Consider the following 121,896-nt stretch of genomic DNA (forward strand, 5'->3'; position numbering starts at 1 on the left):
TCCAACCTTATTATTTTTTTCAAAAACCATATGGATTTGAATCACGTGTGATTACATCAGACATGCTTGAACCATGGGCATGCGAGAGTTTTTTCACACCTGTCGGTTACATCATTCGCCTGTGGGCAGTCTTTGAGTGAGGAGTGGCCCACCCTCTCGTCGTTTTTTTCATTGTTTAGGAATGGCTCAGAGACTGATGCTTTGTTTGATAAAAATTTTTTCAAAAACTGTAAGGCACAACTGAGTGGACACCATTCGATAAATTCAGCTGGTTTTCTGTGAAAATTTTAACGGCTGATGAGAGATTTTGGTGTGTAAGTGTCGCTTTAAGGACGGCCCACGGCGCCTGACGGCGATCTGCGCTCCGAGGCGGCGGCGTCTCGCTGTTTCAAGCTGAAAACTTCCACATTTCAGGCGCTGTTCACCCAAGACGTCGTCAGAGAACAGAGAAGTTTCAGAATAATTTGGAATCAGGAGTTTATCCAGACATTCCACTGTTAAAGGAGATTTTGTAATGAAAGAACGTGCGGGCAGATTCGCATGTCGGGCCGGACCCGACCACGGGGGGTTGCGACAGGAAAAACACCTCCATTGGAAACCTTAACGGACAAGTTGGAACATGCCCAGCTGTTAAACAATTTCTCAGATACTCACTTGTTGAAAGCCATCAAAAGCCGCCTGAATTTTACAAATGGTTTTCAACACGGAGGTGTTGTTCCTGTCGCGGCGCAGACGGATTTGCGGTGTCATCACGGAACCGACTCGGCGAATTTGCCCGCACGTTCTTTCATTACAAAATCTCCTTTAACTGTGGAATGTCCGCATAAACTCCTCATGCCGACTTCTTCTGAAACTTCTCTGTTCTCTGACGACGTCCTGGGTGAACAGAGCCTTAAATTAGGATGTTTTCAGCTCAAAACAGCCAGACGGACGCCACCTCCGACCGCGCCGCGCCGATCCGCTTTGTGAGCTGTCCTTAAAGCGAAAGAAACTCCACAACCTCTCATCAGCCGTTAAACTTTTGACCGAAAACCAGCAGAATTTCTCGAATAGTGTCCACTTGAATATCCCTCACAGGTCCTGAAAAAATTTTGATAAAGCAACGTGCGCCGTCTCCAGCAGCGTCTCAGACAAAGGATTTCAGCTGAGAGGGTTGGACCAGTGCTCACTCAAAGCCTGCCCACAGGCGAATGACGTCACCGACACGCGTGAAAAAAAACTCACGCATGCGCACGAGGGTTCAAGCATGTCTGGTGTAATCGCAGGTGATTCAAATCCATATAGTTTTTTTTTTTTTTTTTTTTATAAAACTGTCGGTTTCTTTTCTAATAGACCTCATATATATATATATATATATATATATATATATATATATATATATACACACACAAGCCAGATATTGCAAAAATTGACATTGAGAAGTTTGACTGCCCTCCTACAAGTGTCATTCTACTGTTGTGTATTTAATTGTGATTTCCTTTATCACACAGACCTGATGTTTAACTTTGTGTTGATATCCAGACATGTCTTCATTTTTGTAAGTGTTTTTTTGTCTTTAAAATTGTAATGTTTTTTACTTGTTGAAAATTAATTTAAAAAATCAATTAAACGGTGGCTAAATTGGTAATGCTACCATCTAAATGTTTTCACCAAATATTGAAAAGGATGTCCTGGATCTTCAAGAGACACAGTGAAATTCAATTTAATCTTTTATTTCATCTGTTTAGTCCCATTGAGATCAAAATCTATTTTGCAGGGGAGACCTGGGCAATTATAAAGTTTCCAATTCACTAACCTGCATGTCTTTGAATCTGGGAGGAAATCCACACAAACGCAGGGAGAACATGCAAACCACACAGAAAGGCCACAATTTTTGTGATTTATATAGCACCAAATCACAACAAAGTTGCCTCAAGGCGCTTCACACAAGTAAGGTCTAACCTTACTAACCCCCAGAGCAAGCACACAGGCGACAGTGGTGGAAAAACTCCCTCTGTTGATTTGAGGAAAAAACCTCAAGCACACTGGACTCAAAGGGGTGACTTTTTGCTTGGGCCATGCTACTGACACAATTTACAAAACAAATATACAGAAAATTTAGCTGCACAGGATGGGAGGATTGCCGAAGTAGACACCACTCCCATCTCTGGATGGAGCCGCACCTCAAACAGAAAAAACAGAGTCAAGCATTGGAAAGATAACAAATACAGCATAATTTGTCAGCATTAAGCAACAAGAAAAAGAAATACTAAGGTGATTGCGGGCCACTAGCCCTAAGCTTCACTAAAAGACCCAGACTTTAGATGATGTTGAGACCGCGGCCCACTCTGTTTACTAATAAAATTAATTAAAAGAGTAAAAGCATAGAAACATACTATGCCAGTATGCTAGCCATATGGAAGGCTAAAATAAGAGCGTCTTAAGTCTGGACTTGAAAGTCTCTACAGAATGTGACTCTTTTATTGATGCAGAAAGATCATTCCACAGACCAGGGGCATGATAAGAGAAAGCTCTGTCACCCGAAGACTTTTTATTCATCCTAGGGACAGTAGTAGTCCTGCACCCTGAGAACGCAAAGCCCGGGCCAGTACGTAGGGTTTAATTAGGTCAGCTAAGTAGGGAGGTGCCAGTCCGTGAACAGTTTCATCGGTTAGTAACAGAACCTTAACATAATAATAATAATAATACATTTTATTTGTATTGCACCTTACATTTCAAAGAAATCTCAAAGTGCTACAGCAAGGATTTAAAACCAGATTTAAAACAGATTTTAAGAACAGATTTGTAAAAACCATTTAAACAATACAATATCTAAAAGGCCTTTTGAAATAAAAATGTCTTTAGGCCTTTTTTAAAGGCCTCCACACTTTGTGGGGCCCTCAGGGTCTCTGGGAGGGAGTTCCAGAGCCGAGGGGCCAATGCCTGGAAGGCCCTGTCTCCCATGGTGGAGAGTTTGGTCCTGGGTTGGTGAAGGCAGTGTGAGGAGGTGGTGGAGCGGAGAGATCTTGAGGTGGTATGTGGGGTGAGGAGTTCACTGAGGTAGGCAGGAGCGGTTCCGTGCATGCACTGATACGTCAGGAGGCAGAGTTTGTACTCTATTCTATATTTGAGGGGCAACCAGTGGAGGGATCTGAGGACAGGGGTGATGTGGTCAAACTTGCGCCTCCTCGTCAGGACCCGGGCAGCACAATTCTGGATGTGCTGCAGCTTTTGCAGGTTTTTACCAGGGGTCCCAATGAGGAGGGCATTGCAATAGTCCAACCTGGAGGAGAGAAAAGCATGGACCAACCTCTCAGCATCCAGTTGGGAAAGGGAGGGGCGGAGTTTGGCTATGTTTTTGAGGTGATGGAAGGAGACTTTGCGTAGGTGGCGGATGTGGGTGTCAAAGGTGAGGTCAAATCTGACTCCAAGGTTGGTGACGGAGGTGGACAGGGGAATGTTGTGGCAGAGAATGGGAATACTGGTGAGGGAGGAGGACTGGGTTTGATGTGGGGTACCGATGAGGATGGCTTGAGTTTTGTCAGTGTTTAGTTTGAGGAAGTTATCAGTCATCCATGCCTCTATCTCCTCCAGGCAAGCCTGAAAGGCAGACGGCAGAGCTGAGGGGAGTGTGGAGTCCATTTTGATGTATAACTGTGTGTCATCTGCGTAGCAATGAAATGAAATCTTGTGTTTACAGATGATTTGACCAAGGGGGAGCATGTAGATGGTAAAAACGGTTGGACCAAGGACAGACCCTTGTGGAACTCCACAGCTGACAGTATGGGTTTTGGATTTGGATTGTCCGAGTGTAACACATTCTGTCCTGTTCGTGAGATATGAGCGGAACCAGTTGAGAATTGTGCCAGTGAGTCCTATTTCAGTGTTGAGGCGGTGGAGCAGGATGGTGTGGTCAATGGTGTCAAAAGCGGCTGATAGGTCCAGTAGGAGGAGGAGAGATGGTGAGCCCTGGTCCGCAGTCATGAGAAGGTCGTTCATGATGCGTACCAGGGCTGTTTCTGTGCTATGTGCTGAACGGAAACCAGACTGAAATATTTCATATAGGTTATGGGTGTGGAGGTGATCATGGAGTTGAACTGAAACAACTTTTTCCAGGATTTTGGAAAGGAACGGCAGGTTTGAGATAGGGCGGTAATGAGCCAGGATTTTCGGGTCGAGTGAGGGTTTTTTAAGATGAGGGCGAATGATGGCTGATTTGAGAGCTGGAGGAACCTGACCGGATTTGAGTGACTGGTTAATAATTTCTTTGATTAGAGGACTAATAGCTGTAATGTTTGACTTTAGTAGTGGTGTAGGGAGAGGATTCAATGAACAAGTAAATGTTTTCATGCATTTTATGATTCTCTCTACCTCTGTCAGATTGGTGTCCATGAAATCTGAAAAAGTGTGGAGTGGGTTGGAGATATTGAGTTTGAAGTGAGATGGTGAGATGGTTTGAAACATCTGATATCACATGGACTTGAAGCCAGTGAAGACATGCCAAAATGGGTGTAATGTGGTCAAACTTTCTGCTTTGTGTCAAACGTCTGGCAGCAGCATTTTGAACCAGTTGGAGGGCCCTAATGCTGGACTGCGGTAAACCAGAAAATAGAACACTGCAGTAGTCCAATCTACGTAGAAGAGACAAACGTATGAATCAGGGTCTCAGCATCAGCCATAGACAGGATGGGACGAAACTTCACTATATTTCGCAGGTGGAAGAAAGCAGTCCTCCTAATATCTCTTATGTGGAGGTCAAAGGACAACGTAGGATCAAAAATTACCCTGAGGTTCCTCTCTTTGTCAGTGTGATGTATGACACACAAGCCTAGGGTAAGGGTAAACTGGTCAAATTGATGCCGATATCTCACTGGACCAAGAACCATCATTTCAATCTTATCAGAGTTTAAAAGCAGGAATTTGCTAGACATCCAACTTCTCACTGATGCAAGGCAATGTTCTAAGGATTTTATGTGAATGAGATTACCAGTAGTTATCGGCATGTATAACTGAGTATCATCAGCATAGTAATGAAAGGCAATCCCAAAACGCCTCAATATGTGCCACAGGAGGGAATCGATCCCATGACCTTCTTGCTGTGAGGCAACACTGCTAACTACTAAGGCACTGTGCTGCCAAAGATAAAGCACCAGAACCAGGATAATTATAAATATTTTGTTCTTAACTGGGAGATGGATGTGCAGCTCTGTCTGACTTTCATTGAAACTGGTAAAAAAAAGTTATGTGGCATTAGATTTTATTTATTTATTTATTTATTTGGAGTTGGGGGTCCATCATAAATTGGACATTTCAAATTAAATTTGAAACATTGACGCCAAAATCATTTGGCAGAGGTATTCGCTCAATGAGTTCTTTTCTGGATGTGAGTTTGAATGCACATTTTTGTGTTAGGAACTGCAGTTTCAGCTGATGCATTTCGGTGTCACTCTGAAGTAATACTGCTTCATCTGAGCTCCTCCTGCATGCACAGAGTCTGCACCAACGAGAAGACAGATGGCCCTGGCTCAGAAAAAAAAAGCTTCATTTGCTATTTGGAATCAAAAGTGGTGCAGTGCATTTCTTCAGGCTTCAATAAAACTTCACAGATGGAAGAGAACACAGAGGCTGGAAGGTGTTTTGTACATAAACACCATCTATAATCCAGCTGCCTGACTGCTTCATTGCACCAAATTATTTATGAGGAAGCACACAAAATTCAAAGCACCCTGGTTAAACATGGGTCATGGTCAAGTCCCCTTTAATGGCCAGAATTTATGTTGCTCTTACATGAGAAAATATAAATCAAACTCAGTTCGTTGCAGAATTAGTCTTTAGTATCTGCAGGTAATCAAAAAAGTCAGAAAAAAAATTAAAAAGGATGAGAGTAGAGAGTCATTCATTTCCAGAAAAAATAGGATACTGTTTATTTGTTGAAGGCAGGTCAATTGATTTGACTTTATTGATACATAAGGTTGATGCAGATGTTTTCTTGGGACTTCAGCTTTTGGTTTTCTTACTACACAGGGCACACTAAAGCACATTAATGAGAGTCAGCACTGAAAGAATTGGGGATTATGAATAGTTTGGGATGAATTTATGCTGTGAGATCTTTTATATTTCAACATTTAAACTCCAGGGTCTGTATCCACGAAGCAGCCGAAGGCTAAAAGTAGCTCCTAGTGATGTTATTCTAAGAAAAATCTTAGAATTCCACAAATTCTTAGACATTTCTTAGAATTTTCCCTTGGCAAGATGAATGTTGTCCACAAAGCATCTCAGGCCTTAAGAGACCGCCTAAGGTGCCAAACTGTTAAGAGGAGAGAGGAGGACTTTTAGTGTCAGCTACCTATTTTATAAACACTACCCAATCTAGAGCCGTGGATCCCCACAGGCAACACGCTAGTTATATTGATTAGGATATTGTTAGGTTTACTCTCCATGCTGGTAATTGCGCACAAGCTGTGAGTGTGAGAAGCGCTAGTACGTGCTGCAATCCAAAGTGAGAGCAGAGATTGCAGCACACAAGCAAACTTCTTGAGCAGGTGTCTTTAGGCTATGGCTGCTGACATCACATACTTTGATATTAATAATTGTATGAATGTTTTAGAATTTAAAATAGAATAGAATTTCCTTTATTGTCATTATACAAAATGTACAATGACACTGGGGAGAACTTCTCCTTATCAGGCTGGATGGTCAGGAATTTCTGGACACAAATGCACAGCTCGAACAGACATCTGTGGTTGTAAAAAGGCTTTACTTGAGTGGATAGCAATAGTCAGTACACGAGAAGGCAGTCTAGAAAAAGCAGCAGTACAAAAATCATCAGGTAATCAGCGTGGTCGAGGCAACAGGCCAGAGGTCAGGAACACACAATGAGGCAGGCAAGACAAGGAACGCAGGACCAGAGCCGGAAGGTAGACACAAGGCACAACAAACTAGCAAACATACCCAGTGAGCTTTTATAACCCCAGGTGATAATCAGCGAAACAGAAACAGGTGTGCATGGAAAGCACCAGAACAAGGGCGTGGCCAGAGAAACAGAAACACCCACCACCAAAAACTAAGAGACAGACAGAGATAGTGACAAACAGACCCAAGCAGAAAAACCCTGCAAGAGAAAGAAGACACAGAAAAACAAAACGCAGCAAAACAGAAAAGTAACAAAACAAACCAGAGAAATATTCAAACCCTGATACTCCTGTGTCAGTACAAACAGATAAAGTTTAAAAAACAAACTAAAGGTATAAATAGTTATAAGTATAAAATCCTACAGGACAGTAAAATGAAAATCTCTATGTACAAATATTATATATATACATATATATATGTGTGTGTGTGTGTGTGTGTGTGTGTGTGTGTGTGTGTGTGTGTGTGTGTGTGTGTGTGTGTGTGTGTGTGTGTGTGTGTATTTACATGCAATTTTCATTTTTTCCATAGCCAGGTATCGCACTGTTGTGATGACCTTCATCTCAGGTATTATTACTTTACTAGGCTGGGTGGGAAAAGTAACTTAATTCCTACAAACATTATTCCCACACCATCGAGCCAGTAGTGTGTCCCTGAATCACTGTCAATCTACGTACGGAGAATGCCTTTCCTTCCTCTCTGTCTTTTTCGCCATCTTCTCTGCTAATGACTTGCAATGGCGTGAGTCCAGAATGTTCTTAGAACCTTACACCTTATATCTCAGCAGTGTTTAGAAGAACACAGCCCTTTTTTCCCCTGTTAATTACGTAATGTTTTTAAGTTAATTTACTGTCTTAATATATTTGTAAATTGTTTAGGTTGTTGTTATCATATGCAGACTATTAACCCTCTGGAGTCAAATGACGCACCCTCGCGTAAAAACTCACATGACCTAATTAAGCAGACGTAACAATCTGCTGCACTCTCAGGCTCCCTTTAAATGCATGTTGAACGTGGAGACTTCAACCTTCATAGTACTTTTTAAATTTTGTTCATAGGCCTAATATAACTTGACTTATGAATGTTTTTTTATGGCATGCATTTTCATGAATATTATTGTCATTTTTCACTGTGCGTTTATGTACACGCATGCAGCTAAAAGGATCGTTTCCTTCTCTACTGCAGCAGCAACAGCGGTGGGAAGAATTATGACTCCTTCTTCCTCATTGGTTGGCTCCTGAAATTTTCCACCAATCAGAAGCCACTAACCCCCACATGTGTTTACTAACCCCATGTGTGTTTGATTACAGCCCACCCACACCACATGGGTCTGATTGTGTGTGCGTTTGTTACTGGTTGGAAGCGTATGCTGTTAGTGTTTCGTTGTTGTTTGGGGTGTCGTGGCACTGCTTTGGATTTCCACAAACATTTCAAATAAAATACAAAGAAATGAAACAGCCACACTGGCCAGTTCTGGTGGTACTGAAGTTTTCTCCTTAACTCCGATCGTGCGCCGACTCCAGCAAGAGCCGATCTGTTGTGTGGGCCGCTGAAGAGGAGGTACTGCTGGCCCACCACCACCAGAGGGCGCCCTGCCTGGAGTGCGGGCTCCAGGCACCAGAGGGCGCTACCGCATCATGGGAGTAATCTGGGTGACAGCTGTCACCCATCACCAAACACAGCTGTTTCTACTCAGCACCGAGGTATATCAGGAGGACGGCGTCTCCACCTCAGTGCCGAGATATCGCCTAAGACCAAGGTAACATTCTCTGCAGCATATTCTGTGATTGACAAACTTGTTAAACCTTTCAGGACTGGTGACTACTGAGACCCTCCTTCTTTGGATAAGTACTCACCTTCCTGCTGAACTTTGCCAAGAGGTGGAGGCGGCTTCTCCCCTCTCTGTACTGGGTGCGTTCATCCACTCCTGTGTGTTCTTGCTCTCTCCTGCCAGCAGTACCGGATCCGACGAGCGGAGGCAGTGGCCACCTGGGAATTCGGGACTTGGCGGTTCCAGTATTTCCAGGGTTCGGTGGCAGTGGAGATCTGGGTGGTTCCGGTTCGACTGAGACGGACGTCTCCTATCTTCGAGCCTGCCCACACGACACCAGCGGATTCGACCCTAAACATTGTGTTTGTTATACTACTCGTGCTTGTTTCAGTAGTAAATCTTGTTTTTTACTTCCTCCATTGTCCATTCATTGCGCCCCCTGTTGTGGGTCCGTGTTCCTACACTTTCACAACAGGATATCTCGGCCAGCGTCATGGATCCCGAGGGGCGTCAACCGGCTGTTGAACGGCCAATGGAAGACCAAGGCGCGGCGGAGGCTTCGGGAGGGGTAATCGGTGAGTTGCAGCGGATCCTCACCGCCTTCACCTCTCGGATCGATTTAATGACCGAGCAGTACATTCTCCTAAACCGCAGGGTGGAGGCTCTCGCCGCACAAGTGGAGGCGCGCCCTTCGGGCGCCGCTGCGGCTCTCCCTCCCGAGGACCCTGCGCGCGAAAGTGACGTTCCACTGGTCGTTCAACGGTCCCTTCCTCCGTCCCCAGAAGCATACATAAGCCCTCCAGAGCCGTACGGAGGCTGTGTGGAGACGTGCGCGGACTTTCTTATGCAGTGTTCGCTCGTCTTCACACAGCGTCCCGTGATGTACGCGACTGATGCTAGCAAAGTAGCTTATGTAATAAATCTGCTTCGCGGGGAGGCACGCGCTTGGGCTACAGCGCTCTGGGAGCAGCACTCGCGGCTCCTTCATACATACGATGGGTTTGTACGGGAGCTCAGAACAGTGTTCGACCATCCCAACAGAGGAGAGTCCGCTTCAACCGCACTACTGTCAATAAGACAGGGGCGTCGGAGCGCAGCTGCCTATGCAGTCGCCTTCCGCATCGCGGCGGCGAGATCCGGCTGGAATAGCACTGCCCTCCGCGCTGCCTTTGTAAACGGACTGTCACTGGTCCTAAAAGAGCACCTGGTGGCTAAGGACGAACCGCGGGATTTAGATGGGCTCATCGATCTAGTCATACGACTCGACAACCGGTTAGAAGAACGCCGCCGGGAACGAGGCGAAGGGCGTGGCCAGGCACGCGTCGTCCCTCTCCCTTCCGGGTCCGATCGAGCTCCGCCCTCCCCACGCTCCTCTGTTCCTGCGCTCCGTGGGGTCACAGCTCCCCCTACTGACGAAGCTAGGGACACGAGTAGGGCAACATTTAGGGCACCAGATGCACAGAGGAGATGGACCCACGGAGCGTGTCTTGTTTGTGGTTCAATAGAGCACCATGTGAGAGACTGCCCCGAGCGGTCAAACGCCAAACGCCCGCCCCTAGAGACTGGGCCAGGGGTGGGTCAAAACATTCACGTGGGACACACCCACATTGCTACACGACTCCCAGTCACGATCCTGTTTGAGGATTCAACCCTGAAGGCCCCAGCACTGGTGGACACGGGCTCTGAGGGGAATCTGCTTGACAGTAGATGGGCCAGGGAGATAGGGCTCCCTCCGGTGGCTCTTACCTCGCCTGTGCAGGTTCGGGCACTAGATGGCTCCCTACTCCCACCAATCACGCATAAGACACCCCCAGTAACTCTGGTGGTGTCAGGTAACCACCGGGAGGTGATCGAGTTCTTTGTGACTCAGGCCACCTCCCGTGTGGTTTTGGGTTTTCCCTGGATGCTAAAGCACAATCCCCGGATCGATTGGCCGTCCGGGGTAGTGGTTCAGTGGAGCGAAACCTGCCATCGGGAGTGTCTAGGTTCCTCGGTTCCTCCCGGCTCCCAAGCTAAGGAGGAGGTCCGAGTCCCGCCCAATCTGAAGGCGGTGCCGGCGGAGTACCATGACCTCGCTGACGTGTTCAGCAAGGATCTGGCTCTCACGCTTCCTCCCCACCGCCCGTATGATTGTGCCATTGATTTGGTTCCAGGCAGTGAGTTCCCGTCCAGTAGGCTGTACAACCTCTCACGGCCGGAACGCGAATCAATGGAGACCTACATCCGGGACTCATTAGCTGCCGGATTGATCCGGAATTCCACCTCACCGATGGGCGCAGGTTTCTTTTTTGTGGGTAAAAAAGATGGCGGTCTTTGTCCATGCATTGATTATTGGGGGCTGAACGAGATCACTGGTTCGCAACCGATACCCGTTGCCCTTGTTGGATTCAGTGTTCACTCCCTTGCATGGAGCCAAAATCTTCACCAAGCTGGATCTTAGAAATGCGTATCATTTGGTTCGGATTCGGAAGGGAGACGAATGGAAGACGGCATTTAACACCCCCTTAGGTCATTTTGAGTACCTGGTCATGCCGTTCGGTCTCACTAATGCTCCCGCGACTTTTCAAGCGTTGGTAAACGATGTCTTGCGGGACTTCCTGCACCGGTTCGTCTTCGTATATCTAGACGATATACTCATCTTTTCCCCGGATCCTGAGACTCATGTCCGGCATGTCCGGCAGGTTCTGCAGCGGTTGTTGGAGAACCATCTGTTTGTGAAGGGCGAGAAGTGTGAGTTCCACCGCACTTCTTTGTCCTTCCTGGGGTTTATCATCTCCTCCAACTCCGTCGCCCCGGACCCGGCCAAGGTTGCGGCGGTGAGAGATTGGCCCCAACCAACAAGCCGTAGGAAGCTGCAACAGTTCCTCGGTTTTGCTAATTTCTATAGGAGGTTCATTAAGGGCTACAGTCAGGTAGTTAGCCCCCTGACAGCCCTGACCTCTCCCAAAGTTCCCTTCACCTGGTCGGACCGGTGCGAGGCCGCGTTCAAGGAGTTGAAACGGCGCTTCTCGTCTGCACCAGTTCTGGTGCAGCCCGATCCTAGCCGCCAGTTAGTGGTTGAAGTGGACGCCTCGGACTCAGGGATAGGAGCGGTGCTCTCCCAGAGCGGGAAGACCGATAAGGTCCTTCACCCGTGTGCCTATTTTTCTCGCAGGTTGACCCCCGCTGAACGGAATTATGACGTCGGCAATCGGGAACTCCTTGCTGTGAAAGAGGCCCTCGAAGAGTGGAGACATCTGTTGGAGGGAACAGCCGTGCCATTCACGGTTTTCACTGACCATCGGAACCTGGAGTACATCAGAACCGCCAAGCGTCTGAACCCCAGGCAAGCCCGCTGGTCACTGTTCTTTGGCCGTTTTGACTTCCGGATTACCTACCGCCCCGGGACCAAGAATCAGAGATCGGATGCGTTGTCCCGGGTGCACGAAGATGAGGTCAAAACGGAACCGTCGGATCCCCCGGATCCCATCATCCCGGAGTCCGCTATCGTGGCCGCCCTCACCTGGGACGTGGAGAAGACCGTCCGGGAGGCCCTGACCCGTGTCCCGGACCCCGGAAACGGACCAAAAAACAGACTGTACGTCCCACCAGAAGCTAGGGCCGCAGTCCTGGACTTCTGTCACGGTTCTAAGCTCTCCTGTCACCCAGGGGTGCGAAGGACCGTGGCAGTCGTCCGGCAACGCTTCTGGTGGGCATCCCTGGAGACCGACGTCCGGGACTACGTCCAGGCCTGTACCACCTGCGCCAGGGGCAAGGCCGATCATAGAAAGACCTCAGGGCAACTACAGCCATTGCCTGTGCCTCATCGCCCCTGGTCCCACATCGGCCTGGATTTCGTCACGGGTCTCCCGCCGTCCCAGGGAAACACTGTCATCTTCACGATAGTGGACTGTTTCTCCAAGGCGGCCCACTTCGTGGCCCTCCCGAAGCTCCCTACGGCCCAGGAGACAGCGGACCTCCTGGTCCACCACGTCGTCCGTCTGCATGGCATACCATCAGACATCGTCTCCGATCGCGGTCCCCAGTTCACCTCGCATGTCTGGAGGAGCTTCTGCCGGGAACTGGGGGCCACGGTCAGCCTCTCGTCTGGGTACCATCCCCAGACCAACGGGCAGGCAGAGCGGGCGAATCAAGAACTGGAGCAGACACTTCGCTGTGTGACAGCCGCGCACCCGACGGCCTGGAGTACCCACCTGGCCTGGATCGAGTACGCCCACAACAGTCAAGTGTCATCAGCCACCGGCCTCTCCCCGTTTGAGGTGTGCTTGGGGTATCAGCCCCCCTTGTTTCCGGTGGTTGAGGGAGAGGTCGGTGTGCCCTCGGTCCAGGCCCACCTACGGAAGTGCCGTCGGGTGTGGCGGGCCGCCCGCTCTGCCTTGTTGCAGGCCCGGACGAGGGCGAAGAAACATGCAGACCGGCGACGAGCCCCGGCCCCCAAGTATCGTCCTGGGCAGGAGGTCTGGTTGTCCACCAAGGACATTCCCCTACAGGTTGACTCACCTAAACTGCAAGAACGATACATCGGACCGTATAAAATCCTCAAGGTCATCAACCCCGCCGCAGTGAGGCTCCAGCTTCCGGCCTCACTGCGGATCCATCCAGTTTTCCATGTTTCCCGGATCAAGCCTCTTCACACCTCACCCCTCTGCACCCCGGGTCCGGCACCGCCTCCTGCCCGGATCATCGACGGAGCACCGGCTTGGACTGTCCGCCGGCTCCTTGACGTCCGTCGGATGGGCCGGGGTTTTCAGTATCTGGTGGACTGGGAGGGGTACGGCCCCGAGGAGCGCTCCTGGGTGAAGAAGGGCTTCATCCTGGACCCGGCCCTCCTGGCCGACTTCTACTGACGCCATCCGGACAAGCCCGGTCGTGCGCCAGGAGGCGCCCGTTGAGGGGGGGGTCCTGTTGTGTGGGCCGCTGAAGAGGAGGTACTGCTGGCCCACCACCACCAGAGGGCGCCCTGCCTGGAGTGCGGGCTCCAGGCACCAGAGGGCGCTACCGCATCATGGGAGTAATCTGGGTGACAGCTGTCACCCATCACCAAACACAGCTGTTTCTACTCAGCACCGAGGTATATCAGGAGGACGGCGTCTCCACCTCAGTGCCGAGATATCGCCTAAGACCAAGGTAACATTCTCTGCAGCATATTCTGTGATTGACAAACTTGTTAAACCTTTCAGGACTGGTGACTACTGAGACCCTCCTTCTTTGGATAAGTACTCACCTTCCTGCTGAACTTTGCCAAGAGGTGGAGGCGGCTTCTCCCCTCTCTGTACTGGGTGCGTTCATCCACTCCTGTGTGTTCTTGCTCTCTCCTGCCAGCAGTACCGGATCCGACGAGCGGAGGCAGTGGCCACCTGGGAATTCGGGACTTGGCGGTTCCAGTATTTCCAGGGTTCGGTGGCAGTGGAGATCTGGGTGGTTCCGGTTCGACTGAGACGGACGTCTCCTATCTTCGAGCCTGCCCACACGACACCAGCGGATTCGACCCTAAACATTGTGTTTGTTATACTACTCGTGCTTGTTTCAGTAGTAAATCTTGTTTTTTACTTCCTCCATTGTCCATTCATTGCGCCCCCTGTTGTGGGTCCGTGTTCCTACACTTTCACAACACGATCCGTGTGTATGTGTGTGTCGACATGTGCGCATTTGGAGTCCAAAGCGCAGATGGTTTTCACCCTCCACAATCTTCCTCAGCGGGGCCACAGATTCAACCTGTCATTTTTTTTATCTTTTAAACTTGTTTTATGTCAAACACGGCACTTGATGCTGCAGGGTGGAAGGTGCTGCGCTCCAGGTGGAGAGGACTGTGCATTTCTTCCTGGTGTACAGCTGTGCTCCAGCTTACTTTCACCTTTGCAAACAGGCATTGCCCAATCAAATTTCTTCTACTTTTATATTGTAGTAACAAGTAACGAAGATGTTTAAGAGAAATATATTGGAGTAAAAGTATACATTCTATTGAGGAAATGTAGTGGAGTAAAAGTGAAAGTCGCCAGAAATGTAAATAAAGTAAATTACAGATACGTCAAAATTCTACTTAAGTACAGTAACAAAATATTTCTACTTCATTATGCTGCGTTTACACATAACGACGACAAGTCACGAATGCCACGAAGTACACATTCTTGGCTGCTGATCACGAATGTGATTATTCAGGGCACAGGCGTCAGGTGTCCTCAGGAACTGCTGCAACCTGTTACCACGCATTACGATTAATGGCACGTGTTGCTGGAGAATTAACAAGCACCATTACGCACGGTCAAGAATTGTGTTCCGCATTGTTGCATGCAACAGAGCATCGTTAAGTTCTGTCACGTTGTGAACGAGGTGAATTGTCTCCACACACACCTCCATATTCATCCAACCGAATTCAGATCGCTCCAGTTTTTCAGAAGAACTTTGTGACTGCATGCATAGTTGGGCTCTGTGCCATGGAGTGGCACAGAGAGGAGGAGGAGGAGACAGACAGAGCCAGATGTGTGGCTTAATGCGGCTCTCGTCTCGCGTATTTTTCCAAACATCAGGCACATGCAGCAGGTGGAACACCTGCAGGAGTGCGCTGAAGAGCACTGAAATTAGACTTTTAGCCGACTTGGTGTCAGCAATCAAACTGAATGCGGTGCAGCAGCGTTTAACTGTGCGCACGCTTCTTCCTCCAGAGAACTGGAGGAGGTGCAGAGATGTCTGGTCTGGCTGCACGTGAGTCTCCTCTCGCTCCTCTGGCTCAGACCCGTTCTCCTGCTCATCGGTTACAACAGCAGGTGGAACACCTGCAGGAGTGTCCTGAGGAGCACTATTAAGAAACCTATTCAGATGCGTTAAGTCACGTTAAGAATGTCAGGAATGTGTCACGAATGACAGAAAAATGACATTCGTAATGTGTCTTGCTTATGTGTAAACGCACCTTTACATTACAACACTGCAGATGTACATGGCCACAAAGCTTACCTCCAATGATGTCCGAGTGGAAGCACTTAAAGGACATGTTGCATGTGTTTTAACATCCCAGTTAGCAACACAACATCAAAGTACTCATGATTGTAAATCTCTGTGCACACATGCACTCATAATTAGTGGTTTATGATGTTTTTTTATTCCTCTCCCAAAGAGGGGAAACAGGTGCATTTTCCAGAAAACATCTCACTCTGCAATTCTTGGCATTTCTCTGCATGTGACATAGATAAGAACAAAACAGAAACATCCCAGAGACAGACAGCACAATGAATGAGATTCTGTCCGATAATGAAGCTTCTGAGCCTTTCTTTGAAAGCAGTGGCTCGGATTTACAGAGGAGATGACACACTTCGCCCTGAAACTCTTAACTTTTGCAGAGTCTGTCGGATTTTGGAACTTAACGTGACGTGATGTTTGTGCCACAGCTGCTGGTTTACTGCTGCTGTGATCATGGACATGCCTGGACACGCAGATGTATGTCTCGTATTGGAAAAACTCAGAAGACACTATTTTCAGGAGATAATGGACTATGTGCCACGATCCTAACAGAAGTTGAGTTGAAGGCAGAGCTGCGATCTGACATTAAGTGTGCGTGATCAGATCCTGAGAGCGAGTGGACCTGGACATTATTCTCTGGCCGAGTGGAACTTGAAAATGATATTTGGCTGTGGATCCAAGTGACAACGAGTGGACTGTTCCATGGCTGGCGATCGCAATTGCGTGCACGTGACGCGTGAGTGGGGGCTTCTTTTACTTGTGGACTAATTTGGAAATCTTAAGACTGGGGTGAGTAGAATGTTAAATTTTTTTCATCTTTTGCTTTGTGTTCTTTTTAATAGAGCTTTAAATGAAAGTACTTTTTTTTACTTTGAGAATGTCTGTGTGTGTTTAGATGGACTTCTGGCTGAATTTGAACAATACATAATCAGTATTAAGCTTGTAGGCTTCCTCAAATGTCATAAAACTGTCAATCTCTATAAGGAACTTTTTAAACGAGAATTAATGTTGAATAATCCCTTTAAAAAAAAACCTGACATGCGGTTTGAAATGGCTGTTCTGCTGTTTTTGTTGGGGAAAGTGTAAGACATGGACCCACACCAGGGGGCGTAAATGAACAGACAATAGAGATGCCAAATGAATACAATTTAATATTGCAAAAGTGCACAACAGGTCAATGTATACTGCTTTAGTCTGTCAATCAATGTTCACAAAAAGGTGACATGTGGGCAGGCCCGAGGGTAGGACACGCCTATCCAGAGAAGAGCCGGGACCCACAAGGTTCCACCGCCAACGGAGACCTGCAATACACCAGAGCCACCAAGTCCCTAGTCCCCAGGTGGCCACTGCCTCCAGCTGTCAGCTCCGGTACTGCTGGCAGGAAAAACAAACAGGTTGCAGTGGGTGTGTGTACACCCAGCAAACAGTCAGCAAAAACACAGTTCATTTCTGGTGGGAAAAACCTCCACCTCCGATCACAAGAACTCAGAGTACGTGTAGTGCCTTAAGTAACACTTAACAAGTCTGGAGTGAGGAGTGGGTACGCCAACATCTTCCAACTTCCACATTCTCGGCTACAAGCTGCAAGTGTACAAAAATGTTACGACTGCAAAAAGCTCAAATGCAAAAACGTGTGCGTACGGCACAGAACGGCTGAGTTGGTTTACCTGTCGGGTAAGCTGATAACTTGGCAGAGATGTGGTGTCACTCCCAGGCTTTTATGGATGAAGATGATGATGTGATGATTGCTGACAGCTGTCAGCTCCGGGCTCCTGGTGGGACTCCAGTGGCGCGCCCTCTGGTGCCTGAAGCCCGACATCAGGCAGGGCACCCTCTAGTGTTGGCCAGCAGTACCTCCTCTTCGGGCAGCCCACACAACAGTTTTAACCTGCATGTCGGCTGTTTATTGCTGCTTGATGGACTTGCAATGTCTCTGTGATGACACAGATATATATTTATTAGATTTTTCACACATGTACAACACTTATTTGCATTTTTAACAGGCTATGTTTATAACTAATTGCTGCAGGTGCACAAAACCTTCTCACAGCTGCTATGGAGTTAAAAATGTCTCATTAATATTTGTAAATGCACACAGGGTGATCTACAAATAATCATTGATTTGCAAATGTGTTCAGATATCCACAAATGCAAATTTCATATTTGTAACTTGTAAACTGGTCTTTGCAAATAATGTTGTATATGCAAATATAAAACTTAATTTGTAAAAAAAAAAATGACATTTGTAAAACTGGAAATTATTTTTGTGAATTGAGTTTCAGCATTTGTGGATCACCACTTACATGCATTCATCGCTTTCCGTCATTTTGAGACATTCTTTTCGCAAAATCCACACAGATCCGCGAACAAATGCCGACTGATTTACAAATACACACTCATGCACACTGGATATCCACTAGATGGCAGTGTGGTTCCATTCATTGATGTGGCAAGGTGAAACTATATGCTCCCTGATGACTCTTTAATCGTGATCGTTACTGAGTTTTTAAAATGCTTATCGCAAAACGTTCTTTTTTTGTGACATCATGCAAGTTTTATAAGTCCACGGACGTTGATCTGTGTAGATACAAATCAGTTTCCTCGGATCCGCTGAGTTTCGAGAATAAATGCCACTCAAAGCCTGGCTGTTGCGACAGTTGTCATAAAGCGGGACTGGTTGGTTGCTGCAGTGACACTGTGTGGTTACTGTGCGAAGCTTAGCTAAATGTAGCATGTGTACATCGCAAACTTTTAGAACTTTCAAGTTTTTAAAAGAAGAATTTTGCAGCATGTCTGTGTCACGCACAGGCGCAATGCTGTTTAATACGCTTATTTGAACCACTGTGTTAAAGAGTACAACACTAACACCCCCGCCCCCCTCCCCATGATGAAATCCGCATACACATCAGAATTTTAAAAAATAATTGACCTTGCAGACAATATCACCACATAGATTCCCATCCATCAGACGCCTATATTACGGTAATGTGAAATGATTTATTCTGAAATGTCGGTCTTCTCTCATCCGGGAGCATATAGTTTCAGCCACATCAATGAATGGAACCACACTGCCATCTAGTGGATATCCAGTGTGCGTGAGTGTGTATTTGTGAATTAGTCAGCATTTGTTTGTGGATCTGTGTGGATTTTGCGAAAAGAATGTCTCAAAATGAGGTCGCAGAGGAAAGCGATGAATGCGTGTAATTGGTGATCCACAAATGCTGAAACTCAATTCACAAATACAATTTCCAGTTTTACAAATGTAATTTTTTTTTTTTTTTTACAAATTAAGTTTTATATTTGCAAATACAACATTATTTGCAAAGACCAATTTACAAGTTACAAATATGAAATTTGCATTTGTGGATATATGAACACATTTGCAAATCAATGATTATTTGTAGATCACCCTGTGTGCATTTACAAATATTGAGACAATTTTAACTCCATAGCTGCTGCTTTTCCAGTGACTGCATCAAAATGAACAGTTATCACTTAAAAATGAGTCGCCATAACACAACATCACACTTGTGTAAACTTTTGAATTAATCGGTGTCAAATACCAATCTGCGCACGCTGGGATGTGTCTAGTAACTACATCACCTGTCAGAAACACCCGAGTACTCACGAGTATTTTGTTTTTGGACATCTCCGTAGCTGTTTGCTGTAAATGTCATATACTTTGAAACCGGTGACAGAAGTGCACAAAGTAATCCTGGTGGATCATCGGATGGTCACGAACAGCCTAAATCTAAATTCCTATGATTTCAGTGCGACATGTCCTTCAAGTGAGCTTGCTTCACAGTTTGAAATGATTTCATTACTTATGGCCTCTGAAAATGGTGGAACAGTGTATAAAAATGGATGTAATTCCCAAATGATTAATGTAACATTTTGATAAACTGCTTGAATAAAAGATACATTTTTTTTCTAACATTAGTCACACATCTGTGCTCTTGTCCAAATAGACTGCATGTTTGAAAGTGGCATACAAATAAAATCCGTGATGAGCTCTCATTCCTGAACTGGGTGTGCATGTAGAGACATGCTTCCAACCTGGCTCTCCACTTTCACTGCAGCGGCAAACAAATGGAAAGTTGTCAGCTGTATAATTGTCTGCCTGGGTGGGTGCCATGGTTCCGGAGTGTGGTGAGTGATGCATCACATGACACCAGCGCTCCCAGATCTCAACATATCATTATGAGGTTGTCTGTGTTATACACAAAAGTGACATAATATCTTCTTGACATCATCTTCACTTGTGAAATACAGTTGTATGCAAAGGTTTGTGCACCCCTGATAATTTTCATGATTTTGCTTTGTAAATTATTGGTTGTCTGGATTAGAAATGTCAGTTAAATATGTCATATAGCAGACAAACACACTGATATTTGAGATGTGAAATGAAGTTTCTAGTATTTACACAAAGGGCAATTATTATTTAAACAAAATTTGGCAAATGCAAACATTTTGGCACCCATGTACACCCACTAATTATTGGAACACAAAATTAGTTTGGTAAGCTCACTGACCCATGACCTCCTTACACAGGTGAATCCAGTCATCAGAAAGGGTATTTAAGGTGGCCATTTGCAAATGTTTCCCCTCTTTGCATCTCTTCTAATGAGTGGCAACATGGGAGCCTCTAAACAACTCTCAAATGATCTGAAAACAAAGATTGTTCAACATCATGGTTTAGGGGAAGGATACAAAAAGCTATCTCACAGATTTCAGCTGTCAGTTTCCACTGTGAGGAACATAGTGAGAAAATAGAAAACCACAGGCACAGTACTTGTTACGGTCTGAAGTGGCAGGCCAAGAAAAATCTCAGAGAAGCTGAAGCAAAGGATGGTGAGAACAGTCATACTCAACCCACAGACCTGCTCCAAAGACCTGCAACATGATCTTGCTGCAGATAGTGTCTCTGTGCATTGTTCAACTATACAGCGCACTTTGCACAAGGAGATGCTGTATGATGCTGTAATCCAGAGGAAGCCTTTTTTGCGCACACTCCACAGAGTTGCTTGAGGTATGCTAAAACACATTTGGACAAGCCAGCTTCATTTTGGAATGAGGTGCTGTGGACTGAAGAAACAAAAATTTAGTTGGACATAAGAGAGAAAACTTTGCACATCAAACTCCTCAAACGGGTGCATAGGAGCCCAGCTAAACATGAAAATGAAAAGGTTCCGCACTCCGTCTAACTTGCTGTAGAAAAATTTATTCAGGACTGTATCACCAATGTTTCGGCACTGTGGCCTTCATCAGGCAAATGAAGACTGAGCTCCAGGTAGCCATCTTTAAAAGGTTTTATAATTATGTCTGTACTTGTTCTGTACTTTGACTTTTTCATGGATATTTGTATTTTGGTGCACTGTGCATTTAACTGGCACCCTTGGGTGCTAGCCCCACCCTTTTTGAGGAGTTTGATGTGTGAAGTTTTCTCTCTCATGTTGGCTTTTGCCATCTTGCCTTCTGCACTCAACTCACTTGCACTCTAGGACTGCTGCATATATCTACTATGAGCTCCTTTCAAGAAATGAACGCACTCACGCAAAACTGCGCTGAAACCTTTGAGTTCTCTACGGAGGATGCGCAGAGAATTCTATTTGCAGCTGCCGATTTAGATGGCATGGAGTCATCAGAAGAGCTCAGAGTCAAACTGGAGAGATTGTACCTGAAGGAGACACGTCTCCAAATGCACGGGTTTACCTTAAGTGAATACTGGAGAAAGAAAAGAATTCCACGGGGATTACACATCCAGAAAGCACCTACTATTGGTAAAAGTAACGAGGACTTTGTCAAAAAATGGGGGGAAATTTTGAATAAATGCTCCCTTGACTTGATGCGTCTCATTATTGATCATGTTTCCACAGAGGCTAGTGCACTTAAGGTGGAAATTGAAACGCATGAGAGACAGTTGAAAGACAAATAAGATACGTTGTTTCCGTCCATTGAAAGTGCTTTAAAAGACTCTGTTGGTAAATACAAAGAGAAATGTCTCAGCATCAAGTTAAAAAAAAACACAGGAGGGACACTGAGGATTACCAGAAGAACGAAATATATCGTTGAGAATATAAGGTAAATCCTCCCTCCTCGTCTCAATTTCAACCGGCACGACCATTACGCACCACGGACACCAGGGCGCAGTGCACCAGAGCCACGCATCGCCAGACAGTGACTCCAGCCTTAACCCCAGCCACCCTCCTTTTTTAGCAGATCGGCGTTGGCAGCGTATATCACAAAGAGAAAGAAGAAATGTCGAAGGGGAAAGTGCGCGTCCAGGCGCGCGCCGCCCATGGACATGCAGCAAGTCGCGGTAATTGCGGTAATTAATATTTCCTCAATCACTTTGTCTGGTGAGCAGAAGTCCCTCTTACACAAAGGGTTATCATTTGTTCCTCGAAATAATAATGGGTGATTCTTAGACTACAGGCACTTATTATGTCCTTTGATCTTATTGTATGAAAAACAGAAAAAAGGAGAACTTTCACACTTTTATAGTTATCTTTACAATGAAAGTGTGTTAAGAAATTTGTTCTAGTAGTCTATGATGACTTTTTCACCTTTTTTCAGCATCATTATATGCAAATATTGCCATTTTGTGCTTGTCCCACACCCAGACTTTTGATCTTCAATGATAAAAATGAATGGTAAAGAAACGTTTTTTTTCTAATGTTTAAAATATCTCTGAATAAAATATCAGTAAAATAATCAAAACGTAATTGGGGTATTCAATGTCATAAAACTGTTGTGATTTTTTTTAAACAAAATGTAGTTGTCCCACACTATTGCCGTAATTTCCACCACAACACTGTAATGTCCCTTTAAACAGTTTGTATGAAAGATTGTTTGGGTAGTTTCTATGGAGATAAACAGTGACATCAGAGCACATGTATATAGCGCCAAATCACAACAAAAAGTTGTCCCAAGGCGCTTTATATTGTAAGGCAATGGTGTGGTGGAAATTACATTTATAAGGCCAATAGTGCCCTTAGTTAAAGAATCACCCTAATACATTCTGAAGAATAGTGGAAAATGACATTATGCATGTGATAGAAATGCCTAAATCCACATCTCCTAATCTTACTAGAGAGGAGAGGCGGGACCTAACTGAACTTATGAACAACAAGGACATAGTGATTAAACCCCGATAAGGGAGGCGCTATATGTATACAGGATACGGATAAATGTAAACTGAAATTTTGTCTCAATTGTCAGACACTCGATTCTACAAAAAACTGAATAATGACCCCACTGTGGACTTTCAAAAGAAGCTGCTATCCTACCTTGAAGATGCAAAAATCAATAAATGGATATCTGATTCTGATTTTGACTTTCTTTATTCTAAATACCCGATGTGTCCTGTATTTTACACCCTTCCAAAAATTCATAAATCATTAATGAATCCCCCAGGTTGCCCTATTGTGGCTCAAACAAATTCTTTATGGTCACCCTTATCATCCTTTGTGGACTTTTATATTAAGTCCTTTGTTCAGACCTTCCCAGCCTATATTAAAGACTCAACAGATTTTATTGAAAAGTGTTGTAATATTACAAATTTGATGGGGAACACATATTGACTCACTTTGGACATAACTGTGCGTCAGTCACAGTCAGTCAGAGCTGCGTGTCGTCGGAGCGAGCTGCAAAAAGTTTGTACCTGAGTTTTCAGAGGTGGTGTTTGTAGTTGCCATCTGCCACGCCGGTGTTTGCCAACCCAGACAGTGGGAATACCACCTCAACCGGCAACTTAGCCCCGCGACTGGACAGCAACAACGTCCGAGGCCCAACGTGGTGAATTCACTGAGGCCGCGCGCTGCGTCATTAAAGCCGCGCGTCACGAGTGCCGCTTCCCCGAGGCCTCGTGCAGCCACCGCGGATCCATCAGCGCGAAAACACCGAGGCCGCGCGGCACCAGCGCAGTGCAGATCCATCCCGGTGACAAACAACGCAGGCTGTTAACATCGGCGATCGACAAGCTGCTCATAAGCCGACCATGGGGCCTAAGAAGGTTCTGACAGCGGAGGAAGGTGACGATATTAAAAAATCTCTGGACTTTCTATCAGAGGAGATTTCTGTTGTGAAGCAGCAACAGAAATCAATCATGGATCTGGTGGAGGAGGTGAAGGCATTACGGCTCCAGAATGCCGAGAAAGACCGGCATCTGGTGCAGCTGGAAAATAGAGTGGCTGAATTGGAGCAGTACACCAGAATTAACGACATCATCATCACAGGTCTTCACATCAAACCACGGTCCTACGCACGGGCGGTATCAGATGAGAGCTGAGGGGAGCCCAGTGAACAGGTCAGCTCTGTGGAAAAACAGGTTGCTGATTTCCTCCTATCTAAAGGTATAGAAATGGATTTAAATAACATTGAAGCATGCCACCCTCTGCCCCGGAGAAATGACGGTGATAAACGAACCGTCATCATGAGATTCATCAACAGAAAACACAAAACAGCACTGTTAAAACAAGGAAGAAAACTGAAAGGGACAAACATATTCATCAATGAACATCTCACCAAACGGAATGCCGACATCGCCAGGAAAGCACGCTTCTTAAAGAAACAGGGAAAAATCCAGCACACATGGACTTCAAACTGTAAAATATTCATCAAACTGAACGGATCACCAGAACAAGCAAAAGTCATGGCAATAAGGAACATCGAGGAGCTGGACAAATATGAACAATAGGTATGAGGACTCAAACACATCACAGCACCATGATGCAGACTGGAGCAACCCACTCATCCACATCATCTACACCCGGAGACAAGAGAGACATAATGACTAAGGATAATGATCTGTTTATTTCTGCCCAGGAGCTCTGTCTAGATACATTTAATTATAATAACTCTGCTAACCACCCCTTCGAATCTGAAAATGATCCTGATACCTTTTTCAGTGAGAATATTGTGAGACAGTGCAAATATTTTACAGAAGAACAATTCAAAAATTATAAAATCAATGATGAAAATTTTTCAATTATACATTTCAACAGCAGAAGTCTTTCTCGTAATCTGTCCACTATTAATGATTGTTTGAAAACATCCAAAAAACGTTTTTCAGTTATTGCAATTTCAGAAACATGGTTAAATGAGGATAATAAAGATCTGGTATATCTTGAAGGTTATGAATTGTTCCTGGTTAATAGGCAGACGAGAAGGGGCGGAGGCGTTGCATTGTTTGTAAGGTCAGATTATAACTGTAAACTCATTAACAACATGTCATTTACAGTGGACAACATCATGGAATGTGTTACCATAGAAATGACATCTATAAACTCCAAAAACATAGTTGTTAGTTGCATTTACAGAGCTCCTGGGACAAATATTGACACCTTTGAAGACATTATCTTAGGAATGTACAACAAAATCAACAGAAATAAGCATTTATTTGTCTGTGGAGATTTCAATATAGATTTTTTTAAACCCTCACAATCATCCACAAATTACCTCATTTATAAACACCTTGTACTGTTTAGGACTGTTTCCAACCATCATTCATCCTAGCAGAATAACTATGGACTCAACAACTCTCATTGACAATATTTTAACTAACGTTATATCCGGTACTCTTAGTGGGGGACTACTGGTCAGTGATATCAGTGATCACTTGCCAGTTTTCTCAGTCTTTGCATTGGAGGGTTGTTGTATGTATCGAAGCAATATCAAATTCATGAGTAGAAAAGTAACACCTGAAACAATTGATAATTTAAGGGAGGATTTATCAAGTCAGAATTGGTCAGATGTTTTTGTTGATGATGTTGACAGGTCATATGATGCTTTCATTTCCATTTTTTCCAGTTTGTATAATAAACACTGTCCATTTGTTGACAAAATATATAGAAATCAATATAGCAACAAACCATGGATAACTAAGGGACTTCAGAGGGCATGTAAAAAGAAAAACGTACTATATAAACAATTCATAAAACTACGAACTAAGGAAACTGAAAGTAAGTATAAAACATATAAGAATAAGTTAATCAATATCATGAGACTCAGTAAAAAACATATTATAATGAGTTACTTGTCAAAATAGAAATAACATCAAAAACACATGGAACATATTAAATGAAATAGTAAAAAAGAATAGAGTAACTAGAGATTATCCTTCATTTTTTCAGAGTAACAACTACATCACGATTGATAACGACGAGTCAATTGCTGAACACTTTAATGAATACTTCGTTAATGTGGGTAAAAATCTTGCCAGTAAGATTGACTCATCAACTAATAACTTCTGGGTAAATAATTCAACGTTTAACAAATCTGTTTCAATGTTCATTGGTGGTACTCATGAAAGGGAAATACTTGATCTGGTTCATGGTTCAAAAAGTAAGAAATCGACTGATTTTAATAATTTGGATATGGCTTTATTAAAAAAAGGTTATTGATTGTATAGTAAAACCGTTCAATTATATTTGCAATATGTCACTAAGTACTGGTAAATTTCCTTCTCAAATGAAAATAGCCAAAGTAATTCCTCTGTTTAAAACTGGTGACAAACACACATTTTCTAATTATAGACCTATATCACTCCTGCCACAATTTTCCAAACTTTTGGAAAAAATATTTGCTAAAAGATTAAATGATTATTTACTGAAGCATAACATCATTTGTGAAGAACAATATGGATTCAGAAGGTCTCGAACTACATCACATGCTTTGATGGACTTTGTGGAAAGTATAGCAACTGCAATTGATAATAAACAATACACAATAGGTGTTTTTTTTTATTTACAGAAAGCGTTTGACACAATTAACCATGGAATACTATTAAGTAAACTGCAGAAATATGGAATCAGAGGTCTGGCATATGAATGGATAGCTAGTTATTTACAAGGCAGATTTCAGTATGTTCAATTCAATAATACAAATTCTGAACTCAGGGATGTCACATGTGGGGTGCGGCAGGGCTCAGTGCTGGGTCCTTTGTTGTTTATAATCTATATAAATGATATAAGTTGGGTGTCGAGTTCACTGAGATGTGTCCTTTTTGCGGATGATACAACTGTGTTCTGTAGCGGTGAAAATCTTGAGCAGCTTCTGGACAAAGTGGAGAAAGAACTGGAAAAATGTAAGGTTTGGTTTGACGCTAATAAGTTGTCACTCAACCTTGGGAAAAATAAATGTATTATATTTGGAAATAAACAGGCACCCAAATGTAAAAATTTAACTATAAACAATAAGGAAATTGAGTTAGTAACAGAGAATAAATTTTTAGGTGTTATAATTGATAATAAACTTAGCTGGAAACCACATATAAATTATGTGAAATCAAAATTGTCAAAAACTATAGCCATTCTGTATAAAGCCAAAGACCTACTGCCGCAAGAAGGGTTACTTACTTTATATCATTCTCTGATGGTACCATATATGACATATTGTGTTGAGTCATGGGGAAACACTTACAAATCAAATACCAATCCAATATTCCTTTTGCAAAAACGAGCCATATGAATCATCTGCAATAAACAATATCGTGAACCAACTCATTCTCTATTTGTGTCTTTAAATTTATTAAAATTCATTGATTTGGTCGATTACATTACAATTCAAACTTTATTTCGAGCGAAAAACCAAGCCTTACCGAGACATCTCCAGAGTCTGTTCCGATTGAGGGAATCCAGATATAGTTTAAGAGGTTGTGCAATTTTTATGAAACCACCAGTAAGAACAAATGTAAAGGGTTTTTGTGTGTCTGTGGTTGGGGTGAGGAAATGGAACAAATGTTCAACAGAGGTTAGAATGAGTAGTACCTTAGTGAGATTTAAGAAACTACTCAAAAAGAACATTATGTCTAAGTATCATAAAGAAGCAAATATAATTTGATTTATATGGAATGTTCAATTTACAAGTGGGACTTATTGTATATTTGAATGTGTGGGTATGTATATGCGTATGTAGATATATAGATATGGGTAGGTGTATATGTATATGTATATAAGTGACTGTGTTTATGTATGTATATATTTATGTTTGTAAAGTATATACGTATGTATATAGGTATATGTGGCACAGCCCAAGCAGAGGGTCACCCCCAAGAGCCTGGTCTGCTTGAGGTTTCTTCCTTATAGGGAGTTTTTCCTCACCACAGTTGCCTAGTGCTTGCTCTGGGGGTTGGTAAGGTTAGTCCTTACTGGCGTAAAGTGCCTTGATTGGACTTTCTTATGATCTGGTACTATATAAATATAATTATAAGTGAATAGTATATTGATGTGTATGTCTGTGTGTTGACATGTAGTAGTGAATTTATATTTATGTAAATATGACTGATTAGAATTGTTGGACTTGTACTAGCAGGGGTGGGCGCTAATAAGCTTTGCTTCAGCCCACACCCTTTCGGACTCACTAGTTTTGTCTGTGTTTGTTTGTGGAATTGTTCATTTTTTTCTATTTGAATATTTTGTGTGCCGAATTAAAAAAAACTTTGTCACTTTGTCAAAAAAAAAAACTAGTCTTTATACTAATATACCTCATGAGGGAGGTTTGGAGGCCTTAGGGTTCTACCTGCAGAGCCGGAGTGATACCTCCTACCATCCTAATCAACTAGTGTTGGACTTTGCTGAATTTGTTATGAAATTTAACTATTTTGCCTTTGACAATGACTTTTACCTCCAAGTTTCTGGGACTAGCATGGACACTATATGTGCACCCAACTATGCCAATCTGTATGTGGGGTTCTTTGAAAATAAATTTGTATTTAACACTATCCACAATAAGTATCTGCCTAATATAATCAAATGGTTTAGGTATATTGATGATATTTTTTGTATTTTCAGGGCAGTGTGGAGGAGCTGGACAGTTTTATTAAGTTGCTAAATAGTTTCAGCTCCAACCTCAAGTTTACAGCACAATATAGCCCTGACCAAGTAAGTTTCTTGGATATGTGGGTTAAAAAAGGTAAAGATACAATTATCACCTCACTATATCACAAAGAAACAGATAAAAATACATTACTGCTTGCCACCAGTTTTCACCCTACTCCCCTTAAAGGGGATAGAGAATCAAAATCATCTTTTTCATGTTTTTGGTGTTAGTTCAGAGTCTCCCCGCTGTGGGGAAAACACATGAAGTGCCAGCAAGTTTCACAACCTCTATTTCAAGTATTTCTCCTTTTCTGAATTGCTCCTAGAAAACAGGCCAATCCGTTTTTGAGAGAAAACTTACATCACTTTTTCACCAATAGTCCCCCCCCCCCCCCCACACACACACCCCCCCCCTTTCACACACGCCCCTTCGAAATTAATTATTCATAAGGTTGTGCCCACCCATTCGTAACACTCGAAGAGAAGCAATGGCGAGCTACAGGTGTGCTTTCCCAGGCTGTTTTAGCGGACTACGATCTTCCCACGGAAAGCAGTGTACACGATCACTGGCTTTTATTCATTTTTAACCGCATCCCCAGTACATACAACCGCCGACTATTTCTTTGCTCTGCGCATTTCACGGAGGACTGTTTCACAAACCTTGCACAATTTTGAGCTGGCTTCAGTCGGCATTTAATACTCAGTAGAGGGTCAGTTCCGACTCTGCGACAAAATCAACCCCAGCAATCAGTACAGCCTGTAAGTATCGCATTTTCTTTTGTTTTACATTTGTGTTGCGCCATATTCCTGTTGTAAGAATTGCACGTTAGAATGGCAGTTTATCTCTGGTTTGTTCCTCTAAAGGGAATGAGCTAACCCCTTAGCAGCTAGGGATGGGTATCAAGAACCGGTTCCTTTCGGGTATCGTTAAGAAATGACTCGATCCACCGACATCAATAAGCTTTGTGCTTAACGATTATGTTATCGGTCCTTCAGAGTGGCTGTTATTTTGGGGGGTGTTTGTCGGGAAAGTGATCATTTCTGTATTGATTACAGACCCTGCAGTGGGTCCGTAAACAACTTTTCTGCAGCGCGGCTTTGCTTTGAACCTTGAACCAATCGAAGCAGTGCTTCGCAGATTGAAGCATGCTTCAATTATTCTTTCTTTCTTTCGCTTAATTTTCTCCTGCTAAAACCGCAAAGCGCATACGTCTGTGAGTATTATTTACCTTTTCTATGTTAAACCGACCTGTTATGTTCTTCTGAAACAGTTGATAGATGTATTTTATGACTTAAAAACGGGAGCGATGCTAACGCGTTAGCATGTCTATGGCATTTTCAATGTTAGCATTGCAGCTGTCATCACATTCGGGTGCATTTGTTTTCAAATTGTAATATTTCTTAAATTTATTTTTGTTTATATATTAATAATCTAATGATTATTATATACAATTTTAGAGAAAGACGCAAAAAAAAAAAAAAAAACCTGAATAGAAACAGAAAATATAAAAGCAATGAAAATAAATAATGCTTTCTTTTCAGTGAGAGCAAGGGCAGCCAATCAAACAACGGCAACCGATCAGCGCCAACACCTACTTGCATTTCATAATGAGGTTGCCAAATAAGCTCCGAAACGACGCCATTAAAGGCAAACGAGGCATTCTAAACCCAGCATAGTAACATAGCTGTTTCAGAGAGCCTTTTAGGAAGGTTCTGAGCCATTACAGACTCCAAAATTTTTTTTGGGCTACATATCACATCACAGAACAAGGATTAATGCCCCATTCAACCTCTATCACCTTTAAGAAAGGCTTACCTATAAGTCAATTCTACTATCTCAGAAGAATCTGTCACTCCACTGATGATTGTATTGAACAAGCCACTGACATGAGGGAGAGATCCAGAGTCTTGGTTTGATGATGCATATGAGCAGGCTCTATATACGTCCAGTGTAGATCTATTGAAGAAAAGCACCAAGAAACAAAAGAACTTTTCTGTAACCTGCATCACACAATATTCTAATCATGCACACACTATTAAATCAATTTTTTTTAAAGCATTGGCACGTTTTAAAATCTGATCCAGAAATCTCATCAATCTTTAAGGACCCTCCAGTCTTTATTTATAAACGTGGAAAAAATCTTAAAGATTATTTGGTACGAGCCAGTTATACAACCAAATCTAAAATGTCCTCAGATTTTACTTCATCCTCTTCCAAATGGAAATTACCATTGTGGGAACTGTGCTCAGTGTAACAATACTATCAGAACTGATCACTTTTTACATCCTCACACTGGAAAAAAGTTCCCAATTGGAAGTATAATTACATGTGCATCTACTCATGTCATTTACTTGCTTAGATGCCCTTGTGGCCTAGCTTATGTTGGCAAGACCACAAGAAAATTAAAACAAAGAATCAGTGAGCACAAGAGTTCCATCAGGCGGAATGACAGAGACTACCCTGTAGCGGTACACTTCAATGACCACAGGCATGATATAAGTGCCCTACGGTTCTGTGGCATTGAGCGGGTGCCCGCTCCACCAAGAGGAGGGGATCATGATCGACAGCTCAAACAGAGGGAGGCATTTTGGATTCATATCCTCCAAACTTTAACTCCAAAAGGCCTAAATGATGATTTTAATCTGAGTATTTTTCTGTAAATAATGTATTAACTTTGTCCTGATGTGATGTGCTATTATTGAATGTTATTTATATGGAGATATGTATATTTGTGTGCCAGTTTTACGCTATAGCCTGGTAACTTATATACAGTATCATTATGTATCCAAACACTTTTCTTTTATAATTATGTCTGTACTTGTTCTGTACTTTGACTTTTTCATGGATATTTGTATTTTTGTGCACTGTGCATTTAACTGGCACCCTTGGGTGCTAGCCCCACCCTTTTTAAGATGGCTACCTGGAGCTCAGTCTTCATTTGCCTGGTGAAGGCCACAGTGCCGAAACGTTGGTGATACAGTCCTGAATAAATTTTTCTACAGTAAGTTAGACGGAGTGCGGGACCTTTTCATTTTCACAGTTATTTGGACATAACCAGGGGCGGTATGCATGGCTGAAAAAGAACACAGCCTTCCAAGAAAAACACTTGCTACCTACAGTAAAATGTGGAGGTGGTTCCATCATGCTGTGGGGCTGTGTGGCCAGTGCAGGTACTGGGAATCTTGTTAAAGTTGAGGGTCCAGTCAATATCAACAGATTCTTGAAAACAATGTTTATGAATCAGTGACAAAGTTGAAGTTGCACTGGGGCTGGATCTTTCAACAACCACGACGACGACCCTAAACACTGCTCAAAATCTACTAAGGCATTCATGCAGAAGAGCAAGTACAACTTTCTGGCCATCTCAGTCCCCAGACCTGAATATTATTGAAAATCTGTGGTGTGATTTTAAGCAGGCTGTCCATGCTTGGAAACCAACAAACCTGACTGAACTGGAGATGTTTTTTTAAAGAAGAATGGTTCAAAATGTCTTCAACCAGAATCCAGACTCTCATTGGAAGCTAAAGGAAGCATTGAGAGGCTGTTATTTCTGCAAAAGGAGGATCTACTAAATATTGATGTATTTTTTTCTGTTGGGGTGCCAAAATTTATGCACCTGCTGAATGGTTTTCATTAAATTTGGCTTATTTTTTTAAAGTCAGTTCTGGGAGCATGCAGTGGTGTCACACGTTGTTGCTCCAAGGAAGCCCCCTTGGTCCTGAATCTTACATCATTACCCATCTAAAATGAAACTGAATCTAAAACAAAAATGATAAATTCAATAAAAGCAAATCAGATGGGAAAAAAATGCAAAACTTACCCAGCAAGTATTAGAACCAACAGTTAAAAGTATTGATAACACGGCTAAAAAAAGATGGAAGATTCATGATTATTGTGTAAAAGAAAAAGTGGCAAAATTAGATAGATGTTATTGGAATCGACCTATTGGATGTAAACCTCAAAATTACATGGTGCTTACACCAGTCACCGATTTGATAGACAGGATTACTTGGAAACAAAAACAGGAGGCAAAACATGATGAATGGCTTAACGACACCTTTCCGTGGGTCTGGAGCGTTCCACTGATACATTTTGAGGGGAATTTTCCAAAGGGATACACGTGGACTGGGCATAGTTTGCGGGGTCCACATAAAGCAAAATTCTATGTGCAAAAACTACCAAAGCCTGATGAGCTAAGGTCAGTACCTCAGGAAGATTTTAGCAAAATTGATCAATGTGTGGCGAATAGAATTTATGAAAGCTTACATGAGACAGAATACCATAATAATTTGGCTGAAGGTTCTGGTAAATCCCCCCGATGTCCCATAGACCAAATTAAGACAGGGAATTGGCTAAGATGGGTATATAACTGTACACAGTTGTTACAGATTCCAACCATTAAGGGGAACCTTCAAGCATGGCAGGAAGGAGTTAGACGTAGTAAGGACGTCACCTGGTGGGGAATGGAGAAATATGAAGTTGAAGATTGGGTATTCCCCTGTTTGGATCAAAGTAATAATTATTGGGTTAAATATCAATACATCGCCATGGTTTACTCCAGAGACAGAGCTACTTGGTCCAGTGTACTCTGGAGACCAAACCCTTATGTTACGCCACGGCTCTGGAAAATGATTTGTAATAGACTTAATACCACATGCACGATAAGCCTTGCCTGCCAAAATTGTAGAAATGTTCCTGGCTGGGAAGAATATTGTGACACTTACTATGACGGCGAGTATGACACTTACGGCCATCAAACAGTTTGGGAGAAGAACAGAGCTGGCGAATGGATAAGAGGTTTTCCACCCAACATTGGATGTGCCAAGGCTGTCCTGGGACATGGAATGTCGAAAAGGAAGCAGGTCCTAGGCCACATAGTGCCATTTGTTGGTGATGCTTTGATAATGCTTGAGGAAGGATATGCCTTCAAGAAAAGTCTATGCGAAGGACGAGAAATTGTCGGTTACGAATGGTTGGGACCCAATTGGATTTACAATAATGGTACATGTGAAACGCCTGCAGAACATTGGTTGAGCTGCGGAAAAGGAAGAGGTCGGCATGAATGTTCTTGGTGGGAAAGAACGCAAATAATAGCTGGAGGAATAATCACCACTTTCGCTGCAGAGACCGGAGAAGTCATTAAAGAAGGTCTCGAGGTGGTGACTGGTTGGATTGGACATGGCTGAATCTCAACTTTAACCGGATGACTGTCTGTCTGACCCATCAGATTTGTCCAAGAATTAACCTGAAGTTGCTTCCGATGCAAGCTAAGGAGGTATTTCTCCTGTTGAGTTGAGAGGACAAATTTTTTTTTTTTTTTTTTTTTTTTTTTTGAGAAATTAGCAATTTTAGCTAACCAGTAAACAATGGACATTGTGCTACAATGCCCCATGGAAGTTCAGGGCTTTAAATTGTGTTATTGTGCTTCATGTTAATTGAACAGTGTTGTTAGTGTTATTGATTTATTGTGTTTTGTAGTCCAATTGGTTTTGTCAGTTTAGTTAAGTGTCATATTGCCATTGCCATGAATGAGTTAAGTGTCATGTTGCTGGTACCATGAGTGAAATGTGTACTGCATTTGATGTCTTCCGCCATTGTCTCTGTGTTTAAAAATAGAAACTCCTGCTTGCAGCAGAATGCAGAAAAGGAAAAGTGCATACGGACAAACTGAGGACAGCTGACATTTGCCTTTCGGTATGCTTATGTATTTGGGTCAAGGATGAACACCACAAAAACAATGTTGATAGGACTAATGCTTTTAGAGAAACTACAAATAATAGCTAATGTTTCTAATTGCATTCTGGACTATCACGCCATTCCAGCAAATGGGCTGCATTTACAGTGGGGTAAAAAAGTATTTAGTCAGTCCCTAATTGTGCAAGTTCTCCTACTTAGAAAGATGAGAGAGGTCTGTAATTTTTATCATAGTGACACCTCAACTGTGAGAGACAAAATGAGGAAAAAAAATCCAGGAAATCACATTGTAGGATTTTTAAGAATTTATTTGTAAATTGTGGTGGAAAATAAGTATTTGGTCAATAACAAAAGTTCAACTCAATACTTTGTAACATAATCTTTGCAATGACAGAGGTCAAACATTCCCTGTAAGTCTTCACCAGGTTTGCACACACTGTGGCTGGTATTTTGGCCCATTCCTCCATGCAGATCTCCTCTAGAGCAGTGATGTTTTGGGGCTGTCGCTGGGCAACATGGACTTTCAACTCCCTCAACAAATGTGCTGCCATACCAGGTACTCACAACAGGAGCAACTAGGGGATTAAAGACCTTGCCCAAGGGCCCTTAGTGATTTTCCAGTCAGGCTGGGATTTGAACTGATGATCTTCTGGTCTCAAGCTCAATACCTTAACCACTAGACCATCACTTCCTACAGTCCCTTTGTCATACACGACCCTCTCATACTTTGTAGCCAGTCTGCTCGACACTAATGTGAGATCTTACACTGACACTCTCTCTCTCTCTCCATATACACACACACACAAGTGAGAACATATCATAAAGAATTGTATTGCTCATTTTATTACTTATTTTAATGATAAAGTAAGCTAAAATTCAGTTTTTGCACATTTTTCAAACTGAGTGCTGTAGTATCCGCAGTATGTCGAAGGAGACCATTGATGTGTTCAGTGAATTTTTTGACACCACACCTGAATTTATTGAATATTTGTCTGGTGTCTTTTTTAATTTTTGCAATTTGCAGACGGTCCCCACACTTCCGTTTCTGCTCGTATGGGAGTTGATGGTCTAGTGGTTAAGGCGTTGGGCTTGAGTCCAGAAGATCATGGGTTCAAATCCCTGCCTGACTGGAAAATCACTAAGGGCCCTTGGGCAAGGCCTTTAATCCCCTATTGCTCCCGGTGTGTAGTGAGCGCCTTGTATGGCAGCACCCTGACATCGGGGTGAATGTGAGGCATAATTGTAAAGCGTTTTGAGCGTCTGATGCAGATGGAAAAGCGCTATATAAATGCAGTTCATTTACCATGTTGCTCTTTCAGATCAATGTTATTTTTACAACTCAAAGGACGGCTCATATAGATAAAATAAGGTTGTTACTCATTGTCTACCTTCCTGAGGTTAAAAACTAGTGTTGAAACTAGGGTATGTTTTTTGTTACCACTGGCGTAAGTTTTGTTTTGGGTCCTTATGTTCTGGTTTCGTCTGGTTTTTGTTTGCAGTATCAGTCGTCAGTCTTTCTTCTTTTATGTTTCTCCCTTCGATATGTTTGGTTTTGTTTTTTGTTTTTTGGTTAATTTTTGGCTTCACCTGTCCCCCACTCTGTTTCCTGGTTTGCATCTGTCTCTCTCAGCTTTCTATCCTCTTAGTCAATTACCGCATCGCCACTTCAGTAAGGTCGTCAACAGTCAGTTCTTTGTTACCAGCTCTGAGCTTAATCCCTGTCCTGCCTCTGACCCTGTCACGGTTCCTGACCATTTGTATGACAGACACCTGATGTTCCCTCACACTCTAATACAGTGGTCTCCAAACTATTCCAGAAATCACCTGCTGAAGGCAGTGGCTGCAAAGAAAACCTGCACCCTCTTGGCCCTTTCTGGAATAATTTGGAGACCACTGCTCTAATAGGTCTATTGGCTGCCCACCTGACTTCCCTGTGGACTGGAATAGACCTCCAGACCAGTCCCTGGTGGTTTTGTGACTCGGACTGCCGCACGGTCTCCTGCCTACTGTGCCCTGTTTTATAGGCAGGTCCTTACCCAGCTTCCCAGGTGCTGTGGCCCTCTGGCCATTCCCTTGCCTCCTGCCGGTGTTTGTCTGGGGCCCTGGTCCCCTCCTTGTTGTTTTGTGTGTGTTTTTTGGAGGGGTGGGGGGTCCGGGGGTCATCTGCGTCATCCCTTTGGGGGGGGATGTCAGGATTCAGCCCATTTAGGGTCCTGGTTATGGTTTGGTCACCTCGCCTTGCTTCTGTCTCTGATTATCTGTTTGTGGTTTATGTTTATCTTTTATCTTCAGTGTTTTATCATCTAGTTATATTCCTGTAGTTTTTGATTGCATTCTCTGTTTATCATTTGTTCTCTGTTGTGTGGCCATTCTTTGCTTTATCAGTATTCTATAGTCTCTGTTTTGTTGTTGTTTTTTCATTTATTTTCCATTTAGCCAATAGGTTGTTTTGCCATTTTGTTATCATTATTTGTATTACCCTTTATACTTTAATCAATCAATCAATCAATCAATTTTTTTTTTATATAGCGCCAAATCACAACAAACAGTTGCCCCAAGGCGCCTTATATTGTAAGGCAAGGCCATACAATAATTATGTAAAACCCCAACGGTCAAAACGACCCCCTGTGAGCAAGCACCTGGCTACAGTGGGAAGGAAAAACTCCCTTTTAACAGGAAGAAACCTCCAGCAGAACCAGGCTCAGGGAGGGGCAGTCTTCTGCTGGGACTGGTTGGGGCTGAGGGAGAGAACCAGGAAAAAGACATGCTGTGGAGGGGAGCAGAGATCGATCATTAATGATTAAATGCAGAGTGGTGCATACAGAGCAAAAAGAGAAAGAAACAGTGCATCATGGGAACCCCCCAGCAGTCTACGTCTATAGCAGCATAACTAAGGGATGGTTCAGGGTCACCTGATCCAGCCCTAACTATAAGCTTTAGCAAAAAGGAAAGTTTTAAGCCTAATCTTAAAAGTAGAGAGGGTGTCTGTCTCCCTGATCTGAATTGGGAGCTGGTTCCACAGGAGAGGAGCCTGAAAGCTGAAGGCTCTGCCTCCCATTCTACTCTTACAAACCCTAGGAACTACAAGTAAGCCTGCAGTCTGAGAGCGAAGCGCTCTATCTTTAGCCATCATCAGTTCCATTCTAGTTTTCATCTAGGCTGCATTTGTTTCATTGTATAATCATTAGTTGAATTACTTATTTGTTTTGTTTTATCATATATTATAATATCTGAAGGAGTCCTTCCGGGATATGTTATCTCGGAGGACTCCAGAGGCAGTTACAAGGTACCGACAGGCCTGAAAGGCAGCAGCCTCTGCTGTGGGGGAGGCAAAGCAGCGGGTGTGGGAGGAGTTCAGAGAAACCATGGAGAAGGACTTTTGGTCGGCACCAAGGTGCTTCTGACGGATCGTGAGGCACCTCAGGAGGGGAAAATGGGGAACCATCCAAGCTGTCTACAGTAAACTTATATGAGCAGAATTTTTCTATGTGTCACGTCAACATTTTCCAGCACAAGTAGAATCAGTGGTCACCAGTGCAGTGTGCAGACCCACCAATAGTGTTCATATTGATTTACTGATCTGTCACACATCAATACGTCTGAGTGTATTAATGCTATTGTTCTGTTTTCAGTCTCAGGATGTGAGTGCAGCATCCTCTGGTGGGCAGCACAGCTTCTTTGACTTTACCATGGTGATGGCACGGTAGATGATTGAAGATTCTGAGAAGAGTCTGCAGATCCAGAGCTTCCTGCTGCAAATGTACTATGAGGTCCTGAAGGAGGAAACCCAGACAGAGGTGGACTGACTTCAGTGCAAGAAGAACATGCTGAGAGACATCAGGAAGGAGGACAAAATTGAATCAATCACGGAGATGCAGAAGGGCCTTCTTCTAAAACTCCAGCAGAAGAAGGTACATGTGGCTCACAAACACAATGTTATCATGAACACATGAACTGAACATCGTCCGAGTCAGAAAAAGACAAGAACAGATTTTTATGGAATGAAATGTTTTTTTCCCCCACAATACTTTGCATTACAGTCCATCAGTGTAGTTTGTTTTAGGGTATCTGCAGTGATGTTCACATGCTCAGACAAAAGGTCACGACGTGTCTTAATGACGTCAAAGAGAATGAAATGTCTCCTGAAATAAGTTCCTCCATTGTGCACTAAATTCTGTCCCTCCCGCTGTCCTCATGTTCCCAGGCTGAAATCAGGCATCTGGAGATCAATAAATCTGCTCGAAGAGATAAACAGCAGTTCCTGAAGCAGCAGGATATCACTGTGAGGATGAGATGCTCCACATTCAGACTGAAGGAGCATCTGAATTGTGCTGGGACTGAAACACCTGTGAGTCCTCCATCACTGATCATCATCACTGCCTGAGTGGAAAACAAACACATAACATGTCCTGTTAAAAACAAACATCTCAAACTGTGCACTGACCCTGATTATTATTGGTCTGTTTGTGCCTCTTACAGGAAATGCTCTTGTCGATGCCCAGCATCACAGGTGTCGTTTCTCAGGTGAATGTCTTCTCATGTGGATCTCCAGATCTCTTCCACCCCTCTCTCAATGGACGCAAGTGAGACGACCACCATCATTCAGAAGCTCAAAGACACGATGACGAGCTTCATCTTTGTGTCATATGTTGACACAACTCTGATCATCAACAGCTTTTACAGTTCACACTCAGAAGACCTCCTCACTTATTCAGAAAATCACTGCCTGTGTTTTCTGGCTATTTAGAGGTGATTTTAGAAAAACAATGGAGATATAACAACCTCATCCCAAGTCAGATTTGTTGCTAATATGACCTCAGGGTCATCGTTATTTTTTTTGGGTACTTCTGAGAGTTAGTTGTCTCTCAGTCTAGAGCCCGGACACACTGTGTGACGTTTGGCTGTCCCAGATGAAAGATTAGCATTGTGAAAGAACTGTGACCTGATCTTTGATTGTGGCTCTGAAAACTCAGATTCTGATTTTTTATTGTCATTGTAAGAAGTACAACGAAAGGTAAGGTACAAGCCTTTCATTGCAAATATAAACCTGAGTAAACCACACAGACTTAAAAGGTCTGGAGAAGAAAATAAAAATAAACATAACATTTAACAGAATGAAAAAAAAGTTGTGTTCGAACCGCAAGGTTAAAAAAAAAAATTATAAGGACGTAGTCACAAAGAAGAGATTATATATGAAAAGAGAAAAGTATGTTCAAAACTGGATATTTCAGTGGCAGTGGATATTGCACCTTAACAAATATTGCACTCATTTCAAGTGTGGCACGTGACAAGGCTTTTTGGTTCCAGTGGTCTCATGTCGCACTGTGTGACAGCTTGAAGGACAAAACTCGAGCAAAAGACATTCATCCATTTTCTATATCTATTTTCTATCTTCAATTAAGGGTCACGGGGGGCTGCAGCCTATCCCAGCAGCCACAGGGTGAGATCATCGCAGTGCAGAGATTATTTGCAGGTGCCACCAATCTGTCTGACAGCAAACAGTACTTTTACTGTCCAAGTCCAGTCCAAGTCGGACAGCTGGTCTTTTGGGGACAGAGCGCCTCCTACCAGGTGACCTGTGCAATCATGTTTCAATCCAACGTGGTCACCCAGAGGTTGAGGGTGCTGCATGATGAACCTCCACATGGTCGTCACAACTCCTGACAATTCAGAACGATTCACTGCTGTTGCCAGGCGACCACAGTTGTGTCCTTGGCATCCTAATTTCAAATGTTGTGTGAGTGAGGCTAAAAAACACATCCATGTGTTTCTGACATTAAACATATCAGACTTCTTATGAAGGTAGACAGGTGACATATTGTGAGAAGTGCTGTGACAGTTGAATTAACTCCTGCAATGGACCAACACTGTTCTCTAAACGATAGAGAGTGTGTGTGTGTGTGTTGCCACTCTAGATGTATAAATACATACATATGTGTGTTTATATATTTATACAAACTGTAAATAAGATTTTTGTTTGACATTAATCAACTGTCTAATTAGTCTGTAGTGTTTGTCTGTTTTGTGTTTCTTTTTACTGGATGAACCTTTTTGAACATACAGCAGCTGCTCATGTGGATGGCAGCACGACTACAATCACAACACTCATCATGACCTGACATCAACACAACCACACAACACCAGACCGGGGGGGTAAATCAGAGTCTCCCTGTCTGTCCAGCCTCATTATAACTAGCATTTTTCTTTCATCACCCTCCTCATGTGGTACTTCACCACTGATTTTCAAACTGATTTTTTTGTCTGCTTTTTCTGGCCATTTGGAGGATTTAAAGTGATAAAGGTGAAGTTGTGATCACTAAACACCCACCGCTCTCCTGATCACATCTAAGCAGGTTTCAGTGATTATACAACAAAAATTAATAGACAACAAATTCACTTTGACGTCTAACTTATTTTGAAGTACAAAAGAAATTAATATATAGAGCTCATTTTTTTTTTAAACTTCATGATAACCTAACAACAGCAACTGCTGATAATAAGTTACTTTCCTCGGAAATTAGCCAGATATTTAAATTTCTAAATATTTTTGGGCAAAATTCAGGCAGAATAATAGAAATACTGCAGAATCGGGGCTGGTCTCCTTTGAAAGGTGATTTTTGGTGTTCACTCTTTTTGAATGTTGGAGTGTCCTCATCCATACATCCATTCATTTTCTATACCCGCTTACTCCAATTAAGGGTCACGATGAAATTTTCACTTTTCATGACAAAGGTGGACAATAGAGCCATTTTCATTTTCCAGAAACACCTTGTGTCAGGAAGGTGCCTTTCCTTTGAAATATGTTCTGCAAAAAGAAGGATCTGGATGTTTTATTATCTCTGCAGTCTGCACATTAATAAAATACTGCACAGAGATGGCAGAGAAGTCTTTTTATTGTATTAACATTAGTCATGGTCGTCTCGTCATCCTGAGGTTTGTCGATGGTTTTGCCAATTGGACGCAGCGTCTCAGCTCCGTTACTGATCTCGCAGTACAGTTTTTGGATAAAGCAGATGTCATGTGTTGTTGTTCGGGTATGAATCCAGAAAAATTAACTGGTCCTTCCATCATGTGCCATCGGGTCGCTCAGGTCTCTTGGCACCAAACTGGTTTTTGATCCAGGATAATGGATGTGTTGGTTTCTTGGAGACCTTGTTCACTTCCCACATGTATCATCTAACTATGCTGATGGACATTACTGTACTTGTCACAGAAGTTTCTTCTGATATTCTTGTGTGATTGTTTTACTTTTAGATTTCAAATATGTTTTCTGATTTTAGACATATTTTATGTTTTTACCATCAAAAACCTGTTTTCACTTGGACAGCTTTTGCCAACAACCTATTTCAATTTATTTCATTTATAGAGCACCAAATAACAACAAAGCTGCTTCAAGGCACTTCACACAAGTAAGCCGCTAGAGCCAACCAACTGCTAGAGCAAGCACACAGGTGACAGTGGTAAGGAAAAACTCCCTCTGAGGAAGAAACCTCAAGCAGACCAGACTCAAAGGGGTGACCCTCTGCTTGGTCCATGCTACCGACAAATTACAAATGCAAATGTTGCAAATGTTGCTGGTGCACAAGACAAGAGGGTACCACACCCATCTGTGGATGGCGCTGCAGCTCAAATGGAGAGAAAAAGCATTGTAACACACTATGCTAGCCATACCAAAGGTAAAATGAGTGCATCTTAAGTCTGGACTTGAAAGTCTCTCCAGAATCTGACAGTTTTATTGACGCAGGGAGATCATTCCACAGAACAGGGGCACAATAAGAGAAAGCTCTGTGACGTAGACAGGGTGCAGGACTACTTTGTGTCCCTAGGGGGAATAAAGTCGGATGACCGGTCTAAGATGGCAGCCCCACAGCTCGTCAGCACCAATAGGCAGTAGCGGTTGATGCGATGTCTATTCTTTATAATGTCAATGGTCTCTCTAACCTCCAGGCCATCACCTCCTCTCTGGTTTAGTTGGCCAAATCAAAGCAGGGCACTCACTGGAGTACAAACCTCGACCAAAGCCTCAGTCCTCTAAGTCCCAAACACATTTCCGGTTTTTAGTCCACTGTTGAATACTACTGTCAGAAAATAATTTTTCTCAACCAGAGTTCACCTATGAATATACAATCATGACATCATGAACATACCTTTGATGCTAATTGAGAAGCTGTGGTGCAAGAGACAAAAGTTGCACTATGCACATTCCTCAATCACACCCACAGATGACTCCTTCAGAGTTGTGACCGGTGTCTTGGTGGTTTCCTTCACTAGTCACCTTCTTGCATGGTCACTAGGTCTTTGAGATCTGCCGAATCCAGACAGATTTAGCATAGAGTACCATCCTGTTTGTATTTCTAACTTGCATGAAAATTCAGTAAGGTATATCTTATATATTATATTCCAATTCTAAGGTGGAACTATGCTAGTATACTAAGGTATATCTAAATATCTAAAAAGGAAGAGTAGAAAAGAGTAGAGCCACTTAGGTGCCTGGTCTTGAGAACTAGGTATTTTTTTTGCATGTATTTGTATTAGAGGCTACAAAATCTACTTAGAGGGATCCGGGCTGCCGAGGTTATACAAGCAAAGGGAGTCATCCACGTTTGTTAAGTTATAATTACCGACTGTAATTCAATGTGTAAACATCTTTGTGATCGCACATTTTAACTGATCAATCTTGATTAGCGGGGGGTAGAGTTAATACAAGAGCTGCACTCTCTTCCCTCGAAGTCTGTTGATTGATGAATTAAGACTGAAAAAGAATTGAAGATGAAAGACAAACTGAAACTGAGACAGACAAATGGAAGAAAATTCAAAGGGCTCTCACCCCCCACCCCCAAGAAAAAAAAAAAATCACAATTTTTATGATTGTTTTAATTGTCAACAAACATTTTTCAATGACAATATATATTTTTTCAGTGACATTACAACTGCTATTTAAAATTGAAATTCTGTTTTCAGTATCATAACAAAAGTTTCTATTTTGGCTCCACAGAAATCAACACCAAGTCGGTGACCCTGTGTTGAGTATCATATGGCACAAATTGTTGAAATCAAGGAGGAAATAAGAGGAACATACTGTTTAGTACATTTTACCAAAAGTTTGCTACAAAATATTTGTACTAACAAAGACCACATAAACCTGAGGCATGTCAGATGAAGCAAGGCAAAGTCTATTTCTGGGAGTATTAGAACTAAAAGCGGTACATTAAATATCAAAAAGCAGAATAGAGCCCACTGTCTGACATATTCACCACATCCCCATTAGCTTCACATTTCTAACTTATGTATACGATTTTTAAAAAATATTACGTTTCTACAAAATGTACATTCTTTCGCTGATATTCATGGTTAAACCCATAAAACTGTACACATCTGTTTTCATTGCCAACAGTGACTGTAAGGGCCAAAAGACAACACTGAGGTCGTAGGTGGAAGTTAAAATGAACTATGAGATCAAATCAAAACATTTATGAAGCCCTTTGAAATGGTGTACTTATACTTCCTTGAAATGGATAAACCCAAACCTTCAAACGTCAGGTGGAGTTCATGATGCACAGAGAGGGATGTGGGTAAGAACTGCATGGAGACCAGCATTAGGTCACTTACAGCCTGTTAAGATGACACAGTACACCATGGATGGAGCAGGAGAATCTGCTGATTGACTGGTGACAAATGGAAAACATCTGAACACAGGTGCATCTCAAATAATAAATAGTATTGTGAAAAAGTTCAATGTGTTCAATTTGTTAGGCATTTCATTCAGAAAGTGAAACTTTTATGTACTGTAGACTCATTACATATAAGCTAAATGCTTTGAGCATTTTTGAAAATTATATTTTAATAACTACAGTCTAGGGTGGCATGGTGGCTTAATGGTTAGCACTGAGCATTGATCCAGTTATTTTTCTCCTTAGCCCAGGTTAAGATGTTTCTGACATCGTATCTGGTTCAGGAGTGGCCGGACACAAGGAACACACAAACTTAAAGTGTTCTTTGTTTCTACTGACAAGCATACTTGTAGTGGCTTATACTGGTAGCGCTAAGAAGTGTCTTCAGGTAACACGAAAGTCACTGGTTGCCAAAGTGGTATTTCATAGTGGGGTTTGGGAGGTGGGATTTTAACTATAGGATTCTTGGTTCAAATCCTGATCATACTGGAAAAATCACTAAACGTGTACTTTCATAAATAAAAAGTGAGCTACAAGTATGTAACTAAGTACAGTTACACTGTAAAATAAAACTAGTTGTGTACTGGAACTGTACTTACTTACAAGGGCACTTTTATAAAGTAGACAAAGAAATATTTAAACAGTACACTTAAGGACACTACAGAGTATACTTAGGAAGTAAACTTTTTTTGGTAAAAGCCAGCCTCAGACCACTCCTTGTGAAGCTCCCCCAAGTTTGAAATCAGGTTTGCTTGACAATCTTCATTAGGCTGGTTGTCATCCTTGTTGCTTGTGCAACTTTTCCAACCACGTTTCTCTTCCAGTCAATTTCCATGAATATGCTTTGATCCAGCACTCTGTCACTCATTCAGCAATGACCCTCTGTGGCTTACCCTCCTTGTGGAGGGTGTCAATGAGTGTCTTGTGCACAACTGTCAAGTCAGCAGTGTTCCCCATGATTGTGGCCATGTGTACTAAACCAGACTGAGCAATTCATGGTATTTATACTGCATAAATAGAGTTAGTCAAACTTGAAATAAAATTGTAGGCTGTAATTATCAAGATAAAAGCAACAACAAAAAAAATGTTTAAAACATTTTAGTTTATATGTAATGAATCTAGAATATATAAGAATTTCACCTTCCGAAATATCTGACAAAAACTATTGAATTTCTTCCATGAAATTGTAATTCTTTGAGACACACCTATACAACATCATATCACGTCTGCCATCAACGTGCAGCAAATAAGTTGTGTCATAAACTGCATGAAAGTAATAGAATGCTGTGACAAGTATTCTGCAGGCAGGAAGATATGTATACCCATACATCAGGCATATAAGAGAATAAAACAAAACATGACGACTATACCACATCACAGAGAAGACAGCATCCACATTCTCCTAAGAGCATCAAAAAAAAAAGCATCTGAAGGATTATTTTCAATACACCAACCCTTCCTTGTTAACTGGAATTTCTACAATAGTAAAAATGTTATATACTGTCAGAAGAAACATTCTCCATCTTCGGGGATCCAAAATCAGGATCAAAAGATTTCATCTCCATAAAAAAATTGTGTCCACGTGCACATGTGCTATGCAATGTAAACACTACAGGGATTATTTTCCTTTGGGATATATAAAGTCACTGGTGTCTTTTAGTTGACAGATGAGGTAACATGTCGGCAAAACACGGCACACATATCCACTCTGACATCAACGGAGTCCATCAAGGCTAACATTTGACACCTGCGTGTCACATTTGTCTTGTGGCATCATGTGGTAGTGTCCAGTCGACGGCCCTTTCACGTGTTATTGCCCATACCTCTGCAGGGAAAGGACTATTGTGTCTCCTTTTACAGTTTGCCTTGTTTCAGCCTCTCTATGTGATGGCATAACTTCAGTGCAGGCCCTAGTTTGAGACCCATGTACTTCATGATCATGTCGCTCCGCAGCAGCATCAGCGCCTTTCCATCAATCTCCTGTGAACAAAAAATTTTAGGAACTGTGTTAAAACATACAGAGAGGAACTCATCTTTAACGGAACTTTAAACCTTGTTGTACCACTGTTTCCTGTAGGTTTGTCTTATTAGCTCAGTTTAAATGTTACATGGAAGTAAGCAGCTGCAGTCTGTTCTCGACACAGACAAGATTCTTAGCAAGAGGTTCAAATGTTTCATCAAATTTTGTTTCCAGAAAACCTTTGTGTGTTCATCTAACGTTTTCAACTGTGCACATTTTGCACATTTCTTTTTGACATTTAAAGGGATCCTTGTCATTTGATTGGTGTCATGTGATGTTCACAATTGGTCCCATTGCAAGAGTGTCATTGTGTACTGCACACTTTAGTTCTGTGCATTTTTACCCTACACATTTTTCTCTACTGCACGCTTCCATCAGCTTTTTGTACATATGCTTCCATGATGCGAGGGAGCTCGATCCAGTAGCCACATCATTTGCAGGGACATCTGTAACGGCTGTTGAGCACTATCAGATGAAGAATTGATCAAGTTCTTATCACGATTTTTACTGGATAAAGAAAGCAGACATGCTGGCAACCTCACTGAATGGTATGTCCACCTTTCAACTCATGCAAATATTCTTATCATTGCACTCATAAGCATTCATTTGTATATTAGAGGATCTAACAGGAATTAGTCAACAGAAATTTGAGCTGTTCATCATTCACCATCACACATGGTAGAAATCAGACATTCAGTAACTATTAGGTGTGTTTTTAAACTGTGCTGTAGGTTCTGTGCTGCACTGTGGGTGCATAGTTCTTGTTACCTCCGCCAAGGAGGTTATGTTTTCGGTCGAGTTTGTTTGTCTGTTTGTCAGCAGGATAACTCAAAATGTTTTGAATGGATTTTGATGAAATTTTGTGGAGTGTTTGGAAATGGCAAGAGGAACAAGTGATTAAATTTTAGTGGTGATCTGGATCACGATCCGGATCCAGGAATCTTTTAAAGGATTCTTCACCATTGCGGGATAGGGGGAATTTTGACATTCTAGTTTCTAACTCCACAAAACCAAGGCAGAAAGGCTTTAAAAAAATTAGGGTGTAACATAGTCAAATGTTCTATCAAACAACAAAGTTTGGTGATGATCGGATCCGGATTCCAGATCTGGTGATCCAGAATATGCAAAAATATAGGGAAAACAGAAATGTGTTAGTGTGAGGGGACAAATGAAGCTAGAGATGCACAACTAACACCAAATTGTAGCTGAATCTCTACTGATTCAGTAAGGTGTCATCAGATTTGATGTAGCTTCAAATGTTATGGAGCTAGAGAAGAAAACCGCCATTACCGAAAAATCATTTTTATACAATAACTTTTGAACTAATAAAGACATAAAAGTGATTCCAAGTTCTAGTGGTATGTTTTCATGGTCAAGGATGTCAAATATAAATGAAAGAAAAGTGTTGTGTGTCGGGGGGTGTGGCTGGAGGTTTTGGTGTTGTTTTCTTTTCTTTGCTCCTCAGGTGGCAAGGAAGCTGATTTGTCTGTGGAAAAGAAGGTGCTGGCTGAAGAATCCTCACCGTCGTCAATATCATGTGAGGCACCTGGGACTGGTGCTCACGTGCAGCCCTAAAGACTTTCAGCTGTAGCAGATAATTGGATGGCGTTCTGCTTTTAAGGCAGGTGTGAGCCAAGCAGAACTGCCGGGAACTCGACCTTGTGATATTCGTTTGTGAGACGCTGAGGACCGCACCTGGGTTTGACACAATAAGCCTGTGAAGCAAGGAAGGGTGAGGACACATGCTGTCAGCACACAGTAAAGGTAATTAACTGTTGGATTAATTGTAGATAATAACTTGAGGTTTTGCTACATAGTATACGTGAAATTGTGATGAGAATGGTGTGGCTTGCTTCTCACTGTTGTGGCGTGCAGGATAAGTGATCCTCCACTTATTGTGAGAAGCTGCTCATGTGCATAAAGATAAAAAGTATAAACCTTGATGTGTTGCTGATAGCATGTGTTCTGTGAAAGAAATTGCTATAATAGCTAACGTGCCTCACATCTCCTGTGCTTCAACAGAGAGTCAGTTTGTCGTGTCCACCTGGGGGGTGTCTGTTTGTTGGTAGTGAGTCCAGGAGCATCGGACTTCTCTCTGGAGAGCGTGCCAGCAGTCACTCCTCCTGAAGGACATTGGGTTGGGTTTTTTTTTGTATGATTTATTTAGGCACAGGTGAAAAATAAATTGTTTTTTGTTGATGGAACCGCTTCTTGGTTATTTTTAGTGCTGGGTCCTGTCTGACGCAGGTTCGCTCCTCAATCTGCGTCGACACATAACAGAAAAGTGTATGTATCATAGTTTTGGTTGGAACACTGAATTGTTGAATAGAACACTGTGCCAAGGAGGGAATCTGTTTAGGGTCAGTGACCCTATGGCCTTGTTAGTAAACGATGTCAAATACAACACACTGCAAAGAGGAAATCCCTCATGACAAACTATACAGGGCTGGGGAGCACAATGAATTTATTAGATGAAGGACTATCATTTGGCATTATTATATTTTAGTGGCAATGAATATCACTATCCAGATTACTTCACTTAGCAAAAGCAAAGTGATGAATCAGCACTATACTCAGCAGTGGTTAAGTTCTGGTTCAGTGCACATCACTGAACAAAGTACACAAGGTGCAAAACCCACTCCCAGGTGTTGATGAATCACGCCTAGGATCCAGAAAACCCAGAGGCTGACATCAGAACCTTACTGTCGCATATATTCTGCTTCGCGCACTTCATTGAATATATACAAGGTGCACTTCATTATGTAGCACATGCAACACTTAAAAAATAGTTCTATTTCAGAATTTACTGTTATTTATTTAGAGAAGTGTTACATAAATGTTAAAAAAATTCATATATTTGCAGTTTAGTTGAATAATAAATTGAATTTTGTCTCTTATTTTTTTTGTCTATAAGCACATGCAATATCAATATCAGTGCTCAGATGACAGCAGCTTCTGGGAAAGGTGCAAGTTGCAATAAACCGTGATGCCAAGCGCTAAGGATACATGCTATCCAGTCACAGCAGATGAAACTTTTTTTTCTACTGAGCAAACATCAATGTTAGACTTTTTTAGGTTCAATGATTCCACGGCGTGTAGATGTTATGGTGTCAGTGACCCCATGGCCTTGGCGGAAGTTTGCACTCTCTGAGTGCTTCTATAATTTTTCTTTTTTTTTTTTAGAATATTTTATTTTGAACTTTCAAGAAAAGAAGAAAAAGCAGAAAAAAATTAAAGCAAAAGCCAAACACAAGAACAGCTCAAACCCCTTCCCTAACCCACCCGCATACAAACTAAAAACAACATAAAACAAGAGGCAAGATAAAATATATGTGTACTTATACACACATACTGTACATATACACATACATTAATATTAATGATCAAAGCCTCAATATAGTAACCTGTCTACATGCTATCCACAATAGAAGATGGTAGGGTGTCTATATAATCCAGATAGGGCTGCCAAATTTTTACAAAGGTCTCATAATCATTTCTGAGTGTGTATGTGATTTTCTCTAATGGTATACAGCTGTTCATTTCCAAAATCCAACGTGATATAGAGAGGTGGGAGTCAGACTTCCACGAGGAGGCTATGCACCTCCTGGCTGCTTCTAGTATTTTTAATAAAAATAAATAAATAAATGATAAATACAGAAGGTTGGAGAGAAAAGCAGAGGAATATGAATTTGAATTTAGGTGGGGAGTGTGAACAAGAGACACGATAGCCATTATGAGAATGATCAGCGAGAAAAGTATAGAACATAACAGTGATTTCTACGTTTGCTTCATCGATTATGAAAAAGCGCTCAACAGAGTGGACTGAACAAGACAAATGGAAATTTTACAGGGTTAGGCAATAACAAGGGTCAGAAACCGTGGAGTGAGACGGGATGCATGTTCATGCCAAGGCTTTATAACATTTATGCAGAAGCTTTTGAGAGAGAGGCACTGGAAGATGGAGATGAGGAACTAAAAATCAGAGGCCAACTATTTTAGACAAATTCACCAGTGATCAGGCTACAAAGAGAACACGGTCTTCAGTGGATGATAGATAAGATCAATGAAAATGTGGAAAGGCATGGCAGCAAAAAGGCCAAAGTGGAGAAGACAGGAAAGAACCCCAGTCCAATACATTTTACACTAAATGTAGAAACCCTGGAACAAGTTAACCAATTCAAGTACTTGAGAACCATAACAACAGAGGAGGGGAAATTAGAGAAGAAAATTAAAACCCAAATCGGTAAGGCAAAACACATGGCAAACTGAATTGATAACTGAATAAGAGAATCACAAAAACAATGGTGTGTGTTTTTCTGCATGGATCAGAAGCCTGAGCCCTCACATCAGAAAACATCAAATGGCTTGAAAGTTTTGAAATGTAGCTGTAGAGAGAGACGGAGAAGATAAGTTGCATAGAAAGACTAATGATGAGGTACTGACTATGAGTAGGGGAGGAAAGCAAGTTAACCAAGACCTCTGTAAGGAGAGGCAAAAGAAGTGGAGAGGACATATCGTTAGGCACAAAGGTTTACTAAGTGACACCAATGAGGGAAGGATGGAAGGACAAAGAATAATGATGCTGAATAACATCAAAGGGACAGACTCAAGAGAGACTAGGGTGGCATGATTACCAGATAAGAAGCCTGCATCAAAGAAAATTGAACTCACATGTTTCCTGAATAGTTCTGCATGTGGAGCCAATGCTGTTGGGTCAGCATTCCTCACAAACTGCATCACCTCATCAATGGACCAGGAGGAGGGATTTTTACTGGGCAACTGTAGGCTCTCCCAGTCAGCGGGCTCAGGACCTGTTGTAGAGCTGGCAGCTAACCAAAAAAAAGACAATCAATAACAGATAAAGGTGAAGTGATATTCTTTGGAGCTGGTACCACTGCACCTCCAAAGGTTCTTGATGGTGCATGCTACCTTCAACTCGTCTGAGTGGCTGAGTGGAGCAGAGTTCTGCCGGGTGGGAGGAATGACGTCGCATGGGTGTGCCACTGCCACTGTGGTAGAAGCTGCTGCCCTGGGAGTGATACTCTGAGGAACTCCGCATCGTTTGAGGTCGAGGGGTCATGGAGTTGGATGCTGAATCCATGAAGCGCTGCTCTTTTATTAAGCCATTCTCTTCGTGCGGCATAGTCTCTGCTGGAGGGAGAAAAATAACTGACCTTTCAATGTAATTCAATAATACAGTCACAGAGAGAAAGCATTTCAATTAAAGAGGATCAGGGACAGAATGGTCAAAAAATACTTTGTGATACATTTGGTTAGAAGTGAAGTGATCCAACTTTGTTGTTTCGTATCTGAGCTACGTGTGTGAGCAACCTAAGACATTTTGGGTGTTTTCACACACACAGTAGTTCATTTATATAGTCTGGACCAGGGTCCAAAATGTTACAATGTTGCAAAAAAAAAAAAAAACAACAACAACAACAACAAAAAACCCAACAGTTTTGTACTACACATTAAAATGTAACTAATTCTGTTGTCTTCTGAATGCAAACATCATATAACCTGCAAAATTCACATTTTGTTCCCATAGTTCATTCTGCAATGTCACCCAAAAGTGAACCGTAACATTTCCTTCTTAGAATCGGACCCAGTCCCAATTTTTCAAGCCGACCTTGGTTGGTTTATTTGGTCCACACCAGAGTTCAAAGGCTTGTTCCCACCTCTCAAAGCAAACGAAACTCTGTGTTAAGTGTGGAAGAATCTTTACAGTTATGTCATCATTAGAGTGAAAATGTAGTCCTGGTTTTGGACCACAGAGCAAGCCTGTGAACTTTCAACAGGGTTAAATTGTCTGCCAGGCATATACATTTTATTTAAACATGTATTTCATGATATTGTAGTCCAGTGGTGTCCAAACTATTCCAGAAAGGGCCGAGAGGGTGACTCCAGCAGGCGATTTCACTAACATCACTTTGAGCAGGTGGGATGAGTTCATCAGTGAAATCACCTGCTGGAGAAAAAAAAAAAAAACCTGCACCCTCTCGGCCCTTTCTGGAATAGTTTGGACACCACTGCTGTTGCCTGTTTTAGGAAAATACTGACTGCAGTATTACAACTATCACAGGATTGAGAAACTCAGCTGTACCTTCTGAGGGGTGGGCATCAGTACGCAAATGTTTAGGGGACAGTGGAGCAGCATATGAGGGGGATACCCCGGAGAGACTCCGTTTACCGACTCGGCTCAGAGACGGCGTGTCGAGCGCCTCTTCTTTCACTGAAACAAATCGACATGGAAAAAGCATGAGGCTGAAAAATTTAAACACAATGTCAAAACAACAGCTCGCCTGAGGGATCATTTTCATTTGCATTGCAAATTAAATTTACATCTTCAGCAAGACATAAAATCTGTGAACACAACAACAATAAAAAAATCCTCATTTTCAGTTATGAATGAATTAATGAATGAAAACTGTTTATTTCGAACATTTGATACAACAACAATTACATTATAGATCAGTGAAGACAACAACAAAAAAGTTCCTACTGTGTACCCAACATGTCTGAAAAGGGGTAGGGTGAAGCATCAGCTTATTTTTCCCTACCCCTTCTTCCCCACAACCAGTGATACCACTTTGCCACATATACACATATGTATATATATATACATGTATATATATATATATATATATATATATATATATATATATATATACACACACAAACATAAATATACACCTTCACATACCTACTTACATACAAAATACTATATATTTACAAGCCGAAGCAAAAAACAAAAACACCCTAACCCTCATTACCCTTCCTCCTCCCTATACCTAGAAAAAAAACATATTTTTGTACCGCTGTTTGAACTGGTTCATGCTTGGACATTGCTTGAGCCCCACTCCCAATCTGTTCCACATCCTCACCCCACAGACAGAAATACAGAAACCTTTTAATGTTGTTCGTGCCCACTGATGCTTTAAATTAAATTTCCCCCTCAGACTGCAATCCCCTGATCTGTTAAAAAACATATTTTAAATATTTGCTGGAAATAAATTGTTTATTGCTTTATACACGATTGGTACTGTTTGAAAATGAACCAAGTCTGTGAATTTTAAGAATTTGGATTGTAAAAATAGTGGATATGTATGATCTCTATAGCCAGTATTATGAATAATTCTTATAGCTCTTTTCTGCATTACTGATAGTGATTGTATATGTTTTATATGAGACTTCCAGTTTATGTTATCATCTATTATCACCCCCAGAAACTTATTTTCATGTACCCTTTCAATATCTACCCCCTCGACTTGTAACTGAACCTGTATGTCTGTATTACAATAGCCAAATAACATGTATTTTGTTTTACTTAAGTTTAATGATAATTTGTTTCTGTCAAACCATATTTTCAATTTTCCCATTTCTATACTGATCCTCCTCAGTAACTCCTGCAAATCCCCCCCTGAACAAAAAATGCTTGTGTCATCTGCAAATAATACTAATCTTAATATTTTGGAAACATTGACAATATCATTTATATAAATTAGAAACAGTTTTGGACCCAATACTGACCCCTGTGGGACGCCACAAGCATTGTCCAAGCATGACGATGTATATCCCCCCAACTTAACAAACTGTTTTCTGTTACTTAAGTAGCTTCTCACCCAGTGCAATACCAACCCCCTAATCCCATACTGTTCAAGTTTATTGATTAATATGTCATGATTGATTGTATCAAAAGCCTTTTTAAGGTCTATAAATATTCCAACTGAATGTAATTTGTGGTCTATGGCGTTTGTAATCTCAACTGATTCTATTAATGCAAGTGATGTTGAACTATGTGCTCTGAATCCATATTGACTATCAGTAAGTAATTTATGTTTATTTATGAATTTGTCTAATCTATTATTGAATAACTTTTCTAATAATTTGGAAAATTGTGGAAGCAAAGAAACAGGTCTATAATTTGTGAAGTGGTGTCTATCCCCAGTCTTATACAGCGGCACAACCTTAGCTATTTTCATTTGATTGGGAAATTTACCAGTTTGAAATGATAAGTTACAGATGTATGTTAATGGTTCTACAATCCATTCAATGACCTGTTTTACCACCACCATATCAATTTCATTTAAATCGGTAGATGTTTTATATTTACAATTATTCACAATGTCTATAATTTCTTTTCCATCCACTGCTGTGAGGAACATTGAACAGGGATTTCTTTCTATGAGATTATTATCCCAATCCTCAGGTTGGGAATCTGGAATTTTTTCTGCCAAGCTTGGTCCAATATTTACAAAAAAATTATTAAAACCGTTGACTACCTCATCCTTATTTTCCTTCTTGACATTATTATCAATGAAATACTGAAGGTAACTCTGTTTTTTATTACCATTTTTGATAATGCTATTTAATATATCCCATATTCCTTTAATATTGTTTTTGTTATTATATGTTACTATAATATTCCTTCCTACATACCCGTATAATATTAGTTAACTATAATGTAATTCTGCTTGGCCTGGTGATTTTTGGATATAAACTCATACTGTACATTATACTGATAAATACATCTGTTATTTTGTGCTTATTTGGATTGAGCAGATCAATATTTAAGTCACCACAAATGAACACAGTTTTTTGATTAGTTTTTGAGAACATTTTTCCCATACAGTCAGTGAATGTTTCAATACTAGATCCTGGTGCTCTATATATACAGCTGACTAATACATTTTTGCTTTTTTCTTCACATATTTCAATAGTTATACATTCTACTAAGTTATCAATCACAGTTGTCATATTGTCTACTATTTTATAATCCATGTTCTTATCCACATACACAGCCACTCCTCCTCCACTCTTATTCTTTCTGTTTACACAATTAAATTCATATCCATCCAGTTCACAATCCATTCCTTTATCTTCATTGATCCATGTTTCTGATATAGCAATTATGTTAAATATTTTTTTTAACTTGACTTAAATATTCTTTAATGTTGTTAAAGTTTGCATATAGACTTCTGCTGTTGAAATGGATTATTGATAATTTGTTATCCGTTTTAATGATCCGATTAAACTGTATACAGATTCATCTGTATAATAGCAACAACTGTCATTGATATTTGAGAAGAAATTATTGTCTGGGTCTATATCGTGCTCCAAGTCCAGTACATTGTGGTCTGTGTATTTAAATGTTCTCAGTTCTACTTTTCCATGATCAGCAATCCTGAGTTATATCCTTCTTGTCTCCAGATGTAGATGATGTAGTAGATGAATAGGTTCCTCTGGTCTGTGTCATGGTGTTGTGATGTGTTTGTGTCCTCATACCTTATTGGTCGTATTTGTCCAGTTCCTCGATGTTCCTGATTACCATAACCTTCGCTTGTTCTGGTGTTCCATTCAATTTGATAAATGTTTTGCAGTTGGATGTCCATGTCTGTTGAATTTTTCCCTGCTTTTTTAAGAAACGAGCTTTCCTGGTGATGTCTGCGTTTCTTTTGGTAAGATGTTCATTGATGAATACGTTTGTTCCTTTAAGTTTCCGTCCCTGTTTTAACAATGCCATTTTATGTTTTCTGTTGCCAAACCTCATTATAACTGCTCACTTGTCTCAATCCTCTCTCCTGGGCAGGGGGTGGCACGCTTCAATGTTATTACAGTCCATTTGAATACCTTTAGATTGCAGGAAGTCAGCCACCTGTTGTTCCACTGAGCTGGCCTCCTGCTCGCTGGCCTCCCCTCCGCTGTCTTCTGACACCGCCCGTGCGTAGGATCGAGGTTTAATATGAATTCCTGTAATAATAACGTCGTTCATCCTTGTGTACTGTTCCAACTCCGCAACACGGTTCTCCAGGTACACCAGACGCCGGTCTTTCTCGGCATTCTAGATCCGGAGAGCCTTCACTTCTTCCACCAGCTCCATAATGGATTTCTGCTGCATTTTAACAACAGAGATTTCCTCAGACAAAAAGTCCAGGGACTTCTTGATATCGTCTCCCTCCTCCGCCGTCAGTGCCTTCTTCGGACCCATGGTCAGATAACTCCGTGCTGGCGCCTCGGGCCTCGGTAAAGCCGCGCCGGTGGAACTGCACTGACGCCTCGGGCCTCGGTGGAGCCGCGCCGGTGGAACTGCACTGACGCCTCGGGCTTCAGGTGGAGCCACGCCGGTGGATGTGCGCTGGCGCCTCGGACCTCGGTGGAGCCGCGCCGGTGGAAAACAATCCTGCTGCGGATCAGCGAACTTCACACTAATAATGTGATTATTAACTGTCAGATGACAATGTAAAACCTCTTAATCATTCTAAAGTTGAGAGGTTTTACATTGTCATCTGACAGTTATCAATGTGATCCAATTATGCTGTAAGAAGCCTGCTTGTAATAAGTGTGGGAACCACCTCAGTTTAGTTCATACTACGTTCCAATTATGACATTGTCATCCATGTAGAAAGAGAAACTACACAACTGAGATAATTTCATTGGTTATAAATGGTGCCTGACCTGGCAGATGTGCTTATTAAAAGGAGGTACTCACCAGACTATCAGAAATTCTCCACAAGACAATTTCTACAAATAGTGCGAATGGTACTGACCAAAGTGCAAATTCTATGGTATTTTCCATGGTATGGAGCGTGGTGACAAGAGCATTAAGATAAGGCTTTATTGATCTCACAGTGGAGAAATTCATGTTACGTCAGCTCTTAAAAAACACACAAGATGGGTGCGAGTAGAGGAAAATGTGCATCAAACAGCGTGTGCAAGGATAAGCAATAATAATGTAGCAATACAATAAAATAAGAAAATGAGGTAGAAATAGAATATATATATATATATACACATATATATATATTTTACAAAAGCACAGTGTTACCTGACTTGGTTCTGTCATAAGCAGTGTAGTGGCTAAATGGCTGGCTGCTAAACAGGTTGTCACACTGCAGGTGACGACACATGGTCTCCAAGAACCGTAGCACAAAGGAAGCACTGGAAGCTGAAGGCAGTTTGACCAAACAATTTCCGCTGTCTGTTCTCACTGAAAGAAAGGACAACGCTGGTCTATTAATCATCTGCCGGAGTAGACAGCTGTTCAAGTGTTAAACTAGAAAGTTTACAAATTTTTACATCAGTAAGATATTTTATGTTAGAGTACTAGCCATGCGCTGCTTGCTACCTTTGACAGCCTCTCCTCCTCCGGAGTGTGTCTGCAGTGCACTGAGCAGGACCTGAGGTTGGTATGCACAGTCTATACAAGACTGGACCACCTGCTGGAGCACAACGTTCACTGGCCCCGGGCCAAAGTGGTCTGGCAGATGCTGTATCTGCTTCCTGTCCAGGTGTGGGCCACAGTTTCCGTGTTTATTCATGTACACGCACACTAAAACAACATGGCAGTCGTCATTCAACAGAGAAACTCATTATAGAAGGGAATGTGAAACAGTATTTAAACTTCAGTACTGTGTCCACAAATCCTCACCTGTTGAAACCACAGAGCTGAGGCTGGCAGGGCTTTCTTGTGGTACCTGGATGCCAGTCAGATGTGCTGTGCCTTGGAGAATTTTGGGCTTTCTCTGAAAAAAATACATAATCAAGAAACAGCTTGATTTTGCTTAAAGGGGAACAGAAACACTTTTTGAGAATTTGTTTGCGCATTCCTTGGTAAAAACTGTTATTCATACACTTGCAGAATGTTTGAGCGTAGTGTAGATAATATTATTTGAATCAAATCTGCCGATAAATTGACATGTAAATTGCCATTGGCTGAAGTCAGTGGAGGGGACTTTCGGTTGACGTCACTGATTGGGGTGTCCTCTGCTGGGGACGAGTGCACTCGAGATCCAACATGGCGAGCAACGCATCGCTGCACAAACACAAACAGAAGGCAAGCGATTCTGAAGATGTGCTTTCACTTGTTGATCCCGAAGCCACGTTGTTGGTGTCCAAAGAAGTTTTATATAAGAACTAGAGTCCGCTCTCGCACTGAGCCTTGTCCCGGCATGGAAGCGTGGTCGCCATTTTAATTCCGGGCAGTTTACTGAGCTCGCTCATTCAAGTTCTATTAGTCTCATCAAGAAACAGGTGGAATACGCCAGAAAGCTGCTCATGTTGGCAAAGCCACAAACGAAGGAACAAGGAGACCATATTTTCATCCATAAGTGGTTTTGGTGATTCTTGTCACTTTGTCCATGACATTTGGTTGATAAACAGGTGTATGTTTCCTGCCCGTGACTGTGTCATCTGAGAACACAGACGATACTTACACGCACCACTGACTTCATGAATGAAACTTGGTCAATAAAGGGTAACTGTGTAAAAATATAATATATAAATGTTTCGTAATGGTTTTAGGAGCTGCGCTATGCTGAAAACAGCAGCAGCTCGGTTCAGCCCAGCAGTGCAGCTTAACAGCGCAGATCCATGTAACTTTCAACATATTTCGGAATGTGTGCATGTCAGAGTAAGTTTAATAGTTTCCTGACATGATTTAATGTAAATTAATTTTACTGGTTCGATATCCAGGTCAGAATGGCATTTTAACACGTATTTTGCAAGTGCTTTTCTGAGTGTGTTCAGTCGTGAATTCCCATTAAAAATGCATTAACATCTGAGAACTTCGTCAATATTTTACCCGGTTAGGAGGCATCATGTCACTGTCCATGAAGGGACGTTCTCGTTTGGTGGGCAGCATTGGGAGTGCGGACTCTAGTTCTCATATATAGCTGCTTTGTTGGTGCCTCTGGCAGGGAATCTCAGAACGAGGCTCATCCTCTCCCCAACCAGTGACCTCACCCGCCTGACCTGCATAAATGGCGGCAGCCTGTCAATGTCAAAACCTCTCAGACCACGACTAAAACAAGGTTTTCTGTAGATGTTTAATGGTCTTTAGTGTTTCTTGAACTATCAAAATAATTTTTTTTTGTGTGTGTGTGTTTATTCATGTGTAAATAATCCATGGGCGTTTCTGTTCCCCTTTAAAGAAATTGTAAGTGCATTAAACATGATATGCATAAAACATGGTATTTATCCAACACAGAGTTTAGAAAATCATTCAGCAAGTTGTCACCTTGCTTCCAGGTTTTTGGCCCCTTTTCTTGTGGGGCCGAGGTACAACCTGTGGGTTTTCGGGTCCTGTTCCATTTTGGGCAGCTGCTGCTTCCGCCACAGCCTTGAGCAAAGCAATGGTCTCACTCTTGGGCCGGCGGCCCCTGACTCCCTTCCTGACAGGCAAGGGGGGCAGAGGGTTGGGGAGTCTGTAGGGGGGCTGCATGGAACGCCTGCTAGGCTTGGAGGGTGACACCGAGAGGGTGTGCATGTTCTTTGGTAGAGTAACTGTAACAACGCACAACAGAACAATCGGAATGGAGCAATTTAGCAAAACACCATCATCGGCACATCAAACTGAAGGTCTGGACTAAATTCTTACTGTTCACTGATACAGAAGCCACAGACAGACAGTACAGTCCTGGGAATTAACAAATAAAAATGTACTCTGACGAAAAAAAAGAAAAGATGTACTCTGTATAGCAATTAATACAATAAATATGTCATCATGAAATTCAATCATGAATTTGGCTGTTTAAAGACCCATGTAGCATACATATTACAACAGGTTTAAACTTTTTTTCCCTAAGGTACAGGTAGCAAACATTTTCATCCTCTATAGTGTATAAGCACCTTGAGAAACACTAATCTCATGAAAGAGGAGTTTTGTTTTGTTTGTATCTACTTCTCTTGTGCTTTTACTAAGATGCAACCTATGATCTTACACAAGCTATACAACTTCATGGTGGAGTGGCACTGAGAGATATTTTCTAAAAATGAAGATATGAAATTTCAGGTACACTTCGCCAGAAGGGACATGGGAAATTCCAGCCTATATCTGACCTGTTTTCATGTATAAAAATGCTTCTCTGTTGAACTTCGACATGAAACTGTGACTGGTGATACAACAGACAGATCTTGCACAATGGAGTTTCTCCAATTACAGTCACAGGTTCCCTCTCTAGCTGTCGTCTTGTACAGTCACTCAGATTTTTACTCCAGACAGATTTACCATACAGTACCGTACTGTATTTTTTAATGATAAATGGAAATGAAATCCAAGACATATTCACTGACTTGGAAATGTTGTTTCATTTAATGTCTTGTTCAAAGAAAACTGGCTGTGAAGGTGATTATTTGTGCATACAAAAACTATTACACTGTTTGTCCCAATTACTAATAGTTGTAATTCTTGCATGCTAATGCAACAATTTTGTTAATCCCACTCAATTAAAAGTAAAAGGCTACACTACAAGCACATCTTGATTGTTTTTTCTATATAATTGTAAAACGTGTCTTACTATAAACTATTTATGGACCTGACTGTATATACTCTGGCTCGGTTTTGAAGAAGCAAGGATGGACTGGGTAAGCTGCAAAGCAGTTGCCCTTCTGGACATCAATAAAGCTGTATGAACTAAAATGAACTGCCAGCATCTGATAGAGCCCTGTCTGTTACTCTGCAACTCCAACCAATAGCAGATGATTGTTCGTTTTGTTTATATGGTCACTGAGTGGCAGAATTTCTCGCTACTGACTGATATAGTTTCTCTGCTGTCTGGAGACACCGCAATTTCACAACTGCTAAAGAAGCCTCAAACCTCATGTGTCACTGAGCCAAAAAAGATCTTTGCTGCTACCTAGTGGATAGCACTTACCACTGTTTCCTGGTGGCTGAAGGCTGTGCTTTGTCAGGCAGCACCATCCCACAGGGAAGATGTCTCGCGAGTCATATCTGCACCAATAATCAAAGGCACCTCGCCACCCATCAAACATAATAAAGACCTCATCGCCTTTTACTTCTCCAATGGTCGCAGGGCAGATAAGGTATGGGTTCTTTTTGTCCACAGCCTCCAGTTTCATACCTGCTTTAAAATGGTTCTGAGTAGGCATCGGAGGTTCCTGTAAAAATGGTTACATTCTCATTATAGTAACAAAAAACAAAAAACAAAAAAAAAAAAACTGTTGACAAAAAGACTGCAGACTGTATAGCAATACCGGTCATACCTTTTTAAAGGCTGTTGCTGGTGCCATCTCTGCCCCATTTAACGTTCTCAAAAGAAACATAGGCCATGATGAGGCATTCATACGAAATCCTGGAGAATTAAAAAAGAAAGCAATCTGTACTGTTATTCAGCTTCCTTTACAAAAAGTGTGATTGGGTGGGTAATTCCAAAACAATTTTCTTCCGGTAACATTGGCATAATCTCGTCAGATTAATTGATTTCTAATTATTTTGTAAACAATTCTTCACCCCACTAGGTTACTGTGTTGCTTTTCATACTGTGATTCTGTAGGAAAGTCCAAGAATGTGAATTTAATCTGTGGAACATTTGTTTAATGACACTGAAATATGTGGCATAGTAATTAGTAATAATGTTTAAGTATTTGGGAGTGAATGCAAATGGTTTACCTCAGGCTTTGCGGGTTGCATATTTTATTCCTTTATTGCCCAAGTTCAGCTTTTCAAAGATGGGCTAATTTACCAGCATCTCCTTTGGGTAGGATTGATATAGCGAAAATGAATGTTTTACTCAATACCTTTTTCAATGTATTCCTTTGTTCTTATCCTTTTAAAATCTATTGATCAAATGATTTCTTCATTTATATAGGGAGGTACAACTCCCAGAGTTCTTAAATCATTACTACAAAAATGTTGGCTCAGTGGAGGTCTGCCTGTATCTAATTTGGTGTATTATAATTGGACAGCTAATATTAAAATTAAAATTAAAATACATTTACTGGCTAAAAGATTCTCATGCAACTTGGTGTCAGAAGCTCAATTGTGTCTTTCTAATTTTCGTTTCTCCCAGTGTCCCTGTCTCGGTACACAGATAATTCTGTTGTAGTCGCCTCTCTTAAAATAAAATATCAATTTCGACTTCACTTCAAATCAGTTTCTGCTTCTGCTCTTGGCCCAATATGTAATAATCCCTTCTATCATCCTTCCCTCTTAGTCACTGCATTTAATCTATGGGGTAAGAAGTGCATTAAAGGCCTCCTTGATCATTCTGAGGATAATACCTTTCTTAATTTTACTGATATGTCTTCCTTATATGGCCTGCCCTCATCTCATTTATTTCATTGCTTTCAAATTAGACATTATTTTTCTGGAGTTCCCTACTCAGCCCCCTAAACATCCATGGGAGGACCTATGCCCCATAAGAAAGCTCTTATGTAGAGGATATACAGGGTGGTCCAAAAAACCGCCCTATTTTCTTTTTGATCTCATTTTTTACTCAGATGAGATATTTTGAAAATTCTTTCACCAAACATTAGCAGAATGTTGGGAGATTATGTCCTTCAAATCTGATAGAAACTGAAACATTTTTGGTGGTCTGTCCTTAATAGTTGATAATATGTTCTATCCAGGCTCCTCTTTGACAAATAACTGCAGCAACACGAATGTTGAAATTTTCGATGATTCCGCCAATCATGTCAACATAAGAAGGGAAATCAGGCACATACCAAAATGATAAATATTGTTTTTCTGTTAACTAAATGTTCTGTTTGACCACTTGCGACCTCGCACTCATTAAGTAAAAACATCTTCAGCTTTACAGCATCTGAATGATCCCTGGGTAACATCTGATAAAGTCATCCCTTGAGCCTTATCACACAAATGACCTCTGAGTGACAAACTGCTGCAAGCAAAATAACTCCACATTGTGACCAATCATAATGCAGAAGAAAAGGCACTGTCTTAAATAAAGACAACTTATCAGTAGGGCTTTGTTCACAACCTCCAAGTAACCTCTGATGAGCACCATGATGAAAAGACATTCTCTCAGATGAAAGACACCTTTTGATCACCACAGTACTGTGAACCACAAACACTGACAAAATACATCATTCTTGCAGATGTTTAACAACCCGTTTTTTTAATTAACTCTGTGTTTGTTTGATAGATGCACTCTTTAGACACTGTATGTATGAATGCCCACATGACCCCCCCGCCCTGACATGTGCATAAAAGCAGAATCCAGAGAGCCACACATCACACTGTTCCAATCAGAACAACCTGCTTGACACAGTGTCCAAAGCTTCGTATTAAAAAGCCTGTTATTTTGACAAACGGTCAATGTCTTGACTCTTTCTTTCCACAGACAGCCTGAAAATCCTTTCACCTAAACCATTTTGATGAGCAAAACCTTCTGGCTTGAAAGCAAAACTTTTTGATTCATAAAAAAATCTGACCAGGAAACAAAGGTTTTTGACTAAACCTAAAAGCCTCTACCTTGATTTTTGCTCTCAAAACTGTACTTATGTTTGGATTATTTTTTCTTTCTTGCTTGCATTAAAAAGACAAAATTCACACCATAATTCAGGACACCTGCCTTTGCATTTATGCTACATTGTTTGTTACATAGCCTGAACAATGATTTTATTTATTTCACATAGATTACAACATTTGTTCAAAGTCCACAAGCATGACCCGTGTGAGACACATGGCACTTACAAACAAGGGTGTGGGCTATGATGACAATTAAAAAGATGAACTGAGCACTGATGTCTGTAATCTGAAGGCAGCATTTCTTTCACATCCACAACTGTTTTTGCAATAATTATTTCTGTAATTATTTTGATTTTGCCAAGTTTCAGCTTTCTTACCCAGTGGTGGCTGCAGCATGTCACCAGTCTTCTCACAGGTGCCAATAGGCTGGATATCAGAAGAGTCCACCAGTCTCCAGAAGTCATTACTGTTATCGCTTCCATCCAGACGGAGACGCAGACGAACCCCAGTTAAACCCATCACAGTAGCAATGCAAACTGAGGTGGAATTGCGGGGGTCATGTGCTTCGAGCTTCATTCCCACCTTGAAGTCATTGGAGGGTGGCACTCTGGCCTTCAAACACAGTGTCACAAGTACTGTTACTGGGAGTACTGTTCAAATTTACACAAATAAATCATTTATCAGAATACAACACCAACCAATAAGGAAAGGAAGTAATGGTTCAGAGATCTCACAGTTAGGCCTGTCATGATAACTATTACATTGACGTATAGTTTGACATATAAAGATGAACATGATAATTGTGCTGGCCATGATACATCACCTTTTACATGTGCATTTGTTTCCATAAAACAAAAGCATTTCAGTTCAAGTTGCGCTGCGTCTCCCTATCTCCTGCGTTCAGGAGGTGGGGTCAGCGCTGCTCTGTGTGTGGGAGGTGCCGCATCAATGAGCCAGCCAGTAGAAGAAATTGCATTATTTCATCCATAAAACTCGGAAGAATAAATCAAATTGATTAACATACCTTTTTCTTTTGAAATATGAACCTAAAAGCCAAAGTATGCTGATCCATGTTTGTACTGAATCACTGTCCCCTTATGAAATCAGACTGCTGCATGCACATTTAGGCAGACAACGCAAGAAACTAATTTAAAAAGTTGACCTTTATATGAATTGGTGTAAGATTTCATATGAGATCATCACAGAATAGACAGACTGCCTAGGAAGGTTTAAATTTGTATAGGGTGAGGTTTTATGAGATGCCGCCATTTGAGCAAATAAAACAAAATTGAGATTGAAAAAATATTGAAGGTGGTATGGGGCATAACAAAAAACAACAACAACGCACTGCACATTAAATTCATCCAACGTAAATGCAAAGAGATGTAATCCAATTAAAAATGTTTGCCAAAAAAAGAACGTTTACATTTACATGTTGTCCCACAGTGCTCCAGTGCCTGACTGAGCTCACCTCTCTCCTAATCACGAGATTAAAGTTACTGTATCTAAGATTTGAACACAGGAGCAAATGCGATAATGATCCAATATTAGTGTTTTTAACTTTTTAAAAATTATTTATGACCTATGCATAACATCAAATGACATGAAATGTAGGCCTAGCACAAAATAAAACATGAAATTTGCACCATATTGAACTTTAAAGGACATGTTGTACATTATATGACATCCCAGTTAGCAAGACAACAAAGTATTCATAACTATAAGTCTCTCCGTGCATATGCGGTAATAATTAGAGGTCTCTGATGTATTTCATTGTTAATTATCCCTCTAGCTGAGCAAGGTAATAGGTGCATTTCAGGAAAACATCTTACTCAGCAATTCTCAGCATGTGAGGTACATTTTAGAATAAGCAGAAACATTCATTTGAAAGTGATGACTCAGATTTACAGAGGCTGTACAGAGAGGAGACGACACGCTTCACCCCGAAACTCTTAACTTTTTCAGAGTCTGTCTGATTTTGGAACCTAATGTGTGCCGATGCTGCTGTCTGTGTCACAGGACACGGTTTTACTGCCTCTGTGAACATGGAAGTGGAATGCCTCCACAACGCTGTTTCTACGGACTGCCTGAAAACACAGATCTATTTCTTACATTGGAAAAATCAGAAGACGTTATTTTCAGGAGATAACAGACTTCTATCTAACGTGCCAGAATCGTGACAGAACCTGAGGAGCTGACAGTGAAACTGCAGTCAGACATTTATTTTCTGGCTGGCAAGCACGCACGACCCATGTGTGAGGACTTATGGTGGACCTGGACATGTTCTCTGGCTGGCGATCGCACGCGATCCATGTTTGGGGACTCTTTGGTGGAGCGGACTTTACATATTTAATCTTGGTAATCATTCTACAAGTGGGTGAGTGACCTGATCAGTTTTTCCCCTTTTGTACTGTGTTCTCCTCAGTAGTGCTGGTAGGCTTTGTTTGTATTTACTTTGAGAGAGTATGTTGAATTTTGGATCTTGATGCGTGTGGAGCAGCACACTGTTTCAACATCCATGTGGACCTCTCTTCTGTTTCTCAGGCTGTCTGATCACAGATGTATTTTTTAGATTTTTCACAGTTATGTTGATGACAACACTTCTAGGCATGCACAAAGCTGAGCATCCAACAGAAAAACTTTTTAACAGGCTGCATTTAAGATTAATGGCCATGCAGGCGCACTGTCTTGAGTAGCAGCTCCTTTTACCGTTATTGCTTCAAAATTAACGATTATCACTTAAAAACGAGTCATCATAACATGACATCACACTTATGTAAACTTCAAAATTAATTTGTGGTGTTGTTCTTAAAGTTAGCAGTTAAATTCCATTCAATCACCCTGGGACATTTTCCTCAAAGCTACATAAATACTGTCGGAAACACTCGGAAAAACGAGTACTTTGTTTTCGGGAATCTCCATAGCTGTTCTGTCAGTGTCTATGTGGCTCATCTGGAGCAAATTACCAAAGACCTCAGACTCGACACAATGCTGAATGTTTAAATATAAATCTCATCTGTTTACCACTGGCTTTAAATAGGTTATGAATTTTTAATTACCCGTCGAAACTGACTGCAAACCAAATTCCAATTTTTTTTGTCTTATTTTGATTACCTGCTTTTATGTATTGATCATTCAGTTTATGTGCTAATTTTGTTTAAGGTAAACCTTCTTTGAATTGCATCTGTGTATATGTGCTATACAAACTAATTGGCATTGCTTCAAATATTATTGTTATTTAAAAATCGAAGTAACTGCATCACAAATTCTACAAAAAAACCCCACACTATATGGGACTCAGATATGATGATATAAGACTTTAAAAATATTTACCTCCACCAACAAAGTTGGAGGAGGTTATGTTTTCACCCCTGTTAGTTTGTTTGTTTGTGACAGCCTGGAGCCCACAATTTTTCACATATCATTTGGATTTTTTTTTTTACCTGAAGATTCATATCCTGATAGGCAAGAAGTGATTCGATTTTCATAGGTCAAAGTCAGGAAAAATCTTGGAGAAATCCCTATCTTTATCATTGAACAAATATTCAAAAATTCATAACTCTGTCAAAAAAGATCACATTTTTGATCATATTTGAGAGTGTTATGTAAGAAGGCATCCTTTACTGATTGACAAAACTTGATCCGGATCTAATCCAGATTACAGATTTTTAGGCCATTTAAATTTAACACTGAAAACCCCATTTAATGTATATTTTATTATATCTTAATCAAACACGGCCCAATCATGCTCATATTTAAATGTGAGGTGCAGACTGGCACTCACTATTGCCTGACAAATTTTAAACCGGAACTGATCTGGATTGTGGATTTTGTGGACATTTGGATTTAATACTGAAAAGCCCATTTGGTGTACATTATACAATTATAGACTTTTGATGAGGTGTGCATAATCACAGGTACACTGAAATCAAAAGTCTATAACTGCTTTATTATATGGTAAAAAAGAAAATTGGGAGTTTGTCAAACATACTAAAACTGAAAAATCAATCTCAAGTTTCAACTCTTTATTATTACTGTCATACCGCACCAACTGACATCCCATCGATCGACTGGAGATGCCTGCTAAGTCCGTAACGCAGAGTCATCAGGCTTGTTTTCTTATAAAGTTCGCCATTCGCCTGTCTAGCTTCCGCGTAAAATCGACCAAGTACTCCGTCATGCATCCGTCTGTCATAAGTTTCAAAGTTGGGCGCATGTCCCTTTTCAGTGACGTACTTGCGAAACAGGTTGGCTGCTGACTGTGTATTTCTGCAGGTGTTCTTCGCATCTTTTTCGTGTAAAATTTGTTTTAAGTCAGCATCGCTGACGCAAACCTGTCTTCTACCATCTCGTCAACAAACTGACAGCCAAAGTAGGTGCTGTATCTCGTTATCTGACTGGTCGTTATTGATAGAAGGCGCCGCTCGATTAGCTAGCACTACGCTGCACGCGAGGTGTACTCGTTTCGCACGCGCAGTCTACACGGCTCCACCAGCGGTCACCTCGGCATGTGGTACAGCTCAGAAAGTGGCGAATGGGCCAATGAGAAGTTGGCAAAATCCCATACCATATAATAATTTGCATTATACCTCAATCAAAAATGCCCCAATCACTCTCATTTTTCTGTAATGAATTTACCTATACTACCAAAATTGGGTGGACGTTCCAATTTTATGCCTGTTTGTCTATCTTCCAGTTATCAGTCGGAAATCATGTGCCAAAAAGCAATGATGTCTGTCATGCATGATGGTTAGTAACCATTGCGCATAACAGAGATCACCAATGTTCTGTTAAAATTATCTGAAAAAGAATTCAGAAACTAACAAAAAAAAAAAAAAAATTGGAAAAAGCAAAAAAAAAAAAAAAAAAAAAAAAAAAAAAAAAAGACTGACAACACCACAACACCCTTGTTCACACTCCCCCAAACCAGGATAAGGAACACAAGTTGGAGCAGTTCAGCAGTCGGGTTTTCCTTTTGTAAACAGCTAGATATAGTTTGATTTCAGTTTGACCACATTCACAGTCAGAGGCCTTTCTAACCTTTGAACATAGTTTCTCTTAATTTCTGCAAAATCACCCATATCCTCCATATCAAAAAAACACAGTACTACTGTCTCTAAAAATGTGGGGCGGACAATACGTGTTTCTGATTGTCTGACATCGGACAAATTAAACACAGTTCACAATATCAGTGTGCATTCCCTCTATTATTAGAAAGACACAAGAAAGAAGAAAGACAAGAGAGAAGAAGAGGAGGAGGAGAAAGGCCGCGGTCCAGTCCAGGTCCAGCTGACGCGGCGGATCGGCGTCAGTTGTAACGGATCCGGTTTGGTTCAGAAGTTTTCTCCAAAATCATTGTGCTAAAAGCTGTTTACCAAAACACAACTACCACAAATGGCAAAAATGCGACCAAAAAGAATGTACTCTGCAGAACAAGTAGATGAACTGAAAGCAGCGATTGACAACTTAACTGCGGAAATCTCCACAGTTAAGAAGCAACAGATGGAGATCTTGAAGTTGGTTGGGGAGGTGAAAGAGTTGTGGCTCCGACATGAAGAGAAGGACAAGCACATCACGCTCTTGCAAAGGCAAGTCAATGATCTGGAGCAGTACACCAGAATAAACGATGTGATTATCTCAGGGATCCAGATTAAACCCCGCTCATACCCTCGAGGGGTGACTATCACCAACGGGGGAGAGCCAGATGAGCAAGATGTCAGCTCAACTGAGCAACAGGTTTCTGCGTTTTTACGCACAAAGGGAATCACTTTGAATTTAAATACCACTGACACATGCCACCCGCTTCCAAGGAAGAACAACGGTGACAAACCAACTGTTATGTTGAAATTTGTGAGCAGGAAGCACAAAATAGCTTTGGTTAAACAAGGTCCTAAATAAAAGGGATCAAATGTTTACATCAACGAGCACCTCACCAAAAAAAACGCAGAGATCGCAAAAATGGCTCGCTACCTGAGGAAACAAAAGAAAAAAAATGCAGAATACTTGGACATTGAACTATAAAGTGTTTATAAAATTAAATGGGGCACCTGAGGAGGCAAAGATACTTGTAATCAAGAGCATGGAGGAGCTGGAAACGTACAAATGAGTAAAATCAATAGGTAACAAATACATGAACAAGAATTCATCAATTGACAACTTTGACAGCTTAATTCAAAGGATCAATAATTATGACAATACAAAGTTATTTTCCTCTGATTACACTGATCTAAGCACACAGGATGTGGAATAAAATATAGACCCAGATAATAACTTTTTTCCTCAAGTGGAAGCAGTTGTCTCTATTACACTGAAGACCAGTTCAACAGGAATATACAAACAAATGGTGAACTCTCAATAATTCATTTGAACAGCAGAAGTCTATATGCTAACTTAGAACAACTCAAGGATTACTTGAAGCTATTCACTCATCGTTTCAACATTATAGCAATATCGGAAACATGGATAACAGAAAACAAAGGAGTAAATTTTGAACTGACAGGATATGAACTGACCTACATGAATAGGAAAGATAAAGCAGGAGGAGGAGGAGTGGCTTTGTTTGTGGACAAAAATCTCAAATATAGGATAATAGACAATATGACAATAACAGCTGACAATTTGCTGGAATGTATAACAATTGAAATTGATGTAGAGGGTGCCAAAAATATCATTGTTAGCTGTATATATAGAGCACCTGGTTCCAGTGTGGAGTTATTTAAAGAATGGCTAGAGGAAAAATTTCTAAAGAGAAAAAATAATTGAATCTATGTATGTTGAGATGTAAATATTGATCTGCTCAACCCAAATAACCACACTGCAACAGAAGAATTCATAAATATGATGTATATTCTGAACCTAATACCCAAAATAACTAAACCATCAAGAATCACCATCAATAGTGCTACTCTTAAAACTCTCTCAAAAATTCTTGAAAGGGTAGTTGTAAAACAGCTAACTGATCATCTGCAGAGGAATGGTCTATTTGAAGAGTTTCAGTCAGGATTTTAGAATTCATCATAGTACAGAAACAGCATTAGTGAAGGTTACAAATGATCTTCTTATGGCCTCGGACAGTGGACTCATCTCTGTGCTTGTTCTGTTAGACCTCAGTGCTGCTTTTGATACTGTTGACCATAAAATTTTATTACAGAGACGGTGGTTTGAATCATATTTGTCTAATAGATTACAATTTGTTCATGTAAATGGGGAATCTTCTTCACAGACTAAAGTTAATTATGGAGTTCCACAAGGTTCTGTGCTAGGACCAATTTTATTCACTTTATACATGCTTCCCTTAGGCAGTATTATTAGACGGTATTGCTTAAATTTTCATTGTTACACAGATGATACCCAGCTTTATCTATCCATGAAGCCAGAGGACACACACCAATTAGCTAAACTGCAGGATTGTCTTACAGACAAAGACATGGATGACCTCTAATTTCCTGCTTTTAAACTCAGATAAAACTGAAGTTATTGTACTTGGCCCCACAAATCTTAGAAACATGGTGTCTAACCAGATCCTTACTCTGGATGGCATTACCCTGACCTCTAGTAATACTGTGAGAAATCTTGGAGTCATTTTTGATCAGGATATGTCATTCAAAGCGCATATTAAACAAATATGTAGGACTGCTTTTTTGCATTTACGCAATATCTCTAAAATCAGAAAGGTCTTGTCTCAGAGTGATGCTGAAAAACTAATTCATGCATTTATTTCCTCTAGGCTGGACTATTGTAATTCATTATTATCAGGTTGTCCTAAAAGTTCCCTAAAAAGCCTTCAGTTAATTCAAAATGCTGCAGCTAGAGTACTGACGGGGACTAGAAGGAGAGAGCATATCTCACCCATATTGGCCTCTCTTCATTGGCTTCCTGTTAATTCTAGAATAGAATTTAAAATTCTTCTTCTTACTTATAAGGTTTTGAATAATCAGGTCCCATCTTATCTTAGGGACCTCGTAGTACCATATCACCCCAATAAAGCGCTTCGCTCTCAGACTGCAGGCTTACTTGTAGTTCCTAGGGTTTGTAAGAGTAGAATGGGAGGCAGAGCCTTCAGCTTTCAGGCTCCTCTCCTGTGGAACCAGCTCCCAATTCAGATCAGGGAGACAGACACCCTCTCTACTTTTAAGATTAGGCTTAAAACCTTCCTTTTTGCTAAAGTTTATAGTTAGGGCTGGATCAGGTGACCCTGAACCATCCCTTAGTTATGCTGCTATAGACGTAGACTGCTGGGGGGTTCCCATGATGCACTGTTTCTTTCTCTTTTTGCTCTGTATGCACCACTCTACATTTAATCATTAGTGATCGATCTCTGCTCCCCTCCACAGCATGTCTTTTTCCTGGTTCTCTCCCTCAGCCCCAACCAGTCCCAGCAGAAGACTGCCCCTCCCTGAGCCTGGTTCTGCTGGAGGTTTCATCCTGTTAAAGGGAGTTTTTCCTTCCCACTGTAGCCAAGTGCTTGCTCACAGGGGGTCGTTTTGACCGTTGGGGTTTTACATAATTATTGTATGGCCTTGCCTTACAATATAAAGCACCTTGGGGCAACTGTTTGTTGTGATTTGGCGCTATATAAAAAAATTGATTGATTGATTGATTGATTCTTATTGACAATATTTTTACCAACGATCTGAGCAGTGGTACAATGAGTGGGCTTCTATTAAATGACATCAGCGATCATCTACCAGTATTCACTATAACAAAGCAAATTACCAAAAACAGTAATTTGGACAAAAAGGAATTTTACAAGCGTGAGTGATCTATAGAAAACATGAATGCACTAAAAAATGATTTAATGAAGCAAGACTGGAATGCAGTATATGAAACATGGGATACAGATCAGGCATATGAATATTTTTTAGAAACATTTATTTGTATGACTGTCCTTTCAAACACATCACTAGGTGAACTAAAGAATTGGAGAACCCGTGGATTATGTTAGGAATTGTAAAAGCATGTAAAAAGAAAAATAGATTATATCAAAAATGTATCAGGAAAAGAACTGAAGAGGCAGAAATAAGATACAAACAATATAAAAACAAATTAACTACTATAATGAGAAACAGCAAGAGAGAATATTATACAAAATTAATAGATAAGAACAAGGGAAACACAAAGGGACTGTGGAATATGTTGAATACTATTATTAAGAGCAAAGATAATCTTGATAACTACCCAAAATATTTTATTGAAAAAGGAAATGAAATTAATACGGAGGAGGCAGCCAATAGCTTTAATAGATTTTTTTCTAATGTTGGTTCTGATTTGGCTGCAAAAATCCCTGAACTGAAGAAGGGAGAAAGGCAGCTAGGACAGCTAATAGAAAGAAATCCTCACTCTATGTTTCTACAACCAGTGGGTGAATTTGAAATTATAGGTGTTGTTAGAAAATTTCAAAATAAAATGTCAACAGACTACAATGATTTGGATATGACCCTGATTAAAGATGTAATTAATTTAATTTTAAAACCGTTAGTTCACATTTTCAATTTATCGGTTCCAAACAGTATGAAGATTGCCAAGGTCATACCGCTGTTTAAATCTGGCGATAAGCATCATTTCACCAAATATAGACCAGTATCTTTATTACCACAATTTTCAAAAATTAAAGAAAAACTGTATTGCAACAGACTGGATAAATGTATCGATAAACATCAATTATTACATGATAGTCAATATGGTATCAGGCAAAATAGATCCATAGCACTTGCTTTAATGGATTCTACTGAAGAAATAACACATTGCATTGATGAAAATGAAATAATTGCAGGGCTGTTTTTGGATATAAAAAAAAGCATTTGATACCATAAATCATGATATATTATTGTGTAATTTAGAGAGGTATGGGATAAGGGGGGTGGCATTACAATGGGTAAGGAACTACTTAGGAAATAGGAAACAGTTTGTGAAGCTGGATGATTTCTGTTCTTTGTGTGTGGACATGGTGTGCGGTATCCCACAGGGGGCATTATTGGGCCCTAAGTTATTTATTTTATATATCAATGACCTGTGTAATGTGTCTCATGTTTTCAAATCAGTCTTATTTGCTGATGACACAAATTTGTTTAGTGCAAATCACAACTTGAGAGAGTTAACCAGTCACATTATGATAGAATTTGGTAAGTTAGGACAGTGGTTTACAGAAAATAAATTATCATTAAATCTGAACAAAACAAAAATCATGTTTTTTGGAAAATGTACAGAGACAGAAGAGGTCAAACTTAAAATACAAGGTGTTGAAATTGAAAGAGTAAAAGAAAATAAATTTCTTGGAGTCATAATTGATGAGAAACTAAATTGGAAGAGTCATATAAAACATATACAAAATAAAGTCTCAAAAAGTCTGGCAGTTTTATATAAAGCAAGATATATGTTAGATAAAAATCATTAAAAACCTTATACTGTTCACTAATATTACCACATTTTAATTACTTTGCTGAGGTATGGGGCTAATAATTACAAAACTGCTCTAAAACTAATAATGTTTGCAAATAGGGCAATAAGAATAATCAGTGATGCTGGATACAGAGACCACACAAATCCATTATTCATTGAAACAAAAATAGTAAAAATGCATGATTTAATAGAGTTTCAAACTCTTCAGATATTGTTTAAAGCTAAAAATAAACAATTACCTGTAACTATTCAGAGTCTGTTTATTGCAGGGGTGGTGGCCAAGTGGTTAATGCGCTTGGTTTCAGTGCAGAAGGTTCCAGGTTCAAATCCCACCCCTGCCACATTTCTCCATGTAATGTGGAGTTGCGTCAGGAAGGGCATCCGGCGTAAAACCTGTGCCAATTCAACATGCAGATCCACCTTGGATTTGCTGTGGCGACCCCGAGTGCAAAACAAGGGAGCAGCCGAAGGGACTTACTATTCAGAGTCTGTTTATTGAAAGGGAAAATCAATATAATCTGAGAGGTTTGTACTGTTTTCAAATTCCAAAATTTCGTACAACATTAAAAAGATTTTGTATTTCTGTGAGTGGAGTAAAAACATGGAATAAATTGAATCAAGAACTTAAACAATGCCAAACAATTCATCAGTTTAAAAAAAAATTAAAAGAAAAAATTTTTTCCAAGTATGTTACCGAAGAGATTAGAAGGTTCACAGCTGAAACTTTGAAGCAGCTTTTGAACGAAGCTGAAAGATGTTTTTGTCATTTAAGGACAGATTTGTAAAGAGGGGTGGGGTTATAAAAGTGATTCATTTCTTCCCACTCCTATTCAGACATGCATTTTTTATTCTTTTTTTTCTGTATTGTTTTATATTGGAAAGATATGGTGAATGTGATGTGATGTTTTGACGACAGATACAATGTTCAATATTTGTTTGTGTCTGAATAAAAATACATTCATTCATATTAGAGGTTATTTCACAATAAATATAAATAACCTTCTTATTGGTTAATAAGGTCATAAAAGTGTTTTTCTTCTTATCCTGTCTGTTTAATACAACCCCTGGCAAAAATTATGGAATCACCGGCCTCGGAGGATGTTCATTTAGTTGTTTAATTTTGTAGGAAAAAAAGCAGATCACAGACATGACACAAAACTAAAGTCATTTCAAATGGCAACTTTCTGGCTTTAAGAAACACTATAAGAAATAAGGAAAAAAAATTGTGGCAGTCAGTAACGGTTACATTTTTAGACCAAGCAGAGGGAAAAAAATATGGAATCACTCAATTCTGAGGAAAAAATTATGGAATCATGAAAAACAAAAGAACGCTCCAACACATCACTAGTTTTTTGTTGCACCACCTCTGGCTTTTATAACAGCTTGCAGTCTCTGAGGCATGGACTTAACGAGGAACAAACAGTACTCTTCATCAATCTGGCTCCAACTTTCTCTGACTGCTGTTGCCAGATCAGCTTTGCAGGTTGGAGCCTTGTCATGGACCATTTTCTTCAACTTCCACCAAAGATTTTCAATTGGATTAAGATCCGGACTATTTGCAGGCCATGACATTGACCCTATGTGTCTTTTTGCAAGGAATGTTTTCACAGTTTTTGCTCTATGGCAAGATGCATTATCATCTTGAAAAATGATTTTATCATCCCCAAACATCCTTTCAATTGATGGGGTAACAAAAGTGTCCAAAATATCAACATAAACTTGTGCACCTCCACCTCCAATCACACACTCGTGCAGCTCCTGTCTAACCACTTATCTGGTTGGGGTGTGAAGCGAAGCCGTCGCTGATGACACCAAACGCCAATCCCACAGATAAGGCAACACCACAGGAAAACGGCTGCAAAGAAGTTCAGACTATAAGTCAGTGTTAAGTTCAGCAGAGAAGTTACCTCTAAGGTAACTGCTTTCTCGGCGGGGAGGTGGAGTGGCAGTCCAGCCTTTATGGTGATGGTGATGTGGATGAGTGACAGCTGGTGCTGATGACGAGTGACAGCTGTCACTCCCGGTTGCTATGACGCTCTCTCGAAGCCCGCACTTCAAGCAGGGCGCCATCTGGTGGTGGTGGGCCAGCAGTACCTCCTCTTCAGCGGCCCACATAACAGGACCCCCCCCTCAATGGGCGCCTCCTGGCGCCCGACCAGACTTGTCCGGGTGACGCCGGTAGAAGTCGGCCAGGAGGGCCAGGTCCAGGATGAAGCTCCTCTTCACCCAGGAGCGTTCTTCGGGTCCATACCCCTCCCAGTCCACCAAATACTGGAACCCCCGGCCCTTCCGACGGACATCCAGGAGCCGGCACACTGTCCAAGCCGGCTCCCCGTCGATGATCCGGGCAGGAGGCGGCGCCGGTCCGGGGGTACAGAGGGGTGAAACGTGGTGAGGATTGATGCGTGACACATGGAAAACCAGGTGAATCCGCAGCGAAGCTGGCAGCTTCAGCTTCACTGGGGCGGGACTGAGGACTTTGAGTATGGTGAAAGGCCCAATGTATCTGTCCTTCAACTTCTGGGATTCCACTTGCAGGGGAATGTCTTTTGTGGAAAGCCAAACCTCCTGCCCAGGCTGATACGTAGGGGCCGGGGCACGCCGGCGGTCTGCATGGTTCTTGGCCCTCGTCCGGGCTTTGAGCAGGGCAGAGCGGGCGGTACGCCACACCCGACGGCACCTCCTCAGATGAGCCTGGACCGAGGGCACCCCGACCTCTCCCTCCACTAGCGGGAACAATGGGGGCTGGTACCCCAAACACACCTCAAATGGGGAGAGGCCGGTAGCAGATGATACTTGGCTGTTGTAAGCGTACTCGATCCAGGCCAAATGGTTGCTCCAGGCCGTCGGGTGGGCGGAGGTTACGCAGCGGAGGGCCTGCTCCAATTCCTGGTTCGCCCGCTCTGCCTGTCCGTTCGTCTGAGGATGGTACCCGGACGAGAGACTCACGGTGGCCCCCAGTTCCTTGCAGAAATTCCTCCAGACCTGAGAGGAGAACTGAGGACCACGGTCTGAGACAATATCCGATGGAATCCAATGCAGACGCACGACGTGGTGGACCAGGAGGTCTGCAGTCTCCTGGGCCGTCGGGAGCTTCGGGAGGGCCACGAAGTGGGCCACCTTGGAGAACCGGTCCACTATCGTGAGGATGGTAGTCATGCCCTGGGACGGAGGGAGGCCCGTGACAAAGTCCAGGCCGATGTGAGACCAGGGGCAATGAGGCACGGGCAGAGGCTGGAGGAGGCCTTGGGCCTTGTGGTGGTCGGCTTTGCCCCTGGCGCAGGTGGTGCAGGCCTGGACATACTCCCAGACGTCGGCTTCCATAGACGCCCACCAGAAGCGCTGCCAGACTACTGCCATGGTCCTTCACGCCCCTGGATGACAGGAGAGCTTGGAACCGTGACAGAAGTCTAGGACCGCAGCCCTGGCCTCTGGTGGGACGTACAACTTGTCCTTCGGACCTGTCCCCGGGTCCCGGCTCCGTGTCAGGGCCTCCCGGACGGTCTTCTCCACGTCACAGGTGAGGGTGGCCACAACAGTGGACTCGGGGATGATGGTTTCCATTGGGTCTGATAGCTCGGTCTTGACCTCCTCTTCGTGCACCCGGGACAGGGCGACAGATTGTTGGTTCTTCATCCCGGGACGGTAGGTGATCCGAAAGTCAAAACGCCCGAAGAACAGTGACCAGCGGGCTTGCCTGGGGTTCAGACGCCTGGCGGTTCGAATGTACTCCAGGTTCCGATGGTCCGTGAAAACCGTAAATGGTACCGATGATCCCTCCAACAGGTGTCTCCACTGCCGATGTCATAGTTCCTTTCAGCTGGGGTCAACCTGCGGGAAAAGTAGGCACACGGATGGAGAACCTTGTCGGACTCCCCGCTCTGGATAGCACGGCTCCTATCCCTGAGTCAGAGGCGTCCACTTCAACTATAAACTGGCGATTGGGATCGGGCTGCACCAGAACTGGTGCAGTCGAGAACCGGCGTTTCAACTCCCTAAATGCGGCTTCGCACCGATCCGACCAGGTGAAGGGGACTTTTGTGGAGGTCAGGGCTGTCAGGGGGCTAACTACCTGACTGTAGCCCTTGATGAACCTCCGGTAGAAATTTGCAAAACCGAGGAACTGTTGCAGTTTCCTACGGTTTGTTGGTTGGGCCAGTCTCTCACTGCCGCAACCTTGGCCGGATCAGGGGCGACGGAGTTGGAGGAGATTATGAACCCCAGGAAGGACAAAGAAGTGTGGTGGAACTCGCACTTCTCGCCCTTCACAAACAGCCGGTTCTCCAACAACCGCTGCAGGACCTGACGTACATGCTTGACATGGGTCTCAGGATCTGGAGAAAAGATGAGTATATCGTCCAGATATACGAAGATAAACCGATGCAGGAAGTCCCGCAAAACGTCATTAACCAATGCTTGGAACATCGCGGGCGCACTGGTGAGGCCGAACGGCATGACCAGGTACTCAAAGTGACCTAATGGGGTGTTAAATGCCGTCTTCCACTCGTCTCCCTCCCGGATCCGAACCAGGTGATAAGCATTCCTGAGATCCAGTTTAGTGAAAATTTGGGCTCCATGCAAGGGCGTGAACACTGAATCCAACAGAGGTAACGGGTATCGGTTGCGAACCGTGATCTCGTTCAGCCCTCTGTAATCAAGGCATGGACGGAGTCCGCCGTCCTTCTTCCCCACAAAAAAGAAACCAGCACCCATCGGGGAGGTGGAGTTCCGGATCAACCGGGCAGCTAACGAGTCTCGGATGTAGGTCTCCATTGATTCGCGTTCCGGACGTGAGAGGTTGTACAGCCTGCTGGACGGGTACTCAGCGCCCGGTATCAAATCAATGGCACAATCGTACGGACGGTGCGGGGGCAGCGTGAGTGCCAGATCCTTGCTGAAGACGTCAGCAAGGTCATGGTACTCGGCTGGCACCGCCGCCAGATTGGGGGGGACTAAAACCTCCTCCTTAGCTGTCACACTGGGTGGAACCGAGGATCCTAAACACTCCCGGTGGCAGGTTTTGCTCCACTGAACAACAACCCCAGATGGCCAATCAATCTGGGGATTGTGTTTTAACACTCATGGAAAACCCAAAATCACTCGGGAGGTAGAAGGTGTTACATAAAATCAATCTCCTCCCTGTGATTTCCAGACACAACCAATGTCACTGGCTGTGTCTGGTGTGTGATTAGTGCAAGAAGGGTGCCATCTAGTGCCCGCACCGACAATGGTGACGGTAAGGCCACTAGAGGGAGCCCAACCTCCTTTGCCCATCTGCTATCCAGCAGTCTCTGACCCCGTGTCCACCAGTGCTGGGGCGTGAAGGGTTAGATCCCCAGTCAGGATCGTGACTGGCATGCGTGCACATTTTCGGGGTTTCCCCGCTTGGGTATTGTGACCCACCCTTAGCCCAGTCTCTAAGGACGAGTGCTGCTGTACTGACCGTTTGGGGCATTTTTTCTGTGTGTGCTCGATTGAGCTGCAGAGAAAACACTCCCCACGGACCAGCCTCCTTTGTCTCTGATCTGATCGCCTTTTGGCCCTCCTCGTCTCTCTAACAACGTCAGCAGGGGGAGCTGTCGTCACGTGGAGTGCCCTGGCTATGGAGCGTGGGGAAGACGGCTCCCTTTCGGACCCGGGAGGAAGAGGAACGGCTTGTGCCTGACCATGCCCTTCGTCTCGCTCCCGTCAGTGTTCTGTTAATCGGTTGTCTAACCGTATAACCAGGTCGATAAGCCCGTCTAAATCCCGCGGCTCGTCCTTCGCCACCAGGTGCTTCTTAAGGACCAGAGACTGTCCGTTTACGAAGGCGGTGCGGAGCGCAACATCATTCCAGCCGGCTCGCGATGCGGAAGTCGACTGCATACTTCGCTGCGCTCCGACACCCCTGTCTTATCGACAGCAGCACGCTTGAAGCGGTCTCACCTCTATGAGGGTGGTCGAACACCTGTCGGAACTCCCTCACAAACCCAGCATATGTCGTTAGGAGCCGTGAATTCTGCTCCCAGAGCGCCGTAGCCCAGGCGCGTGCCTCTCCTCGAAGCAAATTTATAACGTAAGCCACCCAGCTAGCATCTGACGCGTACACAACGGGACGCTGTGAAAAGACGAGCGAGCACTGCATCAAGAAGTCCGCGCACGTCTCGACACAGCCTCCGTACGGCTCCGGAGGGCTTATGTATGCTTCAGGGGAAGGTGGGGGGGTTCATTGAACGACCAGTGGAATGTCTGTTTCTGGCAATCGGTCAGCAGGAGGAGGTGCTGCAGCAGCGCCCTGAGTATGCGCTTCCACCTGGGTGGTGAGAGCCTCCATCCTTCGATTGAGAATAATGCTCTGCTCGGTAACTAAGTCCAACCGAGCAGTAAAAGCGGTTAAGATGTGCTGCAGCTCTTAACACGCCTCATGCTGGCGCCTACGCACCTCGCTCTTCCATTGGCTGTTCAAGCGATGGGTGACGCCCCTCGGGATCCATGATGCTGGCCGAGAAATCCTGTTGTGAAAGTGTAGGAACACGGACCCACAACAGGGGGCGTAAATGAACGGGCAATGGATAAGCCAAACAGTAACAATTTAATGTTGTAAATTGTGCACAACGGAATACAGACAATAACAAGTTTGGAACTACAGTCAATTACACGTTGAGTGACGTGTGGGCAGGCTTGAGGAGAGGAGACGCCCGTCCAGAACCGAGCCGGATCCCACACGGCCCTCACCGCCAACGGATCTGAAGAACACCGGAGCCGCCAAGTCCTGGGTCCCAAGGTGGCCACCGTCTCCAGCTGTCAGACCCGGCACTGCTGGCAGAGAACAAAAACAGCACAGATGAGTGTGAGTACGCACACTCAGTAATCCCACAGTCTGTGTTCCTTTGGGAGGGAGCACCTCCACCTCCAATCACACACTCGTGCAGCTCCTGTCTAACCACTTATCTGGTTGGGGTGTGAAGCGAAGCCGTCGCTGATCACACCAAACACCAATCCCATAGATAAGGCAACACCACAGGAAAACGGCTGCAAAGAAGTTCAGACTATAAGTCAGTGTTAAGTTCAGCAGAGAAGTTACCTCTAAGGTAGCTGCTTTCTCGGTGGGGAGGTGGAGTGGCAGTCCAGCCTTTATGGTGATGGTGATGTGGATGAGTGACAGCTGGTGCTGATGACGAGTGACAGCTGTCACTCCCGGTTGCTATGACGCCCTCTCGTGCTTGAAGCCCGCACTTCAAGCAGGGCGCCATCTGGTGGTGGTGGGCCAGCAGTACCTCCTCTTCAGCGGCCCACATAACAGTCATCTTTATAAATCTCACTGGAACGGCACCAAACAAAAGTTCCAGCATCATCACCTTGCCCAATGCAGATTCGAGAGTCATCACTCAATATGACTTTCATCCAGTCATCCACAGTCTACGATTGCTTTTCCTTAGCCCATTGTAACCTTGTTTTTTCTGTTTGGGTGTTAATGATGGCTTTCGTTTAGCTTTTCTGTATGTAAATCTTATTTCCTTTAGGCGGTTTCTTACAGTTCAGTCACAGACGTTGACTCCAGTTTCCTCCCATTCGTTCCTCATTTGTTTTGTTGTGCATTTTCGATTTTTGAGACATATTGCTTTAGTTTTCTGTCTTGACGCTTTGATGTCTTCCTTGGTCTACCAGTATGTTTGCCTTTAACAACCTTCCCATGTTTGTATTTGGTCCAGAGTTTAGACACAGCTGACTGTGAACAACCAACATCTTTTGCAACATTGCGTGATGATTTACCCTCTTTTAAGAGTTTGATAATCCTCTCCTTTGTTTCAATTGACATCTCTCGTGTTGGAGCCATGATTCATGTCAGTCCACTTGGTGCAACAGCTCTCCAAGGTGTGATCACTCCTTTTTAGATGCAGACTAACGAGCATATCTGATTTGATGCAGGTGTTAGTTTTGGGGATGAAAATTTACAGGGTGAGTCCATAATTTATTCCCTCTGCTTGGTCTAAAAAAGTAACCGTTACTGACTGCCACAATTATTTTTCCTGATTTCTTATAGTGTTTCTTAAAGCTAGAAAGTTGCCATTTGAAATGACTTTAGTTTTGTGTCATGTCTGTGATCTGCTTTTTTTTACAAAATTAAACAACTGAATGAACATCCTCCGAGGCCGGTGATTCCATAATTATTGCCAAGGGTTGTAATAACAATAATACGCGTAATTTCCCTTCAAATGCTCTGGCTTCCCTCACTTCCACATGAAATTAATTGAAATGGTGACTCCAAATTGACTGTAGGTGTAAGTGCGAATATGACTGAATTTGTGTCTCTATAACCCCTCGCTCACACTGGGCCTCATGTATCAACGTGCGTACGGCGATATTTGAGCGTATATGGGGTGTACTCCAAAACGGCTGCGCTACTTGGCATTTATCATCATATGGTCATTGGCGTACGCTGCGCTGAAAATATACACCAGGTCGAGAGGTGGCATAAATTATACACCAAAATGAACCAGCGCTGGAATCCACATAAAAATGAAAATGATCAACATGATAAACAGTGCATTATACAAATCAATGCACATGTTACATAAATAACACTTTCCTGATTATACTACATAATAATTAATAAAAATCTTGCTTTTGTGGGATTGTTGGTCTTGAGCACGATCCGTGGCCACAGTGCTGACCGCAAAGAAAGCGCTGCTCACCTTTTTCTCCACAGCCTGGAGCCAGAGCAGCGCTGAGCTTATCTTTATGTGGTGTGATCGTTTTAGACAATGAAATTGATCATTACAACTGTAGTGTTGTCATTCCCTTCGCCCGTGCTGCAATCAGGTTGTGTCGTCTCCATTCGTTTGTCACAATAAAATAAATAAAGAAATACATTTTAAGAATAAAGAAATCCGAAAAATTAGGCGTGTCTTATTAATTGAGCGAGCAAATATCCACATGTCAAGAATTATTGACATGTGAAAAGAGAATACAGTGGTCCCTCGCTACAACGCGGTTCACCTTTCGCGGCCTCGTCGTTTCGTGGATTTCTTTAGTCCAATTTTGCATGCTTTTTTTTTTTTTTACAGTGTTCTGTGGTCTGCGTGTCTGTTTATAAGAATCTTCTTGCCCACAAGAAAAAAGAGCGCCAACAACTACTCATAACTGTGTTTGTCACTCGGAAAAAGACACCTGCAGCCAGGTGTGAGTGGAAAAGGCGCGGCGTCAGGACGCAGAGGCGCGATCTGTGAAATACTGGTCAGTCACTATTAATAATTTCTTATGTGTCCAACCTCGTAAATTCGTCTCAAACAAATGTTTGGGCCTGAAAACAGTTTGGTCTTATTTTTCTACTAAGGTTTGAACTTTGAGAGTGTTTACACACGAGAGAAAAGTGAGAAAATGTTCATGCCTGATTGAGAAAGTGTATAAAGTGGTTTTACAGCTTTGAAACGTCTATAATAATTATAAAAAATAATGCTGACTACATCGCAGTTTCGCGTATTATGGGCTATTTTTTAGAACGTAACTCCCGCGATAAACGAGGGACCACTGTAACACTTTTTTGATTATACTACAAAACAATTAATACGACGGCCGCTTTTGACGCTCTATTGGCACGCGTCGTGATTGGTGGAGTTCTTTTTCTTTGCCGTCTTCCTGGCTTCCATGTCGTAAAATGAGGGTGTGTCTGAAGCGGAGTCTGAATATTTATGGGCGTGTTCATTATAATTACGATTGTTTTCACCCGCCGCATTTATCAAGGTCACGTCAGGCGTACACCGGAAATGGGCAGGTGCACACTGCTTGATACATGTCACGGCATCTTTGGTGTACTTCAAATTTACACTGTAAATTTACGCCACAAGTGTGCAACTTTGATACATGAGGCCCACTGCCTCCGGTGTTACCGCTGTGGGGTATGGATGCAGGCAACGCAGAGAATCCAAGTCATTAAAAAGATATAAACCTCTCTCACTGGCCATGGAGCTCTGCGGCTGTGGTTACCGAGACCCTGCGGCATGCGGACTTTTCCGCAAGAAGTCTATCCTTGCGGGCTGGTGGAGCCCGCCGCATCAAAACAGGAAGTGTTTCCATGCCTGCTCCCATAGAAATGTTGGAGCAGTCTCTGGACCTGTTGCTGGAGTTGGCTGCACCTCCGCACAGCGGACAGGGGGGCAGAGTGAGTGGCCCGCTGCGGCGCTTACCGAGCACGTAGACTCAGTAAGCGCATCCGAGGCAGTCAGAGCGAGGCCTTAATGTGTCAACACTGTGACAGACTGGCAGCCTGTACACAGGGTATATCACACCTCTTAGCCAATGATTACTGGGATAGATAGGCTCCAGACCCTCGCAACCGTTAACTGGAATTACTGGGTAAAGAAAATGAATGAATGGATAAATAATAGTAAGTAAGTCCCTTCGGCTGCTCCCTTGTTTGCACTCGGGGTCGCCACAGCAAATCTAAGGTGGATCTGCATGTTGAATTGGCACAAGTTTTACGCCGGATGCCCTTCCTGACGCAACTCCACATTACATGGAGAAATGTGGCAGGGGTGGGATTTGAACCCGGAACCTTCTGAACTGAAACCAAGCGCATTAACCACTTGGCCACCACCCCCTATGATGGATAAATAATAATCATTGTAATGAATATATTTTTAATAATGAAAACACTGTTCAATCATTAATCACTCTATATAATAATAGCCAAACAGCCTCTATGTGCATGTATGCGTGCGTGCATGCATGTGTGTGGCTTCGATCAAGGAGAAACTGGGGAGAGCTGACATTTGTCGTTTGGTATGCTTATGTATTTTGAGCCAAGGATTAATGGTGCGAAAACAGAAAGTTGATAGGACTAATATTTTTGGAGAAATGAGCAATATTAGCTAACAATAGTGAACAATGGATGTTCTGTCTGCTCTGGAGAGCAGTTTCAGTGACTCATCCACCCTCGCTGTGTGAGGGGAGAGATTCCGCAGATCGTTTCTCCCGGCTGCTGTTAGACTGTACAATGAACAATGCTAGTACTGTGGTAACCATAGCAACCAGGACAATAATTATGTCATTACCTGCTGTATTTATTAGGTGCAATAATTTAACTTATGGTGCAAACTTAAGTCACTTTACCTACTATATTTTAACCTGTCCATATTGTAAATATCAGAGTAACTTATCGTACATTTCACACTGAAGTCACTTTATCTGATCACTTTTACATCCCGACAGTGCAGCACTGAACGGAATAATGGTAGCCTTAGCGTTACCCGGCACTCAGTGCTTTTTTTAGTTCTTGTTTTTTTAAGAGATACTTGTCTGTTTTATTGCATGCCCTTCTATTCTTACTGTTCTATGCTGCGATGTGACACTGAAATTTCCCCACTGAGGGATGAATAAAGGCTTTTCTTATCTTTATCTTATCTTATCTTGTGCTGCACTGCAACATGGGAGTTCAAGATTGTGGGGATTTAAATATTATTGTGGTGGCTCATGTACGTTTTACAGTGTTGTTAGTATTATTGATTTATTGTGTTTTTATAGTTCAATTGATTGTCAGTTTAGTTAAGTGTCATGTTGCCACAACATCAAGGAGTACCAAAGACTGAGGGGTTTTTGAATGCATGGCAGAACTGTTGAATTGTTAAGCCTATACACTGGATTGGTGTTAATGTGATGACTGATCAGGATCAATGGCTTAAAAAAAAAAAAAACATGATCAGGACATCCCTATTATTTACAGCATCAAACTCTGGCTTTAATCCAGAGCATACAGTATTTCAACATTTCTATGTTTACCAATGTAATTTTATTTTGGAGGGCTGCTGCCACACCAAATGCATCCCAGCTTCATGTCCTTGCAAATGGTTTGTCCGCACCAGCGAACACACCACAGAAAAGTCATTATTCCACTTTGAAGGCTTCAAATTGGATATGAAGAAATACTGATTAGCATTTTTGTAGAATTTGCTAACAGCATAAAAACAACACGATTCTACTTAAAAATGTAACATTAAATGAAAATTATTGCTGGAAGATGTCAAATGCAAAAGAAAGTTAAGGATAAAGTAAAGCAAAAATGAAAGAACAGGGCCCAGTTTCATAAAGCCTTCTAATCTTGTTTAGTTGAATAAACTCACTTAGTTGACTCATTTTTTTTTATGTTCATATTACCCGACTAAAGTTTTTAGCCTGGTACAGATGAGGCTAATCTTATTTTTAGTTGACAAAACTTCAGTGTCTTACTTCAAAAATGGCAGCTATCATGTACCACCACTTGATGGAACACTCAAGAGCACCCCTTCATTGTTCGAATTCCTCTAAAGAGAGCTTCCTCCACTTTTGTCATGATGTGTTTGTGATAGTACTCACATTAGCCACTGGGCGTCACTGTTACGCTGAGCAGTGTTGTGTGCACAGAAAGGCTTGACAGAAGTGTAGAAGAAGAAATGCTCGGCTAAGGGCTAAGCATGTTATTCTGCAGTTCGTATGTGTCCGCAAATGTTAATAGAGCCAGTTAATGAAACAAAGGCTGGATAGTTCATGACAACTACCAACCCTGAAGTCAACGAAACTCTTGTGCAATGGAGGCGTTTCTTGGCAATGGTGCTTGCAAAGCCCCTATGCCTGTAAAAATCATTGACTACCGTAAGACGGCTAATCTACAAGTATAGCCGTTGATGTGAAATGGAAATTAGATGGATAATGTTGGGAAACTAACTGTAGTGGATTAAGAAAGTTTAATAGACTAAAAGATCAGACTGCTTTATGAACGGTCAATATCATTGTTGAATAGTCTAATCTATAATTATTTGATATTTAAATGTAGTGCCCTTAATAAATGTTTCAAAAGCGCAAAAATTCAGGGGGACCTACCTGACGAAAACAGCTTGGTGGAGCCGGTATAGCTGATGTTTCTCTAAGATATTCTTCCCAGCAGAAAGGATCTGAAAAGAAAACAAAGAAATTTAAATGGTTTATTTTCTGTGAATGTGCAACCTTTTAAAAAATAAATAAAACATGATATACAATCCTGCTGATGAATTTCACCTGTAACAGTATATTACAGAACTTATCAATTAATTTAGGTAATATTACCTAAATTAATAGCCAAGTGGCCTATGTATATCAGTGTATGCATGCGTTTGTATGGCGTCGACCACCGAGAAAGTGGGGAGTGCTGACATTTGCGGTTTGGTATGCTTATGTATTTTGAGTCCAGAATGAGCGCGACAAAAACGGAAAGTTGACAGGACAAATACTGTTGGAGAAATTAGCAATATTAGCCAAGAACAATGAACAATGGATGTTGTGCTGCAATGCACCATGGGAGTTCGGGGTATTAAATGTTATTAATGTAGTTCATGTTAGTTTAACAGTGTTGTTATTGTTATCGATTTATTGTGTTTTTGTAATTCAATTGGTTCAACAGTTTCGTTAAGTGTCATGTTGCTGTTACCATGAGTAAGAAGGGTAATACATTTGATGTCTTCCGCCACCATCTCTGTTTGTGGGTGTGTAAAAATAAAAGCGCCTTGCCTGTGGCAGAATGCAGAAAACACAAAAAGATCTGCATGCATATAACTTCGATCACAGACAAACTGGGAAGAGCTGACATTTGCCATTTGGCATACTTATGCTTTGGGTCAAGGATGAACGCCAACAAAACGGAACATTGATACAACTGATATTTTTGGAGAAACTACAGCTATTAGCTAACAACACTGAACAATGGACATTGATAGTTACATTTTGCAAAGAAAACCTGCACCAAGAAAACCTCTCGGCTCTTTCTGGAATGATATGAAGAGCCCTGCACTAGACCATCACCTCCCCTCCACAGTAATCCACGTCATTTCATTACTTCCTGGTGTACGTCAAATCTAGGCAGAGGCTAAGCCTGCTCTTTATAACAGGAATTAAGTATTATAAATCGTGGGGTTTTTTTTTTTTGCTCTGCTGCTGTGTGTGCGACTTTCCACATGCTCGCACTGTGTTCTTGCGTGCCAACACGAGTGTGCACAAATCCGTCGTCACAGTATTGTGGACGCCTGTCCGACCATCTGTCCCTTCCAAGAGCAGGTAGAATGTTTCGCGGTTCACCATTTCATTTTTTGTTCATGGATTTTCTTCCTGTTTCTGCATCTTTCGCCCAACGTCATGTTATGTGTGAAGGGGCCCTTAAATATGTAAAGTCCACACCACCAAAGAAGTCCCTACATACAAATCACGCACGATTGCCAGCCGGTGTCATGGAGCTCCTCACGAAGTTCTCTCACGATTTTCGCAATTTAGACAGAATGTCCATTATCTCCTGAAAATAAAATATTCTGACTTTTTTCCAATGTAAGAAACTCATCTGCATTTTCAGACACCCTGTAAAAACAGCATCGTGGAGACATTCCGCGTGCACATTCATGGTGGGAGTAAAATAGTGTCCTGTGGCACAAACGGCAGCATCAGCACACGTTAGGGTCCAAAATCTGACAGACTGTGCTAAAGTTAAGAGTTCTGGTGTGAAGTGTGTCGTCTCCTCTCTGTATATACTCTGTAAATCAGAGACACCACTTTTGAATGAAAGCTCAGAAGCTTGATTATCGGACATAGCAGCATTCGTTTCACTCTGTCAGTCAGCCATTTGGATGTTTCTGCTTTTCCTAAAATGTACATCACACGCAGAGAAATGCAGAGTTAAGACATTTTCCAAAAATGCAACTACTGACTCATGGCTCAAGGACCACTAATTATTGCCATATGTGTGTGGATAGACTTACAATCATGAATACTTTGATGTTGTACTGATAACCGGGACGTTAAATAACGTGTGGCATGTTCTTGTTTTTGGCTTTTTTTATATAGATCTAAAGAATAATTTTGGGGGTTATTTTTCCATTCCAATTTTCCATTCTTCTTGCAAGAAGGAGGCATAAGTACTTGTTAGTCTGTGTAAATTGGTTTCCGTATCCAATTTAGTTATTTCTTATGTTGCAAGTTTGTCATTAGCACTTACATTTGTTTTCGGGAGAGGAAAGCCGTACCTTTAGTTTTTCTATTTTTATTTATTTATTTATTTATTTGGACAATATAGATGGGTGTCAAAACCTGAATCACAAGGACAAGACGAGAATTTCACACTTTGAAGTGAATGCTCCCAGCCTGGTGATATTGTGACTTGGGAATTCAAACTTTTCAAACTGGAAAATTAAGCAGGGGAAATGTTTAAAAAAGTCTGGAATTTCCCACATTTTAAATAGTCTTTCTGTACATTCTTTATTTCTTTCAAACATTTTAGATAAATTTTACTAATCAACAATTCAGCACCGAGTCAGGCCAAAAACAGCACTCAAATATTTTCATTTTTGTCTTAGAACTTCAGGACACAAGGTTGGGCAGGACCCCGAGTGGGAGCACTGCATACCACTTCGAGTGATAGTTGCCAACAGCACTGCTACGTATACTAAAAATTTCTCGGGAGAACCCTGAAATTTTGAATGTCCACACAATCAACAATCCACATCAGACCCGGTGTTGCAGACTGAACGCCCCCCCACCCCACCCCTAAAAATTCGTCCGCCCTGCCTTCACTGCACATGCGTCATTTGGGACCACAGGAGCTTGTCTGAGACTGAGTCTCTACACCCAAAGTGATCAAAGGGAATAATGTGATTTTTAACTATCAGATGACAAGGTAAAACCTCTTAAATCACTCTAGTTTTAAGCAGAAATGCGATAATCGGTGAGTCGCCATGGACGCTTTGAAATGACGGAGGCGCGGTGAACGCAGCACTAGCAGCTCCTCTGGCTGCGGCACTCTGATTGCTTTCTCTTCTTTTATTGTGAAATAATGCTGAATTTATGTGGAAATGATTGTTGTACAAAAGCTTCAGGTACCTGTCGCTGAGATAGATGATGAGTGGAGTGCAGTTTTAAGCAGAAATGAGGTGATAATCAGTGAACCGCAGCTGATGCTCAGAAATGGTGCAGTGAAGGCACGGTGGACCAATTTTTAGGACCGTTCAGTCGGCAATACGGCTCAAACTTTATGAGCCGGTATTGCCTTTTAATAGTGAGTGCCAGTGTGCACCTCACTTTCAAATATGAGAGTGATTGGGTCACATTTGATTAAGACATAATGTAAAATATACATGAAAGGGGATTTTCAACATTAAATTTAAATGGCCACAAAATCTGTAATCTGGATCAGAGCCAGGTCAAACTTTGTCAGTCGATAAAGGACACCATCCTACATAATGCTCTCAAATATGAAAGAATGTTGATCTTTTTTGACAAAGTTATGAATTTTTGAAAATTCCTTCAATGTTAAAGATTGGGATTTTCCCAATTTTCCAAGATTTTTCCTGACTTTGACCTCTGACCTGGAAAATTTAATCAATTCTTAATATCAGGATAGAAATCTTCAGTAAAAATGTCATAAGGATATATGAAAAATTGTGGACTCCAGGGTGTTCACAAATAGACAAACAAACAAACAAGCAGGAGCAAAAACTTAACCTCCTCCAACTTCTTTGGCGGAAGTAATTAGGGTCTCACTGAAAGCATGTTTTCATAGCATCGCTTTCTGAGTGCAATACTTTTTCATTACTAACATGCTTCCTGAAGCCAGAGCACAAAAATGTTCAGTCTTGTAATGTCTGACATCTTCTATTAGGTCAAGTCAGGTACAACAGCATCTGCTAGTATTGAGCATTGTTAAATGAGTTTGAGTGGATGTACTGAGCACATCCACTGCACCAAGGAGGAACCTCCTCGAGTTAAACTGGTCAACCTCTGTAAATCTGACAGACAAATACCAAAGTCCAATTATCCCCCTTGAAGACACTGGACAAAAATTATTTTCCTTCATGCACATCTTCATACCAATGTGTGACATTTCACTGAAATCCATGAAATGGACAGGGTGATTCCTATATGCCACCCCCCAACCTCAACACACATACAAATTTTTGTTTGCAGGGGATAATAATAATAATAACTAAATTGGGGTTGAAGTCAGTTCCAAAAATGTAAGGTTAAAGATCAGCACTCACCTTAACTCCATGTCATTGAAAGCTACAACTTTAGCCAGAAATCTGGGCGTAATTATTGACTCGGATCTGAATTCTAACAAGCACTTAAATGCGATTACTAAATCTGCCTATTATCACCTGAAAAACATATCTTGAATTAAGGGTTTTCTGTCTAAACAAGACATGCTTTTCAGTAGGCTAGATTATTGTAATGGTGTCTTTCAAAAAATCAATTAGGCAGCTGCAGTTCTATGGGGTTAAAATTGTCTCATTAATATTTGTAAATGCACGCAGGGTGATCTACAAATAATCATTGATTTGCAAATGTGTTCACATATCCACAAATGCAAATTTCATATTTGTAACTTGTAAATTGGTCTTTGCAAATAATGTTGTATTTGAAAATATAAAACTTAATTTGTAAAAAACAAACAAAAAAAAAAAATTACATTTGTAAAACTGGAAATTGTATTTGTGAATTGAGTTTCAGCATTTGTAGATCACCAATTACAGGCATTCATCGCTTTCCTCTGCGACGTAAGTTTGAGACTTTCTTTTCACGAAATCCACACAGATCCACAAACAAATGCCTACTGATTCGCAAATACACACTCACGCACACTGGATATCCACTAGATGGCAGTGTGGTTCCATTCATTGATGTAGCTGAAACTATATGCTCCTGGATGACTCTTTAATCGTGATCGTTACTGAGTTTTTAAAATGCTTATCGCAAAGCATTCTTTTTTCTTTTTTTTTACGACATCATGCAAGTTTTATAAGTCCGTGGACACTGATCTGTGTGTTACAGATACAAATCAGTTTCCTCGGATCCGCGGAGTTTCGAGGGGAATAAATGCCACCAAAAGCCTGGCTGTTGCGACAGTTGTCGTAAAGCGGGACTGGCTGGTTGCTGCGATGACATTGTGTGGTTCCTGTGCGAAGCTTAGCTAAATGTAGCATGTGGACATCGCAAACCTTTACAACTTTCAAGTTTTTAAAAGAAGAATTTGGCAGCATGTCTGTGTCACAGAGCACGCACAGGCGCAATGCTGTTTAATACGCTTATTTGAACCACTGCGTTAAAGAGTACAACACTAACACCCCTGCCCCCCTCCCCATGATGAAATCTACGGACACATAATTTAAAAAAATAATTGACCTTGCAGCCAATATCACCACATATATACCCATCCATCATACGCCTCCATTACGGTAATGTGAAATGATTTATTCTGAAATGTCGGTCTTCTCTCATCCGGTAGCATATATTTTTCAGTTTACCACATCAATGAATGGAACCACACTGTCATCTAGTGGATATTCAGTGTGCGTGAGTGTGTATTTGCGAATCAGTAGGCATTTGTTTGTGGATCTGTGTGGATTTCGCGATGAATGCGTGTAATTGGTGATCCACAAATGCTGAAACTCAATTCACAAATACAATTTCCAGTTTTACAAATGTAATTTTTTTTTTTTTTTACAAATTAAGTTTTATATTTGCAAATACAACATTATTTGCAAAGACCATTTTACAAGTTACAAATATGAAATTTGCATTTGTGGATATGTGAACACATTTGCAAATCAATGATTATTTGTAGATCACCCTGCGTGCATTTACAAATATTAATGAGACAATTTTAACCCCATACAGTTCATCTAGAATGCTGCCACTAGAGTCCTCACAAACACTAGGAAACTGGACCATATCACACCAATCCGTAAATCATTACAGTGGCTTCCTGTGAGTGAAAGGACAGATATTAAAATCTTACTGCTGGTCTATAAAGCTCTGAATGGTCAGGGACCAAAATACATGCGAGATTTAGTACTTCCCTTCAAAGCATCTGGACCCGTCAGGTCATCCGGGACAAGTTTGTTGTGTGTTCCCAGAACTAGATCTAAACAAAGTGAAGCAGCATTTAGTTATTATACTCCTCACCTATGGAACAAACTTCCTGAATACCTGAGGTCTGCTCGAACTGTCAGTGCATTGAAATCAGGGCTGAAAATGGTATTGTTTACTGCAGCTTTTTCCATAAATTACTTTTTATATATTTTTTTCTTTTCACTGTTCTGAGTGCACTTTTATTAGTTTTATTTCAACATTTTATTTCTCTGTTTAATTGCCTTTTGTCTTTTAATGCTCTTTTTGTTGTCATTTTAATGATGTATTTTTGCTTTTGTAAAGCATTTTGAATTGCCTGTGCATGAATTGTGCTATAAAAATAAATTTACCTTGCTTTGCCTACAAATCTTGAAGAATCCTTTGATGATGGTGGTTTCAAAGGAATCTAACCACACCCACTGTACCTGTACTGAAAACGTACTGACACTCTGTTGTGTTGCTGAGTAAGAGTTAGCCGAGTAGATTAGCACATGCTGTTAGATTCAATTCTTGTTGATGAATGTCAGCACCTCCAGTGCCTGCTTGGGTCCATTGGTTGTAATCTGAAACCTCACCACTAGATTTTGAAAACTCTTTACAATGCTTACCTTTCGTTGTTGCAGGGGTTGTTGTTGTTGACAGGGCATTCTTTCCTGGTTTTTCTCTTTTACCATCTTTCTGATCTAAAAGAGATTTTAAAAAGTGTTCAACAAAAATTTTCGCCTTGCATAAACAACCCAGTCTCACGGATTGTTGTGATTCAGCAGCATGAAATATATATTAATCTATTGGTTTGTCATATTGTCACGAAAAGTGCAAAATTTTGCATGTTTGGTAACTTTCCACTAGTCCTAGGGTACACTAGTCCTGATTAAGTTTAGGGGTTAGGGGAGTGTTTAAAATCAGTTTGGGGTTGCAATATACACCATCAACTAATATAAAGAGGTTAGGACCAGTGGGACTTGGACCAGTGGACCCTCCCCTGCATTTTCTCCCTGTGTTTGTATGGGTCCCCTCCAGGTGCTCTGGATTCCTTCCACTTCCAAAGACATGCAGGTTAGATGACTTGGTGCCTAAATTGACCGCAGGTGTGAATGTGCTTGTCCATCAGCCCTGCAATAGACTGGTGGCCTGGCCACAGTGTACCCCGTTTCTCACCCAATGACCCCCGTGAACCGTGAGCAAGTTTAGAACACGGATGGACAGATAAAATACTTCACAAGTATCATGAAAACACTTGAATTTTTTTTCTAACAAACTTTGTCAATGTGCTTCCCCTTCTGAGACATGAAATATCAGTTTCTGAAACATCAACCACCCGTGCTAGCTGCCATAACTAATGATAGTCCAAATGAATCTCTGCCCAATTAAAAAAAAACCCCTGCAGTTTCTGAAACTAAGAATAAAGATGTATGGCATAATTGTATGCTTTAATACAAGTAAAAGAAAATTCTAAACTGACAATAAAAGTGATGTATGAAATGCTGTGTTGAGAAGCTAATGCAATCAATCTTCATCTTGAAATTTGGTATTCATCTAGCTTGACAAAGTCAACAAAAACAGTGTTGCTCACAACAGAGTTCTTTAGGTGGAAAATATGACAGGTGCAACAATACAAAGTGAAGTGCAGGTACAACAATTACTGCCAGATTTATTAAGGCCTTGCTCTCACTGCCTCCGATGCGCTTACCGAGTCTGCGGGCTCGGTAAGCGCTGCAGCAGGCCACTCACACTGCCCCTCTATCTGCTGTGCAGAGCTGCGGCCAACTCCGGCACCACCTCCCTGTCTGCTGTATGGATCTGCGGCCAACTCCGGCAACAGGTCCAGAGACTACGCTCGCTGTTTTGATGCAGAGTGCTCCGGCAGCCCACAAGGATAGACTTCTTACAGAAAAACCCGCAGCGCTGCAGGGTCTTGGCACCGTGGCCAGTGAGAGAGGTTTGTATCTTGGATTCTCTGCGGATCCCGCATCCATATCCCGCAACGATAACATCGGAGGCAGTGTGAGCAAGGGGTAATGGTCTGGACCAGTGCAAACATTCTTTTGGCTTTAAAAATCTGCTGTCATAAATAGTTAACTAAAACTAGTCAAACTAAAAAAATCAAAAATCAGATGACTAAATTATGACTGAAACAAAGTAACATTTTAGTCAAGACTATGACTAAATACGCTTTCAAAATTAACACTGCTGTCAAGGCCATTGTTTATGCATGGTGTGCATAGTTATGCACAGTGTGACCCAAATCATTTACTGCCTCACTGCATAGTTCTTTTTTCTTAATTGAAAGCCCTTGCCGCAGACCGAACGGTCCGCCCCTAAAATTGGTGCACCCTGTCTCCACTGCGCATGCATCATTTCGGAGCTCTGAGACAGTCTCTCCACCCAAAAGGATCAAATGAATTAATGGGATTATTCACCATCACATGGCAAGGTAAAACCTCTTAAATCATTCTAAAATCAGTTTTAAGCAGAAACGAGGCGATACTTGGTGACGCTTTGAAATGACCGATGCGCAGTGAACGCATCAGCCAGCAGCTCATGTAGCTGCAGCGCTCTCATCGCTTCCGCCGTCTTTTATGATGAAATATTGCTGAATTTATGTGGAAATGATTCATGTATAAAAGCTTCAGATACCTGTCGCTGAGATAGCTGATGACAAATGCGCAGTGAAGGCAGGGTGGACCGATTTTTGGGGGGACCATTCAGTCTGCGACACCCTGAGTCTCCCATAAACACAGAAGCAGCATGTGGTGTGCGTCTCCTATGTCTAAGGCCCAGTTCAGACTGGGGTTGACAATGTGGCATGAGTCAGATTCAATCCAGATTGCTTTCTAGCCAGATAGGCCTGTTTTTCAAATTCGGCTTATCCTACACATGCGTCCACACTCAGTCTGGTTCAAGCCAAAAGGGTTGTGTCTGGACATGAGAGCACGGGATTGTGTGCGTTTGGATCTGGATATGAGTGTGTGTGTGTGGATCTGGATGCAAGCCACATTTGTATTCAGACCTCTGTGAATCCCGTGAAAGTCTGGCTCAACTCAGCTCTAGAAAGTAGTTGTTAAATATGAATAGCACCTTTCAGATTCAGAAAAAGAAAAAAAAGCTATCTGGCTCAAGTTGGTTTTGGGCCAAATCTGACACAAACCAGATAGTCAGCCCTCGTATGAACAGGGTCGAATTAAAACATGGTGAAAGGTGATGACAGCGGTGAAGCAATCTTCCAGCATTGTAAAAGAAGAACTAAGTCTGAAGTCTGTGCATATTTTGCTTTTTACAATAATGCTGAGCAAAAGTTGGTTGATGATGGTAAGCCTCTATGCATAAAAAAGTCCAGGTGAGGCACATTCTAATAATACAGTAATGGGTGTGAATCATTCAGTATCTCATTATCTGTTTGGGATCCGCGTGGTCATGATTCGATTTTTGATTGAAAACAATTTTCAATTCAAAATTAATTCGTTACATAGAGCTGCTAATTATAAGATCTACTCAAGGGTGCTAAGAAAGTTGTGGAAAAATATGCCATGAAAGCAAAGTCGGTCTAGAATTATATAGTTTTTTAAACAAAAGGTAATCCATTAATACAGGTATTCATTTTTCATTACACTTTAAGGGTGTAGGTCTTTTGAAACAAAACAGGCTCTAAGGATCTAGCTATTCATTTTGTAGGTTCAGAATTGGCTGGAAGCTTCTGGTATTGCCCCTGAGGCTGTTTGACCTCTTTCAATTCGGGGTGTAAATGCGCCCGAGCATTTGTTGTGTTTTTGAAGCGCTTGACCTTCATTTTGTACAACTTGTATATTGAATTGGTTACATTAAGCTACTTTTTAATCCAGAATATTATAGAATCCCAAGTGCTCCCAAATGCTTGCTTTTAATGTTGACAGAGCTGTAGGCCTCTCATGATAAGAAATTCTGGTAGAGGATATATTGCCTCAGAAAATATCATGATATACAACATAGCACGATATTATCAAGGTTGTTTTAAGATCATTTTATGCCACTGATGTAATGATAATATATAAAAATGCAAGTACATCCTTTATAAGAGCAATGGACGTTTAATTCTTAAGAATATTTAACATTGGAATTGAAATGTAAAAAAAAAAAAAAAAAAAAAAAGAAATTCCTAAATAATTGATACTTCAAAAGGGAGTGTGGACTAATGGGCCATTTTCTCCATATGATGGACCGTTGAGAGTCATTTTCACTGGTTTTAGATGCACTGAAAGCAAGAATAATAGACAAAAAATTGACACTTATGTTGTAATATCAAAGCTCTTTTTTGTATTTTTCTGTCTACGTTAAGAAAATAAATGACATTGAAAAGTTTAAAAACACATTAATATTTGATGGACATAACATTTGCTGCCTTCTTTAAAAATGACACACTGTACCTTTAATCAAGTAAGAGTCCATGCAGAGTTTTTCTGTCATGTTGACAGTTTAGCTTTTTTTTCAACATTTTTGAGTGGAATTGCATACTTATTTAAAAAACAAAAACAAACAAACAAAAAAAACAACAATATAACCCCGTCTTGTTTGAACAAGAGCTAAATCTGGACTGATTTGATTGTCAAATCAGAATCAAATTTATTGCCAAGTAAGTTATCGCATACAAGTAATTTGATCTGGTGTCATTAGTGCATAAACAACAATAATAAAAAGAAAAAAATAATTCTGGAAGAAGTAAAGGAGTAAATCTGTTCTTTTAAAGATTAATCCTGGATGAAAAAAACTTTCTGAATCAGTTTTTCACACTTTACTCTTTCACTGAGGCTGTGTGGTGAAGATGATCGTTTATTAAAATTGTTTCACTGCGCTAACACTTTTTCCTCTCTCTCTCTCTCTCTCTGTCTCTCTCTCTCTGTGTGTGTGTGAGAGGGAACGAGAGACTCTTCACTCTCACACAGTATTTGAGTAAACTTTGGAAACATGAAGGCTTTCAATTGTAAAATAAAGCCTATAAATGAATTTCTGGAGCTATGCAAGCAGAAGGAGCTCTTTTTATCGGAAGACTTTGACAGAGTTTTTCTCTGAGCTGCAGCGCTGCTCGGCTCTCTGCCGGTGGGGGAGGGGTGAGCGGGCAGTTCAGCACAAACAGCCTGGCTGGATTTAAAAAACTACCTGACAGCAAGGCAGAGTGTGACGGTGCTGTCAGAACACTGATGGCGCGGTGCCGTTGTTCCATTGTCTGGGGAGAACCCTGTGATATCATGTTTTCCGATTGTCCGCTGCATGGAGAGTGGTGGGAAAAACGCGAGGTGCGGAACAAGACGTGATGTAAATAAGAAAATAACTTGTCTGGTCAGACAACGATTTAGAGCTACTGCTTGTCCGCTCACAGTTTACACTTGTCCCGGACAACTGGACAAGCGTTAATGTCGATGGTAGATTGTATTTTCTAAAGTATTAAAGCTACATCATTAAAAGTTGGGGAAATTCCATTTCTCTAGTAGGAGAACAACTGTGAATCTAATTTTTTTGAGGGGATTATATGGGGACCATTGGTTGACTTGGCATGGAATGACCCAATATCCTCATATTAACTCATTCACTGCCAAAGACGTCTATAGACGTCAATTCAATTCAAACACAACCGTTCACTGCCAAAGACGTCTATAGATGTCAATTATGTTTTTCAACTGGATCAGCTTGGGAATGCCCTGGCGCAGCTTGTCAGTAAATATCAGATTTCTAAAGCACTTGTAAGTACCACTACCAGCCAGTAGGTGGCAGTGGTGCTTTAGATTATGTGAGATGAACACAGAGTGACTATCAGAGAAGAGAACGGTTCAACGTGAGAGAAGATGTTGCGTAAGTCGGAAAATTTTAGGCAGCTCACACTCGAACTGAGTTTGTGTCGCAGTGGACGTTCAGGTAATGTCCAGATTGTGAGAAATGACGAAGAGCAATTTGGCCCAAATGGAGAGAGTGGGCTCGATTGAGGCATTTTCACCGCAGCCACAGCTGAGTTCTACAGACAATTCCGGGTCAATGGAGTTTTACGAACCTCATCCAGATTCATCCCATGAGTGGTTGCCGATACCTGGGAGCAGCAGAGCCTCATCACCAGACTTTCCACAAACACATGAGGAAGATGAGAGCTAACTTTTGGTTTGATCGATTTATTCGTTCCTCCCGCCGCCTCCCCCCCCAGTTCATGTACCACCAGTTAGCCTCGGCTAGCACTACCGTTAGCTTACTGATGTGAGGGAATTTTCATTTTACAGATAATGCATCCAGGCGATCAGCCAGAGCTCACAGTCCTGTTGTTGGCACTACAAAGAAGAAAGGTTATAAAATACAAACTACTGTCCTCGTCATACTTCAGCAATTTTATTTGCAGAAATGTATATAATTTACAGATCTATAATTTGCAGGTTGTGCATCAAGCAGCGACCACACTCCCACTCCTGTTGTCAGTGCAAAGAATAAAGGTAGCATCATAGCAAACTGCAATAATAAACATATGACCAAATAAATTCATGATAAAAGTATATGTCTCTATAATTTACAGGTCGTGATCCACACAGAGATCTCACTCCTTGCAGTAAGAAGAAGAAAGGTAAAAAATAAATTTTCTACATCATACATAACATACATAAATTTATAGTAAATGTATATATTTCTATAATTTACAGGCTGTGCATCAAGCAGAATTCCTGGGCAAGATTCTGGCTGGCATACAGTCAGCTGGCAACCAAACAAGATCCCCTTCACTGCAACCCCTGGACCCTGCAATGCTGCTGCGGAGCTGGATAGCGACCTGCCAGCTAAATTCCTTGAACTATTCCTGACTAACGAGCTGCTTCAGATTTCAGATTATATGGAGATTTCTTCATTACAACAATAATGAATCACAGGACGTTACTGACAAAATGTACAAAGTTCGCCCAGTGTTAGATTACATTGTGGAAAAGTGCAAGGAGCTGTATCAACCAGGGGAAAACATTTGTTTTGATGAGGGTATGATGCTGTGGCGGGGGTGCCTGTCTTTCAGGGTGTACAACCCACAAAAGCCTGTGAAATATGGAATCAAATCCTACATACTGTGTGACTCTGCCACAGGGTACTGCTTCAACATGAAGCCTTATTTTGGGGAAGCTAGTACTTTGCCAGACATTGTGTTTTCTCTCCTTGATTGTCTCCCAGGTCGTGGTTATAGATTGTATATGGACAATTTCTACAATTCTGTAGAACTGGGTGAACGTTTACTGGGAGCACAAACCAATCTCTGTGGACCACTGAGGAAGAATAGGGGGAAACCTCAGATCATCAGGCAGTTGGAAAAGACCGACCTGGAGGGGGACAAAGTTGTGCGGCACAATGACAGGGTGATGGTAGTAGCGTGGCAGGACAAGCGGTTGGTGAAGATGGTGACAACCTGCCACCAAGATGTGATGCAGAAGGTTGATGTGTGGCAGAAAGGACAAAAAGTCAAGGTTACTCAGTTCAAGCTAGAGTGTATTGTTGCCTACAACTTCTTCATGAAAGGGGTACATAAGTTGGACCAAAATATTGCATACTACCCCTTCATCCGAAGATCGCTAAACTGGTCCAAGATGTTTGTAGCCTACCTCTTCCAATTATGCATATTCAATGCCTATGTCCTGTACCGAGCCAGAAACCCAGAGGGGTGTAAAACGCTTTTGGAGTTTATTCGGGCTGTAGTGAAGTCCTGGACACTAAAGGGACATGCGGAGGGGTTGGATGAGGTGGGACAGCAGGTAGAGGAGGAGAAAGAGGAAGGCTCAGATGTGGAGGTTGAGGGGGGTGGGGATGTGGAGGAAGGTGGACTAAGAGCACCATATATGACTGAACCAAAGACCAGGCTAGATGGAGACCTCCGCAGACACAAGCATCCAACACCTGACACCCACCAGCAGAAGAAAAGGCCAGCAAGGAGGTGTAGGGTCTGCATGCGCAAGAGCAGGCGCAGTGAAAATAAGATGTGGTGCAGGTCATGTTGTGTCCCCTTACACGTGGAACAGTGTTTTACTGATTATCACACAAAGAGGAACTACTCTGTAACACACACACACACACACACACACACACACACAAAATTCATTAAGTTACAGCTCCAACAGCATACAATATATGCATACAGCTGATGTACAGAGGTTTGTTTTTTATTTTGCAAAAAAAAGTCAGAACTATTTACATTTGTAACTATCATATTTGTAAATAATATCCCATCGTCACGTCTTCCGAAGAGGAAGGAGAGACTGGGGACTCAGAGGCGGACTCATCCATTACCCAGGCCGAAGTCACCGAGGTGGTTAGAAAGCTCCTCGGTGGCAAGGCTCCTGGGGTGAATGAAATCTGTCCTGAGTACCTTAAGTCTCTGGATGTTGTGGGACTGTCTTGGCTGACACGCCTCTGCAACATCACGTGGCGATCGGGGACAGTGCCTCTGGATTGGCAGACCGGGGTGGTGGTCCCTCTGTTTAAGAAGGGGGACCGGAGGGTGTGTTCCAACTATAGGGGGATCACACTCCTCAGCCTCCCCGGTAAGGTCTATTCCAGAGTACTGGAGAGGAGAATTCGACCAATGGTCGAACCCCAGATTCAGGAGGAGCAGTGTGGTTTTCGTCCTGGTCGCGGCACACTGGACCAGCTCTACACGCTCCACCGGGTGCTCAAGGGTTCATGGGAGTTCGCCCAACCAGTCCACATGTGTTTTGTGGATCTGGAGAAGGAGTTCGACCGTGTCCCTCTGGGCACCCTGTGGGGGGTGCTCTGGGAGTACGGAGTCCGGGGTCCTTTGCTAAGGGCTATCCGGTCCCTGTACGACCGCAGCAGGAGCTTGGTTCGCATTGCCGGTAGTAAGTCAAACCTGTTTCCAGTGCACGTTGGCCTCCGCCAGGGCTGCCCTTCGTCACCGGTTCTGTTCATTATTTTTATGGACAGAATTTCTAGGCGCAGCCAGGGTGTAGAGGGGGTCTGGTTTGGGAACCACAGAATCTCGTCTCTGCTGTTTGCGGACGATGTGGTTCTGTTGGCTTCGTCAAATCAGGACCTTCAGCGTGCACTGGGGCGGTCTGCAGCCGAATGTGAAGCATCCAGGATGAAAATCAGCACCTCCAAATCCGAGGCCATAGTTCTCGACCAGAAAAAGGTGCCTTGCCCTCTTCAGGTCAGTGGAGTGTCCTTGCCTCAAGTGGAGGAGTTTAAGCATCTCGGGGTCTTGTTCATGAGTGAGGGACGGATGGAGCGTGAGATCGATAGATGGATCGGTGCAGCATCTGCAGTGATGCGGTCGCTGTATCGGACCATCATGGGGAAGAGAGAGCTGAGTAGGGGGGCAAAGCTCTCGATTTACCGATCGATCTACGTTCCGATCCTCACCTATGATCATGAGATTTGGCATATGACCAAAAGAACAAAATCGCGAGTACAAGCGGCCGAGATGAGTTTCTCCGCAGGGTGGCTGGGCGCTCCCTTAGAGATAGGGTGAGGAGCTCGGTCACTCGGGAGGAGCTCGGAGTCGAGCCACTGCTCCTCCATGTCGAAAGGAGTCAGTTGAGGTGGCTCGGGCATCTTTTCCAGATGCCCCCTGGACGCCTCGCTGGAGAGGTGTTCCGGGCACGTCCCATTGGGAGGAGGCCCCGGGGAAGACCCAGGACACGCTGGAGGGACTACATCTCTCGGCTGGCTTGGGAACGCCTTGGGGTTCCCCCGGAGGAGTGGGGGAGGTGTGTGTGCATTGGTAGGTCTGGGCGGCATTGCTTGAGCTGCTGCCCCCGCGACCCGACTCCGGATAAAGAAGAAGAAAATGGATGGATGGATAGTTGTAAATAAATCATTATTTTGTTATCAAAAGCCCTTTCTAAGTGTTGTTTTTCCATATTATTGAAGAAAAACACTTTTCAGATGTGTAAGGTCTCACTAAACCTGAAAATATTAGAGTCAAAGACATTTTTCTGCTTGATATGTCTCTCTTCACAAAAAGCTTGTTTTCTCCCTTTTTTGGTGAGACACTGCTGTTTCTGGTGAAACCACCCTGTGTTCTACTGCTGATTACTAAAGAACAGAACAAGGTAGGAACAAACTTTTTTCTGGATGAAAGAAGAGAGTCGACCCTTTCTTTTGGTGGTTTTGGTGTTTACATTGTCCTAAAACTCAGTATTCTGTGCCTCCTTAAAATCAGTCAAAATGCTCAAAAATGGCTGGGAGTATGGAACGCTCTGCTCTGAAAATGGCTGGCAGTGAATAAGTTAAACCAACAATAATTATAATAATAATATTAAAGCAAACAGAGCTCTAGTATCGGAATAGTATTGGTATCAGCAGATATCCAAATTCAGGTATCGGGATTGGATCAGAAGTGAAATAATGTGCATAGGTGCATCCCTAACTGAAACCAAGCGCACTTGTTGTGTGTTGGGGGGTGTGGCTGGATATTTTGGTGTTCTTTTCTTTTCTTTGCTCTCCAGGTGGCATGAGAACTGATTTGTCTGTGGAGAAGGTGCTGGCTGAAGAATCCTTCACCCTCATCAACATCATGTGCAGCACCTGTGAATGGTGCTCACATGCAACCTTAAAGACTTTCAGCTGAAGCAGATAATTGGATGGCGTTCTGCATTTAAGTCATGTGTGATTCAAGCAGAACTGCCGGGAACTCGACCTTGTGATGTTCGTTTGTGAGACGCTGAGGACCGCGCCTGGGTTTGACACATCAAGCCCGTGAAGCAAGGAAGGGTGAGGGACACATGCTGTCAGCACACATCAGAGGTAATTAAGTGTTTGACTAATTGTTGATAGTAACTTGGTATTTTGTTACGCAGTAGACTTGAATTGTGATGAGAATTGAGCAGCTTGCTTCTCACTGCTGTGGCGTGCGGACAAGTGATCCTCCACCTGTTGTGAGAAGCTGCTCATTTGCATAAAGCTTAAAATACAGACCTGAATGTGTTGCTGATAGTGTGTGTCTTTTGAAGGATATTAGTTGTAACTGCTGACTTACCTCACCTCTTCTATGCTTCGCAGAGAGTCGGTTTGTCGTGTCCACCTGGGGGGTGTTTGGCGGTGGTAGTGGGTCCAGGAGCGCCGGGCTTCAATCCTTTTGGGCGCTGGAGAGCGTGCCAGCCTTCACTCCACCAGAAGGACGTTATTTCTGTTTTTACACTTTATTAGGCACTAGCGGGTGAAATAAATAAATTGTTTTTGTTATTGGAACCGCTTTCTGGTTATTTTTAGCGCTGGGTTCCGTCTGACGCAGGTCTGCTCCTCAACCCGCGTCGACACATAACAGTAGTTCCCGGCCATTCCATAATGGACCCAGCGGCAGAGGCGGTTCCTTTTGCCGAAAAAGTTCAAGAACACTTGGAGAAAATATGGGAGCAATTACAGCATCTCGCAAACCAAATTAAACAAACAGACGCCCGTGTCACGGAGCTTGCAGCGCAAGCCGTTCCGCTTCCTGCTGCTTCAGCTGCGGCACCATTGATACTGGTGCAGATAACTCCGTCACCCAGAGATTCTGCGTCTGAACCGATTGTTTGTCGTCCGGAGCCTTGTGCGGGAGATGTCGAAGCCTGTGCTTTGTTTTTGATGCAATGTTCTCTGGTTTCTGCTCAGTCAGGTTGGAACGCCGCAGCTTTACGAGGAATGTTTGTAGATGGGTTAAATGAGTCATTAAAAGACGAGCCGGCAGTCCGTGACGAGCCAAACGATTTAGATGAGCTAATATCGTTGGTGATTCGTCTAGATGATCGGATGAAGGAGCGTGGACGCGAGAGAGGGCGGCCTTCAGAGCGGGTTTTTTCGTCTCGGGGCTTTCCCCGACACAGATCTGGGCCGCCTCTTCTTCGCCCCACTGAGGCTCCTCCGACGGGACCTCTGGCTCCTCCTGTTGACGAGCCCATGCAGCTCGGACGAGCAGAGATTACTGTATTGCCCCGACATATAAGCGTCAAGAAAATTAATGGTGACGTATCTCCAGGTGTTCTGGGACAGGCAAAATAACACACATAAAAAAAAAAAAAAAAAAAAAAAAAAAAAATCTAGTACGGGTTAATGTTTTGTTTTCTTTAAATAGGGGTTATAATTTGTTTGGGGAGTCAGAGGCGTGTCTGGTGGAGTGAATGTTAGGCAGTTAGAAGCCCATCTGGGCTCACTTAATTGTTAATTTTTATGTGTTTTTAGGTATTTTCTGTTTGGGTTGTTTTATTTTGTTTTTTATTTCCCTACATCCCTAACCCCAACCTCACTTGCCCCAAGACCGTTCGTCTTGTGGGTTGTGGGGTGGTGCAGGTTGGTCACGCTGAGCATTCTCAGAAGACCTCTGCACCTGGGGGGGTGTTAGGGGCGTTTTTCTTGGTTTGGTTAGGGCCCGGTTCCACTCCAGCCTCGGTGAGCCTTTGTACCGTTCGTCATTGGTGTTGCCGGGGTGTGGTGCAGCGGAGACTTACCTCAGTCGGAGGGGTGGGCCGATCTGTTGCCGTTCGCCATTTCGGTAGTTCCACCCCTCCCGAGAGGCTGGGGTATCGTTGAGTTGGGGCACCGGACGTATTTCCGGTTCTCCGCTGCGCCTTGGGGTTGGGGCTGGGTTAGTTTTTCCTGTTCCCTTCCCCGGCTTAATGTTTTGAGCCGTTCGCCAAAATTGAGCCGCCGAGGGGCTCTGGAAGGGACCTGGGGTCTTTCGGGGTGCCGGGGAGGGTAACAGGGTTTACGGTCGTTTTATATCCCCCCGGGGTTGTTTTTGGTAGTCCTCCGGGGGTTGAGTTTTGATTTTGTTCTGTTTCCTTCCGGGTTCCACCTCCAGGGTTGATGGGACGGTCCTCTGGGGGGGAATTGGCTTGGGGCCAACTAGCCAAGTGTGGCCGGGTCTGTGGTTCCGGGGTTGTGGGGAGGGTACCTCCTGGGGTTGATGGTACGGTCCTCTGGGGGGGCGCCGTTTGCTCCATGTACACCTGGAGACCTTTGTGGGATTCTGGTTCTGGCTGTTCCTCCTGGAACTGGCGGTAAAGGCCTTCTGGGGGGGGGTTGGGCTCTGCAGGTCGTTCTGGGGGGATTGTCTGTTATTTTTCTTTTATGCATTTATGTTTGTATTGTGTTTGTGGGGCTGTGTTGGGTTTTTGCATTTGGGTGTTTTTCTTTTCTTCCCGGGGTTAGATGGGACGGTCCCCTGGGGAGATTTTGGGTGGGTTTTGTGTTTTTTCTTGTGTGTTGGATTGTACTAGGGAATGTTTTGGGGCTTTTGTTGATGCCAGCCGGCCTTCCACCTGCGGTGCCCTGTCCTGCTGTCTGTGGTGGACCTTAGGAGCGTGGTGCTGTCTGCTTCTTGACGAGGACCCCGGAGGGAGGTGCTGTTCTCGGGCCTGGTCTGTTCGGTCGCCGGGAGGCTTCCCGTTAAAGGGGGGGTACTGTTGTGTGTTGGGGGGTGTGGCTGGATATTTTGGTGTTCTTTTCTTTGCTCTCCAGGTGGCATGAGAACTGATTTGTCTGTGGAGAAGGTGCTGGCTGAAGAATCCTTCACCCTCATCAACATCATGTGCAGCACCTGTGAATGGTGGTCACATGCAACCTTAAAGACTTTCAGCTGAAGCAGATAATTGGATGGTGTTCTGCATTTAAGTCATGTGTGATTCAAGCAGAACTGCCGGGAACTCGACCTTGTGATGTTCGTTTGTGAGACGCTGAGGACCGCGCCTGGGTTTGACACATCGAGCCCGTGAAGCAAGGAAGGGTGAGGGACACATGCTGTCAGCACACATCAGAGGTAATTAAGTGTTCGACTAATTGTTGATAGTAACTTGGTATTTTGTTACGCAGTAGACTTGAATTGTGATGAGAACTGAGCAGCTTGCTTCTCACTGCTGTGGCGTGCGGACAAGTGATCCTCCACCTGTTGTGAGAAGCTGCTCATTTGCATAAAGCTTAAAATACAGACCTGAATGTGTTGCTGATAGTGTGTGTCTTTTGAAGGATATTAGTTGTAACTGCTGACTTACCTCACCTCTTCTATGCTTCGTAGAGAGTCGGTTTGTCGTGTCCACCTGGGGGGTGTTTGGCGGTGGTAGTGGGTCCAGGAGCGCCGGGCTTCGATCCTTTTGGGCGCTGGAGAGCATGCCAGCCTTCACTCCACCAGAAGGATGTTATTTCTGTTTTTACACTTTATTAGGCACTAGCGGGTGAAATAAATAAATTGTTTTTGTTATTGGAACCGCTTTCTGGTTATTTTTAGCGCTGGGTTCCGTCTGACACAGGTCCGCTCCTCAACCCGCGTCGACACATAACAGCACTAACCACTTGACTACCACACCCTGCTAACTCTCTATATGTACGTGTATACTGGTTGAATTCTTTGTTGATTTAATTGCTCAAATCTTGGTACTGCAAATTCCTGGAGGGTCTGGCTATTATATAAATAATTAATATTTATGAGTGCAAGGGGAAGAATGTTTGCAAGAGTTGAAAAATGATGCAAAATTCTACTACTACTACTACTACTACTACTACTACTACAAAAAAAAAAAAAAATCCTTGTCCTTACCTTTTACAGGAGTTTTTCTCATGGTGATCCAATGGTGATGATAAACAACAGCGATACTTCTGTGATTCTGGTCAAGGTGAAGGCAGGGTATGTGTCTTCCTCTGTAGTTTTCTACTGAAAAAATAGTAATAATAATAAATTAACACTTGAAACAAAAACATACCAGTTTTGCTCAGATGTCAACATAATACACTAAATTATTTTGAAAGTAATTACCTTATCTACACAACAAACAATCAAACATAAAGAGTGGTGAATGCAATGTTACTTCCAAATATATACAAAGATTCAAAGCATGACATTTCGGGAATTTATCTGTAAATCAGAGTTTGTAATGTGACAATTGACATGCAACAAAGCAAACATTACTGTACTCATTTGTTTGTGATCATTTCATGAACAGACAATGATGGCTTTAGAAAAATGTTTACAAATTATTTTTGATTGTTTCCGGAAAATACAGTTATGAATAGCCTTGATATATGATCAAGTCTGTTCAAAACTTAACCACATCAAGAGAAAGTCGATGTATGACTTCGTATTAGTGTTTCACAGTAGGGGTGATGTCAGTTCACCATATCCCCTAACAGTGGTGGCCGGCAGTGTATGCCACATAAAAGGAGTTTGTTATTATATCCGAATTGTACAAAAAAACAGCTACTATTGCAGGGGTGGCCAAGTTCGGTCCTCGAGAGCCACCTTCCTGACACTCTTAGTTGTCTCCCTGCTCCAACATATGGGGTTAAAATTGTCTCATTAATATTTGTAAATGCACGCAGGGTGATCTACAAATAATCATTGATTTGCAAATGTGTTCACATATCCACAAATGCAAATTTCATATTTGTAACTTGTAAATTGGTCTTTGCAAATAATGTTGTATTTGCAAATATAAAACTTAATTTGTAAAAAAAAATTACATTTGTAAAACTGGAAATTGTATTTGTGAATTGAGTTTCAGCATTTGTGAATCACCAATTACGTGCATTCATCGCTTTCCTCTGCGACGTAATTTTGAGACATTCTTTTCGTGAAATCCACACAGATCCACAAACAAATGCCGACTAATTCACAAATACACACTCACGCACACTGGATATCCACTAGATGGCAGTGTGGTTCCATTCATTGATGTGGCTGAAACTATGTGCTCCCGGATGAGAGAAGACCGACATTTCAGAATAAATCATTTCACATTACCGTAATGGAGGCATCTGATGGATGGGTATGTATGTGGTGATACTGTCTACAAGGTCAATTATTTTTTAAAATTATGTGTCCGCGGATTTCATCATGGGGAGGAGGGCAGGGGTGTTAGTGTTGTACTCTTTAATGCAGTGGTTCAAATAAGCGTATTAAACAGCACTGCGCCTGTGTGTGCTCCGTGACATAGACATGCTGCAAAATTCTTCTTTTAAAAACTTGAAAGTTCTAAAAGTCTGCAATGTCCACATGCTACACTTAGCTAAGCTTCGCACAGGAACCACACTGTCACCGCAGCAACCAACCAGTCCCGCTTTACGACAACTGTCGCAACAGCCAGGCTTTCGGTGGCATTTATTCTCCTCAAAACTCCGCGAATCCGAGGAAACTGATCTGTAACACACAGATCAGTGTCCGCGGACTTATAAAACTTGCATGATGTCATAAAAAAAAAAAAAGAAGAATGCTTTGCGATAAGCATTTTAAAATCTCAGTAACGATCACGATTAAAGAGTCATCCGGGAGCATATAGTTTCAGCCACATCAATGAATGGAACCACACTGCCATCTAGTGAATATCCAGTGTGCGTGAGTGTGTATTTGCGAATCAGTAGGCATTTGTTTGTGGATCTGTGTGGATTTCGCGAAAAGAATGTCTCAAAATTACGTCACAGAGGAAAGCGATGAATGCGTGTAATTGGTGATCTACAAATGCTGAAACTCAATTCACAAATACAATTTCCAGTTTTACAAATGTATTTTTTATTTTTTTTATATACACAAAATAAGTTTTATATTTGCAAATACAACATTAATTGCAAAGACCAATTTACAAGTTACAAATATGAAATTTGCATTTGTGGATATGTGAACACATTTGCAAATCAATGATTATTTGTAGATCACCCTGCGTGTATTTACAAATATTAATGAGACAATTTTAACCCCATACCAACACACCTGAATCCAATGAAAGGCTCATTAAAAGTCTGCTAACAAGTCTTTCATTGGATTCAGGTGTGTTGGAGCAGGGAGACAACTAAGAGTGTCAGGAAGGTGGCTCTCGAGGACCGAACTTGGCCACCCCTGTACTACTGTCTTATTTTCTGTGTACTTTTGCAAATATCACAGAGCATCACATAATTCAAAGCAAAGGTCATGAAGCACTCAAATCTTCAAAGCGCACTCCAAAGCTTTGAAGGGATGCAATTGGAAGCTGTGAATTGGAAGCTAACTTCAGCATTACTCTGCTTTTCAGAGTATAAGCATCACTATATGGCTACGACGCTATGTGCACTCTGGCTGATTTCCCGTCTGAAATTTTACCATATCAGACCGTTATCATGACAATCAGTCTGGATTGCGTATCATATTCCTTACATACCAGAAAGCTAAAACACGATTACAAAAACCAAGTCAGACATCAATCAATCAATCAACATTTAATTTTTATATAATGGCTGAGTGGATCCTTGTCATTTGATTGGTGGGTTGTATGTCACGTGACATGAATTATTCATACCATTTTCCGTTGTGTTTCATTGACCATGCAATAGTTCTTTTTAGCATGCAATTTTGGTGCCATATGAAATGTGCTATTGCACGCCCCAACCACCTCGCATGCTCACACTACCAGGGGCGGCATTTAGCTAAACATTGTGGGCGACGATTTGAAAGAGTTAAGTGATGCTGCTAATTCTTCTAACACACACACACACACAACAAATCCACTATGCTGTAAGCCACCTGGAAGCATGAAGAGCTGTTAGGATGACACAATTCTGACATGATTTTTCACTGGACTGAGGAACTACACAAAGTCTTTTGAGGGGGGTGGGGGGGGGATGGAGAGAAGTACACGAAGTCAGTGCATAGTGTCACAGACTACACTGTCGTAATTTTGTACTTCAATTTAAAGTTCATGTTGGACTGTTAAGCACCAGTATAACACCACAATGTAAGTCCCCTTTCTGTTGTTTATAAATCAATAAAATGTCAAATGACAAGGATCTATTTTAGTTGCACAATGATGAAAGTGGGCCATGGAAAAAAAACTGAAAATTTTTGGCAAGGGCCAAAGACCCGAAGCCCCTGGCGAAGGGGTCTGGGGGTTCTCCCCCAGGAAAATTTGAGATCTCAGATGCATTCTGGTGCATTTTCAGTTCTATTTACCCACCAAAAAATAAATAAATAAATTCCACCCCAATCTTCACACAACTTGTACTGTGCTACCAGCCTTTAATCCAAAAAACATACATTGTGGTTCAGAAAAGTACACAGTCAATGAAATGACAATTCAAAGAACTCCAAAATAATAATTCTCAGTATCAATTCAAATGAAACAATAGTAGTATTTATCGCACATTAATGCATCAACTTGTTCAACCTTTACTCACTTCTGAGTTTTCCTAGTTTTGGCAGGAGCTTTGGAGCTATTGATTATCTCTGTTTTCAAATTCTTAAAATCCTCATACATATGTTTTTAATTCAGCATTAATTTCTGATTACTGTACATTTTGAATTTTAAAAACTTTTCTTACATAAGAAAATTATTTTTACACCAATAAAATAGCATGAAAAGTAATGTGTAATGTAATGTAGATTAATTCATTCATTCAGCAAATTATGTTTGTGTGGGTCAAGAAATATATTCCTTAAAATACAAAGAAATATGAAACAGCACTATGCTATTTTCTTTGACTACTTGATGGTTAAAAAAACGTTAAATAAAAAAAATCTAAGTTATTTAAAGTTGAGACTTTTCTTGTAGTTACGACAGTAACAATAAAAACTGTGTCGCTTTATTTGGTAAAAATAAAAATCGGTCAAACACTCAGCTCGACACGTCCTGCAGCTAAAACCTAATTTAGCTAATAAACTTAAACAGAGCACTAACATCTAGTGATGGGTCCAGCAACACCGATGCATTGGTACATGCTTCGAGCTCATAGAGTGAAACCCCGTGTCGGTGCGTGTATCGCATTGCGAAAGTCACGTGACCGATACAGGAACTGTTTCAAACTGACACTGACGCGCCAAAGTGGCCAAACTGTGTTTATAAGGAAGCGTATCTGTCAACAGGATGCATCTGCCAAAAGAATCTCAGATTTTTCGCAGTGTATCATCAAATTCACCAAACGTCATGGAGCAGCAGCAAACAAAAAGGAAAGTTTCCGCCGTGTGGGATCATTCTGATGTCATATCGGAAAATAACGTTCACCACGAGTAAAAACCCTGATTTCTGGCCATTTCCGGAAAACTTTCATCACAGGTTGTGGCTGGTGCTGACAAAGAAGGACAGTCATTTCGGTAAGCTAACTGACTAGTTAGCCACTAACACGTCTATAGTGAGCTACTTACTTTTATTGATAAGTGTAAATGTTAACAATGCCAATTTCATTAGCCTGAGCACAAATATGCCATGTGTTTGCTGTAACTTTGTAACAGCGACGTCATGTTTCATTAGGAAATGTGATAACAAAAATGTTTTATAACGCTACGTTACAGTGCCAAAAAAATATGTTCCTCTTCGATAGATGACTTTGATACCAAGCCAACAACATGGACACCTCGGTAAGCAAATATCGTGACTGAAGCAATCTTGAACATGTTGGTGACCAGGGATGGGTATTGATAAGATTTTATCGATATCGATGCCATTATCGATTCTGCTTATCGATCCGATTCCTTATCGATACCTCATGAATTTTGTACTAAAAGTAGGCTTTACAGGTTTTCTATGTATTTCCTTGAGTCTTAAAGTAAATAAATATGAAATTAGTCACTGTATCCTTGATCTCTGGACATAAATAAAAATAAACAAAACGGTGTTTCACTTTGAAGTTATTAATTCAGACTGGATTCTATCGTTCTATCAGAGCCGTGCAACGTTTGGAGCTGTGTGAACAGAACGGAGGACGATTCTCGTTTCTTTCTCGCAACGAGACAGGAGTGCCAGTTAGTAACTTTAATCCGCACAAAAGTGAATTACAACTCATATTCAGGGATGAAAGTGGTGAAAAACAAAAAAAGCTGAAACCCAAAATTACCCCCCAACACCACCTGTATGAAAATGTTTCAATTCTACAACCCCTGGCAAAAATTATGCAATCACCGGCCTCGGAGGATGTTCATTCAGTTGCTTAATTTTGTAGAAAAAAAGCAGATCACAGACATGACACAAAACTAAAGTCATTTCAAATGGCAACTTTCTGGCTTTAAGAAACACTATAAGAAATCAAGAAAAAAGATTGTGGCAGTCAGTAACGGTTACTTTTTTAGACCAAGCAGAGGAAAAAAATATGGAATCACTCAATTCTGAGGAAAAATTATGGAATCACCCTGTAAATTTTCATCCCCAAAACTAACACCTGCATCATAACAGATCTGCTCGTTAGTCTGCATCTAAAAAGGAGTGAACACACCTTGGAGAGCTGTTGCACCAAGTGGACTGACATGAATCATGGCTCCAACACGAGAGATGTCAATTGAAACAAAGGAGAGGATTATCAAACTCTTAAAAGAGAGTAAATCATCACGCAATGTTGCAAAAGATGTTGGCTGTTCACAGTCAGCTGTGTCTAAACTCTGGACCAAATACAAACAACATGGGAAGGTTGTTAAAGGCAAACATACTGGTAGACCAAGGAAGACATCAAAGCGTCAAGACAGAAAACTTAAAGCAATATGTCTCAAAAATCGAAAAATGTACAACAAAACAAATGAGGAACGAATGGGAGGAAACTGGAGTCAACGTCTGTAACCGAACTGTAAGAAACCGCCTAAAGGAAATGGGATTTACATACAGAAAAGCTAAATGAAAGCAATCATTAACACCTAAACAGAAAAAAACAGGGTTACAATGGGCTAAGGAAAAGCAATTGTGGACTGTGGATGACTGGATGAAAGTCATATTCAGTGATGAATCTCGAATCTGCATTGGGCAAGGTGATGATGCTGGAACTTTTGTTTGGTGCCTTTCCAATGAGATTTATAAAGATGACTGCCTGAAGAGAACATGTAAATTTCCACAGTCATTGATGATATGGGGCTGCATGTCAGGTAAAGGCACTGGGGAGATGGCTGTCATTACATCATCAATAAATGCACAAGTTTATGTTGATATTTTGGACAATTGAAAGGATGTTTGGGGATGATGAAATCATTTTTCAAGATGATAATGCATCTTGCCATAGAGCAAAAACTGCAAAAACATTCCTTGCAAAAAGACACAGGGTCAACGTCATGGCATAGGGTCAATGTCAATGAGCAGATCTGATTTGATGCAGGTGTTAATTTGGGGGATGAAAATTTACAGGGTGATTCCATAATTTTTTCCTCAGAATTGAGTGATTCCATATTTTTTTTCCTCTGCTTGGTCTAAAAAAGTAACCGTTACTGACTGCCATAATCTTTTTTTCTTGATTTCTTATAGTGTTTCTTAAAGCCAGAAAGTTGCCATTTGAAATTACTTTAGTTTGTGTCATGTCTGTGATCTGCTTTTTTTCTACAAAATTAAACAACTGAATGAACATCCTCTGAGGCCGGTGATTCCATCATTTTTGCCAGGGGTTGTAGAAGCTCTGAAATGCAATCTGGGACTATTCAAGACGATAAACTGGAGTATCCATTTAGGTGAGAAAAAAAAAAATAAAACTTTCCTTATTCAGATTCATTCCAGTAGTATTCTGCTCTTACTAGGATGCAGCAGTTTTCTAGCTTGGCAGATAGTTCTGGAGGAAATCACTGAAGAAATTAACAAACTGAAAATATGGTTTGCCTGAAACAAACTGTCATTAAACTTAAATAAGACAGGGATGAAATGGAGGTGTAAGAGTCACTAGGTGTTCACAGGAAACACTTATTTATTTCTGTATGTATTTATTTATGTTCATTGTTAGTTGCTATTATATATTTTCTGTTGTGTTTCTATTCAGGTTCTTTTTGTCTCTTTCTCTAAAATTGTATATAATAATCATTAGATTATTAATATATAAGCAAAAATAAATTTAAGGAATATTACAATTTGAAAACAAACACACCCGAACGTGATGACGGCTGCAATTGCTAAATGCTAACTTTTAACATTGAAAATGCCATAGACATGCTAACGCATTAGCATCGCTCCCGTTTTTAAGTTATAAAATACATCTATCAACTGTTTCAGAAGACCATAACAGGTCGGTTTAACATAGAAAAGGTAAATAATACTCACAGACGTATGCTCTTTAGGGTTTTAGCGGGGGGAAATTAAGCGAAAGAAAGAAATAAACGAAGCAATCGATCGAAGCATTGCTTCAATCTGCGAACCACTGCTTCGATTGGTTCAAGGTTCAAAGCAAAGCCGCGCTGCAGAAAAGTTGATTAAGGACCCGCTGCAGGGTCTGTAATCAATGTAGAGAAATTATCATTTCCTGACAAACACCCCGCCAAAACAACGGCCACTCTGAAGGACGATAACAGAATCGTTAAGCACAAAGCTTATTGATGATGTGGTGGATCGAATCATTTCTTAACGATACCCGAAAGGAACCGGTTCTCGATACCCATCCCTATTGGTGACTGACACAAGACCGATCTCATTTCACCACAATGATGGAAAAGAAATATAATTCAACCTTTGAGAAGGTCAGACTCACTCACTCTCTCAATTTCAATTTGCGTTGTTGGCATGAATGTACTAAAACAATATTGCCAACAATAACACATAGCAAAATAAATAAATAATTAAGTGACATAATAAACAATAGCAACTTTAAAAGACAAATAACAGCCGAATGCTGGTGCAGTAAGTTGTGATTTACATTTGATCCGATTAGTCTACAAATCGCAAAAATAATTTGTGACTAGTCGATTATCAAAACAATCGTTTGTGGCAGCCCTAAGGAACAGATGCCAGACGCCCATAATATCCTACTGTAAGTGTAGAGAGTTCAAATTTCAGACAGGCAAGAGGGTGCAAGGCCATTAATAGTTTTAAAAACATTAAAATCTTAAAAACAATTCTAAAACCAACAGGAAGCCAGTGGAGTGAGTACAAGACAGATGTAATATCAGTGATGAAAGTGGGACATGGAAAAAAAATACTGAAAATTTTTGGCAAGGGCCAAAGGCCTGAAGCCCCTGGGAGGGGGGGTCCTCCCCCAGAAAAATTTTAGATCTCTGGTGCATTTTCAGGTCTATTTACTCAGCAAAAAAAAAAAAAAAAAACCCTGTCGTTTTTTGTTGTGTCAAGTCAATTTTTCCACCCCATTCTTCTGGTTGGTCTGTAGAATCAAATCAACTGTGATCCATTACAGCACTAAGCAATATACTCAGAGGCCACGAGGGGTCGCTCCGCAGATCACTCTTTGAGAAAGGCTGGTCTCACCCAACCTACTATCTATCTCACATTCTAAAACATTATAGTAATAAAGCATACCAAACACGCACTGCTTTAGCAACTGAATATTACAACCATATATTAGAGGGAAAATGGCACGGGATGAAGTGTCTTGAAATCACCAAAGCCGTTATTAATTTCATACCAAAAGTGATGATAAAGCATCATCTGACTGCGAACTTCGCTGGTGATCTTAGTCATCTTAGAAGAAAGTAAACTCATTGTAAAAGAAGAAAAATCCTTTTCCTTCTTTGAAACTGTCAAGTGTTCAATTGATCACGCCGGCGCTAGAATTAGCCGTTTGGTGTGACTGAAGCTAACTTTAACGCGTTGTAACAATTGTTTATTACAAACTTATTACTGACGTTGTCGTGCATCATTCAGTGGAATTTCTACATTATCTCGTAAGATTTAATTGTTACATTTAAAACCAACTTAATTGTCCTTTGACAATCATCTGAATATTCTCGTGTTTTTTCCGAACAAAATCTTTAGTTTTTTTATTAGCGGAAACGTTTTAATGTTACCTCACGTCACACTAGTTAACGCTGAATTGGTTAGCAACAGGCAAGCTAATACTAGACAAGTGCCACTTACTTTCATTCTACACCAACAAGTTACTCCTGTTTTCATTTTTTGAATCCCAGACGCCAATCTGTCCCGTAATAGCAGAGCTACACCGTTATCGTTCCAGGCAATAGTCTGACCCCAGTGTTGACAACTGGGACGGCTTGATTTGCTAGCAAGCTAATGACTACGCTGGTTAGCCTTAGCCTCATCCCACGGCAAACAATTTGTTTCTCGTTACCAAAACAACCTTGGTTACGTAGGTTCAACTGGCACTGTCCCAAAATTCTACGTTGACTATTCTGTAGCAGAAACTTACAGAGGTCGCCTTCCTTACCATATAAATCGAGTTAAGGTCCACACACTTTTCTCTATTCATCAGCTGCCATTTTTTCACCAATATAGTGTACACGCATGTAAAATATACCAAAGATAGTACTGGCGAGTGAAGAGGCACACCGTGCTGACATAAACTGCGTGATGTTCCACAAGCCAATAATATTTAGGTTAGCTCATACTTTCAACCAATCACACCTATTCTTACGCATTTATCCAATCACCCGACTGTTCGATCGGTGGGGGTTTGTATCGCACAAAACAGCACGAGTGACCAATCTCAACTTTCGCCTATCTCTGCACTGTTTTGCTCACAGTTTGCGTCTGTTGGACAAAACTGTACGAAAATTGTGTTGTCAAACTGACATTTACAGACATGTTCCACAGCAGACAAACAGGTCCACACTAACTACTAATAAATAAATACATAAATATGTTTATACCCAGAATACCCGACGACGTTTTCCTGCTGAAAAGGTGGATAGTATGACTTTTAATGACCCTCAAACGGTTTCTGTGCGTCACGCGTCACTAGTGAAAACTGAGAATTTCATCAGCAGAGAATGACTCAGAATAACTGTTGCAGTTTGGCATAAATTTATCTAACTTCTCCTGTGTACAATTTTAGAGTTTGTAAGTCTAATACATATGGGGACCACTTCTAAATTAAGATAACAATAGCAAATGTAGAAAACACACACAAAAAGAAAAACACCTGCATCAGTTCAATAACAGCTAAAGAGAAAAAAGTCTCGCAAACTGAAAAACACCTGTTAACACAGAGAACACAAAGTTACAGCATGATACAACTTAATTTCACAATGTTTCTACTGCCAATTCAGACCACACTAATACAGACACACACTGCAAAGCTTCATAACACAACTGAAGTACTAACAACACAGCAAAAGTACAACATACATAAAGAAAAAGAAGAAGTTTTATACCCCCATGCCGTCAGAATGACACATCCGGCCACATGTTGTGCCACGTATGTCCACCGCCACTGGACCCTGGCCAGGGAGGGCAAAGGAAATGTTGATATGTAATAACATGTATGTGGCACGCATTCATCATGTACAGTGAATGTGAACAGTATGTTATCAAACCGAAAGCACCGTGCACCACTGCGCAGCGTGCACCAAAGTAAATCTGAACAGGCTGTTTATATCCATAATATACCTTATAGTACAGATATATGTCCATTCCTTCCCACGGGCAACGTGAAATATTGTGCCCATCATATCTGTATATACGCCTCTCCATGGTCTCATGCACAGTCATTCAGGTTCTGGGCTGAACGGATCTCAACGCTGTAATATACATATTATTCCTTGGTCCCCTTCTAACTCTGTGGGAGATACGAAGTGGAACTGTTTTGCCAGGCCATGACCAGTGATGCTTGTGAACTCTAATCTGACCACTTTTTTTTAATAACGAGTAATCTAACGCGTTAATCTTTCCAAATCAGTAATCAGATTAAAGTTACTTCTCCAAGTCACTGTGTGTTACTATCATTTTTGCCTTGTGGGTCGATAGCAGCATTAAACTTGGTCCGTGGGCAGGAGGTCGGGGTTCGACTGCACTGCCCACTTTAAACGAGCTGTGAGCTTTTCATCCCCAGTTTTCTGCAGCAGCTACGACTCGTCCTCACCTCTTAAAGCACGGTGACAACAGCACACATGCACTGAGCTTTACAAAGTCATTTCAATGCTTTTCCTCCTTTATTTAGAATTCTGAGCTGAGCCCCTCCATATCTGCTCGTTAAAAACAGCTGATCTTCCACTCAAATGCAGCCTAAACTCTCTTTTGTGGTGTGAAACATGACAAAAAACTTTCTTACCTGTAAATCTGGTCATGTTTTCTGCATAAATAAATGTTATACATCTTTGTGCTCAAACGCCATAAGCAGGGGTGAATCCAGATGGAATGGGGGCATGGGGCAGGGATGTGCCCCCCCACCACACACACACAAACACCCCTAGATAAAGGTCCAGTTTGAAGCTTTTTTTAACTACAACTACTAATACTACTTATAATAATAATAATTTCAACAAGTAAAATGTTTAGACAGAATTTAAATGTTAGAAAAATGTGAGAAAGAATTTAATAGTTACATTTATAAACAATGTAGGTTAGAAACTGCAAGTTTTACTGTTACAGTGCTGTCAACAGTTAAATATGAGGTCAAGTTAGAGGTCTTATTTTACTCTTTATAAAACAAGTATTTATTTTCATTGAAGTCAAGAAAGGGTGACTATAAAGTGAGTTTTGGCAAAACAGGTGGTTGGCCAAGTGGTTAATGCGCTGGTTTCTGGGTTCAAATCCCACCACTCTGCCCACATTTCTCCATGTAAGTGGAGTTGCGTCAGGAAGGGCATCCGGCGTAAAACTTGTGCCAATTCACATGCAGATCAATCAATCAATCAATCAATCATTTTTTTATATAGCGCCAAATCACAACAAAACAGTTGCCCCAAGGCGCTTATATTGTAAGGCAAGGCCATACAATTAATTATGTAAACCCCAACGGTCAAAACGACCCCCTGTGAGCAAGCACTTGGCTAACAGTGGGGAAGGAAAAACTCCCTTTTAACAGGAAGAAACCTCCAGCAGAACCAGGCTCAGGGAGGGCAGTCTTCTGCTGGGACTGGTTGGGGCTGAGGGAGAGAACCAGGGAAAAAGACATGCTGTGGAGGGGAGCAGAGGGTCGATCACTATATGATTAAATGCAGAGTGGTGCCATACAGAGCAAAAAGAGAAAGAAACAGTGCATCATGGGAACCCCCAGCAGTCTACGTCTATAGCAGCATAACTAAGGGAAGGTTCAGGGTCACCTGATACCAGCCCTAACTATAAGCTTTAGCAAAAAGGAAAGTTTTAAGCCTAATCTTAAAAGTAGAGAGGGTGTCTGTCTCCCTGAATCTGAATGGGAGCTGGTTCCACAGGAGAGGAGCCTGAAGCTGAAGGCTCTGCCTCCCATTCTACTCTTACAAACCCTAGGAACTACAAGTAAGCCTGCAGTCTGAGAGCGAAGCGCTCTATTGGGGTGATATGGTACTACGAGGTCCCTAAGATAAGATGGGACCTGATTATTCAAAACCTTATAAGTAAGAAGAAGAATTTTAAATTCTATTCTAGCATTAACAGGAAGGCCATGAAGAGAGGCCAATATGGGTGAGTATATGCTCTCTCCTTCTAGTCCCTGTCAGTACTCTAGCTGCAGCATTTTGAATTAACTGAAGGCTTTTTAGGGAACTTTTAGGACAACCTGATAATAATGAATTACAATAGTCCAGCCTAGAGGGAAATAAATGCATGAATTAGTTTTTCAGCATCACTCTGAGACAAGACCTTTCTGATTTTAGAGATATTGCGTAAATGCAAAAAAGCAGTCCTACATATTTGTTTAATATGCGCTTTGAATGACATATCCTGATCAAAAATGACTCCAAGATTCTCACAGTATTACTAGAGGGTCAGGGTAATGCCATCCAGAGTAAGGATCTGGTTAGACACCATGTTTCTAAGATTTGTGGGGCCAAGTACAATAACTTCAGTTTTATCTGAGTTTAAAAAGCAGGAAATTAGAGGTCATCCATGTCTTTATGTCTGTAAGACAATCCTGCAGTTTAGCTAATTGGTGTGTGTCCTCTGGCTTCATGGATAGATAAGCTGGGTATCATCTGCGTAACATGAAAATTTAAGCAATACCGTCTAATAATACTGCCTAAGGGAAGCATGCATAAAGTGAATAAAATTGGTCCTAGCACAGAACCTTGTGGAATTCCATAATTAACTTTAGTCTGTGAAGAAGATTCCCCATTTACATGAACAAATTGTAATCTATTAGACAAATATGATTCAAACCACCGCAGCGCAGTGCCTTTAATACCTATGGCATGCTCTAATCTCTGTAATAAAATTTTATTGTCAACAGTATCAAAAGCGCACTGAGGTCTAACAGAACAAGCACAGAGATGAGTCCACTGTCCGGGGTCATAAGAGATCATTTGTAACCTTCACTAATTGCTGTTTCTGTACTATGATGAATTCTAAAACCTGACTGAAACTCTTCAAATAGACCATTCTCTGCAGATGATCAGTTAGCTGTTTTACAACTACCCTTTCAGAATTTTTGAGAGAAAAGGAAGGTTGAGATTGGCCTATAATTAGCTAAGATAGCTGGGTCAAGTGATGGCTTTTTAAGTAATGGTTTTAATTACTGCCACCTTAAAAGCCTGTGGTACATAGCCAACTAACAAAGATAGATGGATCATATTTAAGATCGAAGCATTAAATATGGTAGGGCTTCCTTGAGCAGCCTGGTAGGAATGGGTCTAATAACAGTTGATGGTTTGGATGAAAGTAACTAATGAAAATAACTCAGACAGAACAATCTGAGAGAAAGAGTCTACCAATACCGGCATCACTGAAGCAGCCAAAGATAACGAGACGTCTTTGGGATGGTTATGAGTAATTTTTTCTCTAATAGTTAAAATTTTGTTAGCAAAGAAAGTCATGAAGTCATTACTAGTTAAAGTTAATGGAATAACTCAGCTCAATAGAGCTCTGACTCTGTCAGCCTGGCTACAGTGCTGAAAAGAAACCTGGGGTTGTTCTTATTTTCTTCAATTAGTGATGAGTAGAAAAGATGTCCTAGCTTTACGGAGGGCTTTTTTTATAGAGCAACAGACTCTTTTTCCAGGCTAAGTGAAGATCTTCTAAATTAGTGAGACGCCATTTCCTCTCCAACTTACGGGTTATCTGCTTTAAGCTACGAGTTTGTGAGTTATACCACGGAGTCAGACACTTCTGATTTAAAGCTCTCTTTTTCAGAGGAGCTACAGCATCCAAAGTTGTCTTCAGTGAGGATGTAAAACTATTGACGAGATACTCTATCTCCTTACAGAGTTTAGGGAGCTACTCTGCACTGTGTTGGTATATGGCATTAGAGAACATAAAGAAGGAATCATATCCTTAAACCTAGTTACAGCGCGTTCTGAAAGACTTCTAGTGTAATGAAACTTATTCCCCACTGCTGGGTAGTCCATCAGAGTAAATGTAAATGTTATTAAGAAATGATCAGACAGAAGGGAGTTTTCAGGGAATACTGTTAAGTCTTCTATTTCCATACCATAAGTCAGAACAAGATCTAAGATATGATTAAAGTGGTGGGTGGACTCATTTACTTTTGAGCAAAGCCAATAGAGTCTAATAATAGATTAAATGCAGTGTTGAGGCTGTCATTCTCAGCATCTGTGTGGATGTTAAAATCGCCCACTATAATTATCTTATCTGAGCTAAGCACTAAGTCAGACAAAAAAGTCTGAAAATTCACAGAGAAACTCACAGTAACGACCAGGTGGACGATAGATAATAACAAATAAAACTGGTTTTTGGGACTTCCAATTTGGATGGACAAGACTAAGAGACAAGCTTTCAGATGAATTAAAGCTCTGTCTGGGTTTTTGATTAATTAATAAGCTGGAATGGAAGATTGCTGCTAATCCTCCGCCCCGGCCCGTGCTACGAGCATTCTGACAGTTAGTGTGACTCGGGGGTGTTGACTCATTTAAACTAAC

General features: G+C 41.8%; 1 protein-coding gene across 3 annotated transcripts; it reads right to left on the bottom strand.

The window, feature by feature from the left end:
• Positions 1 to 44,481: 44,481 nt before the first annotated feature.
• LOC117519254 (sex comb on midleg-like protein 2) lies at positions 44,482 to 116,442 on the bottom strand. 3 transcript variants are annotated; one of them, XM_034180573.1, is made up of 15 exons: positions 116,313 to 116,442; positions 106,825 to 106,938; positions 92,927 to 93,001; positions 86,277 to 86,347; positions 63,422 to 63,656; positions 60,818 to 60,906; positions 60,469 to 60,712; positions 58,833 to 59,098; positions 57,246 to 57,339; positions 56,943 to 57,146; positions 56,643 to 56,804; positions 51,921 to 52,049; positions 50,747 to 50,965; positions 50,489 to 50,646; positions 44,482 to 45,777 (listed from the first exon to the last, which is right to left on the bottom strand). In XM_034180573.1, exons 2-15 carry the CDS (start codon positions 106,844 to 106,846, stop codon positions 45,652 to 45,654), a joined length of 2,094 nt encoding a protein of 697 aa, XP_034036464.1. In that variant the 5' UTR covers positions 106,847 to 106,938; positions 116,313 to 116,442; the 3' UTR covers positions 44,482 to 45,651. The 3 variants fall into 3 exon arrangements, with proteins under 3 accessions (XP_034036464.1, XP_034036462.1, XP_034036463.1); XM_034180571.1 differs by having other exon boundaries at positions 50,747 to 50,968; XM_034180572.1 differs by having other exon boundaries at positions 50,747 to 50,968; positions 106,825 to 106,935; positions 116,313 to 116,436.
• Positions 116,443 to 121,896: the final 5,454 nt, after the last annotated feature.

The sequence above is a fragment of the Thalassophryne amazonica genome, chromosome 10 (assembly GCF_902500255.1).
Source record: "Thalassophryne amazonica chromosome 10, fThaAma1.1, whole genome shotgun sequence".
Classification (NCBI taxonomy): Eukaryota; Metazoa; Chordata; class Actinopteri; order Batrachoidiformes; family Batrachoididae; genus Thalassophryne; species Thalassophryne amazonica.

What these genes read in the sequence shown, in the direction of transcription:
- LOC117519254 (XM_034180571.1), bottom strand. Translation starts at nt 106,846, where the DNA reads ATGAGAAAAACTCCTGTAAAAG. An exon ending in CACCAAGCTGTTTTCGTCAG is followed by an intron (nt 63,657 to 86,276) that starts GTAGGTCCCCCT and finishes CTGTGTTTGAAG; the next exon opens with GCCAGAGTGCCACCCTCCAA. An exon ending in GCCAAAAACCTGGAAGCAAG is followed by an intron (nt 57,340 to 58,832) that starts GTGACAACTTGC and finishes TATTTTTTTCAG; the next exon opens with AGAAAGCCCAAAATTCTCCA.